We start from the raw sequence: 122,269 nt of genomic DNA, 5'->3' as shown, positions 1-122,269 counted from the left end.
ACTAAATCGCACCATTTTATTTACATCTTTACTTATGAGTTTTAAGTTTTTTTTTGTTTTTTTTTTTTAATTTGAAGTAATTAAGTAGTTAAAAGATTAATTCAAACGTCTCATATATAATCATGTTATATATATATATATATAACATTCTATATTTGAATAAATGTCATAAACAATAATGTTCTATTAATTTCAATATTCAGTATATATATTGATGTGCATGAAATATAAATAAAAAAGAACTCTCATATTTACATATTTGGCCTTAGTTTGTGACTGATTATATATTATAGTTGTGTTATAGGTAATAAGGGCATTACATGCAAAGTGGGGCTATGTCAATTGCTAAGCCATCTAGAAGAAACCTGAAGTAAAAGTAAAAAGAAAAGAAAAGTAAAAGAAAGGAAAATATATAAGTTTGCTTTAGTAAGAGATGTATAATGAGTTTGTTTGGATGTTTGACGTGATCGGTCCACCTTATTTCTTCACCAGAACCTGGGATGGGAGTTCCACTTTCGAAAGCAATAAAGGTCCAAAAAAAAAAAAAACTCAATGAATCCATCAAAAAGCTCAAAATTCAAATGCCATTTAAGTGTTTAAAAAAGAAAAAATTGAACACAAACTCAAAATCTACAAATCTAGAACAAAACGAAACTGCGAAACTTAACAGAATGAGAAAATTCAACTTAGCCAGATCTCATATATCCAATCAATCAACCATGGCGACCATTTTAATTGCATGCATGAAAAAGCAATCAAAACTCAAAAAACCCTAACTAATCAATTCTCATCATATCATTAAAAAAAAAAATCCAAAATTTAAGAAAAAAATGGATGAAATTGAATCAAGACGAGAAATGAGAGTGGATCTAGATCTAGAAATTGAACCTAAGGAACCTAATGAATGGATTTTCAACTTAAGATTTCAGTTAAAAAAATGTGTGTAACAAACACTACAAAAAAAGGGTAAAATACTATTTTGGTCCCTAAACTTTGTTAAGAGTTTTTTTTTTTTTTTTTCATCCCTAAACCTTAAGAAGTTCATTTTCGTCCATACAGATGATGTTAGAATAATATATGGTTAAACGTTAATAAATTCATTATTTTCCAATTACTTAAAATTTTGGCATAATTAGTAATCTATCATGATATTAGAGTATATGTTCATGAGTTCAAACCCAATTTTTGCATTACGTCTCATTTAAAAAGTTAAATTGGATGCCAAATTATCATTTAATTTTTCAAAGAGACAAAACAAACAATACCTTTGTAAGATTTAATCTAGGTTCCTTGGGACGGACAAGATAATAAATAAAATTCATGAGAAGAGACCTTGAATTGTGAAATAGTTAGGGACCTTGGAACATTGGTCTTGGTTTGAAGGATCAATTCAAAGGATTTATAATACACCCCATGAACATCATTGACCCCAATGGTCACCAATGCTGGTTCATGGATTTTTGTCCACAAATATAAGTGCTTGGAGGGTGTGGAGGACAAAGGCCGAGGTTCAAGTCTCTAAGAGGGAACTTCACATACATATACGCTCATATTAACTAGAGTAAAATTTCTATCTTGTATATAAAAAAATAAATAAATAAATAAATAAGTCATTCTTAATTGTTCCTAGAGTTGAAAATATTTTCTCATGGTTAAAGGAAGGAAAAAATGAAAATTATTAAGAGAGAGAAAAATATATAATCTAAGAAAAAAATATATAGTTTTTTAATAGATTTATTTATTAATTGTGTTAGAGTGTATCATCCTACTTTGACATGAATCCATTTACATTAAACATTAATTATAAAAATTCTCATAGTATTTATGTCGTATTTGCAGGTTGTGTTAAATATTGCCGTCCTTAATTTGCAATGCTTATTCAAACGCATAATCGTAAACTTTAAAAGTTTTAAAAATTTTGTTATATATATATATATATATATTGATAATCAAAAATCTTATTATACACACACAAAAAAAAAAAAAAAAAAAAAGAGCAATGTTTCAACTTTATATCAAACTATTTTTTTTTTTTTAAGAGAGGAATTTATCAGACTATTTAATTCCTATCCTATCAGTCTATCACCAACATACAAGATATTTGTTGGGTATATATTTTTATAATAGAAAGGGCCATTCTCGAACTTTCTATTCAACTTCACGTCTTCACCTTTCTAACTCGGTTCAGGTGTCTTTTCATAATGTTGGGCCTCTCTCTTATCCTTATCCACTTCCCTGCACCATTCCCTACAACATGGCCCTACATTGATATTTATGCACAAAACGATACTTCTTTTTTATTGGAACTGAAAGGACAGCAAAATTATACAAATTTTTTTAATATCTTTTTCACAAGTAATAATGGGAGTGTGTGTGTATATATATATATATATATAATGGGAGTATTTATTTTTATTAATCGAATTTACAATTCAGCCAATGTGATTTTGTGTATCAAAATTTAATTCACATACTTTTAATTATTACTTTTGAGTTCATCAAAATTTTAGATTGAAATAAAATTGTTAATTTTTTTTAATCATATATGACAAATTAGTCTCACAGATATTTTAATAGCTACACTTTTTACCAATTTAAGTTTGGATTAAATTGTGATGGAACTAAAAGAAAGAAAGAAAGAAAAAATTACTGGTAGTGGTGGTAGTTCTCTCTCTATCTTCGTATCTCAATTCGTGCATTCACTTTTAGATCATCGAAGCCGGTTTCGGTGGTTTAAGTCTGAAAAGGGAATGAACAGTGGTGGAAAAATGATGGTGATGGCCAGTCATACGAACTCTGTCTCCTTCTCCATCTCCGTATTGCAAGCTTTTTTTTTTTTTTTTTTTTTTTTTTTTTTTACTCAGGAACTATCAAACATTGTTAAGATTGTGAAACAATATAATTTATCTTTTTTTAATTATGAATGTGGTTGAAAGTTAGATGGCATTTTTTCCTACGTAGCAGCACCTCCTTAATTGTAGGAAAAGACTTCTATTTTTATATATAGTATTAGATTAGATTGGATATGCTTATGTGTTGCACGGTTTTAGTTATAAACTTTTAGTATAATTTTATTGAGAAATAATAAATTAATAATCTCTTGAATCTAGATTATATAAATTACTGTTCTTAAAAGTATCAAGCAATCACACAACATATTTATATGAAAAAATTCCTAAATTTAATAATTAAAAACCTATGGAAACTTAACCAAAGGTATTACATTTGCCAAAAAAAATAAACATAATTCTCTTATACAACCTAGAAATAAAAAAGATGAACCGTTGTTGTAGGAGGAAATACAAAATTTGATAATTCTTAAATAATTAATAGATAAAGCCTATGAGGGGGAAAAAAAAAGATGAGTACAAATAATTCATAAATGGAAAGCCAAACAAAAGAAGAAGAAAAAAAAAAAAAAAAACTAAACATATTTTTGTAGGATAAAAAGGAAGAATAGTAGAGCGATAAAAGGATAAATCTTCACACCTTTAAGTTTAACTCAAATAATAATTGATGCAGACAAATCATGAAAGTGAAATATTTATAGAAGAAGGTGAAATATTTATAGACATTTATATAATATATTTCCTGCTTTTAATGACTCATAAGAAAAACCATAAATTAAAAAAACACACACAAAAATAATAAAGAAGAGAAACATACCTATAATAATATGGATGGTGACTTTGATAAAGCATTCTACTACCCAAAAAAAAAAAAAAAAAACCAACTCAAATAATAACTAATGACAAATCATAAATGTGAATTATTTATATAGGCTTATATAATGAATTTCATGGATTTAAGATTAACTTTATGACTCATAAACAGAACCATAAAAAACAAAAATAAAGAGAATAAACATACCTGTAATAGAGTGGATGGTGGCTTTGATAAAACATTCTACTACAAACAAAACAAACTCAAATAATAATTGATGCTTGACAAATCATAAAGGTGAAATATTTATAGAGGTTCATATAATTGATTTCATGGATTTTTAATTGCATTTATGACTCATAGTCGAGACATAAAAACAAAAGCAGAAATAGATACATACCTGTAATAGTGTGGTTTTGATAAAGCATTCTACTACAAACAAAAAGAGAGATACAAACTTATTATTAATAATGGGGAGAGAAAAAATCGATTAGAACAATAAGTAGTGTTTCTATCTACAAAAAAAATTATTAAAAAAAAGAAAGAAAGAAGTCGTATATGAAGTTGTGCATATAAATATGTAAGAATACACTAAAAAAAAACCGTATATATAGAGAATTTTCAATTGTGAAGATGCTAAACATTTAAACAAAGAAGAAGAACAAAATGTAAAACTCCTCACTTAGGATGCATGTTTATCCAAAAAAATTGGAAATTAGGACTTGGAAGAGTTCAATTAGACATAGAATTTATTGAAGTTAAATTATAAGAGAAATTATTAGATGGTTTGGAATTAAAGAAACACCAATTCTATGTGAAATTCTAATCAATAGCATGCATTTTTGTCTAAAATTATTTTTTATCTATAATTTTTAATTATTAATTTAAAATAAAATACTAATGGTTACACGATCCTAATCTAAGTAGTTATCTTATCCATGTTTCCAAGGTTTTTATTTTTTTATACTATTATTTAAAGGGCTTACCCTATTTGAATTCCTTTTTTTTTTTTTTTTTTAGTTCAGAAAAGCCCCTACACCCTTATATTTAAGTAGAGACAAAATTAAAGAACAATCCGGTAAAAATGCAACTTCAACTCCCACTAAAACATTGTTTAAAAAATAGGACCACTCTCCTCTTAAATTTTAAATTGCTTTATCCACTTATAAATTAGATTTTCAAAATAAAAATTATATATATATATATATAGAGAGAGAGAGAGAGAGAGAGAGAGAGAGAGAGAGGGAGAGAGAGAGAATAAAAAAACTCTACAAAATAGGATCACTAACAAAAAAAAAAGCCTCATCACCTGAGTGAAAGCACGTGCAATGAGGCCTTTTTTTTTTTTTTTTTTTTTTTTTTTTTTTTTTTTTTTTTTTACGTGTCTTATCATTTTAAATCTAAAAAAAATTCTTCCTAAAAAAATTAAATCTAAAAAAAAATTTCAATATGGATTAGACCTTTTTTTTAGTGTAGTAATTAAAAAATAAGAAGAATTAGATTACACTATATCTCTACGTTTTTGCAATTTAAGAGGCATTAGACATTTTTTTTAGTGTAGTATACGTTGTTGCAATTTAAGATGCATTAGAATTTATATATATATATATATATATATATGTTTTCTTTTTACGTGTAGTGTAGTAATTAAAAAATAAGAAAGTTGTTGCATTTTTTTATAATACACTACTCGTACAAAATAAGAAAGTTGCTGCATTTTTTTATAATACACTACACGTACAAAATAAGGATTACATGGATAATATGAAGAATTTGGATTGTATTCAAATTAAAATTTTATCAACTTAAAAATTATAGAAGAAGAAAAATTACATATATTTTTTTAAAATCTAAAAATCGCAACCACGGTATCTAAGCGCAACTTTTATTATATAGTATATAATATGATATGATATATAGATAACAAAATATTTTATCTATTGAGTTAATTGAAATCGATTAAAAAAATTGGAAAAGAATAAGTGAATGTACGGGGTTAGACATTATCTCTTCTCTATATATATTAAGACGATTCAGAAAATTAGTTATGGTTAAAAAAAGTCAAAAATACCCCTAATCAAATTAAATAATCCTTATTCTTAAAAAATAAAAAATTAGGTCAAAATTGTAATTCAAAAAAAAAAAAAAACTACCTAAAAACTTAGAAACTTTTTTCTTAAAAATTAGCACACTTTCTCCTTAAATATTTAAATATATCTCACACATGTTTAATTCATTTTTCTTGAAAACTAGCCCACACTCTCTATTATAGAATTTAGTCGCTTGCAAACCATAGTTTTCAAAATCGGATCGGATCAAGAGGTCGGACCGTGAAAACCGGGAACCGGGATGACAACCAGTTTTTTAAGCATAAAGAATCGGATTTTTTGTTAATTCCGTGAACCGTTAAAACCAAGGTTGGACCGCACAAACCGGTAAGAACCGTGCGGTCCAATCCCTTAACAATTTTTTTTTTTTTAAACAACTTAACACAATTTTATTCTATTTAATTAAATTATCCATCTCTTACAACAAATTAAAAAAAATTATAATTAAAATCCTTCAAAGATATTTAACTTTACTTCAAAAATTAATCATAAATTTTAATGTTTTCATGGTTATTATTTTATTTTATTAACTTTCTTATTTAATTATTAAATATATGCTTGAAAATCATTAAATTTCCTTCACATATATAGATGTATTGTCAATTTTGTTAGTTTTATAAATTTAAGACGAAAAACACATTTTAGTCTCTACATTTTCAGGCGATTCCCATTTTAGTCCATAAATTTTATTTTTACCGTTTTTAGTCCCTATCCTGAAAAACGCTTTTTATTTTGGTCCCTGCCGTTACATCAGAAACGGAAATTGCATAGCTGGCAAACGACATGCACTGTTGGCCTGACGTGGCCATTAAAATAATAATAAAAAATGCCACGTCAGCATTTAAATTAAAAAAATTAATTTATTAATTTTAACTAAATAAAAAAAATTAAAAACAGAATTAAAAACTAAAAATCATATGAATTGAGATCTAAGTGTGTCTTGAACAAGAACAACAAGAACACAAACTCAAATCCAAGAACACAAACCCAGAAATTAAAAAAACAAACAAAAAGAAAGAAGAAGGTATTTTTCACTATTTATCCACCTGACACTTCTTCTATTAACTAAAACTAGAACCGGATAATAAAAAAACTCTCCTTCCCCGAAAACTCATCTCTCAAAAATGTTAGTCCCCAAAAACCATCTCCCCTAACACTATTGAAAAAACAATCATTAGTGTAAAAGAAAAACCCAAACTGAAAAACCCTTTTGAACCCATAGCTAACGCATCAATTTCTGGGTTTGGATCGTCGAATCTGTAGATCTCAGTCTCTCTGTCCTTCCTCATTCTCAGATCGGAGCTTAGATTTTTTTTTTTTTTTTTTTTTTTTTTGTGTGGAGAACCAAACGGTCCTCACTCTCAGATCGGCATGGAGCTTAGATCGGTGTGGATTGTGAGATATCTCCATTGAGTGAAACAGAAAACAAATCAGTAAGTTATGGTTTGGGTAAGTGATTGTTCTGATTTGGTATTTGTTGGGTGGTAGATTTCTGGGTTGATCTGAGCATGACCGGAGCTGGGTGTGTGTTGTGATGTGTGCATGGGTTTGGATCAGTGGGTTTCTAGGTTGATCTGGGCGTGATCAAAACTAGGTGTGTGCTATGATGTGTGCGTGGGTTTGGATCGGCGGAGATCGGAGTGGGTTTGAACTAATGCTTTGATGGGGTTTTTTTTTTTTTTTTTTTTTTTTTTTTAATTTCTGGGTTTGTGTTCTTGGATTTGAGCTTGTGTCTTGTTGTTCTTGTTCAAGACACACTTAGATCTCAATTTATATGATTTTTAGTTTTTAATTCTGTTTTTAATTTTTTTTATTTAGTTAAAATTAATAAATTAATTTTTTTTAGTTTAAATGCTGACGTAGCATTTTTTATTATTATTTTAATGGTCACATCAGGCCAACAGTGCATGCCATTTGCCAGCTATGCAATTTCCGCTTCTGATGTAACGGCAGGGACCAAAATAAAAAGCGTTTTTCAGAATAGGGACTAAAAACGGTAAAAATAAAATTTAGGGACTAAAATGGGAATCGCCTGAAAATGTAGAGACTAAAATGTGCTTTTCGCCTAAATTTAATATCTATATTTAGGCTTTAATTAATTATTAAATTAATTATGACGTCATCATGGTTCGACTCCGGTTCAACCTCGATTCGACCTCAAAAACCTTAAACTTCTCCCTTTTACGGTTCAATGAATGGTCTGGGTCTGAAAACCTTGTTGCAAACTGCATAACGGCGCTGTGGATCAGCCTTGTTGAAATTGGCCATGTAATTGGCAAGTGGTAGTAACTAGTAGTCTAGTAACGCACACATTGGCCCTCGGTCTGTTTGTATCGCTCGTGGTGCTTCCGTTCGACTAATAAAACGACAAGAGATAGAAATCAGAAAGAAGAAGAAATTTGACAAACTATGGTGTGGGCTCTCTTTCCTATAGACCCTGTCTCAAGTAGCTTCACTTACACCTTTTCTTCTTCTTCTTCTTCACCCAAACCCCATTTCTTCATTATTTATTTGGCACTCACTTATTTCATCAAAATTGGAAATTGAACAATCATTGTTACTTTTGTTTGTGATGTAGTAATCATCTCAGAATCAAAGGATTAAAGTTTAACTACACTTTTCACACTACCATTGTGGTTGTTGTTAACTTTGGTTTTTTTTCTTTTTTTATTTTTTTTTTATATATGATTTATGTTTTCTAAACATTGTCTTTTGTTATAATAGTGTAAGAGTTCCAAGTTTGTGTGCTTTTTATTTTATCTCCAATGTCAAAATTTTGGCATCTGTATTGTTGAGTTCAAGAAACGAGTTCTGAAGGGTTTTTGGGGTTTTAGCAAATTCATGGGTGGTGGACAAGGTAGACCCTGTGGTGGGAATTTTTGGCTTGAGACCAATTCAATGTTTGGTTTCTGTACATATTACAGATTTGGTCTTGCATTTTAGTATGTGAAAATTGAGCATGTTTGTGTTTACTCTCTTTTGGGGTCATGCTGAAGACTGATTTTAGATGTTGGAAAGGAAAATTTTTATTGTCTAAGGAATTTTGGAGATTTGGAAGGCTATTCCCTTGTGTGTGTTGTGGACTATTTGGCAAGAGAGGAATGGTAGAGATTTTGGTGGAGTTGATAGGACTAATAATGTAATTAAGCAAATGATGTTGCGCAGATGACAGTATTGGGAAGCATTCCCTCGTTTTTTTTTTTTTTTTTTGAGATCTTGTGAGCTAGATATTGTATTTCTTTGGGAGTAGTTCACTGTACATAATTGCATATTGTGTATTTGGACTATCTCCAGTTTTGAATAAAAATTATTTTACTTGTATAATGTTATCGTTTTCTCTGATTTGTTCTATAGCTTTGAAACATAATATTTTACGTCTGTTCTTATTTTAAGGTTCAGGCTTATGTTGATTTCTAACTAGGTCTGATGTATATGACAGGTGAAGATAAGTACTATATATTTGCAAGGGGAACTTACAAAGTAGGTCGCAAAGGTACTCTAGCATGTGCTCTTATAATTCAATTTCCTAATATCTAAATTTTTATAGTTACACATTTATTTACACTCTGAAGGCCTGCTAATGTAATTAAAATTTTTATAATTTAGACTTCTAGGTTTACTCTTATCTCAGCATGGTACTGGACAATTGGTGATTCTTAGACCTAGGCTATCTATCATCCTTCGTGCCTTACTATTAGCCAGTGGCAGGATGCTGCTTGGTCAAATATATTTAGATGTTCTTTTTCTTTCTTTTTTTTTCTGTTTTTTTTGATTTGATGGTTTCTTTGTTCCATAATTAGTCTCATGTCTTGGAATACCTCTAAAAAGTCATCAAAGCTAACAAGCAAAAGAATGGGCACTATCAATTTGTCCCCACAAATATTTCTACTTTTGCTCGAATCCTCCAGTAAAAGAATGGCACTATCAATGGTGGTTTCCAATTAGCCAATTGGTAAAGTTTCTTGTTGTTCAACTAATGACTTGGGTTCAAATCCCGCCCACACCTAAAAGAAACCAATTGGTGTCTTGGCTTAGTGATAAAGAGCAAGTATCATAAAGTGGACGCTATAGGTTTCCTATTGTGTGTGTATATATATATATATATATATGTAAGGACTCAATTTGTACGATCCCAAACTGGTATTGGGTTCGTACGTTAAAGGCTCAAACAATAAAATTTGTAGAGAGTGGGCTGAAAGGCTAGGCCTTGGTCACCGGACAGTGGTTAGTCATGGTTTTCACGGTGGACGCGTCCAGAGGTGAACCATGTTTGCCCAAGAAGTCTTTCTCCTCGGCACGGCCTGGGAGGCTCTGATTCTTGGCCTTTTCTTCCCAGCATCTTTTCTGGATTGCTTACTTCTCTTTTTATACTAGCATTTACCCTCCCTCCAACGTCCACGTGTAGGTTCAGCTTTCTAGGGCTGATACTTGTCCTATCAGCCCATACCCAAAGTGATTGGGGGTGGTTGTAAAATCTGAAAAGCATTGCTCTGTCAGGCGCAAAGTATTTAATTGCAGTAATGGCAGCCTTTCCTTTGTCCTTTGTCGTCATATTGTTCAGGGGTCCTTTCTTTATCAATACGGAGGTATTCAGCTTTTCCTTAAACTGTTCCTATACCGTACTTGCCCTTTCTTTGAGGAGCGCTTTGAGATGCTGAGGACAGAATCGTCCTCGGCTATATCTCTAGGCCATTTGGACTTTCACTGTATGTCCTCAGTAATGTCCCTCCTCGGCTCGGGCCTTGGACCCTAACGTAAAGTGGGTCGGGGTCACAAGTTCTCTGGCCCCACAATATATATATATAATGTCACTATCAATGAAATGAAATTCAGGACTTAGCAAATCATTTTATGATAGGTAAAGGTAATTATTATCATCTTATTTTTTAATCAGTATATTTTTTTACTATAAACAATAGATAAGTTAGGCATTTTATCAAGAGAAAGGAAAGTTTGAAATGGTGAGCTTCCTTAAAGAATTACAAACGGACATTCATATTGTCCAAAAATCAACTGTGGTTATACATGACAACCCCTAGTCATAATGTAATATTCAAACAAAGATATCAAAAAACTATTCTTAATTTAGTGAAATGACTATGTCTATTTATTGCCCAGGGCACCTTATCTTTTATTCCCTATTACATGAATTTGGGCTAAATACAACTCAAAATAATTGTTTATCAAATCCAATTCACAATGGTGAGTGGAACTCATACAAATTGTGCTATTGTGTACACCAATGAGATCTAGCTCAATTGGCACCTCCTTCCCCTGTAAGAGAGAGGTAGGGGAGTGAAGTTGTAGGTTCATGACCCACTAGGTGCATGTGTAATTTCCCAAACATGAAATCCAACATATCTGGAAAAGGAATCTCACCCGGCTTTTATCTCCTTCTAAACTCGGCGAATAAAGACACTAAAGCTCTATCAGCACACCAAATATCATACCAAAAACATGCTCTTGTTCCATCCTTAATGTGAAACTGGAAAAGGAATCTTACCTTGCTTTGATCACTTTATAAACTCCCAAGCCATATGTTGTACAAACTGGTGTGTATTCCAACTCTCCTCATTACCATTCTTCTCTGTAAATCTCCATAACCACTTTCCCAACAAAGCATGGTTAAAACTTAAAAGTACTCAATTTCCAAATACCTAGACCTTTTATCCATAAGTATGTACTTGCAATTTTCCAATCCACTAAATCATTAAATTTAGCCCTCGTTATAAATATATATATATACTAGTCGCTAACCCGTGCGATGCACGGGAAAATTATTGAGTATAATATAAAATTTAATCTTGGTTTATTTTACTACAACAACAAAATTGAATTTGTAAAAGAAAATCATGTATCTAAAACATTTGCTATCAGTTATACGTTTCAGACATTTGAAATGAAAAATAAAGATTTTTTAAGTCCAAGAACCATCTAAAAGTGACAACATTGTCTCAACACATACAAACATGATGAATATATCATCATTCATCATAAGTAAAGAAAATTTAGAAAATATATAACATGTAATTGAGTTTTAGTAAATCTCTTTTGATTTTTGAACTTTTTTTTTTTTTTTTTGCTGAATATACCCGCTGTAAAGTTGAATTATATATGAAAGGTGCATGATAGGCGTACGACTTACTTTTCCAATATTACGTATTATAAACACATTAAAATTACTATATATAGGGTTATATTATTTTTTTTGTGCAAACATATTAAATATAAAAATTAAATATATTATTATAGAGTCTATTATAGTGCGTTTTTAATAGATATGCTGCATAGTATAGCACAAGGAAGTCAATACTATCCGTGGCCATTTCAGTTTGATAAAAAAAAAAGGAAATATTTCGATATCGATTAATACTGGTGTACAATTTCGGTTTACCTCTAATTTTTTATATTCATTATTCAAAATCTATATAATTTGTTGCAAATATTTAAAATGATAATTTACATATATGTTTAACCTTTAGAATTGTGCTAGGACCACATAAATGGACACAATTTTGTACTACAACTTGCCACATGATTTGTTGTAATTGGCAAAGATGTGTCAATGGGCCATGTGAGAACATATTTTTACCAATCATAACTCACCATGCGACACAAAATTTTGCCTATTTATGTGGTCCTAGCATAATTCATAAATAAAAGAAAATACATAGATTATACTTTTGATGATTTTTTTTTTGGATGAATAATAAAAATTACTTAAAATAAATAAATAATTAAATAAAAAAATAAAATAAAAAAGGGTTCACGTGGGTCAGGGCACACTTCCACACTTTTAACAAAAGGTAAAAGTCTCTTCTTTGATGAAAAGTAAAAGCAATAGGCAAAGAAAGTTCAAAGAGACATTAGTCAGTAAGAACAACACGTAGACTATCATGAGAAATCAACAGGTGGACTATCATGCATGAATCAATTGAAACCAATACAACAGGTGGACAGTCATGCAAAACCAGTAAATTGCCAAAAATATGAGAAAACAACAGGTGGACCATCATTTATACATCAAGTAAGACCAATACAACAGGTGGATAACATGCATCCATCAAATATAACCAATACACACGTAGACAAAACCATTAACATCAATTTCTCAGAATATTTAACACCACCTATTCCTTTGTTAACTATTTTGTAAGGTCATTTATCTATTCCCAACAGATAGCAGAACACCTTCGTAATGGTGATTGCATTATTGTAAGAAAAGTTGAAATAATTTGTAACATAAGTTTCAACATATTAAAGGAGTTCTTGTTTCCTTTTCCTCTTTTGTCGATCTGCAATAGGTGTGAGCTGTACATGACTTGCATCATTTGTAGGATTAGCATCTTTTTCACTTGGTAAGTTGTTGTCAGAATCATTTGTAGCATCGCTCATATAATACTGTTAAAAGAATATGGTGTAAATTTTATTCTGATATGAATAAGTAACATTAAAAATATCTAATTTTTTTATTTAAATTTAATATAAAAGTACTCACATCAGTTATTTGATCAAGTTTAACTGAATTGTCAATCTGCATAACAGGATCAAAAACTTTCTTTACTGTGTAGATCTCCCATCCTTGTTTGAGGTTATAATCATTGAGTTCCAATTGGAAGACAAATGTTTTCCCAATAAGGTTTGCTATTTGCATAGGCATGTCAAACTCTTCAGGTACCTTGTAGAAATAGTAGGACATAAATTGTAAGATCAATTATACTAAAGAATATATTAAGAACTATTTGTGAATTTCAAATTCTCACCTGTGAACATTTATTTATAAGTTCTTTTGCTAATATATGGAGTAATTTTTCAGCCATAGAATCAAATAAAATGAATGTTGTTAATCCTGTGTCATCTTCAACTTTCAGTTCAATTCTATACCTGAAAGAAGGCATGGTAGATATAATTTTAATTATTTTTTTTTTCACTTTTCTTTATATATATATATATATATATATATTTATACTTTTATATTATACATACCTTGGGATTGGGAAGCCTGCATTAAGGAAAAATTTCAATTATACATACCTTATGCACAAAATTTCAATGTCTTAGCTATTAACATTCCTTATTATTAAGGAAAAAAAAATTAAAATAGAAATATACAATCTGTTGACAAATTGAACAGTTCCTGTAATGCCAAAAACCTTCTTCCATGGCTTTTATATTTCTCATCAACATGTCTAACATTTGTTTTTAAATCGCCAAAACAAACATATTCTATTTACTATATTCGTTTTACTGTTGCATTGTAAGGTTATCTAAAGTTGTTGTTTGAAAAAGTAATAATATTAGAAAAGAATAAATCAGTTACCGTAATGATTTTGCTGGGCTACTCTGTTTTTTTTCTCCACAACCTTTGCTGGGTTCCTTCTAACAGAGGGAAAAAACAAAACACAAAACAGAAAACGAAATGTCAACAATGTGGGTTTGAAAGAGTTAGAGCAACTAATGCAAGAATAAGTAAGAGCAACTAATATTTGTGAAGAACCTTCGCTGGGTCTATTGTCACAGCGTGAAAAAAAAAAAAAAAAAAAAAAAAAAAAAAAAAAAAAAAAAAAAACGGGAAAATGGAGAGAAGAAAACAAAAAGCAAACAAAAGATAGTAACCCAACGTTACTATGTAATCCAACATCAAAATCTATATGACCACCGAAAGTAAATTGAGTCCTAAAATATGAAAAAGGAAAACCCAACATTCATAGAGAAGAGAAAAACGGACACTAAGAACATCAAAATCGGAGTCTGGAAACATTGTTTTTTTCTTTCGCCAAAGCAAACATAGCGTAATTTAGAAAATTTACTAAAGTTGTATAAATCAAAACATACAATGGAAAACCAATATTTCTACCAAATTAGTGGAAGGTTACCGTAGTGATTTTGTGGGTTACTCTGTTTTTTCTCCACAACCTGTGCTGGGTTACTCTGTTTTTTCTCCACAATCTTCGCTGTAAATAACTATCCAATGAAACGGTATGGGTTTGAAAGAGTTAGACCAGCTAATGCAAGAGTAAGCAAGACCAACTAATGTTTGTGAAGAAAAGAATTACCAGTAGCAGTAGCATCAAGGACACTCTGTTTTTGATTCACAACGTTCGCTGAGTTTGTTCTTGCAGCGGGGAAAAAAAAAAAAAAAAAAAACAGAAAACAGAAAAACGGAAAGAAGAAAACACAACATAATCAGCGTATATAAACAAATAAGTAGTTACCCACTGAAACTAAATAAGTCACCACCGAAAAGATACATTGTTCTACTTTTTTTAATGGTAGACGTGGCATTAATTTATGTAGCCACATGGTGCAATGAGGTAAGGTCAACAAAAAGTCAAACGTTTCGGCTATTAGTTATTATATAGATATATATATTATTCTTCTAATCTAAGGAGGTCTGGACCATGTTCAGAAAGACAGAAACCATGGTTGGGGTGGGGCTTATTGGTGTAAGCCACATAAGGCGTGAAATGACTTTGCCAATCTTTAGATCTGACTTGTTTGTTACTTGAGTGCGTGTGCGTGCATGTGAAAATTTTCTCCTAGATTATGGTTATTTTTCCAGCTTTTGTATTGTGTTTAACTTCTGATTCATATTTTTCAAACTTATGGTTCCTGATTGCGGATTGTGATGTAATTATTAACAAAGACAAAGGAGTTTCTCGGATCCATGTAGAAATGGTTGTTGATGCACTGAATTCTTTGAATCCTCTGAATAAAAGACATTTCAACACTTTGTTGATTAGGTCATGTCCATCTCTTTGTTGATTAGGTCATGTCTACCCGGGGAAAAGCAATACAGCATTTAAAATTGGTGCTATTACATAAAACTTTACACTATCATGTTCTACTTATTCCATTGAGATTTCACTCTATACAGGTTTTGTTTTGTTCCTCTCATATTTTTTGTCTGCTCGGAGTCCTCCCAAGTGAATCAACCCCTTCAAGACAAAATTTCAGTAATTGGTTTTAAGTGAGAGGTGCCTTTTTTAGCTATCAAGAGATATGTACTTGCTTTTATCTTGGAAATATTGCTTATTATATTTTCATCAATAATACGTGTCTTGATTTTTGTTGAAATAAGGTCTTCTTAATATAATAATGAGTTCTATCAACAGTGCAGAAAAGTAAAAAACACTATCACGGAATCAAATGCTTCCTTGTTTATAGATTTGCTTTTATCCATTGAATGAGTTGAATCATGTTAACGTGTATTGTGTTATGGGCTTTAGGCCCAATTAGGTTACTTGTATAGCACACTTGTACTTGTACTACACTCTACTTGTACTGCACACATATGCCTCCTATATAAAGGCAGTGATGTATATTCTTTCATTCATGAAATACAATACAATTATTCTGTATTTCTAACATGGTATCAGAGCCACTGCTCTGACCTTTTCTTAGCAGTCTTGTCTTCATTAGTGTGACTTCCTTTCTTTACTAACGCTTCCGCCATCACAACTGCCGCCGCAGCCTCTCGCCGTTGAACCTCTGACGTCATCCAGCCATCGTCCTTGGGTTCCGGACCTGCAACCGCCGTCATTAAGGAGTTTCACACTGCACAAACCACTGCCCTTTGCATCACCGCTGCGAATATTGCTCCGATTTCATTTTTGAAGGTACCACTGAGATCGTCCTGCGCCGATCTACACATTCGTGGAAGCCTCGCCTCCATCGGAGATCGCACGCGCCCCCACGCGCCGCTCAAAGCTGCTGCGACGCTGATCACGCGCTACACGCGCCACCACGCGCCTCCACGCGCCGTCCATGCGCCTCCACGCGCTCTCACGCGCCGGAACCTGGTCTGCTGACGTCATCCCCTCTGCCACATCAGCCCTAACTGCGTCAGCATCCACTGTTCTAATGACGTCATCGCCACGTCATCCTGTGACGTCATCTGCTGGCCGTTGACCGTTGACCGACCGTTGACCGTTGACCGTTGACTTTGACCGTTGACTTTTCCAGGGTTGACTTTTTCTGTCCAGGTTCTCCTTACCCAGTTTTTCGTGTAGATTTCATTTGTGCAGTCTATTTTTGCATATTTTGCTTCAAAATGAAGAATAAGGACAAGTCTTCTTCCTCTTGCAACAATCGTCGCCGACAATCCAACAAACGTTTTTGTAATTTTTGCAAACGTTTTGGCCATAATATTGAGATTTGCTATCAACGCAACAAATCAGCTGTTTCCATCTCTGCTGCTACTGTTGCTAACACTGAGAGTGTCCAACCTATGGCTCCCGTCTCTGCAAAGTCTCAGTCTTCTGGATCCACTTTCACCATTTCCAGAGATGACCTTACAAATATTATCGCCAATGTCATTCGTACGGTTGGTAATGCATCTTATTCCTCTTCTCTCTCAGCTTTATCTGGTATGTCTCCTACCTCTTGGCTTATGGATTCTGCTTGTTGCAATCACATGACACCTCACTCGTCCTTATTTTCTGACCTTAAACCTGCACCGCACCCTTTTAATATTCACACAGCAAATGGTTCCACAATGTCTGGTCATAATATAGGTTCCATTGCGACCTCCAATCTCTCGGTTCCTGGAGTCTTTAATGTTCCTGACCTTTCTTATAATTTATTTTCTGTTGGACAATTAGCTGAGTTGGGTTATCGCATTATCTTTGATTATTCTGGGTGTATTGTGCAGGATCCGAGGACGGGACAGGAGCTTGGGATTGGTCCTAGAGTTGGGCGTATGTTTCCCGTGGACAACCTTCGTCTTCCACTTGTTGCTCCAGTTTCTGTTGCTGCAGCTGTTACTGCTTCTTCAATTCCTTCCCTTGCACTTTGGCATGCTCGACTTGGTCATGCATCTTCCTCTCGGGTACAACAATTAGCTTCTAGAGGTTTGTTAGGTTCAGTGTCTACAAAAAATTTTGATTGTGTTTCGTGCCAATTAGGAAAATAACCAGTTTTGCCTTTCAATACTAGTGAATCAATATCCACTGATATCTTTGACCTTATTCATTCTGATGTTTGGGGCCCTTCTTCTGTCTCTAGTATTGGTGGGTCTCGATATTTTGTTGTCTTTGTTGATGATTACTCTCGCTATAGCTAGATTTTTAATATGAAACATCGTTCTGAATTATTGCAAGTATATTCTAATTTTGCAAAAATGGTTGAAACTCAGTTTTCCAAACGTATCAAAATTTTTCGATCTGATAATGCTCTTGAATATACTCAATATGCTTTCCAAGCTGTTTTGCATTCCTATGGCACTGTTCATCAACTAACTTGTCCAGGTACCTCTCAGCAAAATGGTAGAGCCGAACGGAAACTTCGTCATATTCTTGACACTGTTCGTGCTCTTCTTCTCTCTGCCAAAGTTCCTGCTCCTTTTTGGGGCGAAGCTGCTCTTCATGCTGTTCATACTATTAATCGCATTCCGAGTCCGGTTATCCAAAATCAAACTCCATATGAGCGCCTTTTTGGGTCATGTCCAGACTATCACCACCTTCGCTCCTTTGGTTCTGCTTGTTTCGTTCTTCTTCAGCCACATGAGCATAACAAACTTGAGCCTCGGTCAAGGCTTTGTTGTTTTCTTGGCTATGGCGAAACTCAAAAGGGGTATCGGTGTTATGACCCTGTCTCTCATCGTCTTCGTATTTCTCGCAATGTTGTCTTTTGGGAACATCGCCTCTTTGTCAAGCTCTCTCACTTTCGTGCCTCCCTATGTTCCTCCTCTGTTTTAGATCTTTTTCCAAATAAGGCACATATTCCTTCTGTAGTTGCTCCTGATCCTCCTGTAGTTGCTCCTGATTCTCTTGTAGACTTCTCTGTCCAACCACCAGATATCACTGATCCCTTTCCTAGTTCACCCTTTAATGAACAGGTGGAAGATGAACAGGTTGAAGACGAGCTACCCAACCCCAACCCTGAGCTTGGGTCCCCTGCTCCTGCTCCGCCTGAAGATCTTGCACAAGACATTCCACCTCGTCACTCAACTCGAGTAAGATCTATTCCTACACATTTACTTGACTATCATTGTTACACTGCTCTTGCTACATTACATGAGCCTCACACCTATCGTGAGGCTTCCACTGACCCTTTATGGCAGATTGCAATGAAAGAGGAACTTGAAGCATTATCTAAAAACCATACTTGGGATTTGGTGACACTCCCTCCCGGGAAATCTGTGGTTGGTTATAAGTGGATCTACAAGATTAAAACTCGCTCTGATGGGTCCATTGAGCGCTACAAAGCTCGTCTTGTTGCAAAAGGCTTTACACAGGAGTATGGGATTGATTATGAAGAGACCTTTGCTCCGGTTGCTCGTATCTCATCTGTCCGTGCCCTCTTAGCTGTTGCTGCTGCCCGTAAATGGGATCTTTTTCAAATGGATGTCAAAAATGCATTCCTTAATGGGGATTTACATGAAGAAGTTTATATGCAACCTCCTTCTGGTCTCTCTGTTGACTCAAACATGATTTGTTACCTTCGACGTGCACTTTATGGCCTTAAACAAGCTCCACGAGCTTGGTTTGCCAAATTCAGCTCTACCATCTCTCATTACATGGCCAGTCATTATGATTCTGCCTTATTTCTTCGTCGCACTGACAAAGGCACTATTTTACTTCTCCTATATGTGGATGATATGATCATAATTGGTGATGACCTCAGTGGCATTCAAGAACTCAAGGATTTTCTCAGTCAGCAATTTGAGATGAAAGATCTTGGACATCTCAGCTACTTCTTGGGTCTTGAAATCACTCATTCTACTGATGGACTTTATCTTACTCAAGCTAAGTATGCTTCTGAACTCTTGTCTCGAGCTGGACTCACTGATAGCAAGACTGTTGACACTCCAGTTGAGCTTAATGTGCATCTGACTCCCTCAGGGGGGAAACCATTGTCTAATCCCTCTCTTTACAGACGATTGGTTGGCAGCCTAGTTTATCTCACAGTTACTCGTCCAGACATCTCCTATGCTGTTCATCAGGTGAGCTAGTATCTGTCTGCTCCACGATCAACTCACTATGCTGCTGTTCTGCGCATTCTTCGATACTTGAAGGGCACCCTCTTTCATGGCCTTTTCTACTCAGCTCAGTCTCCTCTTGTACTCCACGCATTCTCTGATGCTGATTGGGCAGGAGATCCTACTAATCGCAGGTCTACTACAGGTTACTGTTTTCTCCTTGGTTCTTCTTTGATTTCTTGGCGAAGCAAGAAACAAACTTTTGTGGCCCGCTCCAGTACTGAAGCAGAATATCGTGCTCTTGCTGATACCACATCTGAGCTCCTTTGGCTACGATGGCTCCTTAAGGATTTGGGTGTGTCCACCTCCTCTGCTACTCCCCTTTATTGTGACAACCAGAGTGCCATTCATATTGCTCATAATGATGTCTTTCATGAACGGACTAAACACATCGAGATTGATTGTCATTTTATCCATTATCATCTTGTCCATGGTGCTCTTAAGCTTTTCTCCGTCTCCTCCAAAGATCAACTTGCAGATATCTTCACCAAGTCACTTCCTAAGGGATGCACTCGTGATTTGGTTGACAACCTCAAGTTGGTCTCACATCCACCTTGAGTTTAAGGGGGGCTATTAACGTGTATTGTGTTATGGGTTTTAGGCCCAATTAGGTTACTTGTATAGCACACGTGTACTTGTACTACACTCTACTTGTACTGCACACATATGCCTCCTATATAAAGGCAGTGATGTATATTCTTTCATTCATGAAATACAATACAATTATTCTGTATTTCTAACAAATCAAATAACGTATGGCCTCACCTTCCCCTTTTTGAGTACAACTATCACCTTGTTTTGTAAGGATTATGGGGAAGTAATTGGTCCTACATATGTAACTAATCATGGTTAGAGATATAATAAACATGAAATTAAGATTCTTGAGATGCTTGGTAGCTGTACTTTTAGTGCTTAATGCTGGTGCATCTTTTGTATACATCCTTTTTGTCCACGGGTTGAGCTTGTGCCTCTTAGCTTTTAATTAATGAAATGTTTACTTTTAAAATAAATAAATAAATAAATTAGAAAAGAGAAAAAAAGAGAGAAATCTAGATCATAAATTATTTGAATTTATGAAATTTTAGGTTGTAACTTCTGAAGGGGTTTAATATATATACCTCCACTATGCTCAAGAAATTTTGTTACTCATCAAAGTAAAGAGAAGACCAGACAATAACTATGAGTTTCACTGCATGATCAAATACCTATCTCCATGTGGTCCAAATGCTTCTGGTAAAGGAACCCTAAATGTGATACCCAGTTATCCTACATTTCACGTAATTGTACATCGCTCTAGCTATCTTACATCTCTAAATTGTACAGCTGCTTGAATATTTGTTCGCTACTGTGATTATTTTGGTTCATTATGAAAATTGAAATATTATTGGACATGACACAATTTATTTGGATTGCATCTGAATGGTAATCTTAATATTTTGGGGGTTATTAATAAGCTTATTATTATTTGGGAGCTTTCAGACCTAAGAAGTATGCATAAGAGTATTTTGTTACCCCCCCAGCGCGGGCGGGAAAAAAAAATGAAGAAAAAGAAGAGAAATTCAATGTAATAACCTGGTTATCCTACATCTCTAATAACAATATTTAACAAATTTTCAGAAATTTTCCCATTTAGAAATGTAGGATAGCTGGGGTATCACACTACAAAAATCTCTAAAGGCTTTATGGTGGTATCATATTTATAATCTTTTCGCCCAAATATATCTGGAAACATGGTATGGTTTTGCTCAAGGCAACATCTGACTCGTCAAAAAATTCTTGCTCCTGCTTTCAATGTGACTTTTGATAATATTCTACAAGTGATGTATAATAAATACTCTGCTTTCTTTATAGGAGCTCATATTACTCGCAGGCTGGCTCAAGAGTGCACACATGTGCTTGTTGATCAACTCAGGCCAGTGAAAGAAGATGTGCTTGATGCCATTGTATCAAAAAACCTATTGTTCTTAGTAGTTGGGAACTAACATTAAACATCTTGAATTACTTCTCTGGGATATAACTGTGTTGTTAACTTATAATTGAGAGCATACTTATCAAATAATTTATTTCCAGAGTACGGTTTTGTATGCTATTTTGATAACATGGTCATTTTGTTGCACATTCATTTTAACTTATCCAAAAAAAGGCAGTTGCATGCACATCTTAAGTTTTAAGAATACCTTGTGGGCATGGAATAAGATAATTAATACATGCTTAAAACAAGAGATTTTAAGTGCAGCTTTTAGTACATGCATTTTTTTTATTAGTAGAAAAGTTTCTTTGATTAAAAGAACATCAAGTATACAAGGAGTATACTAGGTATACTAGAAATATCGTTTTTTGGAGGGCTGTGCCACACTTTGTTATGTGGTGCATTTGGCAAGAACGGAAAGTGCAATGCTTTGAGGTAAGTGAACAGTCTATACTTGAGGTTAAATCCCTCCTTCATTCTTTGCTGGATTGGAGTACTGCTTTCTATTCTCTCCCCTGTTCTTCTCTTTTAGATTTAATTGAGTTTTGTAATTTGAGAGGTTGATCTACTGCTACTCAAGTACACCTCCGGTGTACTTGGGTATTCTCTCTCTCTCTCTCTTTTTCTTTTTTTTTTTTTTTTTTTTTGATCAACACATTTTCGATACAATGATCCCTGAAATCTAAGAACTTAGATAAAGGACATGTCCCTAAAGCTAGTGACCATTCAAACAATGTTATGAAGAGTTGCATCTTCAAGTCGAAACTAGTTTGTTCACACCCAAAGTGCTAGCATTTCTTTCACACCACAAACACCATTACCTATCAAACAATGTGGAACGGCCTTCCATATTGCACTGTTTCTATGTCTCCCAAATTGGTTCTTCCAACAAGATAGTAATTCTATAACCCCCTTAGGCATGACCGATAGAACCCCAAAGAGAGCAAAAATCATATCCCATAGATCTCTAGCAACAGGACAATTTGCAAGCAAATGTTTCATTGTCTCCCTATCCTCCTTGCACGTACAACACCAGCTAACCACATTTATATTCCCCTTTTGCAAGTTCTCAGCAGTTAAGATCCTCCCTAAAGATGCAGTCCAAATAAAGAAAGCCACTCTACTCAGAAATTTTAGCTTCCAAATGCCTTTCTGAGGAAATTTTGCAACTCCAATAGGGACTAAGGCTTTGTAATAAGAACTCACCTTGAATCCCCTCTTATCAGAAAACCTCCAACATAACTTACCTTCCCCATTACTTTGCACTGTTACTTAATAGAGTACTTCCAAGAAGTCAAAGTGGACTCCAACTCCCAATCCTATATCCTCACAAAATTCACTGCCCAATGAACCGAGTCATTGCCAATTTGCATATAATCTGCCATTGAAGCATCCTTATCCTTTGCTATACAAAATAGCTCAGAGAAAGAATCCTTTAAGCTTTAAGGGAGTTTCATGACACCATACATCACTCCAAAAACTAACTCTAGTACCATCTCCCACTTCAAAAAAATAAACCTTTGAAAACATTTTTCTCTTTTGATTGGTAGTTACATGCGCACCTAGTATGTCTTGAACCCACGACCTCACACTCCATTTAGTTATTATGGGAGAAGGAAGTTCCAGTTAATCTATAGCTCATTGGCAAAATAAATCTTGAAATCTTTTCCCAAGTCCTCATATTTTTCCAAAAGTTCACCCCTATATGTCCTAGTAACCATTGAGTTAGTCCAACTGCCCCTGAAAGAGCCATACTTCCTCACAACTACCCACCCCCAAGGTGGTAATCGAACCATGGTATCCTCACATTAAACCAATTCCATGACTGTGGAATCTCTTTCCTTTGAAGTTTTTGGGTATATTCTTTTAATAGGTTGGGTTTGTTGGGTTATGGATCCAAATTGCCATCCCCATTTTGTGTGGGGCCTAATGGGCAATTAATTTCTCCTTACCCTTTATCTCTAACCTATTTACCATCAGGGGCCTCCATACCCGTTTGGGATTTGGATGTGGCCCACCCCTTTATTATATTGGTCAACACTCACCATGCCCACAGCAAGGGTGGCCCGGTTGCTTGTGGGCCTAGTTTCCTTCTTTTTGTTGATACTAGCCCTCTGACCATTTGACCCAATACCAACTTAATATTTCGGTTAAAATGCAAATTTCACCCTTTAAGTTTGATTAAAATTCATTTCAAACCTCTAACTTTACTTTAGTTCAATTGAATCCTCTAAGTTTCAAATTTATTCAATTCAAATATTCTATCCAATTTCGTTTAAAAATTGCCATTAAAAGAAATAGTTTTCTCACATGAAAAAAATCTATAAAATTAATAAAAATACTCTATAGATTTTTTATGTGAGAACCATTTTTTTCAAAAAATCATTTTTCCTTAGTTAATTGCATACTTAACAGCAAATTTTTAATGGAATTGGATGAAATGCCTGAATTGAATAAATTTGAAATTTAGAGGACTCAATTGAACTAAAGTAAAGTTAGAGGTCTAAAACGAATTTCAATAAATTTTAGAGAGAGCAATTTGCATTTTAGCCTAATATTTAAATTTAAATCTACCTCTTCAAATCACAGCCAGGAAGCATGCTTCTACCACATTGGAGGTGAGTGGGACTCACTGCCCTTCTCTTGTTGATTTTCTTCTTACCGGTGAGAGATTTGTTGCTATTGGGTATGTCCAATTTGAGTTTCTTGTAGGATTGGATGGCAATTCTCATGCCCTTCTCCCTTGAAAAGGGCACCCTTTTTGCTTCTCAGAAAGTGTAAAATTTCACTCAACTTGACATTGTAGCAACTATACATGGTTGATAATTTCATCCAGAACCAATATCAAAAAGAAACATTACGAGGCATCTTAGGCCCCATATGCTTCTCCATAGGAATTCCTTTAACAACAAAGTACATATCCTATTCAGAAAGGGTTGTTTTGTCAGTCCAACCTAATTGCAGCATTTCTTCGTCATTGTCCATCAACATCAATCGGCCTCCTCATTTATTCCATGGTTGTGGGGGTGATGAATTTCTAAGTTGATAGGTGTCCTCATGCTTGTGGTCTTTGGAGAAGCATCTGGATGTGCTAGGAATGTTTTAGTAGATACATTCAGTTTGAGGTTGTTTTGGGAAATCAAGTGCAATTTTGGCATGAATGTTGGTGTGGTGACCAAACTCTTAGAGAGGATTTCCTAATCTTGTTTGAGATTGCTATTGATCAGGAGGCTTCAGGGAAGTTTAACCTGGTGAGGCAACAGGGAGGGGAAAGGAGTTGGGATGTGAGTTTCCAGCATGATTTGAATGATTGGGAAATGGAATTAGTGGCGACCTTCCTTCATATAGTCACATTCCTCCTATTGAGGGTGGGGACCAGGTGAGGTGGAAGTTGAAGAAGACTAGGGAGTTTGACATTTGGTCTTTTTATAATGTGTTGAGAGGGCATTCATTTGTCACCTTCCCTTGTAAAGGGATTTTTTGGGGGGGGGGGGGGGGGGGGTCAAGGCCTCTTGGCGGGTTTCCTTTTTTTGTTTGGACGGCGGCGTGAGGGAAAACACTCATTGGAGATAACTTGAGGAGGAGAGGTTATTCCCTTGTGGATTGGCATTGCATGTGTTGGTGTTATGGGGAATCAATGGACCATCTTTTGATCCACTATGAAGGGGTCTATCATTGGTGGAGCTTTGTTTTTAGATCATTTAGGGTTGCTTGGGTTCTTCCTGAGAGAGTACTCAATCTTTTGATGGGGTGGTGGAACTGGTTGGGGAAACAGTCGTCTAACATTTGGAATTTGGCACCTTTGTGTTTGATGTGTATTTGGAGGGAACAAAAAAATTGAAGGTTTGAGGATATCAAAAGCTCAAGGCTTCAGCTTTTTCCTTTTTTGTAGGCACCTTATTTGATTGGTCTTAGGCTTGGGAACTCACATCTAGTGATTCCCTCTTGATGTTTGTAGGTTCCCTTTTAGCTTGTACATAGTTTGTGTTTTCTTTGTACTTTAATGACATTTGTGTGCCCTTTTTGCACAAAGTAGTCTTTTTTTTGTGGCTCTTGTAAACACCCTATGTATTTGAGCTTCACTTTTTTTGATTCAATAAAATTGTTATTGCTAGCTGATTTATATGACAATGAATTCAGGCTTTTTAATCATTACATACATATAGAATGTATTTAATATTTAAATTTGGAACCCTGAGTAATTTTCTTAAGGGCCATTGCTACTTGAGCCATATGTGGGGGGAAATCGCATGTGTAGTTCTTGGAGGGTGGCCGGATGTGGAGGTGGGAGAAGCTAGTAGGAGCCATCCTATTCCATTAGCATATTTTGGAACTCATGTCTAAAACCCACTAGCATGCGATCTTTTTTTGTGTTTGCCAACTCAAAGTTCATTTGAGACCTTGCACCTAAAGCTAAAGGTTAAAGCCGCCCATGTTCACAAATTAAACAATAAAATATTTTGATGTATTACTATTATCACATTTGGAAATTTCTTTTTACATCCAAAAAAAAAAAATCTGAAATATCTTCTCGTAAAGCATTCACAATTTTTTTTAAGGAAACAATAATACTTATTAGAACACATGAACATGAAAATAATATATAAAGTTTTTTAAACAGACTTATAATATATTACATAACCAGAGTATCACTATAAAAGGGACCAACCTTTATAGTAGTAGCCTGTATTATAAGGATTGAAACTCTAACACACACCATCAATGTGGAGCATTCACATTTGAGGATGTAAAAAAAAAAAAAAAACACAAACGGTTTCTCTCTTCTCTTTCATCTCTCTTTCCTCTATTCCTTTTTGTCTAAGGGTATGTTAGGTTAGAGTGAAAATAGGGAGGACGGAAAATAGGGAGAGGAAAATAGGGTGGAAAATGTTGTTTTCCACTATTTGGTTGGGGAAGGAAAATAGGAGAGATAGAAAACAGGGGACAAAGTTCTCCCTTGGGCCCACTTTTTTAATCCTCCCAAATCGGAAGGAAAATGTGAAGAGAAAAGTGTTGTGAAAGCACTTTTACACAAATACCCCTCACCTACCTCTCATTCATGACCTTGACTTAACTTTTACCTATTCTCATACTTACCTTCACAACACACCAACATCCAGGTTCTTTCTTTTTTTTTTCCTACCATGTATTATTTACATGTCTTTTGGAAAAACATAAACTTTATTATTTTTTATTTTTATAAAGTTCCTTAGCTAAAAGGGACCTTATAATAATTTAGGGGAGAAAAAACGAATAAAAACACTATTTTATGGACACTATAAATTTGTATGACCCCGTTTTTGCCCAATTAAATTTATATGTGCACTATTATAATTTTTACATTATAATAATAAAAATAATAATATAAATTTATATGTATGATGTGGAAAATTTTATATTATTTAATGAGTACAAATAAATCTATTTCTTACATATTATATAATAAGGGTATAATAGTCAATTTATATAAATTACATTTTTCCATCCTTCCCTTTTTTTTCTCCAACCAAACAAAAAAGTTTTCCACCCTCCCACTTTTCCACCCCTCCAACCAAGCACACAAGAGGAAAACCAAATATTTTCTATCCTCAAATTTTTTCATCCCCACAATTTTTCATCCTTCCACTTTTCCATTTCTCCAACCAAATAGACCCTAATTGTCTCTCTCTCCAATAATTAATATATATATATATATATATATTTATTTATTTATTTACAAACCATGTACAGTAAGTTATATTTTTGAGAACTCACCATTTTTTACACCCAATACTAATGGCGATTTTGGCCCATTAGCATTTATTTTTAAAATATTTAGGCCTGAAACACTGTTTGGGAAATATTTAGGTAAGTACCACTTTTTTTAGGTACTCGAGCTTGGTGAGCTCGAGTACCATGTTTTTTTAAGTCAAATATCTTCTCAAAAAAAAAACGCCGCTATAGGGCCCGAAAACGTCACTATAGGGCTTAAAAACGCCACTATAGGGCCCCTTGAACTTGTTATGGGGACTTATAAAAATATTTTGCAGGAAAACGCCGCTATAGGGCCCAAAAACCTCACTATAGGGCTTAAAAACGCCACTATAGGGCCCCTTGAACCTGTTATGGGAACTTATAAAAAAAATTTTGCAGAAAAACGCCGCTATAGGGCCCGAAAACGTCACTATAGGGCTTAAAAACGCCACTATAGGGCTCCTTGAATATGGGGCGACAGTGGATTAAAAAAACATGGTACTCGAGCTCACCAAGCTCGAGTACCTAAAAAAGTGGTACTTACCTAAATATTTCCCAAACAGTGTTTCGGGCCTAAATATTTTTAAAATAAATGCTAATGGGCCAAAATCGCCCAATACTAATGCATTAGCAAATAAAAAAGGTATCATCAGGACGAGGCCATGCTTTGGCTTGGGGGGCAATGGCCCACCTAGAATTTGGAAAAAAAAAATAGTATATATAGATATATAGGTACTAATTTAGCATTTTTTTCAACAAAATTACACTTAGGCTCCCTTAAAAATAGCAAGTTCCAAAAAAAAAAGAAAAAAAAAAAGCTCAATAACAAAATCACCAATAGCAAAGTTACAAAAATAATTAAGCCCAATCTACCAATTTTACCAAAGTAAAAGAAGCCCAACCCTTTAAAATTTTAGAAACAAAACTAATCTACAAATTTAAAGTTTCAATCCCTTACTCAGAAAGAGTGAGAGACACTGAACTGAAAAGAAAGGCAAAGAGGTAGAGTCATTATAACACAACACAATAGCAGATTGAGCATACATATATGTGCATAATTGATGTTTTGAAGGACACTTGAGAGAAAGAGAGAGGGGGTTTACCGTGGATGAAATATAGAAAAATGAAGAAGATGAAACAAAGTAGGGGTGTGTAGAAAACCCACCAACCCTCCAATCCCGACCCAACCCAACCTGACCCGTCGGGTTGGGTCGGTTTTTAAGGCTTGGTGGGTTGAGTTGGGTTATAAATTTTTTTTTTATGGCGCGTCGGGTGGGTTTGGGTCATAAAATTACAAACCCACCAAACCCGACCCAACCCACCATATTTAATATATATTTAAAATATATTATATATTTAATAATTTTTTTTTAAATTAGTTGTAGGGGCACTTTTATATATATATATATATATATATATATATTTATTTATTTATTTATTTAAATATATACTATATATTTAATAATTAAAAAAAACCAGTTGTAGAGCAGCATTTCCTCGGTTCCTCCTACTAATACTAATTTAATATATATATATATATATATATAATATTATATAATTAATAAATTTTTTTAAATAACCAGTTCTTCCTATCCTATATAAAAACCAATTAGTTCACACAAATTCTAATAAATTACTATTGTTGTTTAGTCATTAGTGTTGTTTGTCTTTAAGGAGTTATATTGATACTAATCTTTAGATTTTTTTAATATATTAATATTTATATTTTTTTTACCCAATTTAATAATAATAATAAAAAATTTGTCAAACCCATGGGTTCAATCCGACTCAACTTGACCCATGTGAGTTGGGTTGAATTTATGTGATGGGTTGGGTTGGGTTAAATTTTTTTTGACCCACTATGGTAAGTTGGGTCAAAAAATCCCCTCAACCTAACCCATGCACACCCCTAAAACAAAGAAAGAGAATCATGCTGAAGAAGGAGAGGGTAGAAATAATAAAGATTAATTGTGTGGATATGGAAAAGGTAGAGAGAAAAAAAAAAAAAAAGTCTAGAAGATAAGGAATGGGTGGAGGAGAATAAATCAGATAAAAACAAAAACAAAAGGCTGGCTTGTAGGTGGGTCAGTGGTGGGAAACGGAAAACTAAAATAAAGATTATATAATTCTAGTTCAAATATAATGTATTTTTATATTATTATATATTAGGTTAATATATTGATATTATATAATGTACAATAAATATATATTTTAAAGTAATGATAATTTTAAAATGACATACCGATATTAACTAATACAGAAATATTTTCTTCCTTAAATCAAATTGACTGATTGATTTATTAATACTAATTAGAGTTTCTTAATATTCAATAATAATAAAAATTAGAGTTTTATAATAATTTTTTTTTTTATACTTCAGCTCACCTTGACTCGGAGTCCTGGCCCGTCCTTGACATCATACGCACTCACTTTGTCTCTGCTACAATGGGCAAGGGAAATCGAAGCAACGCGTATCTTTGGGCCACCCTCCAACCATGTTTCACATCTCTCTACATCGCCTTCTTGCTGCACCACGTGACCAGCACGGTCGGCAGCAACTCTCCGTTTCCTTACATACCAGAGGACGAAATTAACCTTGACTGTGGCTCCTCCGGCAATTCGACCGCACTAGATGGTCGGACCTGGATTGGAGACGAGAATTCTATATTCTTCCCAGTTGAACATCTTCAAAACAATGCATCTCTAACTGCAAGCGTTGTGCAGCAATCCTCCTCTGCTACCCGAGTACCCTATACAACAGCCCGCTTATCTCTCTCCCCATTCAGCTATATATTCTCATCAGTCACTGCAGGCCAAAAATTCGTTCGACTATACTTCTACCCAGCTACTTACGGCACCTTTGAATTCTCTAAAGCCCGATTTTCTGTCAAAGCTGGACCTTTTATTCTTCTTCGCAATTTTAATGCTTCGCTTACAGCAGACGCTGATGATGATTCCGGTGACACCATATTTAGAGAATTCTGTGTCAACATCGAGGAAGGTCAGAGGCTGAACTTAACCTTAACTCCAAGCGATTCCAATTCATTTGCTTTTGTCAACGGAATTGAAATCTTGTCGATGCCTACTAATCTCTATTACACTCCGTCTGATGATCAAGGGCTCCCTTTTATCGGCCAAGAGCAGGTGTACAGAGTCGTTAATGTAACTGCTCTCGAGATGCTATACAGAATAAATGTTGGAGGGAGATCCATCCCACCCACTGATGATACAGGAATGTTCCGTACCTGGAATTCGGACGAGGAGTACTTGACAGAAGATACATCATCTGTTCTACCAGTTAACAGCACTATTGAAATAAACTTCAGCCAAATACCTCCGTACACTGCACCGGAAGAAGTCTATAAAATTGCCCGCACTCTGGGGACTAACCGATCCTCGAATAAGTTATACAATCTCACTTGGCAACTTCCCGTGGATTCTCAGTTTGATTACCTTATTGGTGTTGGTGGGTTCGGTGACGTGTATAAAGGGTACATACACACTGATGGTGGGGCCACCCATGTTGCGATCAAACGGTTGAAACCCGGTTCTCAACAAGGGGTTCAGGAGTTCAAAACAGAAATTGAGATACTATACCTCTTCCGTGGAATCAACGCCTCCAAATCTGTCTTGGTGCGGCACGTGCGTTAAACTACTTGCATATAGGTGCGAAGCACCCCATCATTCATCGCGATGTGAAGACCACAAACATTTTATTGGACGAGAAATGGACAGCCAAGGTGTCCGATTTTGGATTGTCAAAATTTGGTACTACTAGCACGTCCAAGGCCCATGTTAGCACAGCGGAATATTATCGACGCCGACAATTAACAGAGAAGTCTGACGTGTACTCTTTTGGTGTGGTGTTGTTTGAAGTGTTGTGTGCAAGGCCACCCATCATGCAAACAGTAGAGCACGAGGAGATGAGTCTAGCAAAGTGGGCCCCGAAATGTTATCGCAATGGGAAGCTTGATCAGATTGTTGATCCATTATTGAAGGCTGAAATTGAACCAGAGTTTTTGAAGAAATTTGGCGAGATTGCGGTGAATTGTTTGCATGACAATGGAACCGAACGGCCATCAATGAATGATGTGGTTTGGGGTCTTGAGCTCGCATTGCAGTTGCAAGGGAGTGCAGAAAAAGCTACCTTCCATAGGGAGCAAAGTTTTGCTAGTAAGGAATATCAGGATGGATTGATGTCGATGTTTTCTGAGATTATGAACCCTGAAGGTCGATGAAAGATATACTAGCCAGCTGAATTTTGAAAGTTTTATTTAAGTGATGGTTGCAACCTTGCAAACTAGCACAACAAGTCATTTTATTTCATTTACGATTATTAAGCAACAATAGTGGTAGTGCAGATATCTGATAAGAATACTTTATAAGCATAAACTTATCAGCGTTCTTATTGCAGTAACATTCAGTCGTATAAAATTATAGTTGTACGTTTTTCTAGGATGTGACATAGAATTCTGAAGTTTTGAAAACTAGAATAAGTACTTGCATCCATAAAATTAAAATATCCATAATATTGAAGTGTCGTGTTCATAATCTTAGTCAAATTGTTTTTATTTATTATTATCTGGTGTCATGCCAGAATTAGTGATTCAACCTGTATCTTATGTGGCAATTTAGTGGAATCATATGCTCATTTTAAGTGCCCTGCAGCAAGGGCCATATGGCATGCCTGCAGCTGGGGTTCAAGATCTGGCACCCTTCAGATATTATTAAGCTGGTTCTAAATCCACACGTTCAGTTTCTGCTAGGTGATCAGCAGCACAGGGATCGAAGTGGCTGAGACATGCTCCTTGCAGATGACATTCAATTTGGATTCTATTTGGAATTTAAGAAACCATATTGTTCACAATGGGGGTGAGGTGAACGTCATGGTTACCGTACCATCTGTTCCATTGAAAATAGAGTGAAAGAGTATTTGCTCATGACGATGACATGGCTTAAAGTGAAGAAATGATTTCCTGGAAGCCCCCTCCTAGGGGTATGATAAATTTAAATGAGGATGCTTCTGTTTTCGAATGACTTTACTACTTTGGTTGTGGTGGCTAGGATGATTTTGGTGAGATGCTGAAGGTTTGGGCAATGTGCTCCAATCCAGGCTTGTGCACCTGCAATACTCAGGGCTTTGCGTACCGCCAATTGAGAAAAATTGGCTGCACATTGTTATAGAGGGAGATGCAAAACCGTGCTATGATTCTCTGGCTGTGGAAGGCATTCAAGCTGACTAGTCTAATTAAACTGTTATTGGTAATATCTTAGAACTTAGTAATTCTTTTAATTGTTGCAGCTTTTACTGGATTAGGAGAATATTCAACTCTGCAGCTCATGTTACTGCAAAACTAGCTATTAATCTTAGGAGTTCTTTTTGTTTGGAATAAGCATGATATTCCTGCTCACAGCTATACCTACACTCAATGGGGGAAACTCCTTTACTTTCTCAATAATAAAGCCTTTTACGATTTTATTGGTTGGAAAATCTTGATCAGTTCCATACTTCCGTACCATATTGGATGTGTGCAGGTCTGATTGCTTCCCTGTGGTTCTGTAGTTTTGGTTTTAATGAAAGCTTCAATTTATCAACCCAAAAATAGGAAAAAAGAAAAGGTACAGTAAGCTTTTGCATACCTAGTCCCAGGCAAATACTTTAGATGGTTGGAGAAGATTTTTGACATATATACGTGCCTCATTTCATTTGAAGCCATGAATAGTTGTTTAATATCTAAAACTACAATGAATTTTTTTTAGAAGAACTCTTACTTACTCCAACAGTTGCTAATGTAATACTGAATACCTCTCATTGGCTGTAATCAAGCTGGAAGCTCATTAGGGACTCTCAAGTCTAACCAATGAACTTCTAGTTTAAAATTTGATTGATGAAGTATGTAACAAATTTTCATTATTAGTTTCAAAAGTAGAATACAATGTCCAAGAACGGAACTGCCTTAGGGCTGCATCCCCCCCCCCCCCCCCCCCCCCCCCCGCGGAAAAAAAAATCTTATAGTATATATATTTACACAAAAAATCTTAGAGAATATATATTTACACACAAAGTTTACATTAAGGTCTAAAATTTATATACTAGCCCCCCCCCCCCCCCACAAAAAATTGACAAGATGACCCATAAATCTCAAAAATAGATAACAAGAAAAATATTTAAAAAAAAAAAAAAAAATATCTAAATAATAAGAAAAATCTTTGGATAAATCATAAATCTGGTCTAAGCAAAAACAATAACAACAAATCAATTAAAAATCCTAACAAAACAAATCACGAAAACCCAATAACTTTTACCTAATTTCTCCCTTTCATTTGAGAGCTCTATGTCTCTCTCAAATGACTTCACCTTATAGACACAGAGACAACTCTTGTATTGTTGATCGCTCCATCCACATTAGTTAATCACCAACAACTTAGATCAGTTGGTGTCTTTAACACAACCAGTGGAAAAAATTTATCTTTTTTTTAAATGGTAGAATTTTTTTTTTTTTTTAATGTTTTATTAACTTTGGGACACACTTAGCATGCATAAATGGTAATACATGTGTGAAACAACAACAATCTATTGTTTTATACCTTACATAAACTGCCACCAAAGCATGTACGAGATTAGTCTATCTGTAATAAATTTTGTGACTTAACTAAATCTATATCTATATATTACTAAAAACTAAAGCGTAGCGTTTAATACTGCTACTCTCACGTTGTGCCACATCAGCTACCACGTTATTTTCTTTTTAAAAAAAATAATTTTTCCTTCAATTTTTAAATGGTTTTACAATTTTTAACCCTATAAATGCAACCCACTACTTATTTATTTACTCCCACTATCACTCTATAATAAATTTGTATAATTAATTCAGCCCACCTCTTATTTATTTAGTTCCACTATCAAGTCCAACCCAAAGCCTTTTAAGTTCAGCTTAAAGGAAAAAGAAATTAAAAATATCAAACATTCAAGCCGGTTTGAAAAAAAAAAAAAAAAAAAGAAAAAAGAAAGGGAAGCGTTCAGGTTTTTTTGCGTGACCAAATAGAAACGTGAGTAAAGAGAGAGTTTGAAATATGTAATGTAGAGGGAAGCTTATAGGGAGAGAAAAAAAAAACGTTGAAGCATTCACCAAATAGAAATGTGAGCAGAGAGAGTTTGAAATATGTAATGTAGAGGGAAGCTTAGAGGAAAAAAAAAAAAAAAAAGGTTGAAGCCTTCAGGTATTACGTGAGAAAACAGAGAGTTTGAAAGCTACCCACCTTCCTGCTCTATCGTTTCTCAGTAACAGTTGCCTATCTGATTTCCTTCCTCCCTTTATTCCTTTCCACACGGTTTATAAATACTGACAGAAACTCCCTGCTTTGGTTGAGGTATCTCTACATCTCAATTCTTTTTTTTTTTGGTGCAAAACTTTTATGCTCTGTTTATATTAATATGAGACCCTTTTTTTTTTTTCGTTTGTTTGTGTTTGTGTTTATATTAGACGAGCATCCTTGGCATGCCATTGATGTGTTTGTGAGATTGCCTGAATGTCGTTTCAATAGTACTATAATTTTACTGCTAAAAAAACTATTTTATTTTACCTTGGTTTATTTGGAAATATCTCAGGTCTCATTTTTTTAATGTGTTGTGACTTATTGGAAGAATGTAAAACTCTGAAGTAGTGAAGTATAAAGTGTTGGTGGCACATCTCATCCATCTCAAGGGGATTTAAAGGTGAGTTTTCATCTCTCTCGATTGCTTATATTCCATGACTGAGGGAAGTAGTTTGATAGTGGTATAGTGGAGTTTGAGTGGTTGTTAGGAGTGGATATGGCTGGATGTGAGTTTCTATTGTATTTTAGACTAGATACAAGTATACGGTGAATTAGGGAGAAATTTTATTAAACAGATAAAATTGAGCATGGAAGCCCTATATAGTGAAGTGAATGAAAGTTTTTTCTATTAATTTTTTTTGAGTTCTTTTTATATTTTAACTTTCAAACCTATGTGGACGTGCTATCCGGAAGCCTTTTCCCACAATTGTCAATCTATAGCCAATCCAGTTAACTTGATGCTGGGCTGCTTCTGATACTACACGTGTCATATGGATCAACTGGGAAAAACAACTGATAAAGATGATTAAATTGATGCAGATTTCACAGAAAGAACTTCTCCTTGAAAATTTGTGTTTTCTATGTTGGCTGTGATTTTGCAAAGTATGATGTGCATATTTTCAATGTGATTTAATTAGAGAATGGGTTGTATAGGGGGCATCCTCTTGAAAGAGTTAATAACAAAATTGGAGATTGTACGTTTTTTTTCCAATGCTACATTTGGTCAAGTAGGTGGTTGATTTTTATAATTAGAGCCACCGAGGTTTATTTATCTTAGTTTTCCATGATGAAGTTGCATCAACAGTGTATATGAAATAAGTTTAGCCCTTTTTTTTTTTTTGCTAAAGAAATAAGTTTAGCGCCTTGGTTTCAAGTATAAACTCACTAGATATTTATTCACTTCACTATATTTGATTTAACCCCCTTACAGAATTTCACAACAACTAATCTAAAGAACGAACGACAAAGAAAAGAGGGATGCCATAGACACAAAGAACCAAGCTGACTCTGTTTGGTACCAAACTGAGAAGCAACTAATTAGAGCATTAATATTGGTGTATTTTCTGTCCATGGATGCATACTTAGGTCTAAGCTTGCTCAGCTTTATAGGGAGTAGAGCACATGGGTATATGCTATCTAATAATTATTAATGCTCTCTACGAATTTGATTTGATAGCAAGATTGTGTTTCTCTTGAATATTCCTAAATTCATATGAAAAGTATGTTTCCTATCAAAGCTTTATGTAAAGCTGCTGGATTCTACAGCTCGTGTCTTTATTCCCATTAAATTGTCTAGCGTTTTTAATATGTTTGTTCAAGCTTTCAACAATTTATTTGTTACAAGTTTTTAAAAAAAATATTTTTTATATTATTATTTTTGTTTTTTTAATTGAGTCCCTTTAGTAGTAGCAATTCTTCTCAGAGTTTTTTACTCTAGATGAGTTTGTATTGGGTGTTTTGTCACAAAGTTTATTGATGTTTTATCACAAAAATTTAGAAACTCACTAGATATTTGCTCAAGACTCGACTCACATTGTGCTTCAAGTACTCTTGAGATAAAGTAAGGGAATAGTAACAAATAGAAAAAAAAAGAAGCCCTTAAGCTATAAAATTAAAATTAAAGATTAAGAAATAAAAGATTTGGAGTTTGATTACTTGATTTTCTTCCCTTTTTTTTTTTTTTTTTTTTGGAGATGAATTTTACTAAATCAAGTTTTGGACCTGATTTTTTCAGGGAAAAAAAAAAATGAGATCTATCACCTTACATAAATATTAATAAATTTTGAATTAAGATTGTGAGTTGCTCATTTGAGGTTAGACTTTTGGAAATTTTAGGCACCTAGGTTTGGTAGATCCAAATTTTGCTACTAAAGTTGAAATTCCTTTTTTCTTTTTTCTTTTTTCATTTGGAAAGGTTGGGGAGGGGGGCATTCATGTTGAGATGAATTTTCTCAATAGTGGTATATTGGAAGGTAAGAGTCAGACTTTCAAGAATGTGGGTGTAGGGAATTACACCAAATTCCAACCTGTGAGAAACAAAACAAATAGAGAAAACACACGCCAAAGAAAAAACAATCACACGCACAAGACAATATTTACATGGTTCAGCAATTTGTCTACGTCCACGGAGTTGTAGGGATTTCACTATTATCAGGAAAAATACAATAGTGCACAAGAACACTCTCAAGAAACCCTATTCCCAATTACACCCTGACTCTCTCACAAGGCTGCACTTACTAGGTTATTGGGAATTGTGGGGTCCAATAATTTATGGGTCCGGCCCACACGCTTATGGGAAGCCCACCGGTCTTAAACTGAAGGAGGCCAGGGCCCAAGCTCGAAACTAGGAAACATAAAAATAGCCCGAAGACATAGCCGAGGACGGTTTCGTCCTCGGCAAGCCCAAAACCTCAGGGATAGGAATGGAACACGAGTAAGCTAGAAAGATCAGAAAATATCCTGGGGAAGTTGTCTTTAATACCCTTCCCTGACATGACACTGCCCCTAACAGAGCCGGGATCTTAGGCTTTATGGATCATCTCCAGCAATTTTTGGGATTAGACTGATGGGACAGATATCTGTCCAGGAGAGATCGACCCTACACGTGGACGAAGGACAACGAACGTAGGCTAGTATAAAAGAGAATGTTATGTGACCAAAAGTGGGGGGCTCCCATCTAGCTTCTGGAGAAAGACTTGATGAAAGAGAAGGCCTGGATAATATATGCCAGACATCACATAAAAACCCTCCGACGGGTAACCGGGGACAGCGCCATCGTTCCTCGGACATGATCCGAGGAGCCAAATCCTCTTAGATACAAGATTGAAGGGCCTGAATATCCAACCCAAAGCTCTTTCTCATATTGGTTCATCTATAGTTCGGCCCGAAATGTCACCCTGTGATCCAACGCTGGCCTTTCAAGCCCACTCTCTACAAATATTATTGTGAGGGACTTTCCGTGTGCGAGCCCAACATCGTTGTTGGGACGTTAAAGATTTTGTGTCCCTACAATTGGCGCCGTCTGTGGGGAGGCTTGCGCGTTGGCGTAGGAGGTGTTTGAGTCAACTCTCTAGCCAGCTGAGGTTTGTGGGATTCCCTCCATCTCCGGCGACATGCAGTCGTTGCTCCGACCCGAATTTTTGCTAGGGGCTACGCCCTGCAGTGTCAGCAGCGCGGGCAGCTCTAGGGGCTTCCGGCTTCAGGCCAAATCCCCCCCGCCATGGTCTAAGGGCTGATCTCCAACAAGTTTTGGACAGAACCAAGGCCTTGCATGGTCCTCGGACCCAAGCCTCTGGGGAAACCAACTACTTAAAAGGAATCGTACAAGTTTTGGACAGAACCAAGGCCTTGCATGGTCCTCGGACCCAAGCCTCTGGGGAAACCAACTACTTAAAAAGAATCCTACAAGTTTTGGACAGAACCAAGGCCTTGCATGGTCCTCGGACCCAAGCCTCTGGGGAAACCAACTACTTAAAAGGAATCGTACAAGTTTTGGACAGAACCAAGGCCTTGCATGGTCCTCGGACCCAAGCCTCTGGGGAAACCAACTACTTAAAAAGAATCATACAAGTTTTGGACAGAACCAAGGCCTTGCATGGTCCTCGGACCCAAGCCTCTGGGGAAACCAACTACTTAAAAAGAAGCATACAAGTTTTGGACAGAACCAAGGCATTGCATGGTCCTCGGACTCAAGCCTATGGGGAAACCAAGTACGCAAAAGCGCCATCGGAGTTCCCTAACTCCCAGTCGATTGCTCGGATGGAATATTTATAAATCATCAGCCTTGGACGATATTCACGCGCTTATCACAGAATACCCAACTGATATCCCGGTTAGTTTCTTAAGTTTGATTTATTACAAGTTATCGATATAATGCCTGATAGTGCTGACAGATGAGAGTTGATTAGATTATGCTTCAAAGTAGCTTTATCACAAATATTTTCAAAGCAACACATACATAGAGCACATTCGTTCACAAAGTTGTGTTGCCCATTAGATCAACGCTCAAAACATGTAAATCAATTTCCATTTTTATTACGATGAAGAAATAGTACAGTGTACAAACGAAAAGCTGGAATCAGCCTACGTCAAAGCTTACTACATAAGCAAGAAAAAGAAAAATACAAGAAAGCTGGAGAAAGCCGAGGAGGTATGTCGGAGGAAAGGTTGGCTACAGCTCCGAGACCTTATTCTTCCCCCGCACCCTTACCTGCCCATAACTCAGGCAGCCAAAGAGACCCAACTTGAACCTGACACCGTTGAAGAAAAGGTGTAGGGAGTTGGAGGTGGTGGGGCTTTCTCTAAACATACACCTACCGCAAAGCAGAGGCGCTGATGGAGGAAAATCCTTCTTCTGCCGCACCAAAACTCTGGCATGGACAGAACCTAAGGCTTGCATGATCCTCGGACTCAAGCTAAAAGGGAAAACCAAGTACTGATGCAGACATTGGTCTTGGACAGAACCTAAGGCTTGCATGGTCCTCGGACTCAAGCTAAAAGGGAAAACCAAGTACTGATGCAGACATTGGTCTTGGACAGAACCTAAGGCTTGCATGGTCCTCGGACTCAAGCTAAAAGGGAAAACCAAGTACTGATGCAAACATTGGTCTTGGACAGAACCTAAGGCTTGCATGGTCCTCGGACTCAAGCTAAAAGGGAAAACCAAGTACTGATTCAGACATTGGTCCCGGACAGAACCTAAGGCTTGCATGGTCCTCGGACTCAAGCTAAAAGGGAAAACCAAGTACCGATAAAGACACAATTCTCGGACTCAAGCCTAAGGGAAAAATCAAGTACATAAGGTAAAACGCATAAGTCCTGAACAAAATCCAGGTTTTGCAAAGTCCTCGGACTCAGGCTTCTTGGGAAATCAACTGCCCAAATGAAGAAATTTCTCGGCTTAAATACTGGAAAGGGTTAAGTCTCGCGTATCATGGAAATGGCAGAACAACCTAATTATCGTCAACCTAAAGAGGCCATTCATCCGGTGGGTAACACGTCCTCGGATAGCTACTTCTTACATCTTATCGAAGCATTTAATACCCATCACGGCTAATTTTAAGATAAGTCTCATTCCTCACTGGTCGGATTGCTATGTTGAATAATAATTTTGTTAAAGTCATCGTGGCATCTTTTTATCAACGATTACTTTGGCCTTATTTATTATTGATTGAAATGCTATACTATTATGCCGAGCAGCGCTTTCACATTTGTTAAAATATATAAACAAGACATACGAAATAGAGTAACAATAACTTTTATTAATATGAAAAATTGTTACAACGTACAAGGAAGGGCTTAAACGAGCCTATACAAAAAATGAACTGCTAAAACAGTAACAACATCCGTAACACAAGTAAGTAAACCATCAGGTGTCTTCTGAATTCGCCTTCAAAGTCTTTCTGAAATCTATGCCTCAGTACTGCTCATATCAGGAGAAGATCCTTATACAAAAATAATGAAGGAGAAGGAAGAAGAATTGGAAGACATGGAAGCACTTCAGCAAGCTCTTGTCACTGAAGAATGCAAGGGAAAAAGAAGATGGAGGACATGAGCGGGAAGGAGGAGAAGAAGAGGGAAGCAATGAAAAGAAAGTAAAAGGAGCAAAAGAGGGAGAAGGGGAGCCTTATTAGGTATGCTCATGAGAGAGCAAATGGAGATGACAAGGGAGGTTTTCGACTCAGTCACACCAGAAATGGGGTGTGACGAGTCCCTGCTTCGGATTTTGGCTAAAAGAATGGGGAGGCAAATCTTAAGCCTCCGCCATCCTTGCCCCGACCGAGCCATCTCGAGTTTTGTTAGGACATGGCGTTTCTGGGAAAGGAAGGATTTGTTCATGGTGGATTACTATGAGATAAGTATTATTGAATAGGGAGTAACCGGATGGAGGAAGTGGATTCTGGGAAGAACGTGAGGGATTCTGATATGAAAAGGTCACCCTCAGTCTTCTCTCTTTATATAGGGAACGAAGAAGAGGGTATGTAACGCACTCAGATCCCCAGGGAAATCCAGAGTATAACACGCCGCTTCGTTCTCCTACACCATCAGTAACCGTTATATATGGAAGGCCTCGTGAATGGGAAGACATTAAAGACACGCTGCAGATAACCACGCGGCATAACGGCAACGTGCGCAAATCCAGGAAAAACGGCTCGTAGACCGGTGCGTTCCTTGGGGAGGGGAAGAGTCGCCAGTGTTGATCAAGATCCGAAGAAAGTGAACGGCAATAAGGGCTTGACATCATCAAAATCCACCTGTCCTACCATGATGTTGGACAGCAGGATTTTGAGGGGCTAATGTGGGGTCCAATAATTTATGGGTCCGGCCCACACGCTTATGGGAAGCCCACCGGTCTTAAACTGAAGGAGGCCAGGGCCCAAGCTCGAAACTAGGAAACATAAAAATAGCCCGAAGACATAGCCGAGGACGGTTTCGTCCTCGGCAGGCCCAAAACCTCAGGGATAGGAATGGAACACGAGTAAGCTAGAAAGATCAGAAAATATCCTGGGGAAGTTGTCTTTAATACCCTTCCCTGACATGACACTGCCCCTAACAGAGCCGGGATCTTAGGTTTTATGGATCATCTCCAGCAATTTTTAGGATTAGACTGATGGGACAGATATCTGTCCAGGAGAGATCGACCCTACACGTGGACGAAGGACAACGAACGTAGGCTAGTATAAAAGAGAATGTTATGTGACCAAAAGTGGGGGGCTCCCATCTAGCTTCTGGAGAAAGACTTGATGAAAGAGAAGGCCTGGATAATATATGCCGGACATCACATAAAAACCCTCCGACGGGTAACCGGGGACAGCGCCATCGTTCCTCGGACATGATCCGAGGAACCAAATCCTCTTAGATACAAGATTGAAGGGCCTGAATATCCAACCCAAAGCTCTTTCTCATATTGGTTCATCTATAGTTCGGCCCGAAATGTCACCCTGTGATCCAACGCTGGCCTTTCAAGCCCACTCTCTACAAATATTATTGTGAGGGACTTTCCGTGTGCGAGCCCAACATCGTTGTTGGGCCGTTAAAGATTTTTGTGTCCTTACAGGAATCATTACTATTGCTACGACTTGCACTACATCTCAAACCTAATATATATATATATATATATATATATGTCAAAGTCGACTGTTACTAGGAATTGTTATTCCTAGTTAAATTAGGTCAATAGTGACCGACTTAGGTAGACTTGGGCTTGTGGCAATTCAAGCCACACACACGGCCCACTTCAACAAATCTCCACCCTGGCTTGAATTGATTAAACTACACGAGCAAACTCCTCCATCGCCTCCACCTTAGCCCTTAAGGGCTCACAAGCTGCAAACATCAACCACAATCCTCCATAACACAATCCCTCATCCCTGCAACTCATCCTCCTGTCCTCAAGCTAAAAGGCCAACTGAAGCTGCACACAGCTTCAGCTTTTCAATAGTGACACCCTTAGTCAACATGTCTACCGGGTTCTTAGATCCACAAATCTTCTCAAGTATTACTAGCTTATCTTCAACAAGGTAGCGGATAAAGTGGTATTTTGTTTGTATATGCTTCGACTTTGAATGAAAGACCGAATTTTTGGCAAGAAAGATTGCACTCTGACTGTCACTGTGTAAAATACTCATCTCTTGCTTCTTACCCAATTCATCTAAGAAACCATGTAGCCAAATCATCTCCTTTCCAGTTTTAGTTGCTGCAACATACTTAGCTTCTGTAGTAGACAAAGTAACAATCTTCTATAGATTTGAAGCCCATGATATAGCTGTACCACCCAGAGTAAAAACAAACCTAGTAGTATCCTTTCTACTATCAATATCACCAGCATAATCAGCATCTACATAAACCTGCAGTTTCAAACTTGCAGCTGTGAAACCAAGACATGTATTTGATGAACCCTTTAGATATCTCAGAATCCACTTGACTGCCTCCCAATGCTGCTTTCCAGGCCTACTCATGAATCTGCTCACGACTAGTACACACCATAGCATACATCAAGCTGCCAATAGCTGAGGCATAGGGCATCTTGCTCATATGGTCCCTTTCTTCCTCTATCTTCGATGACTGTTCTTTGCTTAGTTTGAAATGACTACCCAAAGGTGTGCTCACTGGTTTAGCTTTGTTCATGTTGAATCTGTTGAGAACTTTCTTCACATACTCTGACTGTGAAAGTTTCAATGTACCATTAGCCTTGTCTCTAATGACTCTCATACCAAGGATTTGCTTTGCAGCTTCCAAATCCTTCATTGCAAACTGTTTGGACAATTGCTTCTTCAGATTATTAATCTCCTCAATGCTAGACCCTGCAATAAGCATATCATCCACATACAACAATAATATGATATAAAAATTGTCAGAAAAGTTAACTTAGCAACAGTGATCAGTTTCACATCTCTTGAACCCAATTATATGCATAAAACTGTCAAATTTCTTGTACCACTGACTAGGAGCTTGTTTTAGGCCATACAAGCTCTTTCTCAGTTTGCAGACTAAATTCTCTTGTCCCTAAACAATGAACCCTTCTGGCTGAATCATGTAAAGGTCTTCCTCCAAGTCACCATGAAGGAATGCTATCTTCACATCTAACTGTTCAAGATGTAAATTTTCTGCAACCACCATTCCCAGTACTAGTCTGATTGTTGACATCTTCACAACTGGAGAAAATATCTCTGTGTAGTCAATGCCCTCCTTCTGCTGGAACCCTTTAACAACTAATTTGGCATTGTAATGTTTGCTACCATCATGTTCATTCTTTATTCTGTATACCCACTTATTGTGCAAAGCCTTCTTTCCTACTGGCAATTCAGTCAGTTCCCATGTCTAATTCCCCAACAAGGAATCCTTCTCATCCTTCATGGCTAACTCTCACTTGCTTGAGTTTTCATCTTGCAAGGCTTCATCATAACACTCTGGCTCACCACCATCAGTCAACAGGAGATAATTTAGAGTGGGCGAATAACGCTGTGGAGGTCTAATGTTCCTGGAAGATCTGCGGACTTCAGCTACAGATGTACTCAAATCTACCTGTGAATTTACATTCTCCTTATCTTCTTCACCTCCTTTCTGGACAGTACTTTCAGTCAATTCATCTAAGTTGACAAACTCAGATTTCTTTTGATCTATCTCTGTAACATCTGACACTACAGTTGGCATGTCCTTGTACATAACCTATTCATTAAATATCACATTTCTACTTCTGATGATTTTCCTGTTTTGTTTATCCCAAAACCTATAGCCAAATTTCTCATCACCATAGCCAATGAAAAAACATATTTTAGACTTTGCATCAAGTTTACTGTGAGCATCAGAATCAATATGAACATAAGAAACACAATAAAAAACTTTTAAGTGTGAAAACTTTACCTCTTTACAGCTCCAAACCTCCTCAGGAAGTCTAAACTCCATGGGAACTGAAGGTCCTTGGTTTATCAGGTAAGCTGCAGTGCTAACAGTATCAGCCCAAAAAGTTTTTGGTAGTCCAGCATGTAATCTTATACTCCTAGCACGCTCATTGAAAGTTTTGTTCATGCGCTCAGCCACACCATTCTGCTGTGGTGTCCTAGGAATGGTCTTCTCCATCCTAATTCCCTGTGCAGCACAATACTTACTGAACCCTCCATTTATGTACTCTCTTCAATTATCTGACCTCAAACATTTTACTTTCAAACTTGTTTATATCTCAACCATGGCCTTCCACTTCTTAAAAGTTTCAAATATATCAGATTTATTTTTCAGAAAATAAACTCATACCTTTCTGCTTGAGTCATCAATGAAAGTGATGTAGTATCTTGAATCTCCAAGGGATGCAACCGGAGAAGACCCCCACAAATCAGTGTGTACTAACTCCAATTTTTCAACTTTCGGTGTCCTGCCAGTTTTCAAGAAGCTCACTTTTTTCTACTTTCCTAAGATGCAACTTTCACACACGTCAAAATCAATGGACTTCAATTCTGGTAGTTTTCCTTTTGACAGCAGCATCTTCATCCCTTTCTTACTTATGTGACCAACTCTGCTGTGTCATAGGCTTGTATCAGTACTTGCATCAGCAACTGCAATTATGTCTCTTGGACTTGAGGTCATGTACAGAGTACCAGTTTTCTTTCCACGAGCCAATACCCTAGCTCCCTTTGTAACCTTTCAAGTACCACCAACAAATAGTATTGCATGCCCTTCATCATCAAGTTGTCCAACAGAAATCAGATTCCTCCTTAGGTCAGGAATATGTCGAACCTTCTCCAGTAACCAAACAGATCCATTGAGCAACAATATCCGGACGTCTCACATATCTACAACATCCAAGGCGGAACCATCAGCCAAATACACCTTACCAAAATCACCTGCAACATAATTCTGTATGATTTCTCGGTGTGGAGCGATATGAAACGAAGCTCTTGAATCCAAAACTCAATCATCAAGTGGACTGTCTACTGCAATAAGTAATGCATCCTATACCTCTTTTGTTACAGCATTAGTAGAATGATCTCCATTCTTCTTCTTAGGACTTTTGCATTGATTCCTAAAGTGACCTGTTTTCCCACAATTCCAGCATTGTACTTGTTGGCCTGATCTAGATTTACTTCTGTTCCGATTAGAATTTTTAGATTTTGATCTGCCTTGGTTTGAATTTCTGTCATTACCTCTGCTTCTTGTCTCAAGGTTTAGGGCAGAACTAGATCCTGAGGTTTCGCCTGCATCACTTCTGCGAATCTCTTCAGCCAGAATTAAATCTCGTATTTCATTGTACTTCAGCTTTTCTTTTCCTATAGAATTTCTTACTGCCATCCTCATTGCCTCCCAACTGTTTGGCAAAGAAGCTAAGACGATCAGAGCACGAATCTCATTATCAAAATCAATTTCTACAAACGACAATTGATTTGTGATAGTATTAAATTCATTCAGATGTTATGCTACTGATGCATTCTCTACCATCTTCAAATTGAACAATTTCTTCATCAGATGCACCTTGTTTTTTGCGGACAGCTTTTCATATATACCGGACAAAGCCTTCATTAAATCTGCTGTGGTCTTCTCCTTTACAACATTGTATGCAACAGACCTAGACAGAGTTAACCTAATAACTCACAATACCTGTCTGTCAAGAAGAGCCCATTCCTCAGCCTTCATAGCCGCAGGTTTTTCCCCTAGAAGCGGTAAATGCAACTTCCTCCCATAAAGGTAATCCTCAATTTGTATCCTCTAAAATCCAAAGTCTGTGCCATCGAACTTTTCTATTCCAGACGCCTTTCCTGCTTCCTTTGTCATTGCTCCCACTCAAACCTAACCCTAGGCTCTGATACCAGTTTTAGGGAATTACACCAAATTCCAACCTGTGAGAAACAAAACAAATAGAGAAAACACACGCCAAAGAAAAAACAATCACACGAATAAGACAATGTTTATGTGGTTCGACAATTTGCCTACGTCCATGGAGTTGCAGGTATTTCACTATTATCAGGAAAAATACAATAGTGCACAAGAACACTCTCAAGAAATCCAATTCCCAATTACACCCTGACTCTCTCACACGGCTGCACTTACTAGGTTATTGGGAATCATTACTATTGCTCACGGCTTGCACTACATCTCAAACCTAATATATATATATATATATATATATATGTCAAAGTTGGCTGTTACTAGGAATTGTTATTCCTAGTGAAATTCGGTCAATAGTGACCGACTTAGGTAGACTTGGGCTTGTGGCAATTCAAGCCACACACACGGTCCACTTCAACAGTGGGAAGCTGTCAACCAAAAAAATCTAGAACTAATCAGTTTGGACATGGTTCTTATAGATGAACAGGTTAGATTTGAATTCAGAATTTATTTTGTCATATTTTCTTTACTCGACTAACAAATTACTTATTTAAGTACCAGGATGACACAATACATGCAACAATTCAAAAAAACAATGTTAAGAAGTTTCAGGCACAACTACGAGATGGACAATTATATTCACTGTCCAATTTTCAAGTAGATACTTACAAGGAAAAAGATAGCTATCGGCCTATAAGTAAAGACAAGAAAATAAACTTTCTACGTACAATAGTTATTGAGGAACTAAAAGAGGTTGAAATTACTATCTCTCAGCATAAACTTGAATTTATTGATTACAGAACAATTGTGGATTGCTTTGTCAATAACAAACAATTGACAGGTAGCCTAAAAACTCTCAAATTTATTTTCAAATAATTAAGTTTCAAATTACTTAATCAACCTTATTTACTGTAGACATCATTGGAAAAATAGTTGGTGTTGGACCACTAGAAAATGTTCATGTTCAAGGATCTACTGTCCCAATGAGAAATATAGATATCATGAATCCAGAGTAAGCTTTAGCATGTAGATATGGATTCATTGCATAATACTACTTCAAACACTTTATCACTTACATATTCGTTTGCCATAGAGAAATCAAAATAAGAATTACTCTCTGGGGACCAACATCAAATGAAATTAAGGACAATTTTTACACCAACAATCCAGGACCCTTTGTCATAATAGTGACATCTACTATTGTGAAAACATTTAGAGGTAATAACTTCTTTTAAACATATCTTTTCTTTTACATAATTAACATATTTTTATTAAATATAGGGGAACACTATTTGTCATCTACAAGTGCAACAAAAGTGTACATCAATTTAGAAATACCTGAACCTGCAACATTGATTGATAGGTATTTAGATTTTCCATACCATACTTTTTTTCTAATTTATTATTTTAAAAATAATCTTGATACTTTTATTTAGTACAATACAATCTTCATATCAAATAATTATTCACTATGTTTTGATTTAAATCTTCTACCATCAAAGAAACATGGAAAAGACTGAAATTGAAGGCATTCCTCTACAATTCAAGCAAGAAATATCAGTTGAAAAAAGAATCACAAAATAGAAGAACAATCAAGCAAATAACATCCTTGGAATGGACGTCAGATGATCAGGTAATCAACATTTTTTCCCAATAACGTTAGACCAATAATATATTTAGTTCTCAATAAGCTTAACACTAAATACATTTCTTTTTTTCTTTTATATTGTAGGAAAATGTCTTCACATGCCTTGCAACAATTGAAAATATTGAAAATAACTTTGGATGGTACTATATCGGATGCACAAAGTGCAACAAAAAAGTTAAATCTGAAAATGATTTTTGGTGCAACCATTGCAAAAGTAACTATAATTTTCCAATTCCAAGGTAAAATATAAATTACCAATTTTAGAATCATTCTATATATGTAAACATAAAACAAAAAAAATATATATATATTTATCAAACAAAAACGAAACAAATTATATATTTATACATGCAGGTATAGAATTCAACTCAACGTTGATGATGGAACAGAGCGTGCTATATTTATTTTGTTTGACAAGGAAGCTGAAAAATTACTTCACACAACAGCAAGAGAACTATCAAACAAATATGCAACTGTAAGACCATACAATTAGCATATATAATCTTTCGTTTAATTTGAAAAAAAATATACAACATTACATTTAATATTTTATCAGATGAATGTAAATTCCACCCTACCAAATGAAATAGAGAAGCTCATTGGAAAAACATTTGTGTTCCAACTAAAGCTTAACGACTATAATTGGAAGGAAGGATGGGAATTATATACAATTGAAAAGGTGTTTGACAACATTTCAAATGACGAAACGCCAATGAAACTTAATCATATTACAACAGTAAGCTGTCAACTATTAAAAACTTAAGCCTATTTGCAAATCCAAATATTATGTTTTAAACCACATATTGTGTTTTAGGAACCACTGCAAAATGATGAAATCAAGGAAACTCCAGATTAGACTTCTAACAAAAACACATTTAGAGTATTTGATACAAAACCATCCACAGGCGCAAATAATGATCCAACTGACCCACCCGAAAAAAAAAAATAAATAAATAAATAAATAAATAAAACCAAATGGTGATATCACAACAGTAAGCTTTCTAGTTCTACATTTATTTGCAAATGCATTCAAGAAAAATATCTACTATGTACTTTAATAAACATTCTTTGGTGTAGGAAGCATTGGAGAATTATGAAGTCAAGAAAAACGCAATCCAAACTTCTGAGAAAAACAAATTTGAAATTCTTGATACAAAACCATTAACAAGCACAAATAATGATAAAAAAAGATCAAAACAAGAACACAATAATGGTGTCATACCATCAATGAGTTCTACCTCTAATGTTGAAAATGCTGAACCAAGTGACGATAACATGTTCCTTCAAGATCTAATCAATCGTCGAAAAGCTACAAAACACAAGTCGTCAAAAAAGAAGACGCTTCAAAGACGCAAATGATGTTGGACTTTTATATTTTCTTCCCTTTATTAACTTATTTCAAGGTTCTATTATATCTTCATATTGTCCCAAAAAAGTCAAATAAAAGACTTTGCTTCATTAATAATAAAAGTTTTTTGGAAAATCAAATTGGTGTCCAATTAAGCACAACCACTAATAAGATCAATACCAGCCACCACTGTTGTTAAAAAAAAAATACCCAAAAGCAAGGAAAAGTAGGAAAAAGGTTCATTTCGCATCCCAAAAAACCAAGCATGCAAGAAAAATGGAGTGGGTCATTGGGATCGTGAATGTCCTTACCCATATGGAAATGAAGAATTACATTTAACATGTAAAATGTGCTCAATTGACTTGGAAATGTACAAATTAGCCAACCGAGTTTGGTAGAAATTATGTTTCCAAAAAGCATAATACAATAAAATTCCCTCATCCTATTTATAATACTAATCTCTATCTTAAAAGGAATAGATCTTTTTCTATTATTAATATTTATTTAAAAAACACTTGAAACAACTTAATTACAGTGCTCTAAAGTTTTCACCTAGCATTATGCTAACTTCAAATTTATAAAATTCTTTCTATCTAATTTTAAATTAATTAAATTTTACTAACTTGGAAAGACGGATGATCAGCTCTTCACTGACTACAAAGCCAACTATAGTTGTATCCTTTCCACATCTAATTCCAAGACAATACCTTCTATCATCATGAATCCTACAATATATTGTTTATACATATATAATGCAACTTAAGTTTTAATACATTCAAAAATATTTCAAATAATAACACGATCATAAAAAGAAATAATCATGCACAACGCACGGGTACGTGACTAGTTAATGTAATGACGGGAAAAGTTTTATTATTTGAATAAATTACAAATTACCCACATGTGCTTTGACTCGAATTTAAGTTGTCTACCTGTAATTTAAAAGTTTGCATTTTGCCCAGCTAAGGTTAATTCTGTTAGGATTTTGTAACCCAACTTAACTTTTTTGTTAGAAAAAACACATTTTAATTCAGAATTTAAACATAAAATGGATCAAAAAGCTAGGGTTGTGAAATTTTGTGAAAAATTGATGAACATTACAATGAACAACGCTCCTGGGCATAGCCAAATTGTCATGGCGTCGTCCATTCCGTTTCCAACTTCACTAGCTGGTAGTACTCTTCATTGCAATAAGAGGATATAAATTAAATACAAAAATTTTCCTTTAAAAAAAATTTACATACGCTCTTCTTTCTTTTTGTTGGATTAAATCTCATACTCTTGGTATTGGTTTCTTCCTTTTTGCTTCATTTGATGAATTGCGGCAAAATTAATGCCATTTCTAGTTCCAATTTTACTTTATTAAAGCTTCAATGGCAAGAATAGATACAAAGAAAATCCGATCTCCCTCCCTTTTTCACAACTAAGTCACCTTGTTAGCCCAATTGTTCTTTTAGATTTCAGCCTCTTACAAGTGGTGGATCTGCCATGAGCAAAAAGCAACAAGAAGTAGTTGCTCTATTTGTATATTTTTGTTTGTTCTACCTCCTAACAAATCCCCAGAAGCTTTTCGGCTAGATAAATCTTTCTTTCAAGCCCAGCCTAAATCCATTCTCCATGAGACCCACTTCGGCTAGATGAATATCTCTGTCTCTGCAAAGAAGAAGATGATGTTTATTGAGAGGGCTAAAGCTCAGGAGGTGTGGATTTGGTTGAAAAGGGGCTGCATGTGGTAGATGGGGCCCCGCAAATGGTCAACTAGAGCTTACCTTGCATTTTGTACTTAATTGAAATTTCATGTGTAATGTTCATAGAATTTTAATCCCTAACTTTTAGATCCATTTTATGTTATGTTTTAAAATTAAAATGCGTTGTTTCTAACTGGTGGGTTACCTAACGGAACTAACTTTAAGAGGGTAAAGTATCAATTTTTAAACTGCAGATAGACAATTCAAATTTGAGTCAAATCACATGTAGGTAATCTGTAATTTACACTTATTATTTACTTAGTTAAAGACTCAAAATTACCATCTATTATCATGTGATTGTTTAATAGATCTCTTTTAATTTTTTGTTTTACCATTTTTTCAAACTTGCAATTTTTGAAAGGAAAAATTCTCAACCTTACCAAGACACCAATAATTGTCTACCCTTTTTTACACTTAATATTAATGCATGATATTATTAACCATTATTTTAGCTGTTTTATTAATATAATGCTTGACATAGATTTGAACTTTTTAACTATATTTTTTTTTTTTTTTTTTTTAAGAATCTTTTAACTATCTATATAGCATTATGAAGTTATTATTTATAGAATTATGTGAAAAGAGTACATAATTTTTTTTTAATTTATAATGTCAATAGAATTAAGAATCGAACTAATTTTTGTCAGACCTTGAAAATATTATGATGTGCCAATTGACTTACAAAACTCTTAATTATAAATTGTCATTTGTGATTTTTTTTTTCAAAATAAAATATAAAATTAATTAAAAAATTAATGCTAATAATGTATTGTTATCAACCTCTAATATTGATATTTCAATTTTTAAAAATCTTGGAACAAAGATCTTTGACCCCTCTAAGTTTGAATCCTAGTTCCGTCCCTAATAAATTGCTTTTAATATTTGGTAGAAAAATGGTTCTTTTATCACACATGAGCCTCCCGCTCAGTCATAACTCCGTGTCATTTGATTGTGAATAGCAAATTGCGACCAAATATTTTGTGGCTACTCCCAAGTTTCCTAGCAAAAGACTTTTTCTTTGTTATTGACTTACTGCTATGTTGGATTAAGACTTATAAGCCTTATTGCTCATGGTACAGTACAATTCCGTTGACTTGCTTTTCAACACTCGCTATTTACTTCTTGATCATCTTTCCTCTAATTGTTGTTTTCTTCTTTCTTGATCAAAGTAACATCCCTATCATTTTCATTAATAAATAAATGAAATTACAATATATGAATATTGAACTATGAGATTTTAATATTGAAATACGTGATTTTGATTTTCATGAATAGTACACTACAATATTTGAATATTTCACTCGCGACTTGGCCTGAGTCGCGAATGACTCGTGAAATTCAGTCTATCAAAGACTCTTCAAATTCCAGCATGTCCTTCTCGTGCGGCCTGTTTCGCGAGTTGGCACTCGCGAGCTAGTCGTGAAATCCTCATTTTCACAGATTCTTCACCAAACTCTCACACACAACCCTTACATTAAATCCCACAAAAATACAAGGAAATGATTGAACATAATTACAATCAAATTTGACACGGAATTAAAGTTATTGGGGGACCACAATTTGACTCCCTACAACCACTCTAAAAACAGGCCTACGTGGTGTGATGTCGAATGCCATAAAAGATTTGAGTGTGTCTTTCTTATCACCAATTGGTTTTGAGGTGGAATGGCACATTTCACGGTTCGACAAAAGCCAACAAAAAACATAGTTGTAAATCACAATTTACAAAACTCTTAATTATAAATTGTCATTTGTGATTTTTTTTTTTCAAAATAAAAAATACAAATAATTAAAAAAATTAATGCTAATAATGCTTTGTTGTCAACCTCTAGTATTGATATTTCAATTTTTAAAAATCTTTGAACAAAGAACTTCCACCCCCCTAAGTTTGAATCCTGGTTCCGTCCCTAACAATGTCCTATGGAATATCTAACTTAAACCTATATATATATATATATATATATATATAGGATGACTTTGATTCAAATTCTACAAGAAGCGTTTAGAAAATCTTCATAGTGTTCTTCAATATATTTGAGAACTTGGATTAAAAGTTATTTGGAGTTAAAAGGCCTGTGTTAGGATTTAGATCCAAATGGGTAATTCACGAGCCAAAATATGTGATTATGAAGGTTGTATACTCGTAGTAATTGTAATTTAGTTATATTGTGAAATTGGTCAAGGTTCAAACTGTTCAAGTTGCAGTTTGAACCACGCAAATTTAAGAAGAGTGACTTAAGGCCTCGCTTGAACAATCATACAAGTCATGAGAACTGTGAAAAGTTCTTCCTTCTCTCACTAAGTCACAATCTTCTCAGCAAAAGGAGAAATTATGTCCCTTGTTCTAAACTTTACAGTCTTTTTTCTTGTGAATGGTCTCATCCTTGACAAGGGGAAAGCATCACAACCCTCTTTGCAACTGCCTCGTCTATTGGACTAAATAACTCTTCTACTTCTACGCCCACTACTAGTATCACTCTTTTTCTTCTTAGTATTATTATTAAAATAATTATTTTCTACATTAACGTTGTCACGTTTATTGTTCTTGATTTTCCTTGGCTTCCTAGAATAAACATTCGCAATCTCATTCATTCTCATGGTTGAGATTGAGATTAGGTTCCTGCGTCTGTGATTTAGATGCAAAGAAATCAAGACAACTTACGGCAGTTGTTCTCCATCTCCACCTAATAGATTATCAGTACAGAATGACACCATTTCTTCTTTTCCTGACATAATTGCATGCAAAGATTTTAAGAAATAAATTTTGGTTACTTGGTTCTTTCTACTATTTTATCCTTTTAATTCTATTTCTGGTGATTTGTGTGATCCAATTATTATTATTTTTTTTAATCCTTCCAACCCAATAAAATTATAGTACTTTCCAGCCCACTTCATCATCCAGTTGAACTTGGGTTATGGGCCATTCATGTCAGTGTAAGGAGCTTGGACCCCGTTCAATTGGTATTATCTGCTTACAACATGTCAAGGTTTCATTTAGAAATTGGGGAATAGAAAATGAAGGAATGAAAAAATAAGAGGATAGAAGAGATTTTAATTTTTTTTTATGTTATTTGGTTAGAGGGATGGAAAAATGTAGGGATAGAAAAAAAAAATTTTGGTTGAGGATAAAAATAAGAGGATAGATAATATAATTTGTATGAATTTATTCTTGTACTCTTATTACATAATATATAAGAAATAAATTTTTTTAGAAAATATGTATGAAATAATTTGACACATTATAAAAGTAACACAACATAATTATTACTTTATTTTAACTTCTTTTTATATTTTTTATATATAAAATGTGTGATTAATTAAATTAGTTAAAATAACGTATGAAAAAAAAGGGAAGAAGTAACAATGTTATTTGCTAGCATGATTTTGAAAATTGGACCAGACCGTTAGGTTGAATTAGGTTAACCAAAACTGCCTACTAATTTGATTTAAACCCAAAAACTGCAAAATCAAATTTTTATGTTGAACCTCATGACATGCGGTCCAGCTGGCAGGTCTTTGCACCCATGAACGGGTCTACCAATCAAATCTAGTTTTTTTCCCCCTCAAAACAGTGACTGAGACAAACCAGATCTACAGTCCATCTTCCTCACAGACTTCGTTCATTTGTTATTGAAGCTTCTTTTTGGTAGTAACATCTTTTTCTTTTGTCTTTTCAATTTATTTGGTTATATACATTTTTTTTTTAATTTTCTCTTTTTTTTTTAAATAATAAATAAACTTTAAAATAGCTTTCAATTTTTTTATTAAAAAAAAAAACTACATCCAAACACACTACCAACCTTGACATATAAACTCCTATTCTAAAAAAAATTTAATAATAATAAATAAAATAACAATAACAATAACAATAACAACCTTCACACGTAAACTATGGTTCAGTTGTTCTAGTTGTCAACTCTTGGATAATGGGTTTTTCAAGTATTTGATGGCTATATTTGAGCTAAAATAAAAGTGGAACTCACGTATCCTTTGAGGCAAGTTTGATTTGGAACATGTTCTTCATTGTGAGGGAATAAATTGATGTGGTCACTTACCCAAAATCAATAAAGAATGAATGCGAAATTGATTCCTAAAGTGCTCACTTAAACATGGTTTAAATTCGTAAAATTTTGAAGTCTCATCTACAAAAGAATTGAATATTTTGTAAGTTTAATCCAAAAAATATAAATGTCTTCTCTCAAGAATTTTAATTATTGTGACTTTAAACTGTCAAGAATCTACAACTCTTGTGATTTAAAATTCTTTGCAACCAAGTAAATCTCTCTCTTCACCATTGACTATGCCTTAGAAAAGTGTAATCCAGTCATTTTGGAGGGAGAAAAAAAATAGTGGAATCCAGATGTTTAGCATTAAAAAAATTAGTTAATTTGAATTTGAATTTCATGCAATCCTACACATTAATATTTGCTTATAACTTATATGATGATATATGTCTATATTTAGAGTTGCAAATTCACTTAAATCAATCCCATAAGGAGGTTTGTAAAAACCCTAAGAATTTAAGTGCTACAAAATAAATGGTTTACACACAAAATGGGTAAGAGCATTAACATCGAATGTGCTAAATGCTAAAAGTTTTAGCATTTTGCACACCAAATCGAAATACCAAATAACATACCTCATTAAATGTGCCAAAATCCAATTGTTTTTTTTTTTTTTTTGCAACATGCTGTAGTACCATTCTACTAATAAAATGGTACTAGAGCATGCTGTAAAAAATACACACACACACACACACACACTACTATTCAAGAGGCTTCCTCTATTTAAGATCTTCAATTTAGATGTCTAAATACCCTCAAATTTAGTTTCTAAGGCTTAAATCATAGCGTTAGACATGTAAAATTTGTAATTTAAAAACTCATAATTTTTAGCTAAATTAAAACAAAAAAAAAAAAAATCTCCCACCTCCACATTTCTCTCTCACGTTAGTTGTCAAGTACTAATACAACTTCTTCTTTTTTTAAAATAAAATAAAAAAATAAAACTGCTTTTTTTTCCACAAACGTACCATTTTTTTTATCACTAAACTGTTTTTTTCCCACCTTCACATTTCTCTCTCACATTAGTAGTCAAGTACTAATACAACTTCTTCTTAAAATAAAAAATAAAATAAAATAAAACTGTCATGAGTAAAACGTGTAAACACAAAAAATAAAAAATAAAAAGCCTTATCGCACGCGCAAAGCGCGTGTGATGAGGCTAGTATACATATATATATATATATATATACATACATACAAACATACATACATATATATTTATATATATTTATATTATTCTCTCTTATCTCTCCTCTCTTATCACACGGTCAGATTCAAACCTTCTCTCTCTTCTCTTCCCTTTTTTTGTTTGCTCTCCTCTCTCTTCTCTCCTATCTCTTATGAGTTGAGATCAACTATTCTCTCTTCTCTCACACTAGTAGAATTTTTTTTTTTTTTTTGGGTTGAGATCAGCATTTCTAGTGATGATGGGGTTGAGATTGATGGTTGTTTGCAGTGGTATCCCTTTCTTGCACACCGGCGAAGCCACCACTAGTAACCTACGGCCTCTTTCTCTTCTATCTATTTCTCTTATTATTACTATTTTCTTCTATTTCTGTTTGTCTTATGATGTTTGTGTTTTGGTTTTAGGATGGGTTTGTGGTGGTTTAGGTATCTCTGGTGGTGGGTTCTAATGGTAGTGGTAGAGAGCTGTGGGGGTGATAGACGGTGGTGCTTGTGGTTTTTGCTTTTGTTAATTTTTTTAATATAGATGCGATTTTTATTTTATTTTATTTTATGTGGTGTAAGTTAAAATAGAAGATTTGATGTAAAGCATATCGTAAAATGATGTGCTAAAATTGATAAAATAAGTTTTTGTGTAATAAGATGACATTTGGCATAGCATGCCTGATGCTAGTGCTCCAATTATTAAATTCTAAACTTTAATAGAATCATGAGTTTCACAAAAAAATATCATAGAACATTTTATGTATTTTTCTTTTTTGTTAATTTCTCTCTTCATAATTTATTCTTTTCAACACCAAAATCTTATTTACTTTTACTATACAAAATTATCTAATAATTATCCCAAACAACAGGAGTGACTCCAAAAGCATACACACATGGGAAAAGAGACGATTCTATCATTATTTTAAAGCATATTCCAATAAGTCCTTATGTTTTTAGGATTTCAAAAATATTTGACTCCAAATACTTTTGGAGTTATCTTACTTAAACCTTCTATGTGATGATTGATAAATTGTCTCTATATATGTAATTTTTGTCATACGATTTTTTAAATCAGTTACGAGGCTTGTTTAAATAATACTCATAATAAATATACCATTATAAATCGTCACGCAATAAATTAAAAATGATAATTCCATATTTATTTTAAGCCATATTTTTTTATATTTCAACATGTACTTCGAATAAAGTTGTTATCCAAAAAATTCGTATTTGGTAATGTTATTTGAACAACAATTTTCGTTATTTAAATAACACAACATGTATTTTCACAACACTTTTTCATCCACATATATTTCCACAATACTTAAATAACGTAGGGCTTATTTAAAAAAAAAAAAAAATCTTAGGAGGTGTTTGGTAGGAGTGCTTAAACAATAGTTTTCAGTATTTAAACACTACAATACCTATTTTTATAGAACTTTTTAACTAACACCTATTGTCCCAGTACTTAAACAAAAATCCTACTAGAAATATCTAACCGGTCCGTTAAAGATCAAACATACCTTCTTCTTCTTTTTTTGTTGAACAAAGATCAAACATACCTGTGCTAATTAAGAAAACAAAAAGAAGGCACAAAGTTCAAACATGCATGGAACATAGTATCCGACTAATTAATTAATTTTTTAGTCCGATAATTAATTAATAGATTAGACGAGTGATTAATAGTGCAAAACAAAAGAAGACAATTTTTGAGCTTCCTATCTTTTCTTCTGCTACAGATATTAAGGAAACGAAACCGGCCCTGTTTCTGCTTTTTGCCTCTTACGTCTTTTCGAGGAGGCCTCGGGGTCTTTTCATTGTCTCCAAACGCGCGCACAGAGAGAGAGAGAGAGAGAGAGGTTACGGAAATGGCCGAGGTGGAATGGAATAATCAAAGGAGTAAAAGGATGATAGAAGAACAGGCAAAGGAGGAGTTGGAAATACTAGAAACCCAACATCCCAACCGTTTTGAGTACCTGAAACTTGAGCTCAAGTCCTTCATCTTTCAAATTCAATCCCAGAGCCAACTTCCACTTCCCGAGAACTACAGCTCCAGCTCCTTTCCCACCTCTTCTATTGCTACCACTCAAGGTTATATATCTTTCTCACTCTCATATAATCTTCTTTTCTTTATTTAACTTTCCATGTTTTTCTTTGTAATGACTTCCTTTATGTAATTTTTTTTGCTAAACAGAATCAACCAGCAATAAGAAGAGGAAGGTAGGTGTAGGTGATTGTCTTTGTGTATTAATGGAGGATGGAAATGAATCATCCAAGAAGAAATTGCAAATGAGTACTACTAACATTATGGGAAACATGAAGGGGATCATTACTAATAGGAAGACCAAGAAGAGGGAAAGGGTCGATGAGGTTCTTGAGAGGGCTCAAGCATGTCTCCAAAAAACTCCGCACTTAAAAGCCTCTTTATTATTCTGCGGCTGATGCCTTGTTTATATATTATGCTAAAAAAGCAAATATTTTGAACTTTGTAATGTGATGCAGAATCTACTTAACCAGCGAAGTGTTTTGGTTTTTGGCAGGGTGAATCTATGTACATTAACTACATTGTGCTTGTTTTCTACTTTGCTTTTGATTGCCTCCGTTCGACTAAAACGACAAGAGAGAGAAATCAGAAAGAAGAATAAATTTGACAAACTATGGTGTGGGCTCTCTTTCCTGTAGACTCTGTCTCAGGTAGCTTCACTTACACCTTTTCTTCATTATTTATTTGGCACTCACTTTTTTCATCAAAATTGGAAATTGAACAATCATTGTTACTTTTGTTTGTGATGTAGTAATCATCTCAGAATCAAAGGATTAAAGTTTAACTACACTTTTCACACTACCAATGTGGTTGTTGTTGTGTTTTTTTTTTTTTTTTTTTTTTTTTTTTTTCATTTTTTTATATGATTTATGTTTTCTAAACATTGTCTTTTGTTATATATATTGTAAGAGTTCCAAGTTTGTGTGCCTTTTATTTTACCTCCAATGTCAAAATTTTGGCATGTGTATTTTCGAGTTCAAGAAACGAGTTCTATAGGGTTTTGGGGGTTTTAGCAAATTCATGGGTGGTGGACAAGGCAGACCCTGTGGTGGGAATTTTTGGCTTGAGACTAATTCAATGTTTGGTTTCTGTACATATTACAGATTTGGTCTTGCATTTTAGTATGTGAAAATTGAGCATGTTTGTGTTTACTCTCTTTTGGGGTCAGGCTGAAGACTGTGATTTTAGATGTTGGAAAGGAAAATTTTTATTGTCTAAGGAATTTTGGAGATTTGGAAGGCTATTCCCTTGTGTGTGTTGTGGACTATTTGGCAAGAGAGGAATGGTAGAGATTTTGGTGGAGTTGATAGGACTAATAATGTAAGTAAGCAAATGATGTTGCGTGGATGACAGTATTGGAAAGCATTCCCTCGTTTTTTTTTTTTTTTTGAGATCTTGTGAGCTAGATATTGTATTTCTTTGGGAGTAGTTCACTGTACATAATTGCATATTGTGTATTTGGACTATCTCCAGTTTTGAATAAAAATTATTTTACTTGTATAATGTTATCGTTTTGTCTGATTTGTTCTATAGCTTTGAAACATAATATTTTACGTCTGTTCTTATTTTAGGTTCAGGCTTATGTTGATTTCTAACTAGGTCTGATGTATATGACAGGTGAAGAGAAGTAATATATATTTGCAAGGGGAACTTACAAAGTAGGTCGCAAAGGTACTCTAGCATGTGCTCTACTGCTCTTATAATTCAATTTCCTAATATCTAAATTTTTATAGTTACACATTTATTTACACTCTGAAGGCCTGCTAATGTAATTAAAATTTTTATAATTTAGACTTCTACGTTTTCTCTTATCTCAGCATGGTACTGGACAATGGGTGATTCTTAGACCTAGGCTATCTATCATCCTTCGTGCCTTACTATTAGCCAGTGGCAGGATGCTGCTTGGTCAAATATATTTTGATGTTCCTTTTTTTTTTTTTGATTGGATGATTTCTTCCATAATTAGTCTCATGTCTTGGAATGCCTCTAAAAAGTCATCAAAGCTAACAAGCAAAAGAATGGACACTATCAATTTGTCCCCACAAATATTTCTACTTTTGCTTGAATCCTCTAGTAAATGAATGGCACTATCAATGGTGGTTTCTAATTAGCCAATTGGTAAAGTCTCTTGTTGTTGAACTGATGACTTAGGTTCATATCCCACCTACACTAAAAGAAACCAATTGATGTCTTGGCCTAATGATAAAGATCAATTATCACGGAGTGGACGTTATAGGTTTCCTATTGTGTGTCTATATATATATATATATATATATATATATAAAATGTCACTATCAATGAAATGAAATTCAGGACTTAGCAAATCATTTTATGATAGGTAAAGGTAATTATTATCATCTTATTTTTGAATCAATTAATTTTTTGACTATGAACAACAGATAAGTTAGACATTTTATCAAGAGAAAGGAAAGTTTGAAATGGTGAGCTTCCTTAAAGAATTACAAACGGACGTTCATATTGTCCAAAAATCAACTGTGGTTAATGGTTATACATGACAACCCCCGGTCATAATGTAATATTCAAACAAAGATCTCAGAAAACTATTCTTAATTTCCAAGATTGATTTCTCTTAATTTTCAAAAGTCCTATGGTTTCTCTGTTTCATTTTCAAAAGCTATTTTCATAGATGCTTTCACTATCCAAATTTCCTTCCAATGAAAATTTGACTTTACAATCCCTTTTAATGCTTTTAGTATGATTGAATAGTGAAATGACTGTGTCTATTTATTGCCCAATGCACCTTATCTTTTATGCCCTGATACATGAATTTGGGCTAAATACAACTCAAAATAATTGTTTATCAAATCCAATTCTCAATGGTGAGTGGAACTCACACAAATTGTGCTATTGTGTACGCCAATGAGATCTAGCTCAATTGGCACCTCCTTCCCCTGTAAGAGCGAGGTGGGGGAGTAAAATTGTAGATTCATGAACCACCAGGTGCATGTGTAATTTCCCAAACATGAAATCCAACATATCTGGAAAAGGAATCTCACTTTGCTTTTATCTCCTTCTAAACTCGGCGAATAAAGACACTAAAGCTCTATCAGCACACCAAATATCATACCAAAAACACAATCTTGTTCCATCCTTAATGTGAACCTAGAAAAGGAATCTCACCTTGCTTCAATCGCTTTATAAACTCCCAAGCCATATGTTGTACAAACTGGTGTGTATTCCAACTCTCCTCATTACCATTCTTCTCTGTAACTCTCCATAACCATTTTCCCAACAAAGCATGATTAAAACTTAAAAGTACTCAATTTCCAAATACCTAGACCCTTTGTCCATAAGTATGTACTTGCAATTTTCCAATCCACTAAATCATCAAATTTAGCCCTCGTAATGTGTGTATATATATATTATTCTAATCTAAGGAGGTCTGGACCATGTTCAGAAAGCCAGAAACCATGGTTGGGGTGGGGCTTATTGGTGTAAGCCACATAAGGCGTGCAATGACTTTGCCAATCTTTAGATTTGCCTTGTTTGTTACTTGTGCGCATGTGCATGCATGTGAAAATTTTCTCCTAGATTATGGTTATTTTACCAGCTTTTGTATTGTGTTTAACTTCTGATTCATATTTTTCAAACCTATAGTTCCTGGTTGCAGGTTGTGATGTAATTATTAACAAAGACAAAGGAGTTTCTCGGATCCATGCAGAAATAGTTGTTGATGCACTGAATTCTTTGAATCCTCTGAATAAAAGACCTTTCAACACTTTGTCTAAAGTAAGGATTAGAGATTGCTCCAAATATGGAACATTCATTAACAAGAATCTGGGGCAAAAGGAAAAAGTTCATGAAGTCCCAAATAAGGAAACAACTTTAGAAGATGGGACCTGGTTTCTTTTGGAACTGGTAATGCAACCTACAGGTAAGTAAAATGTTTTTGCTGCATTTAGCTGCTGCATGTGTGACATTTGCTGACAGCATCATGAGATGTTCAGTTCTTGAGATTATATATATATATATATATATAATCCTTGAGGATTACATGATCACATTTATTATTTTTAAATGTTAACATCCTTGTGAATCGCATGATCATGTCCATCTCTTTGTTGATTAGGTCATGTCTACCGGGGGAAAAAAAATACAGCATTTAAAATTGGTGCTATTACATAAAACTTTACACTATCATGTACTACTTGTTCTACTTGTTCCTTTGAGATTTCACTCTATACAGGTTTTGTTTTGCTCCTCTCATATTTTTTGTCTGCTCGGAGTCCTCCCAAGTGAATCAACCCCTTCAGGACAAAATTTCAGCAATTGGTTAGTGAGAGGTGCCTTTTTTAGCTATCAAGAGATATGTACTTGCTTTAATCTTGGAAATATTGCTTATTATATTTTCATCAATAATACATGTCTTGATTTTCGTTCAAATAAGGTCTTCTTAATATAATTATATGAGTTCTATCAACAGTGCAGAAAAGTAAAAGACACTATCACCTTGTTTTGTAAGGATCATGGGGAAGTAATTAATTGGTCCTACATATGTAACTAATCATGGTTAGAGATATAATAAACATGAAATTAAGATTCTTGAGATGCTTGGTAGCTGTACTTTTAGTGCTTAACGCTGGTGTATCTTTTGTATACATCCTTTTTGTCCACGGGTTGAGCTTGTGCCTCTTGGCTTTTAATTAATGAAATGTTTGCTTAAAAAAAAAAAAAATTAAGACTGTAGTGATAGATCCATTTGTTAAAAGAAAAGGGGGGAAAAAAAAACAAACAAATGTTGACGACATAAATTATACTAACATGAGTGCGCAACAAAGAATTCTGAATTTGTAATCAATTCAGAAATTTTGTTAGATTTTTTAAAATATATATGATTTTTTTTTTCTTATCTTCTTCTCCTATAATTTCTAAGTTGATAAAAATTTCAATTTGAATACAATCCAAATTCTTCATCTAATCCTTTTATTATTAATTTATCCATAATTCCTAAGTGGTTTATTTAAGAGAAATGATATGTGTACAACATTTTCACAACATTTTTATAACAAATTTTAAGTGAAAAGTTGTTAGTGATTATTATAGTTGAGGCAAAAAAGTAATCTTAGTGTTAGCTTCAAATTTGAACTAATAACAACTAACTACCTATGATTTTTATGATTTATGAGTTCTAGCATTCTAGGGGATTAGAATTTTGGTTTCATACTAATTGTTCAAATCAACATTAATTTTTTTAAAAAAAACAATCTTAGTACACGTATACAACTACTAATATCAACCTTTAATTTTATTTTTTATTTTTCAAAACACCTCATGGATAGACACAAAATTATAATTGTTCTTATTGATTTTTTCTATAAATCTCTATCAATTTTTTAGGTAAATACAAAAACTTAGTCGTTGTTATCTTTTGTTTAAGTTGCATATGATTCTTCATCTAATCCTTTATATAAATATATATATATATATATATATATATTTATATTACTACACGTCCAAAAACAAAAATGTTATTAGTATTTTTTAGATTTTAAAAAAAATAAAAACATAAATTATATGTAATCTATTAAAAAAAACATAAATTATATCGTATATATACGTTAAAATCAACTTAACATTATATATAGGTTTAAATCAACTTAAAAATTTTGTTCTTATCTTCTTTTCCTATAATTTATACTTCCACAAATTAGACTGGCATTAAACTTTTTGTTCATATCAATCTCTTCAATGTAAAGTATATATATATATATATATATATATATATCAAATAATTCATAATAAATACCTACTATATGATTTTTTTTTCTTCTATTCTTCTCTTCTTCTACCTACAACCTTATAGGTATGTATTTGTTCATACTAATTTTTTTTTATATATTTGTTTACTCTAATTTCTTTCATCAAATTGAATAAGTTTTATGTATTTTTTGTCTTTTGTTTAACCTAAATTTATTAAGTTTTATCTGATTCATATGGTTATGATTTGAGAATCAATTATTAATAAATTTGATGATAAATTGTTCTATCTATTTTATTATTTAATTTTACTTAAATTCGAAAATGTTTTCCTATTTTATTTAGTTTATACATGATTCTTGATTAAACCGTGTATCGCACAGGCATAATACTAGTATATATATAAAAGCAGAGACCTCATGCGAGAGGCTATGAGGCCTGCCATGTGGCATTCTAATATTTCATTTAGTCTTTTCTTTTTACCTCTTTTTTTATTTTTTTTTTATTTTTTTTACTGTTACCCAAAAGATCACATTAACTTTTTTTATTTATTTTAAACTGTTATCTAAAAGGTAGGTTGCTATTGAAAATTATACCAAACCTTATGAAAAGTCCAAGTCTACTTATTCTCTTACATATTATGACTCAAGCATTATCATTTTCCACGTGTAGATAAAAGCCAAGACTCTAACCCACTTACAAACTTACTTTCTCCTCCCTCACATGTAGATGAAACTTAAAAGCCAAGATCCAGACTCACTTAGAAGTTCTCTTCCTCATGTGAGACCTCATGTGAGAGGCTATTAGGCTTGTCATATGGCATTCTAATATTTCATTTAGCCTTATTTTTTACCTCTTTTCTTTAATTTAATTTTTTTTTTTTTTTTTTTTTTACTGTTACTCAAAAGATCACGTTAACTTTTTTTCCTTTTTCTTTTTCTTTTTTATAGTTATCTAAAAGGTGAGTTGCTATTGAAAATTATACCAAACCTTATGAAAAGCCCAAGTCTACTTATTCCCTTACATATTATGACCCAAGCATTATCCTTTTCCATGTGTAGATAAAAGCCAAGACTCTAACCCACTTACAAACTTACTTTCTCCTCTCTCACATGTAGATGAAACTTAAAAGCCAAGATCCCGACTCACTTAGAAGTTCTCTTCCTTGGTATAAGCTTCCCTTCAGACTATACACACTCTTCAGCTTCTTTGAAAACAATGGTTTGCAATCAGGATTCAGTAATCCCATTTGACAAAACCAAAGTTCCTACTCATTTTTCAAGTCTTAATTTAGCTCTCCTATGTAAACTGGAGATGTACAGTTAAGAAAAATATAGTAAAAATATAGAAAAATATAGTAGACATTGAACCTGAGCTCAGCCCATGGGAAAGTTCGGAGCAAGCTGTGTCATCTTGATTCTTGACCATTTCAAAAGATATTTTAATTTTAATTAATCTTTTATATGGTAAAATAAGTATAGGGAAAGTTCAGAGAATTTGATATGGGATTACAGCAACCAAATGCCACTATGCAAGAGGCTCATTGGAAGATCCATTTGTTAATAGAAAAGTCAAAGAAAAAGGGAGAAGAAGATTAAAAAACAAACAATCAAGCAAATGTTGACGGCATAATTTATACTTAGCCTGAGTGCGCAACAAAGAATTCTGAATTCTGTAATTTTCAATTAACGAGGAAGACCATAATATTCAAAGTCTATGGAAGATCCAAATCAGTAACCAAAGTCAGTGAAACTTTAACATAATTTAAAGTCAGTGGAACACTGAATGTTTAATAGATTTTTAGTCTTCCAAACATGAAGCATTTTTTTAAGTTATGTTCACATATTAGTGGAAGGCTAGAGATGATATAGTAAAGAAATGTAAAGTGTCCAATCCAAGTAGACGAGAATCATGAGCTTTCAGACCTAAGAAGTATGCATAAGAGTATTTCGTTATACTTGTCACCACCCCCCTCCCCCGGGCACGGAAAAAAAAAAAGTTTCAGTAAAATTGGGTTCTACAAATTCGATGTAATAACTTAAAAATAAAAAAATAAAAGAAGAGAAATTCAATGTAATAACCTGGTTATCCTACATTTCTAATAACGATATTTAACAAATTTTCAGAAATTTTCCCATTTAGAAATGTAGGATAGTTGGGGTATCACACTACAAAAATCTCTAAAGGCTTTATGGTGGTATCATCTTTATAATCTTTCGCCCATATATATCTAGAAACATGGTATGGTTTTGCTCAAGGCAACATCTGACTCGTCAAAAAATTCTTGCTCCTGCTTTCAATGTGACTTTTGATAATATTCTACAAGTGATGTATAATAAATACTCTGCTTTCTTTATAGGAGCTCATAGCCTGGTTCAAGAGTGCACACATGTGCTTGTTGATCAACTCAGGCCAGTGAAAGAAGATGTGCTTGATGCCATTGTATCAAAAATACCTATTGTTCTTAGTAGTTGGGAACTAACATTAAACATCTTGAATTACTTCTCTGGGATATAACTGTGTTGTTAACTTATAATTGAAAGCATACTTATCAAATAATTTCTTTCCAGAGTACAGTTTTGTATGCTATTTTGATAACATGGTCATTTTGTTGCACATTCATTTTAACTTATCCAAAAAAAGGCAGTTTCATGCACATCTTAAGTTTTAAGAACACCTTGTAGGCATGGAATTAATAAGATAATTAATACTCGCTTACAACAATAAATTTTAAGTGCAGCTTTTAGAACATGCATTTTTTTATTAGTAAAAAAGTTTCTTTGATGAAAAGAACATCAAGTATATAGGGAGTATACTAGGTATACTAGAAATATCGTCTTTTGGAGGGTTGTGCCACACTTTGTTATGTGGTGCATTTGGCAAGAACAGAATGTGAGATGCTTTGAGGTAAGTGAACGGTCTATACTTGAGGTTAAATCCCTCCTTCATTCTTTGCTGGATTGGAGTACTGCTTTCTATTCTCTCCCCTGTACTTCTCTTTTAGATTTAATTGAGTTTTGTAATTTGAGAGGTTGATCTACTGCTACTCAAGTACACCTTGGGTGTACCTGGGTATTCTCTTTTTTTTTTTTTTTTTTTTTTTGATCATTACATTTTCGTTATCTTTAAAATAAAAAATAAAAAATAAAAAAAGAGCTAAGCATTTATTGTACAATGATCCCTCAAATCTAAGAACTTAGAGAAAGGACATGTCCCTGAAGCCAGTAACCATTCAAACAACGTTCTGAAGAGTTGCATCTTCAAGTTGGAACTAGTCTGTTCACACCCAAAGTTCTAGCATTTCTTTCACACCACAAACACCATTACCATATCAAACAATGTGGAACAACCTTCCATATTGCACTGTTTCTATGTCTCCCAAATTGGTTCTTCCAACAAGATAGTAATTCTATAACCCCCATAGGCATGACCGATTGAACCCCAAAGAGAGCAAAAATCATATCCCATAGATCTCTATCAACAGGACAAATCGCAAGCAAATGTTTCATTGTCTCCCTGTCCTCCTTGCACATACAACACTAGCTAACCACATTTATTTTCCCCTTCTACAAGTTCTAAGCACTTAAGATCCTCCCCAAAGATGCAGTCCAAATAAAGAAAGCCACTCTACTCACAAATTTTAGCTTCCAAATGCCTTTCTAAGGAAATTTTGCAACTCCAGTAGGGACTAAGGCTTTGTAATAAGAACTCACCTTGAATCCCCTCTTATCAGAAAACCTCCAACATAACTTACCTTCCCCATTACTTCGCACTGTTACTTAATAGAGTAATTCCAAGAAAGTCAAAGTGGACTCCCAACTCCCAATCCTATATCCTCACAAAATTCACTGCCCAATGAACTGAGTCATTGCGAATTTCAATCTGCCATTGAAGCATCCTTATCCTTTGCTATACAAAATAGCTCAAGGAAAGAATCCTTTAAGCTTTAAGGGAGTTTTATGATACCATACATCACTCCAAAAACTAACTCTAGTACCATCTCCCACTTCAAAAAAATAAACCTTGAAAACATTTTTCTCTTTTGATTGGTAGTTACATGCGCACCTAGTAGGTCTTGAACCCATGACCTCACACTCCATTTAATTATTATGGGAGAAGGAAGTTCCAGTTAATCTATAGCTCATTGGCAAAATAAACCTTGAAAACTTTTCCCAACTCCTCATATTTTTCCAAAATTTTACCCCCATATGTCCTAGTAACCATTAAGTTAGTCCAACTGCCTCTGAAAGAGCCATACTTCCTCACAACTACCCACCCCAAAGGTGGTAATCGAACCATGGTATCATCACATTAAACCAAGGCCATGACTGTGAAATCTCTTTCCTTTGAAGTTTTTGGGTATATTCTTTTAATAAGTTAGGTTTGCTGGGTTATGGATCCGAATTGCCATCCCCATTTTGTATGGGGCCTAAAGGGTCATTAACTACTCCTTACCCTTTATCCTTAACCTATTTACCATTAGGGGCCTCCATACCCATTTGGGATTTGGATGTGGCCCACCAGCTTTATTATTTTGGTCAACACTCACCATACCCACAACAAGGGTGGCCTGATTGCTTGCGGGCCTAGTTTCCTTCTTTTTGTTGATACTAGCCCACTGACCATTTGACCCATATACCAACTTGATATTTAGGTTAAAATGCAAATTTCACCCTTTAAGTTTGATTAAAATTCATTTCAAACCTCTAACTTTACTTTAGTTCAATTGAATCCTCTAAGTTTCAAATTTATTCAATTCAAATATTCTATCCAATTTCGTTAAAAAATTGCCATTAAAAAAAATAATTTTCTCACATGAAAAAAATCTATAAAATTAAGAAAAATACTCTATAGATTTTTTATGTGAGAACTATTTTTTTCAAAAAATCATTTTTCCTTAGTTAATTGCATACTTAACAGCAAATTTTTAACGGAATTGGATGAAATGCCAGAATTGAATAAATTTGAAATTTGTAGGACTTAATTGAACTAAAGTAAAGTTAGAGGTCTGAAACGAATTTCAATAAATTTTAGAGGGAGCAATTTGCATTTTAGCCTAATATTTAAATTCAAATCTACCTCTTCAAATCACAGCCAGGAAGCATGCTCCTACCAAATTGGAGGTAAGTGGGACTCATTGCCCTTCTCTTGTTGATTTTCTTCTTACCGGTGAGAGATTTGTTGCTATTGGGTATGTCCAATTTGAGTTTCTTGTAGGATTGGATGGCAATTCTCATGGCCTTCTCCCTTGAAAAGGGCACCCTTTTCGCTTCTCAGAAAGTGTAAAATTTCACTCAACTTGACGTTGTAACAACTATACATGGTTGATAATTTCATCCAGAACCAATATCGAAAAGAAACATTACAAGGCATCTTAGGCCCCATATGCTTCTCCATAGGAATTCCTTTAACAACAAAGTACATATCCTATTCAGAAAGTGTTGTTTTGTCAGTCCAACCTAATTGCAGCATTTCTTCGTCATCATCCATCGACATCAATCGGCCTCCTCATTTATTCCATGGTTGTGGGGGTGATGAATTTCTAAGTTGATAGGTGTCCTCATGCTTGTGGTCTTTGGAAGAGCATTTGGATGTGCTAGGAATGTTTTAGTAGATACATTCAGTTTGAGGTTGTTTTGGGAAATCAAGTGCAGTTTTGGCATGAATGTTGGTGTGGTGACCAAACTCTTAGAGAGGATTTCCCGATCTTGTTTGAGATTGCTATTGATCAGGAGGCTTCAACGGAATTTAACCTGGTGAGGCAATAGGGAGGGGAAAGGAGTTGGGATGTGAGTTTCTAGCGTGATTTGAATGATTGGGAAATGGAATTAGTGGTGGCCTTCCTTCATATAGTCTCACATTCCTCCTATTGAGGATGGGGACCAAGTGAGGTGGAAGTTGAAGAAGACTGGAGAGTTTGACATTTAGTCTTTTTATAATGCGTTGAAAGGGCATTCAATTATCACCTTCCCTTGGAAAGGGATTGGGGAGGTCAAGGCCTCTTGGCGGGTTTCCTTTTTTTGTTTGGACGGCAGCGTGGAGGAAAATACTCATTGGAGATAACTTGAGGAGGAGAGGTTATTCCCTTGTGGATTGGCATTGCATGTGTTGGTGTTATGGGGAATCAATGGACCATCTTTTGATCCACTATGAGGGGGTCTATCATTGGTGGAGCTTTGTTTTTAGATCATTTAGGGTTGCTTGGGTTCTTCTTGAGAGAGTACTTAATCTTTTGATGAGGTGGTGGAACTGGTTGGGGAAACAGTCGTCTAACATTTGGAATTTGGCACCTTTGTGTTTGATATGGTGTATTTGGAGGGAACGAAAAAAATTGTAGGTTTGAGAATGTCAAAAGCTCAAGGCTTCAGCTTTTTGCCTTTTTTGTAGGCACTTTATTTGATTGGTCTTAGGCTTGGGAACTCACATCTAGTGATTCCCTCTTGATGTTTGTAGGTTCCCTTTTAGCTTGTACATAGTTTTTGTTTTCTTTGTACTTTAATGACATTTGTGTGCCCTTTTTGCATGAAGTAGTCTTTTTTTGTGGCTCTTGTAAACACCCTATGTATTTAAGCTTCACTTTTTTTTATTCAATAAAATTGTTATTGCGAGCTAATTTATATGACAATGAATTCAGGCTTTTTAATCATTACATTTTACATACATATGGAATGTATTTAATATTTAAATCTGGAACCCTGAGTAATTTTCTTAAGGGCTATTGCTACTTGTGACATATGTGGGGGGAAATCGCATGTGTGGTTCTTGGAGGGTGGCCGGATGCGGAGGTGGGAGAAGCTAGTAGGAGCCATCCTATTCCAATAGCATATTTTGGAACTCATGTCTAAAACCCACTAGCATGCTATCTTTTCTGTGTTTGCGTACTCGGAGTTCATTTGAAACCCTGCACCTAAAGCTAAAGGCTAAAGCCACCCATGTTCACAAATTAAACAATAAAATATTTTGATGTATTACTATTATCACATTCGGAAATTTCTTTTTACGTAAAAAAAAAAAAAAAAAAAAAAAAAACTGAAATATCTTCTTGTAAAGCATTCACAATTTTTCTTTTTTAGGAAATAATAATACTTATTAGAACACACGAATATGAAAGTAATATATAAAGTTTTTTAAATAGACTTATAATATATTACATAACCAGAGTATCGCTATAAAAGGGACCAACCTTTGTAATAGTAGCTTGGATTATAAGGATTGAAACTCTAACACACACCATCAATGTGGAGCATTCACATTTGAGGATATAAAAAAAAAAATAATAATAAAAAAAAAAAAAAAAAACAATTTCTCTCTTCTCTTTCATCTCTCTTTCCTCTATTCCTTTTTGTCTAAAGGTGTGTTTGGTTGGTGTGAAAATAGTGAGGATGAAAAATAAGGAGAGGAAAATAGGGTAAAAAATATTGTTTTCCACTATTTGGTTAAGGAACTTTCTCCCCTCAGCCCACTTTTTTAATCCTCCCAAATAGGGAGGAAAATGCAAAGAGAAAAGTGCTGTGAAAGCACTTTTACACAAATACCCCTCACCTACCCCTCATTCATGACATTGACTTGACTTTTGCCTCTTCTCATCCTTACCTTCACAGCACACTAACATTCAGGTTCTCTTCTCTTTTTTTCATTTTTTTTTTCAACGTGATCTAATCAACATTCTATTGTTTCTTGTGTCCAAGTTTCGTATGACATTGAGATTTTTTTTTTTTTTCTACCATGTATTATGTACATGTCTTTTGGAAAAATGTAAACTTTTTTATTTTTTATTTTTGAAAATTTCCTTAGCTAAAAGGGACCTTATAATAATTGAGGGGGAAAAAAACAAATAAAAACACTATTGTATGGACACTATAAATTTGTATGACCCCGTTTTTGCCCAATTAAATTTATATGTACACCATTATAATTTTTACATTATAATAATAAAAATAATAATATAAATTTATATGTATGATGTGGAAAATTTTATATTATTTAATGAGTATAAATAAATCTATTTCTTACATATTATGTAACAAGAGTATAAATCTATTTCTTACACATTACGTGCATAATTGATGTTTTGAAGGACACTTGAAAGAAAGAGAGAGAAAGAGGATTTATGGTGGATGACATAAAGAAAAATGAAGAAGATGAAACAAAGAAAGAGAGAAACAAGCTGAAGAAGGAGAGGGTAGAAATAATAATGATTAATTTTGTGGATATGGAAAAGGTTGAGAAAAAAAAAAATGTCTAGAAGATAAGGAATGGGTGGAGGAGAATAAATCAAATAAAAACAAAAACAAAAGGCTGGCTTCTAGGTGGGTCAGTGGTGGGAAACGGACAACTAAAATAAATATAATTCTACTTCAAATATAATGTATTTTTATATTATTATATATTAGGTTAATATATTGATATTATATAATATACAATAAATATATATTTTAAAGTAATGTTAATTTTAAAACAGCATTAAGATATTAACTAGTGCAGAAATATTTTATTCTTTTTTTTTTTTTTTTGGTTAAAAGGAAATTAACATTCAACTAAGCCAAAATGGCCAAACTGTTGGCAGTAAGCCTACAAATGCTTTCCCCCATGGCATCTAAATATACAAAATTAGCAACAACATCAGATGGGGAGCTATCCATTACAACAAAATATTCTTGCATACTACATCCTAACTTAGCCAATGCGTCTGCAACTCTATTAGCTTCACGGAACACGTGCTGCACCTTGAAGTGTTGAAATCTGCCCAACAGGGACCTGCAATCAGCCAGCAAAGAGGAGTAGAAAGCATTAGATGTGGTATTGGACTGAACTAACTCCACCACAACCTTAGCATCTAGTTCAATCACCAAGTTCTGCACTCCAATCTGATCTGCCAGTAACAACCCATCTCTTAGAGCCCAAAACTCAGCAATAATGCTAGTAGTGAACCCAATAGCTCTAGCAAACCCTTTCACCCATCTCCCCTCACTATCTCTAATAATTCCTCCTCCTCCTGCCCTACCCGGATTACCAAGAGAGGCTCCATCAGTATTTAGTTTACACCAATCTAAAGGAGGTTTTTTCCAGCTAACAGTACACGCCACCTTGTTCCTATGACAGTTGAGCTTCCCCACACAGTAGTAAAACTCCAAAGCTTGGTTTATACTAGATCTGTGTAAGTTAGCATTGAGGGTAGTGTTATTGAAAACCATTCCATTCCTTTGTTTCCATAAATTCCAAATGGCAAAAGTAAAAATATGGCTCCACGGCACCAAAGAGGAATGGGGCACTCTACTTTGACAATTATTTTCCAGCCAACAATTCAAATCCAAATCAAAAAAGGAGCTAACCATAGCTGGGGGAATCTTAAGATTAAACCAGAAATTTTTTGACACCACACAATCCCTTAACATATGGCTTAAGGTTTCAGGAAAATTATTGCACAAAGGGCAGCAACTGTCAGTAATTATACCTCTCCTAGCTAATTCAGACCTCACAGGAACACTGTTATGCATACACAGCCAAAGAAAGCTGACTATTCTTGGCAAAGTGTCTAATTTCCAGACCCATTGACCTTGGAAAGGCACGGTAATTTGAGGAGCATCATTTAGCAAAGCATAGGCAGATTTAGTGGTGAACTCTCCATCCTTAGAATACTTCCACATAATGACATCTTCCCCACTGTCAACCAGCCGCCTTGGGATAGCCTTAATCCTATCCTTGATACAAGGAGGTATTTCAAAAGACAAAACATCCCACTTCCACCCCTGCATATGATCAAGAAATAATTCAGACAGCTTCATATCAACTTCCCTCTGAGTTAAAGGGCCTTCAATCAACTCTCTCAAAGAACACCCCCTTATCCAACTGTCAGTCCAGATATTTATTCTTTCACCATTTCCAATCCCCCAACAAATTCCATCCTTAAAAGTTTGGAAACCAGCCTTTATAGCTTTCCAATTTGGAGAAGCTGGCAGCTTATCCGGGTCTCTAGCTCTCCTCCTCTCAATCGAACAATACTTCCTTAAGATCACTTTGGCCCATAAGCTCTCTTTTTCCTGATACATTCTCCAATTTAGCTTAGCTAATAAAGCCAAATTCTTAGCTCTAGAAGATTGGATCCCAAGACCTCCCTCCTCCTTTGGCCTAATAATCTTGCTCCAACCCACCAAATGTAGCCTTCGCTTTTCACTGGTTGAACCCCATAGAAAATCACGATTAATTTTATCTAATTTTTCACAAAGATGCGAAGGGAGGGTGGCAGCCTGCATAACATAGTTAGGAATGGATGACATGACCGACTTAAGCAAAACAGACCTTCCTGCAAAGGATAAGAACCTTGCCTTCCAACCAGCCAGCTTATTCATTACCCTCTCAATTATAAAATTTAGCCTATTCCTTGGAACCCCTTTATGCTTTATCGGAAACCCCAGGTAATTCCCAATATTGGTTGTAGCTTGTATTCCCAGTTTTGAGCAGACTTCACTTCTTGTTTCAGCTTGCACATTGGGGGAAAAGTAAATTCTAGACTTCTCTACACTGACTTTTTGACCCGACTCTTCACAGAACTCATCTAATACTTCCAAGATGGCTTCACATGCATCATCATCTACTTTGGCAAAGAGAATTAAGTCGTCCGCAAAAAATAGATGAGAGATTCCTATATTATCTCTAGAAGCTTTTAAAGGTTTCCAATCTCCTTCCATACATTTCTTTTCAATTAAATGCCCTAAATATTCCATGCATAGAATAAAAAGGTACGGTGATAAAGGATCACCTTGCCTAATCCCTCTTGAAGGATTGAATGACTCCAAAGCCCCTCCATTAAACAAAATTGATATCTTAGTAGAAGAGACACAGCTCATTATCACCTTAACAATGTTTTGGGGAAAGTGATAGGCTAGGAGAACCTTATGAATAAAGCACCATTCCAACCTATCGTATGCCTTCTCCAAATCTATCTTAATAGCCATATACCCTTCTTTGCCTTTCTTCCCATCCAAAGCATAGAAGAGCTCTTGAGCAATTAAAATGTTATCTATCCCCTTCCTTCCGGGCACAAAGGCAGATTGGACAGGAGACACAAGCTTGTTTAGATGAGGTCTAATCCTTTCCACTAAAATCTTGGAAACAATTTTATAGACCGAATTGCACAAACTAATCGGCCTATAATTGTTTAGGGATTCAGGGTTTTTACTTTTCGGAATGAGAGTCACAAGAGTATCATTGAGATAATCTGGAACTACACCATCCGAGAAAATACTCTTCACCTCCTTGCAGATAGGATTCCTCACTTCATGCCAAAAATGCTGAAAAAATCCAGCATGGAGACCATCCGGACCTGGGGCTTTAAACGGTTTCAAAGCCCACAACCCATTCCTCACATCTTCATCAGTAACTTCCCTCCCCATCCATCCAATTTCTATCAACTTCTGTGAGAAAGCTACCAGAGAACTCAGCCACATGAGAGGACCTATAGGACATCTCAAGATCCGTGGAGTAGAGTCTCTTAAACCCATTCAAGATATGTTCCTTCACCGCTTCTTCCTCTACAATCCATTCCCCCATGTTATCCTTCAAACACCTAATTTTATTTCTTTGCCTTCGAACGACAGTATTTAAATGAAAGAAAGAAGTGTTTCTATCCCCAAAGGCAGCCACATTAATCCTCGACTTAAGGGCCCAATACTCCTCTTCCTGGAGCAAAATAGAGGAATACTCCTCAATGAGCTGGCTTTCAAGTCTCATAAGAGACTCATTCGGGTTATCAGCCAAAGCTTTCTGAGTCCCCTGTAATCTGGCTAAAACTCTCTTTTTCTTCCCAAAAAGGTTCCCAAAAACCTCAAAACTCCACTTCCTAGCCTTTCTAGTAAATTCTGGGATAGCCATTTGTAACTGAACTTCATTGGGCCAAGCTTCCTTCACAATTCTGTAAAAATCCGGATGAAGAAGCCACATCGTTTGGAAACGGAAAGGCCTCACCAGTCTATTCACATTGGGCTTCCATAATTCAATCAAAACAGGGTGGTGATCAGAAAATGTCCTAGGGAGATGAGTAACAACAGCTTCCGGGTACAAAATTCTCAACCTAGGATTAGCAAAACACCTGTATTCCTTTAGTTAATACTCATTAGAGTTTCATAATATTCAATAATAATAAAAATTAGAGTTTTATAATATTTTTTTTTTATATATACTTTAGCTCACCTTGACTCGGAGTCCTGGCCCGTCCTTGGCATCATACGCACTCACTTTGTCTCTGCTACAATGGGCAAGGGAAACCGAAGCAACGCGTATCTTTGGGCCACCCTCCAACCATGTTTCACATCTCTCTACATCGCCTTCTTGCTGCACCACGTGACCAGCACGGTCGGCAGCAACTCTCCGTTTCCTTACATACCAGAGGACGAAATTAACCTTGACTGTGGCACCTCCGGCAATTCGACCGCACTAGATGGTCGGACCTGGATTGGAGACGAGAATTCTATATTCTTCCCAGTTGAACATCTTCAAAACAATGCATCTCTAACTGCAAGCGTTGTGCAGCAATCCTCCTCTGCTACCCGAGTACCCTATACAACAGCCCGCTTATCTCTCTCCCCATTCAGCTATATATTCTCATCACTCACTGCAAGCCAAAAATTCGTTCGACTATACTTCTACCCAGCTACTTACGGCACCTTTGATCGCTCTAAAGCCCGATTTTCTGTCAAAGCTGGACCTTTTACTCTTCTTCGCAATTTTAATGCTGCGCTTATGGCAGACCCTGATTATGATTCCGGCCATGACACCATATTTAGAGAGTTCTGTGTCAACATCGAGGAAGGTCAGAGGCTGAACATAACCTTAACTCCAAGCGATTCCAATTCATTTGCTTTTGTCAACGGAATTGAAATCTTGTCGATGCCTACTTATCTCTATTACACTCCGTCTGATGATCAAGGGCTCCCTTTTATCGGCCAAGAGAAGCTGTACCGAGTCGTTAATGGAACTGCTCTCATGATGCTATACAGAATAAATGTTGGAGGGAGCTTCATCTCACCCGCCGGAGATACAGGAATGTTCCGTAGCTGGAATTCGGACTACAAGTACTTGACAGAAGATTTAACATCTGAGCTACCAGTTAACAACACTATTGAACTAAACTTCAGCCAAATACATCCGTACACTGCACCGGAAGAAGTCTATAGAACTGCCCGCACTATGGGGATTAACCGATCCTCGAATAAGTTATACAATCTCACTTGGCAACTTCCCGTGGATTCTCAGTTTGATTACCTTGTTAGGTTACACTTCTGCGAGTTTCAACCAGAGTTTAAAGCGGTGGGCGACCGACGATTCCTCATTTTCAATGCGAATCAAACCGCTGAGAGGGCAGCCGACGTGATAAGATGGAGCGGTGGGAGTGGGGTTCCCGTATATAGGGACTACGCTGTGTCGATGTTTGGCTTAGAAAGCCAGAAAAGAGTGAACCTCTCTATCGCCATAGCTGCAAATCCACTTGACTGGGAAACTAAATACAGTGATGCAATCTTGAACGGTATCGAAATCTTCAAAGTCAACGACACCAATGGAAATCTCGCCGGACCCAACCCCAACACACTTCCGCCGACCCTTCCAACGGCAACAAAGTCAAATAACAATAGAATAAAAATAACGGCCATCGTCGGTGGCGGAATTTCCGGCATTATTGTTCTGTTGATTCTCGGATTCTTGATTCTCCGGCGAGCCAAGACCAGTTGGCGTTGGCGGCGTCCATTATCTTTCCAAACTTCCAAGTCAACAAAGACTCACGGATCATCGCTACCGTATTTGTGCCGTAACTTCTCATTGGCTGAGATTAAAGCAGCCACCAAAAACTTTGACCAAAATTCCATTATTGGTGTTGGTGGGTTCGGTGACGTGTATAAAGGGTACATACACGTTGATGGTGAGGCCACCCATGTTGCGATCAAACGGTTGAAACCCGGTTCTCAACAAGGGGTCCAAGAGTTCAGAACAGAAATTGAGATACTATCACAGCTCCGCCACCACCATCTCGTTTCTCTAATAGGATATTGCAATGATGGCAACGAGATGATCCTTGTGTATGATTTTATGCCTGGTGGGACTCTTTGTAGTCATCTCTACGACACTGATATGAGTCATAAGACCCCTCTTCCGTGGAATCAACGCCTCCAAATCTGTCTCGGTGCGGCACGTGCGTTAAACTACTTGCATATAGGTGCAGAGCACCCTATCATTCATCGTGATGTTAAAAGCACAAACATTTTATTGGACGAGAAATGGACAGCCAAGGTGTCCGATTTTGGATTGTCTAAATTTGGTCCTACTAGCACGTCCAAGGCCCATGTTAGCACAGCTGTTAAGGGTAGTTTTGGGTATTTGGATCCGGAATATTATCGACGCCAACAATTGACAGAGAAGTCTGATGTGTACTCTTTTGGTGTGGTGTTGTTTGAAGTGTTGTGTGCAAGGCCACCCATCATGCATACGGTAGGGCACGAGGAGATAAGTCTAGCAGAGTGGGCCCTGAAATGTTATCGCAATGGGAAGCTTGGTCAGATTGTTGATCCATTATTGAAGGCTGAAATTGAACCAGAGTGTTTGAAGAAATTTGGAGAGATTGCGGTGAATTGTTTGCATGACAATGGAACCGAACGGCCATCAATGAATGATGTGGTGTGGGGTCTTGAGCTCGCATTGCAATTGCAAGGGAGTGCAGAAAAAGCTATCTTCCATGGGGAGCAAAGTTTTGCTAGTAAGGAATATCAAGATGGATTGATGTCGATGTTTTCTGAGATTATGAATCCTAAAGGTCGATGAAAGATATGCTAGCTAGCTGAATTTTGAAAGTTTTATTTAAGTGATGGTTGCAACCTTGCAAACTAGCAACAAGTCATCTTATTTCACTTATGATTATTAAGCAACATACTAGTGGTAATGCAGATATCTGATAAGAACACTTTGTAAGCATAAACTTATCAGCGTTCTTATTGCAGTAATATTCAGTCGTATAAAATTATAATTGTACGTTTTTCTAGGATGTGACATAGAATTATGAAGTTTTGAAAACTAGAATAAGTACTTGTATCCATAAAATCAAAATATCCATAATATTGACGTGTCGTGTTCATAATCTTAGTCGAATTGTTTTTATTTATTATTATCTGGTGTCTTGCCAGAATTAGTGATTCAAGCTGTATTTTATGTGGCAATTTAGTGGAATCATATGCTCATTTTAAGTGCACTGCCACAAGGGCCATATGGCATGCCTGCAGCTGGGGTTTAAGATCTGGTACCCTTCAGATATTATTAAGCTGGTTCTAAATCCACACGCTCAGTTTCTGCCAGGTGATTAGCAGCACAGGGATCGAAGTGGCTGAGATATGCTCCTTGCAGATGACATTCACTTTGGATTCTATTTGGAATTTAAGAAACCATATTGTTCACAAGGGGGGTGGGGTTAACATCATGGCTACCATCTGTGTCATCGAAAATAGAGTGAAAGAGTATTTGCTCATGACGATGACATGGCTTAAAGTGAAGAAATGATTTCCTGGAAGCCCCCTCCTAGGGGTATGATAAATTTAAATGTGGATGCTGCTGTTTTCGAATGACTTTACTACTTTGGTTGTGGTGGCTAGGATGATTTTGGTGAGATGCTGAAGGTTTGGGCTATGTGCTCCAATTCAGGCTTGAGCACCTGCAATACTCAGGGCTTTGTGTATCACCAGTTGAGAAAAATTGGCTGCACATCTATACCTAATCTAATTTAATCCAATCTAATCTAATCTAATCTAATACTCTAATACTATATATAATAGCAAAAGTCTTTAAGGAGGTGTTGTCACGTTAGAAAAAAAGACCCTTTAAAATTCTGACACGTATAAGTTAAAAAAACGATAAATTATGTTGTTTGACAATTTGCACACCATTTAAAAGCTTCTCATTATAAATAACAAAAAAATAACCGGTTAAAATGAAAGGACACAAGGAAAAATAGAATAGAGAGGCGATGAAAGAGAGAGAGAGAGAGAGAGAGAGAGAGAGAGAGAGAGAGAGAGGCTATGAGGAAACGGGGAAAGAAGCACAAAAGGAGAAAAAAAAGAGATAAAAAAGCTTGCGATACGGAGATGAGAAGGAGACAGAGTTCATACGACCGGCCGGCTATCACCATCATCTTCCCACCACTGTTCGTCCCTTGCCGGACTTGGGCTACCAGAACCGGCACCGGTAACCTAAAGGTGCACGCAGGATTTGAGATATGGACATAGAGAGAGAACTGCCACTGGCAAGTTTTTTTTTTTTTTTTTTATTCTTTCTTAGATCTGGGTATGAAATATGAATTAGTTTTGAGAAATTTGGTTGGATTGATTTGTATTTAGGTATTTGGGTTACATTAGGTTTTGATTTGATTTATTTGATTCGATTTTAGTTTCTCAGTATACTAAAAACTTTTGGAAGTATTTGGATTAAATTAATTTTGTGTTTGATTTTGGTTTAATTTTAGGGTATTTATAATTGGTTTTGGACAATCAAGTTTTAGAGGCCAAAAGTCTGAGAATGGTAGAGAGAGAGTCTGAGAATGGCACCTTATTTGATTAGTCTTATGCTTGAGAACTCACATCTAGTGATTCCCTATTGATGTTTGTAGGTTCCTTTTTAGCTTGTACATAGTTTTGTGTTTTCTTTGTACTTTAATGACATTTTTGTGCCCTTTTTGCACGAAGTAGTCTTTTTTTGTGGCTCTTGTAAACTCTGTGTATTTGGGTTTCATCCTTTTTCCTTCAATAAAATTGTTATTACTAGCTGATTTATATGGCAATGAATTCAGGCTTTTTAATCCTTACATACATAAAGAATGTATTTAATATTTAAATCTGGAACCCTGAGTAATTTTCTTAAGGGCCATTGCTGCTTGAGCCATATGTGGGGGAACTCGCGCATGTGTGGTTCTTGGAGGGTGGCCGGATGTGGAGGTGGGAGAAGCTAGTAGAAGCCATCCTACTCTAGTAGCATATTTTGGAACTCATATCTAGAACCCCCTAGCATGCTGTCTTTTCTGTGTTTGCCAGCTCGGGGTTCATTTGAAACCCAACACTTAAAGCTAAAGGCTAAAGCCGCCCATGTTCTCAAATTAAACAATAAAATATTTTGATGTATTACTATTATCACATTCGGAAATTTCTTTTTACGTCAAAAAAAAAATCTAAAATATCTTCCTGTAAAGCATTCACAATTTTTTTTTTTTTTTAGGAAACAATAATACTTATTAGAACACACGAACATAAAAGTAATATATAGAGTTTTTTAAACAGACTTATAATATATTACATAACCAGAATATCATTACAAAATGGACTAACCTTTGTAATAGTAGCTTGGTTTATAAGGACTGAAACTCTAACACACACCACCAATGTGGAGCATTCACATTTGAGGATGTAAAAAATAATAATCATATTTTACATCTCAAACACTAATTTCTTTATTTTATTTTTATCAACCCAATAAAATAATATAAGCTACACAATTAAAAAAATAAAAAATAAAAATAAAAAACTGTTTCTCTTTGCTCTTTCATCTCTCTTTCCTCTATTCCTTTTTGTCTAATTGTCTCGATTTGGCCATCTCTATGATTTACTAAACAAACTCAACCAGCGATGGGAGAAGAAAGGGAACCAAAGAAAAATAAACCCAGAAAAGAAAAAGCGCGAGTTAATGGAGGCAGGGAATTTACATAAAAGAGGAAGATGCTTCGGATAGGCTCTTTGTGCTGGAGATAGACTTGAATTTGGACGAAAGTTCTGATGAACCCAAGGTGTACGCGCTAGAACTCTTAAGTGCAAAACTGAAGATGCGGATCCGTTCCAAAAAGTCATTTATACTTTCTAGGGTAACTGCACAAATTTTCCCTCCCATAAAGACCAAGGAATCACCATCGTTTGATCTTCATCATGCCGTAGAACGTGGGAAACACAGAGCCACCCGTATTTAATGAGGCCACGTTTCACCTTCCAGGGGCTCCAGAAACGTGTCTCGGGCAGATGAAAAGTCTCGGGAACCGATAGGTGACAAGGATTGACAGGCATTGACAGATATCTGATGTCATCAAAACCCTCATATCCATCCGAGGAGTCGGATAGCAGGATTTTGAGGGGCTATTGTGGGGTCAGGGAACTTATGATCCGGCCCACGCTCTATTAAGGCTAGGGCCCATGCTGAGGAGGGTTCGTGCCGAGGACGAATGGGGAAAGGCCGAAGTGTCAAGGGAACAGCCGAGGACGACCCTGTCCTCGGCACTCCAGGACTTCAGGGGGAAGAGCAATGTCTCGATGAAGGCTGCCCCCAAAAAAGCCCCCTGAAGGAAGTGCAAGTAGAATAGGACCCACGTGAGGGTACGGTGCGAAACTGGTTCAGGGTAAATACGTCCCCTTCGCATTAAATGCACCCACCAGCATCCTGACCATGTTAATGAGAAAAGACGCCTGGACAAGGTGACTTCGATCATCGCAACTAACAGAAAGTAAGGAGGGACAGCTAATGGGACGGATACAGAAGTGGGCACCTGCCTGACTAACAAGTGGAGGACTAAGATCAAACAAGAAGGGCTATACAATGTAAAAGTTAGTGCACCAAGGAGGGGGCTGGGAAAAATGGCCAAAAACCAGAGCCTCCCAACCCCTTTCTCCTGGAGCGAACACGATTTAACTATGTATGAACACCACGAAAAAACCACCGTCTGGTGACTAAGGCCTAGCCTTTCAAACCCACGCTCTATAAATGATATTGTTTGGGCCTTTTTACGTGCGAACCCCACACTATTATGGGTCGTCACAAATCGTGTCCTTACAAAGGTAATTAATTAGATTTTAATCAAAATATTTGTAATAATTATAGTCTTTTTTTAAACCATTTGATCTACTTAAATCCAATGGTTTAAAAAATGTGTAACTTTTTAGAATTACACCAGATGTAACTTGAACCTATCTCTCTCTCTCTCTCTCTCTCTCACACACACACATACACACATATATATATATATATAAATGGGTTCAAGTTACAATTGGTGTAACTTCATAAGAGTTACACATTTTTTGGACCATTGATTTGTATTAGATCTAAAAGTGAAAAAAAAAAAAAAAAAAAGGTCATGGTCATGTCATTATTGTTTCCTAGAAATTAGTAAATAAGTCATTAACTCTTCTTAAAAAAAAAAAAAAAAAAAAAAAAAAGCATTAACTCTCTGTCCATCATCTCTCCCTCTCTCACATGGTCTGTATCTAGTACAGCCACAATGATCGTTCCTCTTTAGCACAAATAAAAACAAGGGACATGCATTTCTTGTGTTGGGTACGATCATCATCCGTTTTGACCCAAGTTTGTTCTAATTAGAAGAAGTACTTGTTTTCTTGGTTTAATTTATAGAATATAAGTCTAATTTTAGCTTATTTCATTTCTATTCAAAATTTGTGCAAGAAATTAAGTAAAAAAAAATCGGGTTAAGTAAAAATAATAATTTGAACAAAAAGAAAAATCAATGGCCAATCAATACACGTCAATAGCCGATAAACAATTAATGAGAAAAATAGTGTGTGGAGGAGAGAGAGAGAGAGAGAGAGAGAGAGAGAGTTAGCATCTAAAAATTGAATACGTTTTCCACTCTATTGGACTTGTTTTCCATTAGCAACATAAAATGTTTTCTATTGATCTACATGTGGTGGTGTGTACTCAGATTGTATGCTAATCAAGAAGATGTTGCTGGACAATGAGGAATGATTCCTAGCAGTCCATCGCTATATATATATATATATATATATATATATATATTTTTTTTTTTTTTCTTTTTTTTTACAACCCATGAACAGTAGTTTGTATATTTGAGAACTCACTATTTTTTATACCCCAATACTAATGCATTAGCAAGTATCGTACACACTCGCTTTGTCTCTGCTACAATGGGCAAGGGAAACCGAAGCAACGCGTATCTTTGGGCCACCCTCCGACCATGTTTCACACCTCTCTACATCGCCTTCTTGCTACACCACGTGACCAGCACTGTCGGCAGCAACTCTCCGTCTCCTTACGCACCAGAGGACAATATTCTCCTTGACTGTGGCTCCTACGGCCATTCGACCTCATCAGATGGTCGGACCTGGATTGGAGATAAGAATTCTAATTTCTTCCCAGTTGAACATGCTCAAAACAATTCATCTCAAACTACAAGCGTTGTGCAGCAATCCTCCTCTGCTACCCAACTACCCTATACAACAGCCCGCTTATCTCTCTCCCCATTCAGCTATATATTCTCATCAGTCACTGCAGGCCAAAAATTCGTTCGACTATACTTCTACCCAGCTACTTACGGCACCTTTGATCGCTCTAAAGCCCGATTTTCTGTCAAAGCTGGACTTTTACTCTTCTTCGCAATTTTAATGCTGCGCTTATGGCAGACCCTGATTATGATTCCGGCCATGACACCATATTTAGAGAATTCTGTGTCAACATCGAGGAAGGTCAGAGGCTGAACATAACCTTAACTCCAAGCGATTCCAATTCATTTGCTTTTGTCAACGGAATTGAAATCTTGTCGATGCCTACTTATCTCTATTACACTCCGTCTGATGATCAAGGGCTCCCTTTTATCGGTTAATGGAACTGCTCTCATGATGCTATACAGAATAAATGTTGGAGGGAGCTTCATCTCACCCGCTGGAGATACAGGAATGTTCCGTAGCTGGAATTCGGACTACAAGTACTTGACAGAAGATTTAACATCTGAGCTACCAGTTAGTACTATTGAACTAAACTTCAGCCAAATACATCCGTACACTGCACCGGAAGAAGTCTATAGAACTGCCCGCACTATGGGGATTAACCGATCCTCGAATAAGTTATACAATCTCACTTGGCAACTTCCCGTGGATTCTCAGTTTGATTACCTTGTTAGGTTACACTTCTGCGAGTTTCAACCAGAGTTTAAAGCGGTGGGCGACCGGCGATTCCTCATTTTCATTGCGAATCAAACCGCTGAGAGGGCAGCCGACGTGATAAGATGGAGCGGTGGGAGTGGGGTTCCCGTATATAGGGACTACGCTGTGTCGATGTTTGGCTTAGAAAGCCAGAAAAGAGTGAACCTCTCTATCGCCATAGCTGCAAATCCACTTGATTGGGAAACTAAATACAGTGATGCAATCTTGAACGGTATCGAAACCTTCAAAGTCAACGACACCAATGGAAATCTCGCCGGACCCAACCCCAACACACTTCCGCCGACCCTTCCAACGGCAACAAAGTCAAATAACAATAGAATAAAAATAACGGCCATCGTCGGTGGCGGAATTTCCGGCATTATTGTTCTGTTGATTCTCGGATTCTTGATTCTCCGGCGAGCCAAGACCAGTTGGCGTTGGCGGCGTCCATTTTCTTTCCAAACTTCCAAGTCAACAAAGACTCACGGATCATCGCTACCGTATTTGTGCCGTAACTTCTCATTGGCTGAGATTAAAGCAGCCACCAAAAACTTTGACCAAAATTCCATTATTGGTGTTGGTGGGTTCGGTGACGTGTATAAAGGGTACATACACGTTGATGGTGAGGCCACCCATGTTGCGATCAAACGGTTGAAACCCGGTTCTCAACAAGGGGTCCAAGAGTTCAGAACAGAAATTGAGATACTATCACAGCTCCGCCACCACCATCTCGTTTCTCTAATAGGATATTGCAATGATGGCAACGAGATGATCCTTGTGTATGATTTTATGCCTGGTGGGACTCTTTGTAGTCATCTCTACGACACTGATATGAGTCATAAGACCCCTCTTCCGTGGAATCAACGCCTCCAAATCTGTATTGGTGCGGCTCGTGCGTTAAACTACTTGCATATAGGTGCGAAGCACCCCATCATTCATCGTGATGTGAAGAGCGCAAACATTTTATTGGACGAGAAATGGACAGCCAAGGTGTCCGATTTTGGATTGTCAAAATTTGGTCCTACTAGCACGTCCAAGGCCCATGTTAGCACAGCTGTTAAGGGTAGTTTTGGGTATTTGGATCCGGAATATTATCGACGCCAACAATTGACAGAGAAGTCTGATGTGTACTCTTTTGGTGTGGTGTTGTTTGAAGTGTTGTGTGCAAGGCCACCCAACATGCATACGGTAGGGCACGAGGAGATAAGTCTAGCAGAGTGGGCCCTGAAATGTTATCGCAATGGGAAGCTTGGTCAGATTGTTGATCCATTATTGAAGGCTGAAATTGAACCAGAGTGTTTGAAGAAATTTGGAGAGATTGCGGTGAATTGTTTGCATGACAATATGAGAAAAGAAAGAATTGGGAAAAACTGAATTGATTTTATTAACTTACTATCTGTCCTTTATATACATTCACAAGATCAGCTAGAAACGGAAACAGAGCATAAGCTCTGATCTAAGCTAACAGAAACAGAACTAACAGACTAACAACTTCTCTCACGTGTAAATAACTAACCTACACACGTGTAACAACTAACAGAAGAAAAATAAAACTAAACTACAAGTCGTATATCTATACAGCTTACTTAAACGACAAGAGCTTCTGAGATCATTTCTTCAACTTCTGCTATACACGTTGAACCTGTCTTCTTCTGCTTCTGGTCTTTGCCTTGATCTTGATAGACAATGGAACCGAACGGCCATCAATGAATGATGTGGTGTGGGGTCTTGAGCTCGCATTGCAATTGCAAGGGAGTGCAGAAAAAGCTATCTTCCATGGGGAGCAAAGTTTTGCTAGTAAGGAATATCAAGATGGATTGATGTCGATGTTTTCTGAGATTATGAATCCTAAAGGTCGATGAAAGATATGCTAGCTAGCTGAATTTTAGGAGTTTTATTTAAGTGATGGTTGCAACCTTGCAAACTAGCAACAAGTCATCTTATTTCACTTATGATTATTAAGCAACATACTAGTGGTAATGCAGATATCTGATAAGAACACTTTGTAAGCATAAACTTATCAGCGTTCTTATTGCAGTAATATTCAGTCGTATAAAATTATAATTGTACGTTTTTCTAGGATGTGACATAGAATTATGAAGTTTTGAAAACTAGAATAAGTACTTGTATCCATAAAATCAAAATATCCATAATATTGACGTGTCGTGTTCATAATCTTAGTCGAATTGTTTTTATTTATTATTATCTGGTGTCTTGCCAGAATTAGTGATTCAAGCTGTATTTTATGTGGCAATTTAGTGGAATCATATGCTCATTTTAAGTGCACAGCCACAAGGGCCATATGGCATGCCTGCAGCTGGGGTTTAAGATCTGGTACCCTTCAGATATTATTAAGCTGGTTCTAAATCCACACGCTCAGTTTCTGCCAGGTGATTACCAGCACAGGGATCGAAGTGGCTGAGATATGCTCCTTGCAGATGACATTCACTTTGGATTCTATTTGGAATTTAAGAAACCATATTGTTCACAAGGGGGGTGAGGTTAACATCATGGCTACCATCTGTGTCATCGAAAATAGAGTGAAAGAGTATTTGCTCATGACGATGACATGGCTTAAAGTGAAGAAATGATTTCCTGGAAGCCCCCTCCTAGGGGTATGATAAATTTAAATGTGGATGCTGCTGTTTTCGAATGACTTTACTACTTTGGTTGTGGTGGCTAGGATGATTTTGGTGAGATGCTGAAGGTTTGGGCTATGTGCTCCAATTCAGGCTTGAGCACCTGCAATACTCAGGGCTTTGTGTATCACCAGTTGAGAAAAATTGGCTGCACATCTATATCTAATCTAATTTAATCTAATCTAATCTAATCTAATCTAATCTAATACTCTAATACTATATATAATAGCAGAAGTCTTTAAGGAGGTGTTGTCACGTTAGAAAAAAAGACCCTTTAAAATTCTGACACATATAAGTTAAAAAAACGATAAATTATGTTGTTTGACAATTTGCACACCATTTAAAAGCTTCTCATTATAAATAACAAAAAAATAACCGGTTAAAATGAAAGGACACAAGGAAAAATAGAATAGAGAGGCGATGAAAGAGAGAGAGAGAGAGAGGCGATGAGGAAACGGGGAAAGAAGCACAGAAGGAGAAAAAAAAGAGATAAAAAAGCTTGCGATACGGAGATGAGAAGGAGACAGAGTTCATACGACCGGCCGGCTATCACCATCATCTTCCCACTACTGTTCGTCCCTTGCCGGACTTGGGCTACCAGAACCGGCACCGGTAACCTAAAGGTGCACGCAGGATTTGAGATATGGACATAGAGAGAGAACTGCCACTGGCAAGTTGTTTTTTTTTTTTTTTTTTTTATTCTTTCTTAGATCTGGGTATGAAATATGAATTAGTTTTGAGAAATTTGGTTGGATTGATTTGTATTTAGGTATTTGGGTTACATTAGGTTTTGATTTGATTTATTTGATTCGATTTTAGTTTCTCAGTATACTAAAAACTTTTGGGAGTATTTGGATTAAATTAATTTTGTGTTTGATTTTGGTTTAATTTTAGGGTATTTATAATTGGTTTTGGACAATCAAGTTTTAGAGGCCAAAAGTCTGAGAATGGTAGAGAGAGAGTCTGAGAATGGCACCTTATTTGATTAGTCTTAGGCTTGAGAACTCACATCTAGTGATTCCCTATTGATGTTTGTAGGTTCCCTTTTAGCTTGTACATAGTTTTGTGTTTTCTTTGTACTTTAATGACATTTTTGTGCCCTTTTTGCACGAAGTAGTCTTTTTTTGTGGCTCTTGTAAACTCTGTGTATTTGGGTTTCATCCTTTTTCCTTCAATAAAATTGTTATTACTAGCTGATTTGTATGGCAATGAATTCAGGCTTTTTAATCCTTACATACATAAAGAATGTATTTAATATTTAAATCTGGAACCCTGAGTAATTTTCTTAAGGGCCATTGCTGCTTGAGCCATATGTGGGGGAACTCATGCATGTGTGGTTCTTGGAGGGTGGCCGGATGTGGATGTGGGAGAAGCTAGTAGGAGCCATCCTACTCTAGTAGCATATTTTGGAACTCATATCTAGAACCCCCTAGCATGCTGTCTTTTCTGTGTTTGCCAGCTCGGGGTTCATTTGAAACCCAACACTTAAAGCTAAAGGCTAAAGCCGCCCATGTTCTCAAATTAAACAATAAAATATTTTGATGTATTACTATTATCACATTCGGAAATTTCTTTTTACGTCAAAAAAAAATCTGAAATATCTTCCTGTAAAGCATTCACATTTTTTTTTTTTTGAGGAAACAATAATACTTATTAGAACACACGAACATAAAAGTAATATATAGAGTTTTTTAAACAGACTTATAATATATTACATAACCAGAGTATCATTACAAAAGGGTCTAACCTTTGTAGTAGTAGCTTGGTTTATAAGGACTGAAACTCTAACACACACCACCAATGTGGAGCATTCACATTTGAGGATGTAAAAAATAATAATCATATTTTACATCTCAAACACTAATTTCTTTATTTTATTTTTATCAACCCAATAAAATAATATAAGCTACACAATTAAAAAAATAAAAAATAAAAATAAAAAACTGTTTCTCTTTGCTCTTTCATCTCTCTTTCCTCTATTCCTTTTTGTCTAATTGTCTCTCTCCAATAAATATCTTTCTCTCCAAGTTGCACCTGGAATAACTCTTTAAAGTTACACATTTTTTAAACCATTGGATTTAAGTAGATCCAACGATTAAAAAAAGTCTATAATTATTACAAATATTCTTATTATAATATAATTAATTACTCTCATTTATTACCTTCTAAACCTATCTCTAAACCCCAAAAAAGTTTGACTTCTGACTCTCTCTTACTTACGTTTTTCTCTCTCTCTCTCAGTTTTTCTCTTTGCGTTTCTCTCTCTCTTTCTCCTCCACCACCTCTGCAGGTTGCTGGCAAAAAAAAACCAAAATGGCGTACAAAGATGCTGTTGCTGGCGTACAGCCATATCCTCAGCCCATCTTAGAGCTGCCTATCACAATTGCTTCAATAGGTTCCAACTTCCAAATCAGAATCGATCCTTCTTCTTTTTTAATTTATTAGGGAAAAGGGGAGTGCATTTGTGGCCGCATTATGCTCGTGGTGGCGCTTGTTCGAACCCGTGGCTTCGCTGTTTTTCCTGCCTTTCACCTTTCTATTCTACATTGTTAGGTCTCCGTTTAGAGCCATGTGCCCTCTATTTGTCGCCTGGATGTTTATCATGACTCTTATCACTCATGACTCTTGATGTGATATTGGATTCGGATTAGTATCAGAGTGCTCTGTAATTTTCTTTTTAAGATCTTTTCAGTGACCAAGGAAGGAAAATATGAGTAATACCTTTCATTTTTGGGTAATTCTGATTACTTTCCAAGCTTTTGTGATAATTTCAATTAACAAGATATAAATGGCATCACAAAATTAAATATAAATTCCTAAAATCATGAAGTTGACTATAATTTCAATTAACAATATATTGACATTTTGATCATGCAATTTGGCTACTTTATTTGCATATCTTATAACGTGTGATAAGCAACCTTGGAAGCTGGTGTTGGCGTGTTGCTATCAATGAGAGGTCAGTTTTTATAATCGCAAGATGAGTGATTCATGTTTGTAGTGGAAGTCAAATGTAAAAGGAAACTATGTGGCTATGAATGCCAGAACGAACCATCACGATTGCTTTGGATAATTGGATCATCTTTTCTGGCTCTCCATGTCTTCATACGAATGTTTCTAGTGAATTATGATGGAAAGATGCACAACCCCAGTAATGATTATATGAGGCATTTTCTTCCAATACTGAAAGGTATGTTCAGGTTCTTCCAATACCACCCCAAACCCACTCAACGGAGCACCTCACTAATAATTATATAGAGAAAGAAAGAGAGAAAAACACAGAGAGAGAAACGTAAATGAGAGAGAGAGTAAGAAGTTAAACTTTTTTTGGGTTTAGAAATAGGTTTAGAAAATAATAAATGAAGGTTGTGGGGCCAGGGAACTTATGATCCGGCCCACGCTCTATTAGGGCTAGGGCCCATGCTGAGGAGGGTGCATGCCGAGGACGAATGGGGAAAGGCCGAAGTGTCAAGGGAACAGCCGAGGACGACCCTGTCCTCGGCACTCCAGGACTTCAGGGGGAAGAGCAATGTCTCGATGAAAGCTGCCCCCAAAAAAGCCCCCTGAAGGAAGTGCGAGTAGAATGGGACCCACGTGAGGGTACGGTGCGAAACTGGTTCAGGGTAAATACGTCCCCTTCGCATTAAATGCACCCACCAGCGTCCTGACCATGTTAATGAGAAAAGACGCCTGGACAGGGTGACTTCGATCATCGCAACTAACAGAAAGCAAGGAGGGACAGCTGATGGGACGGGTACAGAAGTGGGCACCTGCCTGACTAACAAGTGGAGGGCTAAGATCAAACAAGAAGGGCTATATAATGTAAAGGTTAGTGCACCAAGGAGGGGGTTGGGAAAAATGGCCAAAAACCAGAGCCTCCCAGCCCGCCTCCAGGAGAAAGACTCCCAGGGCGAACACGATTTAACTATGTATGAACACCACGAAAAACCTACCGTCTGGTGACTAAAGCCTAACATTTCAAACCCACGCTCTATAAATGATATTGTTTGGGCCTTTTTACGTGCGAACCCAACACTATTATGGGTCGTCACAAATCGTGTCCTTACAATTGGCGTCGTATGTGGGAAAGGCTTGTGTTTTGGCACAGGTAGTGGGTGGAGACAACCCCTCACATCATTTCCAACAGTCGGATATAATGTTCAAGCGTAAAGTTCCACTAGGGGCTACGTTTCTTAACTAGGGGCTGCGCTTCGTAGTGTCAGCAGCACGGATGGTTCTAGGGGCTTGGCCGAGTTGCTAATCCCCCTAAACCAGGGTCCCACGCCATAGTCGAACTCATCAAAATCAAGTTTTTGACAGAACCAATGTATTGCATGGTCCTCGGACTCAAACCTATGGGAAAACCAACTACTTATCAAAATCAAGTTTTGGACAGAACCAAGGTATTGCATGGTCCTCGGACTCAAACCTATGGGGAAACCAACTACTTATCAAAATCAAGTTTTGGACAGAACCAAGGTATTGCATGGTCCTCGGACTCAAACCTATGGGGAAACCAACTACTTATCAAAATCAAGTTTTGGACAGAACCAAGGTATTGCATGGTCCTCGGACTTAAACCTATGGGGAAACCAACTACTTATCAAAATCAAGTTTTTGACAGAACCTATAGGGAAACCAACTACTTATCAAAATCAAGTTTTGGACAAAACCAAAGTATTGCGTAGTCCTCGGACTCAAACCTATGGGGAAACCAACTACTTATCAAAATCAAGTTTTGGACAGAACCAAGGTATTGCATGGTCCTCGGACTCAAACCTATGGGGAAACCAACTACTTATCAAAATCAAGTTTTGGACAGAACCAAGGTATTGCATGGTCCTCGGACTCAAACCTATGGGGAAACCAACTATTGTAAGGAAACCTAGATACTAAGCAAGGCCTAACACTACACGTGGCATCTCGGATAATGCCTATATCTCCATTGAATGAAGGTCAGACATGAATTCGAGGCTCTACAAGTGCAGGTAAGCTAACATTCTAAAGCATGATTCTAAATATATCGCATGCACAACTACTCATACGTGTTAAAATAATTAGTTCAAAATTCATAAACAATAGTAAGTGTCGGCAAGGGCAACTAACAAGTAACCAAAAGGAAAAAGGAAGAAAAGAATTTCATATACGTGTTCAACAGGTTCAATCTACTAGCAGATTACAAAGTTTTCAAAGTGAAAAAGAAACAAGTTAATCGTTAAACTAAAAACAAATACGAAGCCTAGCCAGGGTTTCTACTTCTTTAAATTTGCGTCGGCCACGTCCTGGGAAGGCGGAATGGGATCAGTTTCGACGCCCTGGAGGATAGTCCCTTCTGGGGAAGGCTGAACAAGGTCAGTGTCGGTACTCTTGGGGACCGCAGCAAGGGGAATTGCCTGTAGGGGCTGGGCAAGTATGGCTGGTTCCTCAGTATTAGGCATCTGAGTGCCAACCACAGGCTCAGCAACCTCTTTGGGTACCTCGGGATCCGTGCGCTGAGATGTTTTTATCACATCCTGAAGTTCTCCCTCTTTGAGCGTCTCGCCAGGAGAGGCGCCGACCTGTACGGTTTCCGACTGAGTGACCCTTTTCTCGGGTTGGTCGCTCACAGCCACGGAGCTGGTGGAGATGGCCTCACGAATGGCTGTAGGGTAGAATATGTTCTCCGCTTTCCACAAATCGGATGAAGCATTCACCTCAGCTCGCTTCAAGGCCTCTTCCCAAACCTGGGAGCAGTAAAGCCTGCATACTCCAGGAATCTGGGCCTTAAGGATGGCTTGGGTTTCAGCTACCCCCGCATTATAACCATCATCCTCGGCCGTTTCCTTGGCAGCCTCAGCCTCGTTTCTGGCAAACTCGGCCTCCCGCTTGGCCCTTATGGCTTCGTCACGGGCATACTCCGCCATACATTTATCAAGCTCTACTGCGACCAGTCTTTTATTTAAATCCTCGATCAGCTCCTTGGCTATTCGCAACTGATCCTCGGCTTCTAGCAGACGTTTTGTTTGATCCTCGGCCTGTTTTTGAGCGCTAGCCAAACCCGCCGAGGCGTTGTCCCTCTCTCGGATAGCGTCTGTTAGGGCAGTTTTGGCCTTGGCGAGGTCCTCCTCAGAAGCTTGGAGAGTCCGCACGGCCACTAAGCGCTTGGAGCGTTCATTCTCGGCCGCCTTACTCTTGTTGTTCACCTCTTCCTCCATCCTATAGGTGGCCTGGAGGGCCTGGTAAGGGAGATAAATACATCGTTAATGACAAACCGGGAGTGAGAGTTAATAAAGTTTTAGGTTTCAAGAGCCTTATCATGCCCAAGTACCTCTTAGTACTGAGGAAGACCTCCTGCATCCTCATTTTCCTCAGTCCATCCACGTCAGTGGGAAGTAGCATGGCTCTCCCTAGTGCGTCTACCACGTAGCCACCCTCGCCATCTCCAAGGTCCCTTATGGATGCAGTTTCCAGCAGTGGACCCCCGTGGAGCATTGGGGCAGGAAGCCAGGCGCTTGGCGAGGACTGGGCCCCGATCCCCTTTCCCTTGCCTTGGGAAGATTGGACTTCAGTCTCTCTATCCTTGCTTTGGTGCCCAATCTTCAGTTGTTTTGCACGCAGGGCCTCCTCCCTCTCCTTAGAAGGTTGGGATTTTCCCCCATCCATGGTTTCCTTGCCCTTGGGGCTCCTCTTTCTCTTTGAATCAATGCCTTCCGGCCGAGGAGGCAGAGTTGGTTAGGAAGGAACAGGAAGTTTGGGACGGGGGGATTGTGGCTGTGACTTGGTGGAAGATGACCTAGTCTGGACAGTCTGGGGCTGAGGTGGTGGGGAAGGAGCATTGGGTTGTGGCGTTCCCTGCGCATCCTTCCCTAGTTGACCCTCGAGGAGTTCGAGTAGGGTGGTCGGGGGCTTTCTCTTGAGTCCCATCTCGGCTTGGGAAGATGTGCCTACTGACGACAATTCCGCCTCGGACAAAGCTGGGTCACCTATATCACCAGAAGGATCCTCGGATTGGTTGGCTAGGTCAAACACCCCAAACCCTTCCTCTGGCTGATCTAACTCGCCTTCGTCCTCCGCTACTTGATGAGATGAGGAGGGGCCCACCAGTGGGATGCTCTCTGGGACAGATGGTACTTCGGAGATTAGAAATCCTGTCTTGACCACGGTAATTTTTGGAAGCCGAGGGCGGCTCTTACTGATCACGTGCCTAGGGTCGGCAAATGACTTCTGAACGGGAGCGTACCCTAATATTTTGTGAGCGGCTCAGACTTGACCATCTCCGTCATTTACGAAAACTGCCGCTTGTAGAACAGTCTCCAAGTCCACCCAGTTGACTAAGTGAAAATGCCGTTGATAAGCGTGTGGATCTACAAAAGAAAAACACATATGCATGGTTAATCACCGAACCACATCAGATTAGAATGGCGCAAAGGGTTAGCGCCCTTCCATTCCCTATACCCCACCTGGTTTTCCTTCTACTATGAGGCACGGATTGCCATCATGCCATTCACCGGAGACGATAAGGAAATCCTTGTTTAACCCCTTGTTGGAATCAGGGAGGCATTGAATAAGTCGAATTCTTTCGTCTCTCGTCTTCATGTAGTAGGATTTCCCCTTCAAATCTTGGAGATTATAGCACCAATTCACGTCATGGTGGGTCAGTCTTAACCCCATATTTTCGTTTAAAGCATCCATGCAACCCAGAATCCTAAACATGTTGCCGGTGCACTGGGTGGGGGCTAATCGGAAGTGCCTGAGGTAACCCCTCGTTACCGGCCCCATAGATATTCTCATACCCCCCTCTACAAAGGCGAGGACGGGGATTACTACCTCGCCCGTTTCCCTCTTATAGTGCCACTCCCCCATCTTACAATGCCTCAGACTTACGTTGGGAGGAATCCTGTAATCGGCGATGAACTTATTCATCGCCTCCTCAGTATCAACTAATTTCCTCAGTCTCGATTTGGCCATCTCTATGATTTACTAAACAAACTCAACCAGCGATGGGAGAAGAAAGGGAACCAAAGAAAAATAAACCCAGAAAAGAAAAAGCGCGAGTTAATGGAGGCAGAGAACTTACATAAAAGAGGAAAGACGCTTCGGATAGGCTTTTTGTGCTGGAGATAGACTTGAGTTTGGACGAAAGTTCTGATGAACCCAGGGTGTACGCGCTAGAACTCTTAAGTGCAAAACTGAAGATGCGGATCCGTTCCAAAAAGTCATTTATACTTTCTAGGGTAACTGCACAAATTTTCCCGCCCATAAAGACCAAGGAATCACCATCGTTTGATCTTCATCATGCCGTAGAACGTGGGAAACACAGAGCCGCCTGTATTTAATGAGGCCACGTTTCACCTTCCAGGGGCTCCAGGAACGTGTCTCGGGCAGATGAAAAGTCTCGGGAACCGATAGGTGACAAGGATTGACAGGCATTGACAGATATCTGATATCATCAAAACCCTCATATCCATCCGAGGAGTCGGATAGCAGGATTTTGAGGGGTTATTGTGGGGCCAGGGAACTTAGATCCGGCCCACGCTCTATTAGGGCTAGGGCCCATGCTGAGGAGGGTTCGTGCCGAGGACGAATGGGGAAAGGCCGAAGTGTCAAGGGAACAGCCAAGGACGACCCTGTCCTCGGCACTCCAGGACTTCAGGGGGAAGAGCAATGTCTCAATGAAGGCTGCCCCCAAAAAAGCCCCCTGAAGGAAGTGCAAGTAGAATGGGACCCACGTGAGGGTACAGTGCGAAACTGGTTCAGGGTAAATACGTCCCATTCACATTAAATGCACCCACCAGCGTCCTGACCATGTTAATGAGAAAAGACGCCTGGACAGGGTGACTTCGATCATCGCAACTAACAGAAAGTAAGGAGGGACAGCTGATGGGACGGGTACAGAAGTGGGCACCTGCTTGACTAACAAGTGGAAGGCTAAGATCAAACAAGAAGGGCTATATAATGTAAAGGTTAGTGCACCAAGGAGGGGGCTGGGAAAAATGGCCAAAAACCAGAGCCTCCCAGCCCGCCTCCAGGAGAAAGACTCCCAGGGCGAACACGATTTAACTATGTATGAACACCACGAAAAACCCACCGTCTGGTAACTAAGATCTAGCCTTTCAAACCCACGCTCTATAAATGATATTATTTGGGCCTTTTTACGTGCGAACCCAACACTATTATGGGTCGTCACAAATCGTGTCCTTACAAAGGTAATTAATTAGATTCTAATCAAAATATTTTTAATAATTATAGTCTTTTTTTAAACCATTTGATCTACTTAAATCCAATGGTTTAAAAAATGTGTAACTTTTTAGAGTTACACCAGATGTAACTTGAACCTCTCTCTCTCTCTCTCTCTCTCTCTCTCTCTCACACACACACACACACATATATATATATATATATATATAAATGGGTTCAAGTTACAACTGGTGTAACTTCATAAGAGTTACACATTTTTTGGACCATTGATTTGTATTAGATCTAAAAGTGAAAAAAAAAAAAAAAAAAAAAAAAAAAAAAAAAGTCATGGTCATGTCATTATTGTTTCCTAGAAATTAGTAAATAAGTCATTAACTCTTCTTAAAAAAATAAAAAAATAAAAAAAAAACATTAACTCTCTGTCCATCATCATCTTCATCTTCTCTCCCTCTCTCACATGGTCTGTATCTAGTACAGCCACAATGATCGTTCCTCTTTAGCACAAATAAAAACAAGGGACATGCATTTCTTGTGTTGGGTACGATCATCATCCGTTTTGACCCAAGTTTTTTCTAATTAGAAGAAGTACTTGTTTTCTTGGTTTAATTTATAGAATATAAGTCTAATTTTAGCTTATTTCATTTCTATTCAAAATTTGTGCAAGAAATTAAGTAAAAAAAAATCGGGTTAAGTAAAAATAATAATTTGAACAAAAAGAAAAATCAATGGCCAATCAATACACGTCAATAGCCGATAAACAATTAATGAGAAAAATAGTGTGTGGAGAGAGAGAGAGAGAGAGAGAGAGAGTTAGCATCTAAAAATTGAATACGTTTTCCACTCTATTGGACTTGTTTTCCATTAGCAACATAAAATGTTTTCTATTGATCTACATGTGGTGGTGTGTACTCAGATTGTATGCTAATCAAGAAGATGTTGCTGGACAATGAGGAATGATTCCTAGCAGTCCATCGCTATATATATATATATATATATATATTTTTTTTTTTTTTTTTTTTACAACCCATGAACAGTAATTTGTATATTTGAGAACTCACTATTTTTTATACCCCAATACTAATGCATTAGCAAGTATCGTACACACTCGCTTTTTCTCTGCTACAATGGGCAAGGGAAACCGAAGCAACGCGTATCTTTGGGCCACCCTCCGACCATGTTTCACACCTCTCTACATCGCCTTCTTGCTGCACCACGTGACCAGCACTGTCGGCAGCAACTCTCCGTCTCCTTACATACCAGTGGACAATATTCACCTTGACTGTGGCTCCTACAGCCATTCGACCACACCAGATAGTCGGACCTGGATTGGAGACGAGAATTCTATATTCTTCCCAGTTGAACATCCTCAAAACAATGCATCTCAAACTGCAAGCGTTGTGCAGCAATCCTCCTCTACTACCCAACTACCCTATACAACAGCCCGCTTATCTCTCTCCCCATTCAGCTATATATTCTCATTAGTCACTGCAGGCCAAAAATTTGTTCGACTATACTTCTACCCAGCTACTTACGGCACCTTTGATCGCTCTAAAGCCCGATTTGCTGTCAAAGCTGGACCTTTTACTCTTCTTTGCCATTTTAATGCTTCGCTTACAGCAGATGCTGATGATGATTCCGGTGACACCATATTTAGAGAATTCTGTGTCAACATCGAGAAAGGTCAGAGGCTGAACTTAACCTTAACTCCAAGTGATTCCAATTCATTTGCTTTTGTCAACGGAATTGAAATCTTGTCGATGCCTAGTAATCTCTATTACACTTCGTCTGATTATCAAGGGTTCCCTTTTATCTGCCAAGAGCAACTATACAGAGTCGTTAATGGAACTGCTCTCAAGGTGCTATACAGAATAAACGTTGGAAGGAGCTTCATCTCACCCGCTGGAGATACAGGAATGTTCCGTAGCTGGAATTCGGACTACAAGTACTTGACAGAACATTTATCATCTGCTCTACCAGTTAACGACACTATCGAACTAAGATGGAGCGGTGAGAGTGGGGTTCCCATATATAGGGACTACGCTGTGTCGATATTATCCATAGAAAGCCAGAAAAGAGTGAACCTCTCTATCGCCATTATCAATAAATAATAGTTTAGGAAAGTAAATATATATTCTTAGAGTTTAGGAAAGTAATTGCAAAAATAGTAAAATTTTGAGGGGATAAATGTGTAATTTAAAGTGAATTTGAATTTTTTTTTTTTTTTTTTTTTTTTTTTGAGATAGTAAATTAGAAGGAATTAAAACCTTTACCACTTTTTTTTTTTTTTTTTAATGGACCTTTACCGCTTTAACACGATGGGCGTCGACAGTGAGACTTTTCTGCGGAAGACCATATTTCTTTTTATTTGTGTATTCCTTTTTCCCCCTTGGTTGTCCTTTTTAGGTTTTGGCCATAAATTAGAAGTAAAATATGTAACCAACCCACCATAATTTGATAGAACATAATCTAAAACAAAAAAAAAAAAACAAAAATAAAAACAAAAAAAGTACGTAAAATTTGTTTAGCTGTATTATGAATTATCACGGTAAAGCTTTAAAAGTAATTTTGGGGTCTTTCTCAAGACTCATCAAGTCTTCCTGCCGCACTTCCTTTCAGCTACAGCAAGTTAAAGTCTCAAACTGACTCCTTCAACGTTTTTCCCAGAAGAATCATCTTCTGCAAACGTGACTATACGTGATTCGTAGTCATCATCCAACTAAAAGCACGGCTATAAAAACTTTTGTTCTCTCTGCTACAATGGGCAGCCGAAGCAACATGTCTCTTTCGACCACACTCCGACCATGTCTTACACCTCTTTTCCTCGCCTTGTTTCTGAACCACTTCACCTACACCGTAGCTGGTAACTCGCCATCTCTTTACACACCAGTCGATAATATTATGATTAACTGTGGCTCCTCCGGCAAAGCAACTGCATTAGATGGTCGGACCTGGATTGGTGACGTGAATACTAAACTCTTCGAAGAACAATCACAAAACCAGGTATCTCAAGCCACAATCTCAGTTAAACAATCCCCCTCTGCTTCCCAACTACCCTATACCACTGCCCGCTTGTCTTTCTCCCCTTTCACCTACATATTCCCACTCACTACCGGTCAAAAATTCGTTCGACTATACTTCTACCCAGCTTCTTACGGCAATTTCGATCGCTCTAAAGCCCTCTTCTCTGTCAAAGCTGGACCTTTTACTCTTCTTAACAGCTTTAACGCTTCACTTACAGCAGACGCCGATGGTGATCCTGGTGATACCATATATAAAGAGTTCTGTGTCAACATCAATGAAGATGAGACGCTGAACATAACCTTCACTCCAAGCAATTCCAATTCATTTGCTTTTATCAACGGAATTGAAATCTTGTCCATGCCTTCTTATCTCTATTATACTCAGTCTGATGATCAATCGTTCCCTTTTATCGGCCAGCAGATGCAGTACAGCATCGGTAACGAAACTGCTCTCGAGATGTTATACAGAATAAATGTTGGAGGGCCCTACATCTCACGCACTGAAGACACCGGAATGTTCCGGAGCTGGAGTCCAGATGCAGAGTACTTGACAGAAGATTTAACATCCGTTCTATCTGTTAACACAACCATTAAACTTAAGTTCACCATAATTCAACCGTACACTGCACCCGAAGATGTATATCGAACTGCCCGGACTATGGGGTTTAACAAAGCTGTCAATAAGATATACAATCTCACTTGGGAATTTACCCTAGATTCTCAGTTTGATTACCTTGTTAGGCTACACTTCTGCGAGTTTCAACCAGAAATTACTTTTATTAACAGCCGGGTGTTTCTTATTTTCATAGCAAATCAAACTGCGGAGACTGCAGCCAACGTGTGGAAATGGGCTGAGAGCAGTACAGGTGTTCCCGTATACAGGGACTACGCTGTGTCTCTACTTGGCGAAGATAGCAAGAAAATGAACCTCTCTATCGCCCTACAAGCAAACCCGGATGACTACGTGAGTAATTACAATGATGCAATCTTGAACGGTATCGAAATCTTCAAAGTAAGCGATCCCAGTCGCAACCTTGCCGGACCAAACCCCGACCCACTTCCGCTGACCCTTTCAACGGCTGTGTCACGGGGACCGAGACAATCAACAAAGTCAAATAATAATAGAATAAAAATAACGGCCATCGTCGGTGGCGGAATTTCCGGCATTATTGTTCTGTTGATTCTCGGATTCTTGATTCTCCGGCGAGCCAAGACTACTTGGCGTTGGCGGGGTCCATTTTCTTTCCACACGTCCAAGTCAACAAAAACTCACGGATCAACGCTACCGTATTTGTGCCGTTACTTCTCATTGGCTGAGATTAAAGCAGCTACCAAAAACTTTGACCAAAATTCCATTATTGGTGTCGGTGGGTTCGGTGACGTGTATAAAGGGTACGTACACATTGATGGTGGTGCCACCCATGTTGCGATCAAACGGTTGAAACCCGGTTCTCAACAAGGGGTCCAGGAGTTCAAAACAGAAATTGAGATACTATCTCAGCTCCGCCACCACCATCTCGTTTCTCTAATAGGATATTGCAATGATGGCAACGAGATGATCCTTGTGTATGATTTCATGCCTGGTGGGACTCTTTGTAGTCATCTCTACAACACTGATAAGACACCTCTTACGTGGAATCAACGCCTACAAATCTGTCTTGGTGCGGCACGTGCGTTAAACTACTTGCATATAGGTGCGAAGCACCCCATCATTCATCGTGATGTGAAGACCACAAACATTTTATTGGACGAGAAATGGACAGCCAAGGTGTCCGATTTTGGATTGTCAAAATTTGGTTCTACTAGCACGTCCAAGGCCCATGTTAGCACAGCGGTTAAGGGTAGTTTTGGGTATTTGGATCCGGAATATTATCGACGCCGACAATTAACAGAGAAGTCTGATGTGTACTCTTTTGGTGTGGTGTTGTTTGAAGTGTTGTGTGCAAGGCCACCCATCATGCAAACAGTAGAGCACGAGGAGATGAGTCTAGCAGAGTGGGCCCCGAAATGTTATCGCAATGGGAAGCTTGATCAGATTGTTGATCCATTATTGAAGGCTGAAATTGAACCAGAGTGTTTGAAGAAATTTGGCGAGATTGCGGTGAGTTGTTTGCATGACAATGGAACCGAACGGCCATCAATGAATGATGTGGTTTGGGGTCTTGAGCTCGCATTGCAGTTGCAAGGGAGTGCAGAAAAAGCTATCTTCCATGGGGAGCAAAGTTTTGCTAGTAAGGAATATCAGGATGGATTGATGTCGATGTTTTCTGAGATTATGAATCCTGATGGTCGATGAAAGATATGCTAGCTAGCTGAATTTTGAAAGTTTTATTTATGTGTCTGTGCGCTAGATAGTATTGTTTATCAAATAAAAAAGATACTCAAAGTTATCAAGTTATCCCACATCGATAAGGTGTGATATTGAGAAGGGGTTTATCACTTACTCCGCAACACTAATTACCACATATAATTTTGGTATTGGCATGTGAGTATATTCTTTTGTCTCATCCTCTTCCCCTATATATGTGTGTGTGTTAGATAGTATTGTTATAGAGGGAGATGCCGAAGGTTTGGGCTATGTGCTCCACATTGTTATAGAGGGAGATGCAAAACCATGCTTTGATTCTCTGGCTGTGGAAGGCATTCAAGCTGACTAGTCTAATTAAACTGTTATTGGTAATATCTTAGAACTTAGTAATTCTTTTCATTTTTGCAGCTTTTAATGGATTAGGAAAATATTCAACTCTGCAGCTCATGTTACTGCAAACTAGCTATTAATCTTAGGAGTTCTTTTTGTTTGGAATAAGCATGATATTCCTGCTCACAGCTATACCTACACTCAATGGTGGAACCTCCTTTACTTTCTCAATAATAAAGCCTTTTACATTTGTATTGGTTGGAAAATCTTGTTCAATTCCATACTTCCGTACCATCTTGGATGTGTGCAAGTCTGATTGCCTTCTTTGTGGTTCTATAGTCTTGGTTTTAATGAAAGCTTCAATTTATCAACCCAAAAAAGGAAAAAAGAAAAAGTACAGTAAGCTTTTGCATACCAAGTCCTAGGCAAATACTTTAGATGGTTGGAGAAGATTTTTGACATATATATGTGCCTCATTTCATTTGAAGCCGTGAATAGTTGCTTAATATCTAAAACTACTTTGAATTTTTTTTTAGAAGATAAAATTCTTACTCACTCCAACAGTTGCTAATGCAATACTGAATACCTCTAATTGGCTGTAATCAAGCTGGAAGCTCATTAGGGACTCTCAAGTCTAACCAATGAATTTCTAGTTTAAAATTTGATTGAAGTATGTAACAAATTTTCATTATTAGTTTCAAAAGTAGAATACAATGTCCTATGTAATATCTAACTTAAACCTATATTCTCTTTCTTGCTCACTGAAAAAATAAATAAATAAAATAAATAAAATAAAAAAAGAAAAGAAAAAAGGATGACTTCGATTCAAATTCTACAAGCAGCGTTTAGAAAATTTTCATAGTGTTCTTGAAAATATTTGAGATCTTGGGTTAGAAGTTATTTGGAGTTAAAAGGCTTGTATTAGGATTTAGATCCAAATGGGTAATTCACGAGCCAAAATATGTTATTATGAAGGTTGTATTCTCATAGTAATTGTAATTTAGTTATATTATGAAATTGGTCAAGGTTCAAACTGTTCAAGTAGCAATTTGAACCATGCGAGTTTAAGAAAAGTGACTTAAGGCCTCGCTTGAACAATCATACAAGTCATGAGAACTATGAAGAATTGTTCCTGCTCTCACTAAGTCACAATCTTCTCAGCAAAAGGAGAAATTTTGTCCCTTGTTCTAAACTTTTCAGTCTTTTTTCTTGTGAATGGTCTCATCCTTGACAAGGGGAAAGCATCACAACACTCTCTCTTTGCAATTGCCTCATCTATTGGACTAAATGACTCTTCTACTTTTATGCCCACTACTAGTATCACTCTTTTTCTTCTTAGTATTATTATTAAAATAATTATTTTCTACATTAACGGTGTCACATTTATTGTTCTTGATTTTCCTTGGCTTCGTAGAATAAACATTTGCAATCTCATTCATTCTCATGGTTGAGATTGAGATTTGGTTCCTGTGTCTGTGATTGAGATGCAAAGAAATCGAGACAACTTACAACGGTTGTTCTCCATCTCCACCTAATAGATTATCGGTACAAAACAACGTCGTTTCTTCTGTCCCCCACATAATTGCATGCAAAGATTTTAAGAAATAAATCTTGGTTACTTGGTTCTTTCTCCTATTTTATCCTTTTAATTCTAGGCAAAAATGGCCCATTACCATCAATTTTGAAAATAATTTGCCCAGAAACACTGTTTCCGAACTATATAGCAATGTACCACTTTTTTAGGTACTCGAGCTTGGTGAGCTCGAGTACCATGTTTTTTTAATCCACCTGGCACCGTGACATGGAAAGTTTAATTAAAAAAATAGCTTGGTACCCGAGCTCAGGAAGCTCGAGTACCGTTGTCCCCCTGTTACCCACAAACCAAACCATTTGTTAGACTGCTACCCACACTTAAAACTTAAACTTTCTCAATCTGCCTCTCAATCTCAGATATCACTTTCTCAAACTCCCTCTCAATCTCGCCATTACTTTTTCAATCTCCCTCTCAATCTCGCTATCATCTTCCTCACGCTCTCAATCTCCCTCTCAGTCTCGCGCTCGCTCTCATTCTGAGTCTCCTTCTTGCTCTCGGTCTCGCTCGCGGTCTCCCTCTCAGTCTCGGTCTCCCTCTCAGTCTCGCGCTCGCTCTCACTCTCACTGTCGGTCTGCATCTTCAGTTTGGATTCACCAGGTATGTCTCCTTATCTCTATATTTGTTTCAGCATTGGGTATTTGTGGGTCTTTGTGGGTATTTGTGGGTATATGTGGGTCTTTGTGGGTATTTGTAGAGGAGATGCTGTAAATGTTATTTTGTAGTTACAGAACCATTCTCTGGAGCCAGATTGGAGCATTGGGTATACTTGATCGTAGATTTTTGGTTTCAAAATTATCTTTCCATTATAGCTTATACAAATTGAACATTTACTCTACACTGACAAGAAGAGGCTTATGATACATGTGTCAGTAAGCCAACTTATATTGAGGGTAAACCTTAACTAGGAAGTGACCTATGTGTGATTTGTGTTAATTTTCACTTGATTTTAGTAGTGTTTAAATTAAAAAATGCATATAGTTTTACAGACTGGGATTGGGTCCAGCGCTCTAGTGCATTGGATCCAAGCTTTGACCCTAGTTTTACTAAGATTCAACATGAAGTCCAAGATGCTAATGATGTAAGATAACGCTTTCTTTTTTGGAAGCAGACACGTGAATTGTGATTTGTGAGTTAGGACCATATTTGTCTCTTAAGTCATAAACATGTACTGGAGCTGAAATGCTGAACTCTGGATTAGCAACTCAGTAAGCTCAAACAAGAAGAGTTGTTCAATTCATATTTGGAAACTCTCTAACCTAGAGAATGGTGTTGAAAAGTAATTCAATTGTTAGTATAAGATTCTATAATATAAAATTTTTATTTGACATATATTAGAGCAGTTCGTCCCTATATAACATAAATGTTTTGTTCATGCTGTCTCATAAAAAGCTATGAGTGATACCGATACAGTGAGAATAATACTTTAGGAGTTTGTTGCAAATTAACAAAATTTGACATGGTTCTGCCCCATTCTAATTTCCTGGTAGGGCTGATTATATGCGATGGAAGGAATGGAAATATTCTTTACTTGTCTCAAATGTTATCGAGAGATGAGGAATGTTTCTATTTGATTAAATTGCACTTTGTTTCTTAAAGTACGTGGTCATTTTGTTTTGTCTCTAAAGCTTAAAGTTTAAACATTTAGATTTTGGATCCGAAAAGTATAATACGCTTTGATATGCGTCCCTTTGTCAATACCCGTTGTTGGGGTCGTTGTTAAATTCCTACTAAGCTGAAAACAATGTAGTTTTGACGTACAGTATTAAACCACATCCTGTAAACTATGCTGTTTTGAGCACATAAAAATTATATTATATTTTTTTTTCCTAGTAAATTACTATTTTTTTGGTTTGTATTTTTATTTATTTAAATTTTCTCTCTATACCCATTGAATCCATACCCATCCATCCACAATTATTGCCACCAACCTCCATCAATGCCACCAGTCAAGTGTTGAAGAAACCCATCTTAGCAGCCTTGAATCCCATCAAAACATCTCAATCAGCTTTCAAGACTCTTAACAAAGAGAATGATCATTGCATTATGTATAAGCAAGTTTGTTAGGTTTCTTTTTCTTGAAAACGAGTCCTCTATTTGTACTTGAGGCCCTTGGCAGTTAGGTGAGAGACTGACAATTGTTCATTTCACGTGTTTCTCTTCTTGGGCTTAAATGACAATTGCCATGGAGTTAAATGTTGTTTGTAATGGTTTCTGTTGGGGTTAAAATAATTCTTTGTGGGATGAAATAGAGGCACAGTAAGAAACGCACAACTGAAAAGGTGTAGGTGATGTGGTGCCCCCAGTAAAAATAATTGAAAACTAGGAGTAATGCTAGGATGTTGACAAGTGGAGTTAATATAGTAATACTCGAATAGTTGAGGGCAGGGTGGAGCAATTCCCTCAACGAAGTTAAGGGCCTTGAGCAATTTTTGAAACACACATCTGCAAAAGCGACACATGGCATTGATGCAGTTAACTTTGGAATAATTGCCTCAAAGAAGTTGTAAGAGGTTTACTGAGAATAGTTGAAAATTTGGAAAGTGTCATTAACAATTAGCAAGGAAACACATGGAAGGCATAAACTGATAAATGATAATAACCGCTAAAATCTTAAGTATTAATAGAGGCATATTCTATAGAAAATAACACCGCGAATACACTAAAAAATTTGTTGAGATCATTTGTACTTAGTTTTGTAGGAGATATTGTAGTTCTTAGGAGTAGAGAAGAATTTATGTTTGTAAGTGCTTTCTGTGAACTTTGTGATCAAGTTTAATTAAGTTAGTTTCTTGTATCTAGTTGCTGTGCTTGCTTTCAATTAGTTTGGTTTTAGAATGATGACTAGTACATGGTTTATGTAGTTTACTTTGAATTGAATTAGTTTGAATTAGTTTGTTTACTTATATTTCACTTCAAGCCAATTTATTTCGAATTAGATTACTTCAAATCCATTGCATTGGAAATAACTTAGATATCGGTACTTAGTTTCTTAGAAATTGTAGTCATTCTAGTCTTTGTCTTTCATTGTTACTTGCATTACAACAAAGGTCCTCTTAAATGAGGTGTTTCCAAACCTCAAACTCTAATCCACAAAGTTAGATCTCATTTCATGCCAAAATTTTGTCCAAATGGCCAATTTAGGCTTCTGACTTTTGACAAAGACAAAAATATTAGGTATATAGTGTACCTATTTATGTACCAGAACGGAATATTCTGGTTAGAATGGAATGAAAGTCAAAATATTACTGATAAATGCAAAACAAATAGATGGAAAAAAAAATAGCGTTTAAAAAAAAAAAAAAATCTTTTGACAAATGTGAACTAATTGAATGGACATGAAATATATTTTACTGTTTTCTCCACAAGTAATTAGTATTTTTTTTTTAAAATGCAAAGATTAAGGAAATAAAAAGGGATCTTCATGATACACATATATACACCATACAGGCAACATATCGTACTATTTAGTGATTAATAGGAAATTAGGAATTATCTGTGTAATCTTATGCCATGTTTCAAAGTGTGAAACTATAGGAGATAGGAGATATTTAGCAATAGTTTCGAAATATTTATTATAAGCTAATATAGGCTTATTAAAGTAACACCTATATATAGAACAAATTCATGTGGCAGTGTTTTAAGATATATAGCCTCTAAACTCTTACACACAAATAGAATTCATTGTCGCACTTCTAATGTTTCACTTTTTTGCATTAAGCTTGAAAGTTGAAACAGATCACATATAATGATGTTGCATATAACCATATGAGCTACTATATATATATATATATATATTCCTTATTCCTAGTAAATAATATTTTTTTTTCTCTGCATTAATAGAACTGGTTTTCAAGAAAATCCAAATTGGCTGTCCATAAATTGATGGTCTAAAAACATGTAACTATCATGAATACTGTTTTATGAAATTAATAAAGAAGTCTCAATAGCAGATAGCGATCAGCATCAATGTAGTTATGAGCTTATCATCATTAGCAAATTGGTGTCTCAAAGTGGAAAAACCATATGGCTTCAATTTTTATTTGTAACTCTTTAGAAAGCCATATCACAAAATGAGGTTGTACTATTTTAAAAAATATCAATTTGTAATATTTTTTTTTAAACCATCATCTTTCTTTTGGCTGTGTGCTCCTGTGCTTTGTGCAGTCGGCATTGTAGGTGACCTTACTATCATTCGTTTTTTTTTTTTTTTTTTTTTTTTTTTTGATAATTGACCTTACTATCATTCACTCATGTTAAAGGCTAACCATTCGTTTTCCTTTTCACTAGCCTTTTTACCCACCTATCAATTCCAACTGCGGTACCATTCATTCTATTCATCAATTCTATACCATACAGCAATTATGCTAGACACTTAAGACCTCAAAATTTATTCTTCTTAGCAAATGGAAAATATATTTTTCAATACGTATTGTTACAGTTAAAAGCATCAACATTTTTTCCTTCAATCTTACTTAATTTTGAAACTAATTCAAAGTTTTCCTTTTTTTTTTTCTAGATTAGTCTAAAATTGTGGGCGATCAAACCTCGGACACAAAATTCATATAGGAGATAGAATATCATCAACCCATTAGCCTATTAACCTAACTCAAATCTTTTTTGTATAACTTTATTTGTCTAAAACCTTTTTCAACCAAATAACTATTCACTTATTATTCTCTAAGTGAGTTCCAAAATTATTCTCCTCAAATTATTCTCTAGGCCTTTATCCTCTAGGTTATTGAACTAACTCAAACTCTTTTGGTATAACTTCATCAAAAAACTTTTGAAGTATATAACTTTTCACTTACTATTCCTCAAGTGAGTTTCATAACTATGTATCTCATGCATTCCCCTACTTTGTCCTCCCTTTTCCTGATTACTGGGCATAGGGCATTGCTTTCCTTTTTCTTTTCTTTTTTCTTTTTTCCTCTCACATTAGGTACATTCATAACTCTTCTTAATTTATCCACCATCCTCTGCTTAAAGGAAAAGAAAATGTCATTTAGTACAGGGAGCAACATTTGTGCCATTTGGTTGAATTTGCACTTATAAAAATAAGAAGCAACATTTGTGATCGTTTTGCTCTTGTATGATACTCCATGATTTGTACTTTGTAGTTTCCCTCCCCATGTATTGATCTTTCCAACATTGTTCAATACGCATATCATGGAAGATGTTATTCTTTCTGCTAAATATAGTTAAGGAAGACAAGGCTCACACCTCAGTCCATACTTGTGGTGCTATTATTTCATAATTGCTGGAATTTTATTGTTTCTTCATTTTCTGTTTGATTTTGTTTTCTTTCATTCTTTCTGCTGCTTCTTTTTGTTCAAGAATGGCAGTGGCTTTTGTCTCCAATAATTTTTTCAGCATACTAGGTTAATGCAAATGTGAATATGCAAGTTTATTTGAATATTTTAGATTTATTAAAAAGAGAATTTATGCAATTTGTATTGTGAAGAATGTTATTGCACCACACAATCGCGTACTCAATTTTTTTTTTGTAATTCATTTTATTCAAGTCAATAAGCCATTAAAACTCTATATTTGAGAAGAAAATTGAACTACCCATGATGTGCTTACATTTTTGGCATTTTTTGGGTGTGATTGGTATGTAAATAACCCAAATGGCGAAAAGTGACAGCATCAAAATTTATTTCAAGATTTTGTACTAATTAAATCAATTAAAATTTATTAATGACTGCAATCTCTTATTCTTTAAGGAAACTGATATGGTTTTGAGAATACTGATTGCCAATGTGAACGGGGACTTGGTATTGTGGTCCAAATGTATATCTTTCCAATGTTACTCGGAAAATTATAATTGTATCCCGGACCCATGAGCTGCACAAATCTTTTCACGCACTCACGCACATGCACACATTGCACGATAAAAAGTTCTGTCTCATGTTAAAAAATAGTGAATTTAATTATTATTTTAACACGTTTTTATGTTATTTATAATTTATTTTAGTAGTGTAGAGATAAGTTTCAATTGTAGAAACACATGCTTTGATACTATGTTAATTTATCAAAAGAAATGTTAATTTGTTAAATGAATCAATTGTCGAAACACATGCTTTGATAACTAACTTTTCTAAAATAATTTATTAAATCAGTGAAAGACTGTATTAGATGAATAATGTTGCCATTTTCAGACAAATTTGTTTATAATTAAAAATAAATAAATAAGACTGTCTTGATGTTGTTTCCAAATGCCAGATATGGACCCACATGGAGCTATACAGACTTTGTGCACGAGGCAGGATAAGCATCGTTCAAGTTTGCTTTTGGATGCTCATTTGGAAGGCGAGGTATGCACTTGTTCAATATATGTAGTCGAAAGATGGGCGGAATTTAACTTTGAAGCGTACTTATTATGTGGTACTGTAATTATTATTAATACTACGCTGCTCTATTTGCAGGAAGTGCCAGGTGTATTGACTTGTCGTCACCGAGACAAAGGTCTGCTTGAAGGAGGGGTAGATGGGTTAGATCCACGAATTCTCGCTTATATCACTGATGCGGGGTTAGATGGGCTGCTTCGGGTCCCACATATGGACATTGACCACGCATTGATCACAGCGTTGGTGGAGAGATGGCGGCCGGAGACGCACTCATTTCACTTGTCCCACGGTGAGATGACCATCACACTACAAGATATGGAGGTTATAATGGGGGTACCTGTAGATGGCTTGCCGTTGGTGGAATCTATACCCTCGACGGGCAGTTGGCGTGACGTCTGCAGTAGATTGCTAGGGCGTACACCGCCACATAGAGAACTTAGAAACAACAGAAAGAACACTGGAGTGCTGGAAGGGGCGAGCATAAAAGCCAAATGGCTTGAGGATCAGTTTCGCAACCCTCTCCCAGTTGACGCCCCCGAGGCGCTTGTGCAGAAGTATGCTCGTTTTTACATATTGGAGTTGTTAGGTAGTACGCTATTTATGGATAAGTCTGGAGAACGGATCTCAATTAGGTATTTGCAATATTTCGATCCAATCAGCAACGGAAAGAAGTATAGTTGGGGTAGTGCAGCACTAAGTTGGCTCTATAGACACCTCTGTAAGGCATCAGAGAAGACAGCCAAGCAGATTGGGGGTGCACTACTATTGGTGCAGTTGTGGGCGTGGGCGAGGTTTCCCCACATATGTCCTGTGATGAGGCATCCACACCAGGCACTACCTCCAGGTCCACTTGCTGTCAGGTATGTAGCATCTTAGATAGTTATCGTTTTACATTTCCTCATTAACTTTGTTCGCATGGGAATTATGTAAGTAACTAATATGAAGGTTATGTCTGTGTTGTTTGCTAGATGGAAAGGGGCTAAGATAACAACTGAACATTCGATGCACGTCCTACGTGCCTATCGTGTGTCGCTTACTTCACTGCGGCCAAATCAGGTATCGTGTCTTACAAGTGGGAACCGCTTTGGCATGTAGTTTTTGTACTTACAATTCACTTTGGAGTGAATAAACATTCTTAATTATATATCTTTCTTACTTATCAAAAAAAAAAAAAAAAAAACATTCTTAATTTCAGAGTTACATGTATTGTTCACATTCATTACACATTTTTTCTAATTATATTGTTAATATGGTTGTTTGCATCTGTTGAATCATTGCAGATTGTTTGGGAGCCGTACAGAAATTATTTGCGTTCTCTACCCGCATATTGTACGGCAGGCCAACGTATATGGAGGTCTATTGTGCCGCTGATACATTTTTGGGTGGTTGAAGGCCATCATCCCGAACGTGTTCTCCGACAGTTTGGGATGAAGCAAGGCATACCAGATGATGTTGATACTTCAATTGAACTACACAAGATCACCCTCTAGGGCAAGCACGAAAAAGATTGGGCCCGAATACATGCCCCGCATATTGCTAAATGGGCTGCGCACGCCAGAATTGCCGATGCACCGGCCTTTCACGGGGAGATGAACTACAATGACGAGTATTTGGTTTGGTTTCGTCCCCGCACTGTTCGCCATATTACAAAAGAGACTTCGTACTGGGACACTTTGGTAAATTTACAAAGACTGTTTCGTTATAAATGTACTTTGCTTCGCATAGTTTAGTTAAACCTACTAACATTACTCTTGTATATTTCTGACAGGTTGAATCACAGTTGCGCATTATAACGAAGTGCGAACCAGGGTCTGAGATCTACACCGACTGTATTAATGCCTTGCAAGCTGTTGAAGAAATCGGTCGGTTATCCTTGGACCATGCACGTGACGTGGGTAACACAAGTGAACCAGCTGTACGACGTGGTCGGCAAGCAAGTGGACGTCAAGGGCGTGGAGGATGTCAATCTAGCCAGCGTCATACATCTAGTCGGCCTCCCACATCTGGTCAGCGTCACACACCCGTGCCCACATCTAGTCGACGTCCCACATCTGCTCAGCGTCCTACATCTGGTTTGTGTCACACACCCGTGCCCACATCTAGTCGGCGTCACACACCCGTGCCCACATCTACTCGGCGCCACACACCCGTGCATGACCACACCATGGAGGAAGCAAGTCAGACAACAGATGAGATGTGGGACGACACTGCTTATGACGTAGGCTCCATGGCACACGATGATGCGGGTCCATCCCATACGTTTGCCCATAGAGACACATTTGGGTCCCCATCCATGAGGAGCGATGGTACTTGCCCACCCACACCCCCTAGTACATCTCTGTTGCCCACCACCTGTACGTCTCCCCCACTGACTGCCGGCCCTGCCCCCGCAGTTTTAGATGGTAGAGATGAGATGAGGTTCATGCCCACTCCTGGGCGACCCACCCCTGTTGCTGTCCCCCCTGAGTTTGTGCATACCGAGTTTATCCAGACACAGATACCCACCCCCCCAGCAGAGCCTTCGCACATCGAGGATCGGCCACGAAGGCCGCAACGCACACGGACACATCCTCCTGACTGTGGGACTGGACATGGTACTATAGTTTGATTCGATACCGATTACATATACATCGCTTTATAGTTAAATCATTTGCATATTAATATTTGCTTGTGTTGTGTTCTTTTCAGGCAAGGTGAGACCAGTCAAGGAACCGGTGAGGAGAAGAAAACGAGAATGATTCAAGGGCAGAATTTGTGCTACTTTGGGTTTGTAATGGTATAGGATCTTTTTGTCATGTATAGGATCTTCTTGTATATATTTTATATGATGAGCCACTATTATGCAATCCACATGGATTACAAGATATAGACTGGAATGTTATAGGCATTCTTATATAGATGATTTCATGGTAGTGGTTGATAAGCATTGTGCATGCTTTAGTAAGCATTGTGGCAACAATCAGTTGTTATGGGATGTTTCTATTAATGGGTATTTGCTAATTGTAGAGATGAATGTGGGATGTTTAGAAATGCAATACAAGGAAACTTTTTGTTGAAGTTGGGCGTAGTGAATGTAGATGCAATTATAACTGTGAATTTTATTATTAATTGTGTGTTCAGCCTCTAGAAAGGGTCTACGAAGTGGAATTATTAACATTGTTTAGATTTAGGTCCAATGTAGAGTGGATTTGGCGACCCAAACCTTTCAAATCTCACCTGCCAAGGGCTGGAATTTTTACTGTGTATTTGTATATTTATCAAATTTTTCACCTTTGAAAATTATGAGGAACCCTTTATTGTAAAGGTCAGCTACTGCCATATCAAATTAGACAGGGGGGAATTTTCAGGTTCAGTTGAGCAGTTACAAGTTTTGGAAGGATTTTTTGTTCAGTACTTACATACTACTAATTTTTTTTTTTGGTAAAAGGTACCAAAAGGCTGGGACAAGTTGGTTGTATCTATTATCTCTATTGAAACTAGGAAAACAATTGCGAAGTCAAGCAAAGCACTTGTACATAATGGAAGTTGTCAGTGGACGGATTCTATTTCAGAAACTATATGTTTTTTTCAGGATGACTCTTCAAAGGAGCTACAGGATTGTTTCTTCAAGCTTGTTGTCTCCATGGTATTGTTGTTTCTACCACATACTCTTTCTTTTGGTCATTAACCTTTTTTCATCTTCCTTTTTTCTTTCCTGCTAAATGAGATATGATTCATGACATTCTCTCTTTGCCAATTTTCCAGCCTCTAAATAAATTTTGATTGTGCTTCTTGTACTTCTTTGAGAGGCTATAGTCAATATGACAGGCTATATGAGTTCACCTGCTCCTGTTCCAGTTTCACTAAGATTGAAAAAGTGCAATCATGGGACAATTTTACAAGTGAGTTGTACAATTGTATGCTATTTGTTTCTTGGTGTTTGTTTAGACTTTGCCACGTTACACATCATTAGAAAAAAAAATTAGGACCTTCTTCTTATACCTATCTGATTCTTTTTCCCCCTTTTGGGAGAGATATTTTATGTCGTTATTATGAAAGCAACATCCTGTTCTAATTTTAAACCTTCTTCAAAGTTTTTAGATTTGGTCCACTTTGTCATAACTTCATATGAAGCTAACGAAGGCCATTATATAACATAGGTATATTATCATTCCTATCATTTGTTCCACGAATTTTTGAAGTATCTAAGATTTCTCAATCTTTTACGTATATTCCAGAGTGTGAGTTACTGTAAAGAAGAATAATACACCCCTAGCCCAAGTTTGTAAATGAAGGAACAATTGAGGCTGACAGGATTATAGAGACGTAAAAGAAATAAAACAAAATGGTTTTCTTTTTTCCTTTTCTTTCTTAATTTCTTTCTTTCTTCTTCTTTTATTTTTTATTTTTATACAAACAAGAGGAGGAAAAAGAAGGAAAGAAACCCCAAAGTATAATGTTTTATAATGTGGGAAAATGGAGTAGGTCTACTTTCCTGAACTAATTTTCAACAAGATTTTTAAAAGTAATACAGCAAAATCCAATAGCATTTCAATTGTCACTAAATAAATTCGAATATCATTTGAATATTCTTGTAAGTATACTGTAATTGTTCGTACGGAAGCCATTGGTGGTGCAAAGAGCTTACAAACTAGAGTTGAATTTTACAATGGCCTTCTTCTTAGAATTTTTTTTTTTTTTCTTCAAAATTTTGTCGTGTTAAATTGTTAGGGTTGATTTCTTTTTTACTGAATTGAATTCTCAATTTCTTATTCAAGTAATGATTAGTTTCTGTGCAGTTACAATGACAATTTACAATTTTTATGCACCTGAGCATATAATTTTCATATGAGCATATCATCTTTCCTTAAGTGTGAATCATGAAAGTAATTACAAAGAAAACTGACAATTCCTTATCATACGGCTTCATATATGCCTCCTGGAACAGATATTACAGGACTAAATTTGCAGAGAAGAACTTTTACCTTCAAACAAAATAAAAGCAGCCAGTAATGATTGCTATTCTGCCAACAAAATTTGAGAAGGTGATTTTGGTCCTGTGTACAAGGTATTACTCGTTTAGCAAATGTTTAGCAAAAAAAAAAAAGGTATTACTCTTACATGGCTGATCCCATTGAGTATTGATTTTCCTGCTTATCCGATAAGGTTCGGTGCAGGGTGAACTACCTGATGGTACTGTCATAGCAGTTAAGCAACTCTCATCTAAATCAAAGCAAGGAAATTGTGAATATTTAAATGAAATAGGCATGATTTCTTGTTTGCAACACCCAAATCTGGTGAAGCTTTATGGATGTTGTATTGAAGGGGAGCAATTATTGTTAGTCTATGAGTACATGGAAAATAATAACTTAGCCGATGTATTATTTGGTGAGTATTATGTAATCTTGCTTAGCACTGAGCTATTATGAAAAAAAAAATGAGATGAACTTTTTTCCATTGTTCTTGAGGGTGTGGTGGTTTTTTTCCTTTTTCATTTGTCTGTGCACTCTATATATTGATGGAAGACAATTCTCAGTAGAAGGTGCAAAGCACCTGTGTTCTCATGTTGTGGCAAATTTTGTTGTACCCATGTTCTTGCTTTCCTTTGTGTTGTTCCATATATTCTTAATGAATGTTTTCAGTCCCTTTTTTTAAAAAAAAATTACAGATTAGTACCCGAGTTTAGTGACCTCGAGTACCAATCTGTGTTTAACAAAAAAAAATCCAAGATACTATGCCTTTTTTTTGAATATAGGCAGATTGGTACCCGAGCTTTAAGCCATCGTAATTTTGAAATTACGCAGATTGGTACCCGAGCCCATGTAACTCGGGTACCAATCTGCCTAATTTGAACTTAACGTTGGCCTAGTACCTGCATGATCATGAACTTAGGCAGATTGGTACCCGAGTTTCTTGGACTCGGGTACCAATCTGCATGACATCAAAATTACGCTGGGCCACTCTTGTTGATTTTGAAGTTATGCAGACTGGTACCCGAGCCCAGGAAACTTGGGTACCAATCTGCCTAACATCGCCCGGTAGCTGGGCTTTTTTTTACCATATTATTCAAAAAAAAAATCAATGAAAATAGGGCAAGAGAAAAAGGACGAAGAAAACCGTAAAAAGTTGATACTATCTCCTGCGTTTTTTCCCATGAGAGCCTCTGAATTGAAAAATCAACCAAAAAAGATATGCAAAACAGAACCAAAAACCGCAAAAGTTTGTCATTTTTCCGCTCAATAAAATTTCCACACCTCACGTGAAATTTCAGATCTGTTTTTGTATAGATTAAGGAAATAGAACAATGGAAAAGGTCAAAAAAAAAAAAAAAAAAAAAAAGACGCGAAAAGAGAGAGTTACAGAGGGAGCGGAGAGAGAAAGAAAATCCAAAGAAGAAGATAACATTTGTGAAATAAGCTAAATAAGTACATGGTATGTTTTCATTGGCTAAATAATTCTCAAAGTCTCATCAACCCAAAGAAGCAAAATTTTTTAAAAAAAATTCACCCAATGTACGGGTGTGTTGGGCCTGTAGTTTTTGAAATTGGCAGAGGTACCCGAGTTTCCTGGGCTCGGGTACCTCTGCCTAATTTCAATAACTACGGGCCCACCAAACCCGTACATTGGGTGAATTTTTTAAAGTTTTTTTTTGGGTTGACGAGACTTTGAGAATTAATAAAAAATTTACTTGAATATGTACACATGTACAAAAAAAAAAATTTTATAATTTTCTTGTACAAGTTTTAAAATTTTGAATTGTTATATGATAGTTCATTATAAGTCTTAATTGTCATTGTGGGTAGCTATGATCATTTTATTTTATTAAGTTTATCTAATATTTTTATTGTTATGCAGTTGTTATTATTTATTTGTCTTCGTTTGTATAAAAATATTTAAACTGAATGGATAAATTGAACTCATTGGTTTTGTATTAATTATTGACGCACACAACCACAGTCATTTATACATAAATAACAAATTACGTGTCTACTTAACCAATAAAATACTTGAACAGTCACTGATTTTACAAATTTTTTTTCTTCAATTTTGTTGACTTTATAACAAAAAATTATTATAATATGGTAACAATAAACACACATGCAACAAACCTTCTTTATTTCGTAATTACTAAATCATATAAAGTTATATTATATTTAGGGTCATGTTCACGGATACCCTTAAAGCAATTGTTATATTTTCCATGAAAGTAGTGACAAAACATTTCTCTTATATTTATAAAGAATAATGCACACACATTATTATTTACACAAATAACATTATAACAAAAAATAATGCACACACTCAATATTACATACAGTCATACACATCTAATATAAAGAATAATGCTAGAGATATCCACTATTTCTCAAAAAAATTTACAAACTGCTGATGTAGTGAGTAATTATTAGTAAATGAAAAAATTTATATTAATAAACAAAAACCAATAAGAAGTTGACCATATTAACATTTTGTAAAAATTGTAAAATAGTTTGTAGTTGTAACATTACTCTAATATAAATTTATGACAAAGTGACACTTACAATCTACACACAATTATTCTATTTGTTACTGTTGGAAATATTTGTTATAGGAAATAAAGTTTTTCTTGCATTCTTTTCAGCCTTACAAAGCTCCTGCCCACTTGTCTGACGCCAACTACCAACTTAATGGTATAGAGTGAAGCCAACTACTACTAAGTTAATGGTATACACTGAAGCCAACTTCAGACATATTGGTAGAGAGAAAATTTAGTACGTTGACAACCACCCTCACCAGCTTACTTCTACAATTTATGAGATGGCTCTTGCACTTGCCAAGTCCATGTGAAGAGTCAGAATGCCCATGTGAAAGAATACTTAAGCAGAAGCTATTGTTGGGTCACCATCTATGGATCTTAGTGTCAATGTTTTTCCATTGAAGACAAACCATTTAACTATTGGGTCCTGCCTGCTGTGTACATTGAGGTAATATAGTTAAATGTTTGTCTCATTGTGTTTACATGTGTGGTTCGTATGAGATTTTTTTTGCATGACCACAATTCATGAGTTGAGGTTGTGGCAAGATATCATTTTCACATATACAACTGCTGATTTATATATATATATATATATATATATATATATAACTTTTTTCTCAAAACAAATGGAGCACAACTATATTGTAACAAAATAAAATAGAAAGAAACAATTGCAATTAGAAGCATATTTTTTTTTTTTAAATAAACAAAACAAAATAACCAATTCATAATTACTAATAGTTGAAAGAGAGATAGTAAATCCATAAATTATTATATGCTCTAGAAGAATAATACATAAAGTTTAGACATGTACTTTGATTCGTTAAAATAAATGCAGAAAACAAAATCATCTATAAGTTTTTTATTTTATTTTGTGACATGAAAAAATATTAAAAATATAGCAAATACTTGTAAAGTTGTGTATATATCGTACTGTCTGATTGCTTCTTAAAATATGCCCCATTCAGCATTTATTTCTCTATCCTTCTAGATATTTAAAATTTAAGTTTACAACAAAAATTCAGATTTAAAAATTGTAAAAAAATTATGAAATAACAGGATTTCATCATTCATTTATGGGTTAAGCTATTTATGAGATAAGCAAGAAAGGCAAGTGCTGTGAATAGTGATAGTGGAAAAAAAGTGAACGTGTATACAATATCAAAATCCCATTGGGGGGAATTTGACAATTACCATAAACCATATGTGTAAATAACAAAAAACTCAAGAAGAAGAAAAAAAATTTGTGTCATTGTCATTATATTTGCCTATGCTTTGAAGAATTCATTTCATATTTTATGTTTCTATGTATTTATTTATTTAGATGTAAAAGAATACTATGTCATTGTATATTGTTTATTCTATAATTTACAAGTTATCTAAATATTAAATAAAACACAGTTTTTGTTAACAATTTGCTAGCAGCCAAGTATTGTAATTAAATATATTATAAATTATAGATATGTGATTAAAACGATTGAAAATTATTTATATCTCTATACAGAAAGTTTACAAGGTTGAGTTTGAATATAAATTGTTTTTATCATACCTCATCTTTATTTAAGTGGTTATAGATGATGACAACTTTTATATTGTTAATAACAGGTCGGTGATGGATTTTCACTTTTTCTATGTGTACTATGACGGGGAGATGTATTATCATGAGTTGCACGGGTTGTCATACCAAGGCTCGAACCAAAAGCAAAAATACGTTAAGGTGAAACGTGGGATAGGGCTTACAAACTTGCAACGAAGAATATTGAAGGCGATGGGGTTAGACCACTCTAGGCATAAGATTTTCATCGTGTATCGAGCACCTCAACGGGTTGTAGACACGCAGGTTTTCTACAATTCACTACAATTATCGGGTGGCACCGAAGTGAAGATGATGTGGGAAATGGTTGCACAAATGGTGGCTCGAGGATTCATTGCTTCGGATCTCTATGTCACTGTTGAGCCCGCCACAGTAGAGGCTGGAGAGGGTTCAGAACATACTGTTTTCGATGGAAGAGTAGATGAGCACATCGAGTCAATACCAGAAAGATCTTATCAAGGGTGTGTACAGAACACAGGAGATTTGTATGGCAGTGAACCATGGCAGACATTTGCCCATGGGAACTCAATTGAGGAGGAGGAAGGGCCCCAGCAAGTGCATGAAGGAGAGCATTTAGCTGATGATGAGCTCCATAGGGGCACATCCGACAATAACCATAATGATCACGGACTTGGTGATGATGCAACCCATATCGATGTTACTAGGGATGACTTCGAGGAGCTCCTAGATACCATGGGTGAACATGAGGATGTTGATCATATCGAAGATGTAGTTGTAGAAGAAAATAGAGAGACATGCCCCGGTCCCGATCCTACGCCGGAATGGTTCACCCAAAACAGTTGGGATAATATGTTTGATCCATCACCGGTTATGCAAGCGGAAGTATTACCATGGATGCCTGGGGAGCAGCCAATTAAAGGGATGGTATTCGCGACTAAATTGGCGGTGCGACGTGCGTTGACTTGGTACGCAGTGCGAGAGAATTTTAGCTTCAAAACTGAGCATTCAGACTCAGAGAGGCTTATGGTGAGTTGCGAGAATGATTCCTGTCCATGGTCAGTCCGTGCGATATGTTGCAAGGGAGACAATATCTGGAAGATCGCAAAATGCAAGGGCCCCCACACGTGCGACAAAATTCAGAATGCTCATGATGGTCGGATGATTGATTCGGTGTTCTTAGCATATGTACTTGAGCGCTATATACGAGAAGACCCTGCGTATAAGATAAAGAACTTACGCCACATTGCTTTGGCAGAGTTAAAACACGAAATATCTCATTACAAGGTATTCTATTCTTTAACTTGCATTATATTTTCAATACAACATAGAGACATCAGTCTTTTCGGAAGTATAATCATGATATATTTTTTCCCAAAACCCATGAATACTTTATATTATGAAAATTGAAATTGAAAAAAGAAAAGAAAAAAAGGAATGCGGAGCGAAGAAATATTATAGTCTTACAAGTCTTGATTTGTTTTCTTCAAGTTTTTTAATTTAACTTGTATTCATTTCTAACGTAATCATTATGGTTCACATACAAGGTATGGGATGCCAAACAAAAGGCCGTTGCATCTATATACGGGGATTTTAAGGAGTCTTATGCAGAGTTGCCGCGTTTTTTGGCAGGACTGAAGGACGCAAGTCCGGGTACAGAGTATAAGTTAATAGTGGACGATAATTATGAACAGGGAACCTGTACATTCAAGTCCGTATTTTGGGCATTTCGTCCATGTATTGTTGGGTTCAAGAAGTGTAGGCCTGTGATTAGCATTGATGCAACCCACCTCTATGGAAAATATAAAGGGAAATTGATGATTGCAATGGCGACAGATGCTAATAATAAAATTTATCCAGTAGCCTTCGCCGTTGTCGAGAGCGAGAGCACAGAGACTTGGGGTTGGTTCTTGGCTTGTATAAGAACGTATGTTACTGACCGGAGACACCTGTGTGTCATATCTGACAGACACCCTGGGATACAAGCTATCTTTAGAGACAATAATCGGGACTTTTCCCTGCGGCCTCCCATGACAGAACATCGTTACTGCCTTCGTCATCTATGTAGTAACGTCAACACTAGATGGAACAATGAAACTTTAAAGAATCTAGTATGGAGGGCAGCAAGTGCTACCCAGGAGCGAAAGTTCAATGCCACCTTCGAGTTAATTGAGAATGTCAACCGGGATGCGCACCAATATCTAAAGGATGTGCCCAAAGAGAAATGGGCTCTAAGTTTTGACAAGGGTTATCGTTATGGGGCAATGACGACAAACGTCTCTGAGTGCTTCAATGGTGTTCTAAAGGGTGCTCGTAGCTTGCCCATTACAGCAATGGTGAAATACACATGGTTCAAATTGAATTCTTACTTCGATGATCGTCGCAATAAGAGCATAGCACAGTCAAATTCGGGACAAAAATGGACTAAATATGCCTTGGATATCTTCATGAGAAATAAGGCGAAGGCGGAGCGTCACAGGGTGACAAGATTGAGCGCGCAACAACAATCATATCAAGTAGATACACCGCATAATCCAGAGAGTCCTGGACATGGGGATCACACACATGGAGTTAATTTGTTGCAAAGAAGTTGCACATGTCAAAAATGGAAGTTGTACAAGATACCATGTTCACATGTCATTGTAGTTTGTATTAGGTATCGACATGATGCAGAGCAATACATTGACCCATGCTATAGCGTGGATGCACTGTTTCGAAGCTATGCTCCCGTTTTCCCTGTGTTG

At 36.3% G+C, this 122,269-nt stretch overlaps 5 protein-coding genes, 1 long non-coding RNA gene and 1 pseudogene across 9 annotated transcripts; 5 read left to right on the top strand and 2 right to left on the bottom strand.

Annotated features, from left to right (window-relative positions):
* Positions 1-12,783: 12,783 nt before the first annotated feature.
* On the bottom strand, positions 12,784-13,647 carry LOC126716947 (uncharacterized). Its single transcript, XM_050418009.1, has 3 exons — positions 13,535-13,647; positions 13,270-13,449; positions 12,784-13,172 (listed from the first exon to the last, which is right to left on the bottom strand). The coding sequence occupies exons 1-3, from the start codon at positions 13,589-13,591 to the stop codon at positions 13,029-13,031; spliced, it is 381 nt and encodes a 126-aa protein (XP_050273966.1). The 5' UTR covers positions 13,592-13,647; the 3' UTR covers positions 12,784-13,028.
* A 339-nt stretch (positions 13,648-13,986) lies between these two features.
* Positions 13,987-14,923, bottom strand: LOC126716949 (uncharacterized). Its single transcript, XR_007652342.1, has 3 exons — positions 14,828-14,923; positions 14,648-14,735; positions 13,987-14,150 (listed from the first exon to the last, which is right to left on the bottom strand). It is a non-coding gene; the product is annotated as an uncharacterized LOC126716949 (long non-coding RNA).
* A 14,976-nt stretch (positions 14,924-29,899) lies between these two features.
* On the top strand, positions 29,900-31,105 carry LOC126719193 (receptor-like protein kinase FERONIA). The gene has a single exon (XM_050421774.1). The coding sequence runs from the start codon at positions 29,900-29,902 to the stop codon at positions 31,103-31,105; it is 1,206 nt and encodes a 401-aa protein (XP_050277731.1).
* A 176-nt stretch (positions 31,106-31,281) lies between these two features.
* Positions 31,282-32,010, top strand: LOC126716948 (receptor-like protein kinase FERONIA). The gene has a single exon (XM_050418010.1). It carries the CDS (start codon positions 31,354-31,356, stop codon positions 31,690-31,692), a length of 339 nt encoding a protein of 112 aa, XP_050273967.1. The 5' UTR covers positions 31,282-31,353; the 3' UTR covers positions 31,693-32,010.
* Positions 32,011-76,303: 44,293 nt separating this feature from the next.
* On the top strand, positions 76,304-102,261 carry LOC126716944 (receptor-like protein kinase FERONIA). Of its 3 annotated transcripts, XM_050418006.1 has the most exons (3): positions 76,304-78,312; positions 85,980-86,053; positions 101,668-102,261. In XM_050418006.1, exons 1-3 carry the CDS (start codon positions 76,356-76,358, stop codon positions 102,193-102,195), a joined length of 2,559 nt encoding a protein of 852 aa, XP_050273963.1. In that variant the 5' UTR covers positions 76,304-76,355; the 3' UTR covers positions 102,196-102,261. The 3 variants fall into 3 exon arrangements, with proteins under 3 accessions (XP_050273963.1, XP_050273962.1, XP_050273959.1); XM_050418005.1 differs by lacking the exon at positions 85,980-86,053 and having other exon boundaries at positions 101,594-102,260; XM_050418002.1 differs by lacking the exon at positions 85,980-86,053 and having other exon boundaries at positions 76,304-78,386; positions 101,668-102,260.
* LOC126716946 (receptor-like protein kinase FERONIA) lies at positions 83,935-84,868 on the top strand (annotated as a pseudogene).
* A 2,234-nt stretch (positions 102,262-104,495) lies between the features above and the next one.
* Positions 104,496-113,535, top strand: LOC126716945 (serine/threonine-protein phosphatase 7 long form homolog). Of its 2 annotated transcripts, XM_050418008.1 has the most exons (7): positions 104,496-104,728; positions 110,354-110,445; positions 110,557-111,338; positions 111,447-111,534; positions 111,759-112,154; positions 112,247-113,072; positions 113,167-113,535. In XM_050418008.1, the coding sequence occupies exons 2-5, from the start codon at positions 110,356-110,358 to the stop codon at positions 111,966-111,968; spliced, it is 1,170 nt and encodes a 389-aa protein (XP_050273965.1). In that variant the 5' UTR covers positions 104,496-104,728; positions 110,354-110,355; the 3' UTR covers positions 111,969-112,154; positions 112,247-113,072; positions 113,167-113,535. The 2 variants fall into 2 exon arrangements, with proteins under 2 accessions (XP_050273965.1, XP_050273964.1); XM_050418007.1 differs by lacking the exon at positions 104,496-104,728 and having other exon boundaries at positions 110,332-110,445.
* Positions 113,536-122,269: the final 8,734 nt, after the last annotated feature.

The sequence above is a fragment of the Quercus robur genome, chromosome 3 (genome assembly GCF_932294415.1).
Source record: "Quercus robur chromosome 3, dhQueRobu3.1, whole genome shotgun sequence".
NCBI classification, from domain to species: Eukaryota; Viridiplantae; Streptophyta; class Magnoliopsida; order Fagales; family Fagaceae; genus Quercus; species Quercus robur.
This window is presented reverse-complemented; position numbering and strand designations above follow the sequence as displayed.

Coding starts and splice junctions, on each gene's coding strand:
- LOC126716948 (XM_050418010.1), top strand. CDS start 31,354: ATGCAAACAGTAGAGCACGAGGAGATGAGTCTAGCAAAGTGGGCCCCG.
- LOC126716944 (XM_050418006.1), top strand. CDS start 76,356: ATGGGCAAGGGAAACCGAAGCAACGCGTATCTTTGGGCCACCCTCCAA. Junction 78,313..85,979: donor GTTAAACTACTTGCATATAG/GTGCAGAGCACC, acceptor ACTTGCATATAG/GTGCGAAGCACCCCATCATT. Junction 86,054..101,667: donor ACGAGAAATGGACAGCCAAG/GTGTCCGATTTT, acceptor TGGACAGCCAAG/GTGTCCGATTTTGGATTGTC.
- LOC126716947 (XM_050418009.1), bottom strand. CDS start 13,591: ATGGCTGAAAAATTACTCCATATATTAGCAAAAGAACTTATAAATAAA. Junction 13,450..13,534: donor TTATAAATAAATGTTCACAG/GTGAGAATTTGA, acceptor TATTTCTACAAG/GTACCTGAAGAGTTTGACAT. Junction 13,173..13,269: donor AACTTGATCAAATAACTGAT/GTGAGTACTTTT, acceptor TTCTTTTAACAG/TATTATATGAGCGATGCTAC.
- LOC126719193 (XM_050421774.1), top strand. CDS start 29,900: ATGGGCAAGGGAAATCGAAGCAACGCGTATCTTTGGGCCACCCTCCAA.
- LOC126716945 (XM_050418007.1), top strand. CDS start 110,347: ATGCCAGATATGGACCCACATGGAGCTATACAGACTTTGTGCACGAGG. Junction 110,446..110,556: donor ATGCTCATTTGGAAGGCGAG/GTATGCACTTGT, acceptor CTCTATTTGCAG/GAAGTGCCAGGTGTATTGAC. Junction 111,339..111,446: donor CCAGGTCCACTTGCTGTCAG/GTATGTAGCATC, acceptor GTTGTTTGCTAG/ATGGAAAGGGGCTAAGATAA.